We start from the raw sequence: 143,468 nt of genomic DNA, 5'->3' as shown, positions 1-143,468 counted from the left end.
AATTTTGTAACCCAACAAGTCCAGAACAAGCCCAACAAACTATAGGCCCATCTCGTTCAAGGTTGGTATATTACAGGTTGCCTCGTAACTGTAATAATGGGGATCAAGTCGCCTGCTAGTGACGTCACTGGTAGCCACTCAAATTTCGTTATCTTGTCATTACCGCTTATGTGACATACGCCCCAAGGCCGATTGCGGCCCAAGGCCGATTGCGGCGGGCGTCCCCCAAGGCTCGGTGCTGTCGCCCACACTCTTTAACATCTATGTGGCTGACATCCCGGAGACCGAAGGCTCAGTGTTGGCGACATACGCGGACGACACCGCTGTCCTGGCCCGCTCTAGAAACATCCAGTTAGTAGAGCACATTCTGCAGCGCGCTGCCGAGCGTCTTGAAGATTGGTACGCCAGATGGCGGATCCAAATCAACACCGAAAAGAGCACAGCCGTCTTCTTCTCCAAACGAAGGGCCCTCCCAGAAGACAACATCACGCTTTTCGATGCCGAAGTAAGATGGAGAGACTCAGCCAAATACCTGGGCCTCACCTTGAACCGCAAGCTGCTCTGGAGGGCACACGTCAGTGAGAAGAGGAGGATTGGTGACGCCGCCATCGCCGGCCTATACCCGTTGATCCGCAGGAACAGCGTACTCTCGACGGACAACAAGTTGCTCCTTTACAAGCAACTTGTTCGCCCCGCCATCCTTTACGCCGCAGAGGTATTTGCCTACGCCGCCCCAACCGTCCTGCAACCGCTCCAGGTGGTCCAAAACCGATTCCTGCGTCTAGCCGTTAACGCTCCCTGGTTCGTGAGGAACGAACAACTCCACAGGGAATTTAACATCGCCACGGTACGCGAGTACATGAGGGACGCCGCTGTCAGGTTCATGAGAACCACACAAGATCACCCAAACCCGGACATTCAAGATGCCTGGGCATACGACGTTGCAGGGATACGGAGGCACAAGCGGCCTAAGTGCTCCCTGTAATCCACCAACTCCATGTCACACCACCGCGATGGAAGTATAGAGGGCCAAAGGCCCGGAATACTGATAGATATCTGATGAATGTGTGACATACGCGTAAGGTTATAAATATTGAACCTCCTGTAATACATGTGCATTCAGAACCTAGAAATATTATTGACAGGGTCGTGGAGTTCTTTGACAAACAGAAAGCTGCCAGAATGTGGGCATTTCCTTTGGAAAGGGCTACAGAGCTAGCTGCTGCTGTGACGGCAAATCAATAAAACTCATAACTAAATTAGGTAATGTTAATTTCAATTATTGATGGAATGTAGCGACATTTTCGATTGGCGGTCACGATATTTACGGAGAATGAAAGATGATGATGCTTTAGGGAAAAATAAGACACCGGTCAAATGAACCTACATCTTATTTAATGCTTGCGGGCCGGCAGAAGATGAACGTGTTTAAAACTGACCGAAGCAGGAAGATCATATGGTGTCGTTGATACCGCCTATCTTTTGGAGTTCTTTTAAGAAGCGATAGTCAAGGAAAGTAGAAAACACTTTAATGAACACGAATGAGCAAAAATATGGAAAAATGTAATGACTAAAATGAAACAGATTCAATCAGCAATTTTGTGTTACTACAACTAACTATACATAGCAACTAAAAACAACTCCCTGCTTTTTCATTACTACTAAATCAAGGTGTTAAGGAAAGCAGGCATTTTCAAATATCTCAACACTATCTCATCTACAAATTGAAGACAAGTGTAGAGATAGAGACGATATAAACTACGTTAAGAGAATTAGAAGAAAAATGTGACTACGCGATTGATTCTTAGATGAAGCTGTTTATCTTTCACGGTAAACACTGGTACATCAGACGAAGATTGACTGTATTATATAACGATTTTTAATTACTAAATTTTAAAATATAAAACTGAATATTTGTGTTTCACTAGTTAAACGATTCAAACATAATGAAAGAACTGTAAACAATAGGTACGCATCAAATTTTCCAGCTGTATGGCTGCATGCATTTATTATTTCGTTTAAATCGTGGGATACCAGTGACGTATTTGCGCCTCGATTGCTATTGGTCGATAGTTACGAGGCAACCTGTAATATACCAACCTTGCATCTCGTTGACATGCTGTTTGTGTAAATTTTTAGAAAGGATGATTTGTAGGCGAAATAATCAAATTCGCAGAGTTGCTAATGTATGGTGGTAAGCTCGGTCGATAAATTCTGCAATCCAACATATCCCGCGGGATTCCGCTCCATTTACGCACGGGATTAATCCCGCAAAAAGGCTGCGGGATCCCGGTATTTCGGGATCCTGCGATCCCGGTATTGCATTCCCTACTGCCACCCTTCCAAAGGAGAAAATCAACCGTCGACTTTTGACTCATCGATAAATACAAGTTATTTTAAACCGTTTGCATGGTGTCATAGGAGTTGATTTTTTGGGGGATTTTATATAAAAGATTTATGTTTAACTGTCATTCTAACATGACCAAAGAGGTCCACCACGATCAGCTGTTAAGTTGTGTCCTTCTCTTTTACACGCAACAATACGATTGTCGCAATTCTAAGTAGCGTGCGAGAGAGAAACTTGTGTATTGTTCCATGTGAAAGAGAAGAACGCAGCGTAACAACAGAAAACTCTGCATAACCTCCTTCGGCAAAACAAAGAACATTCCTTAAAAACCGATACTAAGATAATAACACGTTTACTAATTACTACAGGAATTAACTTACATGTAAAACTAGTGCATTACAAACGAAACACCTAGATGGCGAAAGAGTATTAAGTAAAACGTCGAATATAAACGAGAGGGGGACCCTGAGGGGGGAAGGTTAAAAATTGATTTAATCTTTCATTGTATTCTAATTAAAAGTCTCAACGAAAGGAACCGTTTTCTACCAACTACTGCCCTTCTTTCTGTGAGGGGGGGGGGGGGGAACTAGTTTTATCCTTCATGGTAAAGGTCTCAACGAAAGGAATTAATTTCTACCAACCATAGCCCTCCTCCTCGACCTTTTATCGTGATCGTGTATATTCCCTTATACCTCAAGAACGGATTGTCGGAAGAGGGTACTCACAAAGGGCGATTGAGACGTCTGCAAGAAGTATATCCATTGGTGATGTCAAAACAAAAGTTATTTCAGTTCAACAAATGCGCTTTATCTGCACAAGGGTTGTGCACAATTTATACTTGTTTATGTTCCTTTGTGGCAATAATAACATCACCCCGTTATCCGTTATCCAGGCAACGTTAAATTGCCACCTGATAATAACAATTTACTTTATTTCCAAATTTATTCATTTAATTCTACAAACAATAGTTTAAATTTTGAGAATCTCACTTCAAGAAGCCCGTTCAATTTATTCTAGGCTCCAAGCTCATTTGGAATCCTTCCACACGTTTTAGAATAACATCGCCTTGCAATCGAAAGTCCTTTTCAGTTAAATGGGATCGTACGTGAAAATTTCGCATAATTGTGGACAGTAGAATTTTAAGCTGTAATAAGGCATACTTGCGCCCTGGAAGCATAATAGTACACCTTACGCATTACTAATTACCTATATCTACCTATACAATTGCGTGGTCCTGCACTAAATGGAACAAACGCGTAGTAATTTCTGCTCGAAGAGCGCTCTGGGAGGAAATTATCTGGATTATATTGATTTGGGTTTGGGTAAATGTCCTCCCTTCGGTGAATCATTATCGGAGCCACTACAACTGTGCATCCGGGAGGAAGTATATAATCTCCACTTACTACAAGTTATCGTGAGTTAGGGCAGAGCTACTGCAAAATAGGATACATACCGAGTTTAACAGGTTCATTGATCTTCCTAGCAATGAACGGTACTGGTGGATATAGCCTCAGAGTCTCTAACAAACATCTTTCCAAATACTTCATCTCTAATGTATCTGAAAAGGTGGCTGGACGGGCTGAGTCGCCAAATATTTCATACAACTCTCGGGCCACCTTGTTCTGGATGTCAGGATGAGCGGCCATTAGGGATAAAAAGAAACTGGCCGCCGAGGTCGTGGTATCGTGGCCTTCGAACATGATGGTATCGACTTGGTCTCTTATTTCCTGGCTTGTAATGAGATTTTCATTCTGTGACACTTCTACTAATAAATCTAAAAATGCCACCCTCTTTTTTTCTCCCGGAATTTCTGCAGTGATGCTAGACTTTTTCGAAAATTTGGCAAAATTGCCCCATTCCAAGATTTTGTTCGTTACTACTTTATTACTTAGACCGTGGATAATATGCAGCATTTCTTTTTGAATGCGTCCATACTTGGATAATTTGAACACCCAGTCAGGAGTTAACCACATTTTAAAATGACGGGAATGCAAAATGCTGCACATTTTCATTACGGCCCGTACGTACTTATAAGCGCTTTCGCCTTGCGTTCTTTTGTTAACTCCCATTACAGTTTCTAAAATTGTCATAAATTAGTGCTATAAAAAGCGTTTCATTATGCGTACCTACCTAGCAGCATTTCCAGAGTTGTTTCTGACATATAATCATGGCAATCAAATGTATTTGTTTTCACATTTCGTAACCGTTCCACGACTTCTCTACTATTCGCATTAAAAAATTCAACAAAATTTTTTAAAACATTCAAATGGAAAGTAGGAGCGATCAATTTTCTGTCCGATCTCCATTTTTCACCTGTAGATGTATTATCTATCAGCAATACATCAGACTAACATGTTAACTTACCGTTACTAATTAGAAGACCATTTCCCAACCAGGGCTTAAACAAATCATATTCACTCGACTTATTGATATGAACATTGCTGCCTAAAATGACTTCAACGTCTCTGGGGTCAGTCAAGAAAATGTACTGTTTGGGACCAACCCAGACGTTTACTACTGAACTGCTTTGTAAGTACTGGCACAGTTTACTTAACATGTCTGTGAAAGAATTTGTGAGTTATTACTTAAAATTAGTGCAACTGTATTAGGTACCGCTCGGCGAACCCCTAAAATCCAAAGCGCTTCCAATGAACGGCCACCCCTTAGGGCCAGGAATGTTGTCTGCAAATCTCATCTTAAACCATCGATGGTACACATACCGGATCGTCAATGTTAAGACAACCAAACACAAGAAAATATTCCTCCCAGTTTTCAGTATGTCAGTGCATAGAGACATGATTATAGGTATATCGTGTTCAAGTAAAAGAAGTTGACTGGATTTCAAAATCGTCGCGTCGGGTAGAAAATTTATATCGCAAGCGAAATACGTCACATGTAGCAATAAATTGCAATAAATGCAAAATGTATAACAATTATATTGGTAGGTATAAACAATATAGGTCTACCTTTACGAGTGTTTTTTTCTCACATTAATACACATAATGTTAATTTATGTTGAAGATCACTCTAATTTCAATGACGTCGCTAGAAATATTCAATGGATGGGCCAACCTGGTACCACTATGTTGGGCCATAATTTGCTAGGCCCGTATTATGTAGGACTTAGGAGGAGACGAGTATCAAAAAATAGGTCACAGGTCATTACCACAGATAAAATATCCAATTTTTCAGTGGTAGGTATTACACTTGATATACATACTATGTATATGCTATCTTCTTCACGTAAATTATAAATAATGGTAGGCCTAAATTACTGCCTTGTGGGACTCCGTATATTCTTTGGAGGTCTCAATACTATACTCCCTTGCAATTTTGACTGTAACTATACCTGTTCCTTAACTAAGCTGCAAACCATGGTAATTCCTTCGACTATACTCCAATTCTTTTTAGGCTCTTTATTAACGCCTCTGGGTTTTAGTGTATCGAATGTATCAATGTATATGGTAATGGTGCAATTCTTCTTATCGGGCTCTATATTGATCACGTATATGTAATCTTCAATAAAAGTTACTCGGTCCCTTTTTCTTTTCTAACCCTATTGATTAGTGTATTATTCCATTATCGGATAAGAAATCTTTTATATGTCCTAATATAATATAGATTTCCATACTGTTTCTATTGTAGAAGGAATGCTTAATGGTCGATAGTTCATTGGAGCGCCTTTTGTATAAATAATTTTACTTATCGCTGTTTTATATACCTATCAGGAACTGTGGCACTAATGACCGAACTATTTACTATTTTTGTAATTAAGTTTGTCAATATGTCAATATTATTTTTCTAAACGATGGCTTTAGTATTGTCGTATGGTAGTGACTTATTGACGCGTGTAATGAGTTTTGGATTATTTCTCTTACATCTTACATCATATAGAATAAGACACATCTGCTTCTTCATCGTGTGCATGTACATTAATGGTGACTACATATTCATATCAGTTCTGTAAACTGTCGTCTAAAGTTGAATGCAAATTTATTGGAAATTTTTGTTAAATTTTCCTTTTTCCCATACTCTGTGACTTTGACGTCGAGGTTGAACATCTCTATTGGAAACAAAACGGGACGTATAAAACAAAGGTAGGCTGATTTAGATGTCAATTTACTGTTGAATCATAAATGGAGCATTTCCCAGTTTGAACTCCTCTTGATTTGTTCGTATTAGCACAGATATACGTAACGTAGTATTAGGATATTTCGTTTTAATTATCCCAACAGTGATTATTTCCTCATATTTTACAAGCTAAAATTTCTTGACCTCTGTATTGTCATATAATTTAATAAACATTTGCATCTACGTAGGTACTTCGACATTTACGTACGCTGTAAAGATCCATTTCTTTTCACGTGGGAAATAAAAAGAAATTAATTCTTAGAAACAGTAGCCCATTATATTTAGAAATAGATACTTATGGACGTGCGATGCTGTGCGAGGAATTTTGTAAATTTGGTTGATTAAATGACAATTTACATATAATTTCTTTTTATGTTGATTTTTAAACTGACTATTATGGTGAGTTTATACAGTGATTATCATAATTAGTTCACTATCAAAAATCATTAGGGAATAGCCAATAGAAACAAAGGTTTATTGCATGTTGCTAACCAACGAAACCACCCTGAGCTTAATGAACTAATGATAATGATTGTATAAACCCACCATAAATTGGAGCTTCTATTTGTTCGATTTTCAACTAAAAACAAACATGCTTTTAATGCTTTTTAGAGGTGCCCCTGCAGAAGGTCTTAAGTTGTTCTATACTACACCAGTATTTACCTTACGAATAAGGAAAACTGCAGGAAAACCTAATTCGGAGTAGATGGCAGAATGCTCGAAACGAATGTAAGGAAATTTCCATCTCTGCCACAGATGAAAAATATCTCAGCCCAGGTTCGCCGGCCTTCCGTCTATGTAGCCCAAAGCTCTACCACTGAGAGTCATAGCCGGATTAAATACGCAGGGCTTCAGGATGTGATAGCTCGTCCAAAAATGTGAAAAAAGTTTCTATTAACCTACCCTCTAAAATGTAATATTTCCGGAACCGTTTATCGTACAGAAAATAGTTTTTTTAAGCATTTTCTACACATAATAAGCTATGTTTTGTGCGAAAAAAATTTTTTAACGTCATAATTGGTGAAGATTTTGAAGAGGTAGTGGGTGTTCTTCTCCCCAACTTCGACGCCACTGGAAAAAGTACGGTTTTGAGACGGACATTTGAACCGCCAGTGTTTTCTACACAAAAAAGGTTTTATTGGTCATAGGCTCCAAAGTTGACCGTTTTCGATAAAAATCAACTTTTATGTTGGAAAACATGGTCAATTTTTTGAAATAAAATTTTTAGCGCATTTTTGCAAATTTATTTGTAAAAAGTAGCTTTTAGTGTGGTGTCACACTATGCGTTTTTACCGGTCCCGCTAAAACGCATGCGGTTTGACAGGATGATAATATCACGCATTATTAAATGGTACCAGTACCAGTCACATACGAGTATATGCGGTTTCGCCGCACCAACAGGATGCATCCGCATCTTAGTGCCTGAATACACTATGCGTTTTTACCGCTCCTACTAAAATGGATGCAGTTTGACAGCATATGATGCGGTTACATCCTGGTGCGGCAAAACCGCATATATGTGACTGGTACAATTTACTAACATGTGATATTATCATCCTGTCAAACCGCATCCGTTTTAGCAGGACCGGTAAAAACGCATAGTGTGACACCACATTTAATCTCACTTTGGCTGGCTGGCTGGCTGGTTGGCAGTAAATGGGGGCGCGTAGAAAAACTTGCAACGGGTGTACGTGTATCTACAAGGCCGGGTAATTTGTCAACCTTAGGGACAGGGCTACATGATGTGGAGTTGGCGACATCTGGGCATCATCCTCGAGCGTAGTTTACTAACGTGAAGGTTTTTCAGTTTTTTCCTATCTTCTACTACAGTTTTGGTCCGATTCCGTTGCGAATTTTGCCACGCGGTTTAACGTTTCGTAAATCTGGAATCGCTATCTCTCTTTCTCGTGTCGCCAAGCAATGAGTGCCCCAAAAATTAAGTACTATCTTGTGGAAGGTTTTTAGCGAAATCCACCAAAATGTGGGTGTAATATAAGTATGCACCCAAAAAGTAAATGTGGTAGCCTCCGACAAGATCTAACTGATGGTGAAGTGAAAACCTCAAACGCGAATTTGGGGTGAACGGAGCGTCGGAAGTGAATACCGTCAAAGGGAATGTGGTAGCCCGCGACACGATCTTACTGATGGTGGAATCAAATCTTCAAACGCGAATTGCGGGTGAACGGAACGTCGGAAGTGGGTACAGTCAAAGGGAATGTGGTAGCCCCCGACACGATCTTACTGATGGTGGCGTCAAATCTTCAAACGCGCATTGGAAGGGAACGGAACATCGGAAGTGGATACCGACAAAGGGAATATGGTAGTCCACGACAAGATTTTACTGAGGGTGGAGTGAAAACTTTAAACGGGAATTGCGGGTGCACGCGAAAATTAAGAAGCGGGTACCGGCAAAGTGAATGTAGTAGCCTTCGACAAGATCTTTTATTGATGGTTGAGTCAAAAGTGGCTAATTGAATACTAATCTGCCACACAAAAATGCGCTGAAGTCCCTTCGATCTCACACGAGGACTTTGATAATTTTTTTTACTAATTAAACAAAAATTATTTAAACGTTATAGAACAAGTAACAAAACCAAACGTTAACTTCTACTTCATAACTGCAACCTTTAAAAAAAGAAACAAATCTATTTGGAAATGTCCTCCCGCATTGACTGTCTAACACGCAGAAAAATTCCCGCAGTGATCCGAATTATGTCGCAAGATGCAACAATGCGTTTTCTGAATTGGTGGTCATCATTTTAACTGGAGTAGCGTAGACTGTGGGGTTTTGAAATAGCCCCAGAAGAAGAAAAAATCTAAACAATTAAGTTCGGGAGATCGCGGGACCCAAGAGTGCGGACATCCTCGACCGATCCAACGGTCTTGGAATTCGTCGTCCAAGTATTGACGTGCAACCAAACTAAAGAGGACTGAAGCTCCATCATGCATAAAGTAGGTACATGTTTTGTCTACTTGAAGCGATACATCTTCCAGCAGTTCCAACAATACTTTTTCTAGAAATTGTCGATGATCTACACCCTTTAATCAGTTCGGTAAAAAATGTGGGCCTATCAAATGATCACCGACGATGCCAGCCCAAACATTCACGGAAAATTGTTGCAGATGATGACCTTCTGCAATTTCACGTGAATTTTATTCAGGCCATAGGTATGTGGTTATATTCTACCACCTCTAGAGAAAGATGCTTCATTGGTAAACAGAACTTCGGCTCCAAACTGAGAATTTTGAGCTATTTTGTCTTGCATCCATCTACAAAAACAGAATCGAGCGATAGGTAGACGTGCTACCTATCGTCCTTCTGGGTCTTCGCTCAACTCCCGCAGATGACTCTAGCCAAGAATTGTCGTTCAGCCGGAGCTGCATACCTGTTCACATGTTTTTGTGCGAAAAGAAGGCCAACCTTTCCGAGGGACCATGCACGGTAATTACCAGGCACGACAAAGACTTTGTCATAGACGTAAACGGCCGCATTCACCGCTATTGATATCCAGCAGCCCACTTCGCTCCTGCCGAGGAAACTGCATGTTCGAACGATGCCTACTACTTCGCGTCAACAAACCAGATCCGGACGACACGTGAATTTTCTCAAAAAGTTCGCCAACTTTCATACCGCTGCGCCGGAGGGGGAGTAATGTGGCGACGCGCGACTTGCGCATCGGGCAGCAAACTAAAACGTGCTGCACCCTCATTGGTCAAAACGGCCTGGCCGCAAAGTTTAAAAGCAAAGCATATGGCTCACTCCGACGTCAACGCTCGCCGCGTGCACTTCGGCTACCATTTTCTACATTTTGTAATTATATTCCATGAAACGGAACAGCGTTCACATTCCAAAATAATAAAACTACATTTTTATTTCCTATTTAAGTACTACATACCTAACTAATTCTTACGTTTCTACTTAGTCATACTTCGATTCATGCTGGTTCTTTCCTTTCAATCAATATTCGTCCCCGCTCATATTATAATAAATTAAATAAAAGAACCGGCGAACTTCGGACCCCTCCCCGTTCCCCTCCACCCCGTACTTTGATAAGAGGACAGAAAGAAGGACTGTAGTTGGTAGAAAACAATTTTCCTTTCGTTGAGACCTTTCGTTAGAGTACCGTGAAGGATAAAACTAGTTCCACCCCCCCTCCCCGGTCCCCTCCACCCCGTACTTTGATAAGAGGACAGAAAGAAGGACCTTAGTTGGTAGAAAACAATTTTCCTTTCGTTGAGACCTTTAATTAGAATACAATGAGAGATAAAAGAAACCCACCCCCCTCAGGCCCCGTCGCTCACTGATCTCGAAAATGAGTCGCACGGGAAAGTTATAGTTTGTACAAACCAATTTATTTCGATGACATAATAAAAAATAAATAAATAAATAAATAAATAAATTAGAATAACATGAAGGGTAGAACATTTGTTTACACCCCCCCCCCCATTCCCTAAAGCCTAACTTAACTTAACACCACTAAAGGCATGCGTATGCAAAATCTGAGACCAATTGGTTGTCATATGTGAAAGCTATGCACGTTTTACTTTCAAAAACGGCATCTCAGGAAATAGTTCGTGTGGGGGGGGGGGCTCTTTTAGACAGCGAAATTGGATGGCCGTCTGGCACACCTTCAAGGTATAGGCTACCTACTGCAAAAAATTCCAGGACTCTAGCACCATTCCCCTACAAGTAGTTCAAAACGGTAAAAGTGGGTCCGGACGGACGGGCGGACGAACGGACGGGCGGACGGACAAAACCCAAACAATAGCACTTTTTTTAATTCTTAATAAAAAATGCGCTAAAAAATTCTGAAGTTTTGCGCGTACATACATTTCGGCGATTTTTATTTATATAGACTGCCAGTAGATAATGTACCTAGTTACACACACGATTTTTAAGTGCAACATTTCATTAACGTCAGCAATTGAATACAATTACTAATTGACAATGCAGTTCTTTTTCTAATTAATATACTTACACTAATTAATTACACAAGTTGTAAATGCGTCGCATGAATTTTCTATTTAAGGGCGAATTGCTCAACGTTACTTCCAGTTGAGTGATTTTGCTACTATAATTGGCATGACATAGTGCGAATATTTACAGACATAAAGCTACCTACCTAGAATGTCTGTAGAAATCCTATCATCTGACTCTGATGTACAACCCAAAAGTTTCTCGTATGCGAGAAACGTATTTTTCAGTTTATTAATCTCTAGTTTAATATTATGGTATGTGTATTGGAGAATAACTAGGCGACACATGTTAGAATGTGCCGAAAAGATACCTGGACCTAAAGGATGGCCACTTATCGGAAATGCGTTAGATTGTCGAGGTTCTGCTCATGGTAAAGTATACCGTTCAATTTCTTACCGTAAAAATACACCGAGCTTTTCCTTAGAAATCTTCAAGACAATGTACAATTATGGAGAACCATATAACATAATGAAGATATGGGTTGGTCCCACACTCGTCATCTTTATTGGTGACCCGCGAGATGCCGAAATGATTTTAAGTAGCACCGTTCATATCGACAAGTCCCCCGAGTACCGCCTTTTTGAACCATGGCTAGGAAATGGTTTACTTATTAGCAGTGGTATATACATTGAAATCTGTTTCCTGTTCTTATAATTACGACCAACTGCGTAGGTCAAAAATGGAAGGCACATCGAAAACTAATTGCTCCGACGTTCCATTTGAACGTATTGAAGGGTTTTATTGAACTATTTAACGCAAATAGTAGGGCCACAGTAGAAAAGCTGCGTAAAGAGGAAGGGAAAACCATTGACGTCCATGACAATATGTCCGAGGCAACGGTTGAAATCCTGTTGGGTAAGTTTAGCTTTCATTCCATGTTATGCATTCATTCGCACCTTCATATTAGAAACTGCAATGGGTGTTAGCAAAAAAACTCAGGATCAGAGCGGACTTGATTACGCGCTGGCCGTAATGAAAATGTGTGACATCCTCCATTTGAGACATGCGAAACTGTGGATGAGACCAGATTGGATTTTTAAATTGACCAAATATGGGACTGCGCAAGGCACATTACTGAATATCATTCACAGTTTAACACGCAAAGTAATCAAAAGTAAAATGGAAGTGTGGAGTAGGGGAATTAGAGGGTCTGTAGCTGAAGTACCAGATGAGGTGCGTATAAAATCCAGTCCCAAGAAGGAAGGTAAACAGGTTAGCAGCGTTGTCGGGGGAGTATCCTTTGGTCAATCGACGGGTATTAAGGATGATCTAGATGTCGAAGATGATGTAGGTGAAAAGAAGCGAATGGCATTTTTAGATTTACTAATTGAGTCATCGCAAAATGGAGTTGTTATAACAAGCGAGGAAATTCGGGAACAAGTCGACACGATCATGTTTGAAGGGCACGATACTACGGCCGCCGGAAGTAGTTTCTTTTTGTCTTTAATGGCTGCCCATCCTGAGATACAAGAAAGAGTAATTCAAGAATTGGATGAAATTTTTGGCAATTCAGATCGTCCCGCCACATTCGCAGATACCTTGGAAATGAAATATTTGGAGAGATGCCTTTTGGAAACGCTTAGATTGTATCCTCCGGTTCCGGTTATTGCCAGGCAGCTTAAAGAAAGTGTCAAACTTGGTAACATATCAGCTAATAGACAAGTTAATCATTGACACTGTTCCAGCAAGTGGTGACTACATACTTCCAGCGGGATGTACAGTAGTGGTGGCAACAATAAAAATACATCGACGCGAAGATCTCTATCCCAATCCCTATCAATTTGATCCAGATAATTTTCTTCCTGAGCGTACAGCAAAACGACACTACTACGGATTCATCCCCTTCAGTGCGGGACCCCGCAGCTGTGTGGGTAAGCATTACCTGTGTCACACGATTTTCTAATATTTGTCGACTATACTCATAGGACGAAAATATGCCATGCTGAAATTGAAGATTCTGTTATCAACTATATTGAGAAATTTCCGGGTTCGTTCTCACTTGACAGAGAAAGATTTTAAATTACAGGGTGACATAATTCTGAAACGCGAAGAAGGTTTTCCGGTGCACTTTGAGACAAGGAAGCATGCTGTTAAGGCTTAAGTTTTAAATGTTTGTATATTTAATTGTTAAGAAAGAAATTCTGTAGACATTAGATGCACATCCACAAAATCAAAAACATGACTTCAATTAAAACCTCTACTACCTATACTAACTAATACCATCGCGGGACTTTCATCTATCCATCTAATTCTAAGGGTTTAAGACCTTAGAGTCCAAACATTTAAGTAGAAAGATTCAGTCCTTTATTTAAAAAGCCTAGCCCATGTCACGGAGGCAGTTGCAACCTTTTTAAAGCTAGTTCACATCCACTTTAATTACGTGTCGTAACAGAAAAAAATGAACGATAAATTCACAATGTAGACCTTCCCGTTCACAGTGAAACATGGGAGTCGTAGAAAACATGGGAAACTTTGGCGCTAACGAACTGTCATTAGTGTCAATTTAACAGTTCTCAAAAAATCTGACTGTGTAGTTCTACTGTTGTTGTTATTAATAGTAAATATAGGTACAGGGATATAGTTGAATTGATTCAGTGCGAATTATAATATATAATCACTTCATTGGAGTTTGAGCATCCCGGTATATCTATATTTAAATCCATGAATGGGCTGTTGTAACATGTTTTGTGAGAAGTTGTGGCTTTCCAAATCGGTGGCATCTTCAGCCTCGCCAGTGTTGGCGCAGGAAGAAACACTATTATTAATGCTCGTCTTTGTTCTAGAAATTGTTTATATAAGTATATTTTGTACAACTTTCGCACAGTTGCGATATTTGCTTCCAAGATTGATCCGTTTTTTCACTATCTTTGAAATCTGATCTTCGACGATCGTAAAGATTGGCAAAACTCTGAACGAGCTCGATTAATTTCGCGTCGTCCATTTGAGTTGATTATTGAACACACGTTCAGAACACACGGAAAAACACCACACTGACACAAGTGGCAACCCTTTGCGACAAAGAGAGACAGTGAAATTAATGGTACTTTGGAAAGCGCTGATTGGCCTGCATGAAATACGTACGTAACGTAAGTGGTTTAAGTTGAAGTTCGGTCAACTTTTGCGTACGTAACGTTGCGCGGCTCATGTTTTATACGAATGTGAACTGACGCCTTTAAAGTAATACATTTCAACTTTACATTTTTCATGTCTTATTGTTACGACACGTAATTAAAGTGGATGTGAACTAGCTTTTAGCGTATTTTCCTCAAAGTGAAAAATCGCTATTGGCTGCATTTTGTCGTTCATTCGTATGTCCGTCCGTCACACGTACTCCTTCTACACCACTAAACTGATTTGGGCGATATAGCACTCATTTGAAAGGGCTTGGTCCAAGGATTCCGTGCATACCGATATTTTTTGTATTTGCGCATGCGCAGTATCAAAAATTTGGATTAACGCATGTGCAATGCTAATGTTTTTTATTTATGAAGATATTTAAATGAAACTTTATAACGGGTGAATATTTTAAAACCGAACATAGGCAATTAACATGGGAAACACATTTTTTGCAGACCGTTGATCCCCATATTAACTTACAGGGTTTATAATGATACCAATCAAAAGAAGATTTTTTTCCATCTAATTATGTATACGAATTAGTTTATTTTCAGGTGTATTTCTCATTATTTTATTAAAAATTCGGCAATAAACCCAATTAGCAAAATCATGTTAAGCTATGGAAATTTCCTAAAGAATTGAAATAATTTCGTTTTCGTACTTCCGAGACTAAAGTGACAACTTCACTCCATTATGACAAGAACTGAAGTGTCACTTTTTGTCCCTCCGGGATTAAATTTAGACGGAAATCCCGGAAGGATTAAAGGCATTTTCAGTAGGTTGTTCTACATTTTTATGCGGGACCATCTTCTTCAACGCATCGTACTGATGCTCATATAGTTTTTTGAACTTCGGTAGTATCAATTCTTCACCTACTTCGGCTGCTCTATTATCACTATCAAATACAACTTTATCACTTATGACCAAGCTTATGACACTAGCAATGACAATTCCAAATTATTTTTGTTGTCCATAGCATAGGGTTTGTCGTACCAACGCAACGTTCCTGCTAACTTGTTAACCGGCGGTTTTTCAAAAGAACGCGTTCTCTAACGCCATACTTGGTCTATGGCCATACATAATGTATACCTACGTTTCAGTTTCGGAAGTACGAAAAATATCGTATATACCTTGCGACTGAAGTAGTAGTCTTAATGTTAATCCCTATGCCTATGAAGGTAGGTATTAATCTCGCCAGGAAAGATTACCGGTCACAGCACACCTTGTGTCGATCTACAATCTATGTTTTTCTTAATGTTCAACGAAAAGTCTTTTCGTTTAACATTGACACGATACTATCCCGGAGGTCGCTCACATCTTTAGAAAAACATAGATTGTAGATCGGGATCAAGTGTTCTGTGACCGGCGGCAATCTTTCCTGGCGAGAGGTTTATCAAATTTTATTTAAATACGTTCCTAAATAAGAAAGTTTGCAATTCGGTTTATAAATGGTCGAGATGCGAAGAGGGCACTGTCATTGCTGATCGATTAGATGCAACTTTTGGGATTGCGTTTTATATGGCTAAAGCTATGCGCATATTGAATATCATGCAATTCGGTTCATAACTAACGGAGATGTCAAAAAGGCCTTCTTCATTTTTTGGCTTATATTGCCAATTCACGAACTTCGATCTACAAATTTGATAAAGAATCCACCTGCAAAATTTCATCGTAATCAGTCCATTCGTTTACGAGATATCGTGCTAAAAGACGGGCAGGCGGACCGACGAACAGACACCGCAAAATTATAAACTCGCTAGGAGCTCGTTAATAAATAAATGAATTCGGTTGTCATGGCTGCATAGATCAAATGTGTTTCTATTGAACAATCCTCATTCCCTTAGACCATATAGTACATGGACTGCTAATTGTAACTAAAATATGGTCAAGGACATCGCCTGGGTATGTGAGTTTCAGGGTAAACGAGTCTGTCCGAAGTTGTCCGATTAGACACGATTTGAAACTATCAACCTATAAATTAAAAAACGTGAATCGCCTAAATATGCCAAGAAAGCAAACCTATCCTTATTTGTGGACGTATAGTATAGTATAGAAGATAATCAATAGGCTTCCCGTACTACGCGGTTACCATAAAAGCTACTCTTTACGCGATCCGAGTGGTGTTTAAACGACTTTAGTTTACCCCGAGATTCACATACCCTAAAGTCACTAGATATATAATAGAAAGTACCGCAATCATCCGCCATTTTTGGGCAAATTTGCTGCCAACTTAAAAAAAGTGACAAATAAAATCTGAATAGCTGTAATTTTTGATAACCTAACTTCATAGTACTGTCATGTTTTATAAAAATATCTTAGACCATATAATACATGGACTGCTATTCGCCTTATGCTTTCAATACAAAATGGATGGTCACGGATAGAGGGCACTGTAGTCGTGGGTATGTGAATCTCAGGGTAAACTAAAGTCGTGTAAACACCACTAGGATCGCTTAAAGAGCAGCTTTATAGTAACCGCGTAGTACGGGAAGCTTTAAATGCTCTTCATTATTTGCTATATGTCCACAAATAAGAATAAGTTTGCTTTTTTTGGGATATCTAGGCGATTAATCAATTGACGTTTGTTAATTTATAGGTTGACAATCTCAAATCGTGTCTCATCGGACAACTTCGAACAGACTCGTTTACCCTGAAACTCACATACCCAGGCGATGTCCTTGACCATATTTTAGTTACAATTAGCAGTCCATGTACTATATGGTCTAAGAAAAATATATACAGATATCTCCAAACAGGTGGAACAATCCCTAACATTAAAGTTACTAGAATCTGGTAACTTCCGCCATTTTTGGGCAAAAATCACGCGTTCTCTCTCTAACACACGAGCCCAATGGATTGCGGTACTTTCTATATTTAGTGACTTTAACATACCCACGACTACAGAGCCCTCTATCGTGACCACCCATTTTGTATTGAAAGCATAGGGCGAATAGCAGTCCATGTACTATATGGTCTAAGCTCATTCCTCGTAGTAAAGTTTTACTGTCTCTGCCCAAGGATACTATATAATATAAGGATTGCTCGATCACTGAATTTTTTCGCCGCGTGTAGTGACGTCACTCGCGGACCCAGTACCAGCACATGCTTTAATTAAGGCCGATTCCCATTATACCAGCATCGAGCAGCGCGGCGCTGTGAAAAGCTGCTCTCAAATTGTTCGCATGTAAATAAGTAGAGCCGTTTTCACCTAGGCAGAGCAGAGCGGCGCGGTGCAGCGCAGCAAATTTTAAACGCGTCGGGAAGCAATGGAATACGCGGCACTGCTTTGAAACGCGCCGCTCTGCGTGTAGATGGACAAGTGGGAATCGAGGAGCGAAGCAGATCGGCGTGGTGCTGCGGCTTGTGAAAAGCATTTATTTGTCTTCTGTGTTGAGCTTGCGTGTCTTAGTGTATTCGCTATGGACGGACAAAGAATAGAAAAATTAATTGTACTCCTCCGCTTTCTTTTTCTTCTTTTTTCGTCGTGTACATGGCATAGTGCCGCTATAAATATTATGAAATCGTCTGGTGATGATGACGATGATGGCTCTTCTTCGATCGTGTAAGAATACATTCTCCCTTAAACTGAACACAAACAGAAAGTCAGAAACGCTGCTTCGTCACGCTTCCAAATTGTGCTTAAGTGGGAGTACCCCTCTACAATTTGCTGCTAGCGACGCGCCGCGCTACTCTGCGCCGCTCGGTGCTGCTCTAATTCGACCTTTAGGATTACCATAAAATACGTTCAAATGTGTGTTGTAGGTAGGCAATTAAATTAGAAACACTTGTCCATTAATCTCGCTTTCAGCACCATATAAATTCCTTGCGTATTAATCCATCGGTTTTAGGGAAGTTATGGTAAATGACTTCCGGGTTAGTGATTTTTGTGCAAACACGGCTGTTGTTACAGTCTAATAATCATAACTGTCAATTCTGACAGCCGGGTCCGTTGGTGACGTCACATATGACTTAAACTTGGGCAACATTACAAGTATAGGGATCGAGCAATCCTTATATTATATAGTATCCTTGGTCTCTGCCATGCAAACTAAAATCTTCTGACATAAAGTAGGCATGAAAATGAAGGTTGCATGACGTTACAGAAATGTCATGAAAATGACAGACGAGGAAATATTGAAGTACGAGACTTAAAAAGTCGAGTATTAAAAATATCAACCGAACAAGTCATATTTACAAAAATGAAAAAACATTTTCGCCTTGGGGCGAGTAACTTTAGTGCATTTTCCATGAATTGATCAGAACTTCCCGAAAGGTCATATAACGGACTATTTATGTGTGCAAAGGAAAATAAGTTATGTCATAAATACCTTAGCGTTGCGCAATGCGCAATGTGCGCATGTACACACCTAATATTTCAATTATGCGATATGTTTGCTATTGCTACAAGAATCTGTGGTTAAAATTTTTAAAACATATCTTTATAAGAAAGTTGATATTGCGCAGGGCGCACATCTGATTTGTACAGCATGCGACATGTTTGAGTTTACCAGAAACATCTGTGATTAAGATTTCAATGAAATATTTCCATAAATAAGAAAGTCTTTACTAGAAGCATCTGTGGTTAAAATTTCAAAAAAATTCCTCCATAAATGAGGAAATTGACATTGCGCAGACTGCGCATGCGCACATATCGTCAACATTTTTCTTGGTTGAGATGCCAGAGTTATTAGCCAACAAATGTAAAAAGAACGAACTAAATATTTTAAAACGGTAGTAGTTAACGCCTCGGACAGACGGACGGGCGAACGGACGGAGAAAGTGGCCATAATAGCCCCTTCCAGCATGAGTTGGAAAATGCGCTAATAACATAAAACACGTTTATCCATCAAAATTATTCCTGGTCCCTTATCAACTATTGTTCCCAAACTTAACCTCTTGGCGATAACTTCAAGATAAGAATCACGTTAACGTACGTCAATTCGATTCGACTTTTAAGGTTTGTGGGAACTGCCAATTATCTCTAACGTACCTATTCGCAATGGACACTCAATTGCCTGTGTCACCAATAAAACGAGAAAAACTGAAGAAGCAGAGGCTTCTACTATTAAAGCAAAGTATGAGATCGTCCCTACCGGTGCTAAGCAGAAGCGAAATTAGGAGGAAAATATTACCTACGCTTCCCTTAAACGAATTTCACAAATTTCGTTTGGCAGGTATCGACTTCCGTACTACGATTCTGTGCTTGCGGATCTAATGGAACGTGGTTTAACAAATACGGAACAGTTTCTACGGCAATTAGTGCAGTACCAAGAGGAACTGAGAAAGGAACAAGGCCCGGATTCTATTATGAGCCGCAGACCTCGGCTGCGCGAAAGTCGAGACGAGCTGGATTTGGTTTATCGCGGGTTGGCAAACGCAGAGGTGGCCCACTTTAAAAGTAAAATCAATAAAGTCCGTGATAGATGCTTATGAAAGTGTTCAGATAATATGTGTGAAGAAATTGACGAGCTTCTTAAGTTGGGAATTCAGTTTGGTTTAGGTGCTGAAGATTGGTGGTGGCTTGGAGAGCAAATTTTAATACAGGCGAACAATAGAAGTAAAGAGTTCATGAGAGATGGAGGGAAAAAGCAGGCACTTACAAAGTTTATATACGGAAAGTTTTTGTTCGAGAACAGTTAGTTCCTCCACACGTAAATTTTGTAGCACTAGATACTTATAACTGACTCATTATAGTGAATGATTATGAAAAAGCAAAGCTGTTGCTTATGGAATCGAGGGCGCTTTCCAATGGAAGCACGTGGTCAGCTAGACGCGAATTGGGGCCGTACCAAGACTCTCTATTTGTTGAGGCTTGCATATTACTGTACAGAATTTTGCTAATTGAAGCTAAGCAGACAATGAAATCTGATCCCCTGAAAGCCGCCAGAATCTGCATTCTGGCTCAAAAACGAGCCCTGGATGGTAAGCAAGTTTCCCTAAAAGATTGATACCTACATATGACGTGGAAGTAATCCGTTTCAAAATTTATCTCATCTTTGATCTCAAAAAGTACAACCGCGTTCATATTAAATATTTCTAAGACTCTCGGCTGAACAATTTTCGATAGTTTTGTCAGACGCTTTACTAGTATGTAAGCAAACAATTTAAACAAATTAATTCGGTTGCCGATTTATTATCTTTATCTGACAGTTAGTTTCCATGAACACAAATGCATTCGAATTCGGGCTTATCCATTAGATACGTTTAACTGAAACATGTTGCATCAATCCTGTTCATACTACAGCTTGTGACCATATCGGAGAAGCAACCGCTTTAATGCTACAAGGGATATGCGAAATGGAAGCTGGAGATGCTGATTCAGCAACAATATCATTTGAAAAAGTTTTAATTCTCTACACGAGAGCTGGTCAAAGCGAAGGTGTTTGTGAGGGTCGAATCCACGCTGCGTTAGCCTATCTAAAGTAAAAAAACCTAAAGTATACATGCAATGAAATGAACTTCCTCCTCTACCCCTTTCCTAGGATCGGAAAGTTTTCCATGGCCCTTGCGCATTTAGAAAAGCTACTAGCGTACGCACAAGAAAACTACTTCCCTTATTACACGGCTCAGGCACATAAATGCTTAGGAGAGTTCCATCTGAATCAAGGATCGCCGCATTTAGCAACATCCATGCTAATAAAAGCAATACAAGAGTTTCACGACATCGGGGATATTCTCAACAGGGAGCAAGTTAAAAATTTAGCAGCGATTTCGTCTGGTAAATAATTACAATAAAACCGTTAATTCTAATCAAACTTTGCAGGCCAAGAACTTATACCAAAATATGTGGAACTAATTTTGAAGAGCGGACGAAAAGAGATGAAAGGTTACGAAAGTCTGATTAAGTTAGTTAATTGGAAAGATACTCGAGAATTGTTTTGGACGGAGGAATCTTCTTGCCTCGCATTTAGTAGATCTTCACTTCATTTCTTTGATCATACAGTAAACGATAACTTAAATTGTACTTCCTCAGAAAAGCTTCTAGAGGTCATTGAAATGGACACCGAAGAAGAACAAAATGAGTTTGTAGAATTTCAAACGTTTATTGAATAAATATCCAAAACCTGCGTATGATACTCACATACTCATCACCACCGTCCGAAATGCTAAATATACACCTGAGGCCCTTATAGGCCCCATTCGTTCTTTTACCTCATATAGTACGACGGTAGTTGGCCCACCAACGGCTTAAACACGCGTAAACGATTTACATCCCATTTCTAAGATGCAACTTCTGTTAAAATCGTAAAAATCCGGCCACAAATATGAAAGATAGCGTTGCACATGGGCAATCCATTTTTGACGTGCTCTGTTTATAAGAAGAATTTCATTTCTAAATAAGAAAGTTGAAACTGCGCATGCGCAAATCTAAATTTTGAAACTAACGTTAGATTTTCCTTTGTTCCAAGCGCCTATGTGTTAAAATCTTAGACCATATAGTACAGTTAAAATGTTGATGCATCTCCAAATAGTTTCTATTTAGTACCGTAAGCGCCATCCGTTTTGTTACATGAAAATAATTTATGTTTTACACGTTTATGTACTCTATGGTACTGTACTTCTTGACAATAAATAAAATGGATACCTTCGTGTCTTTTATAATCCCTTTAAGGCGATAATGTAAAAGGTTTTAATAGGTTATGAGCCCAGATTGCGCGAAAAACACGTTGTTATCAGATAATGTGCATTTATTGAAGTGGAGTAGTGTTAAAGTACGGTTTTATAATGATGGCTAACAGTTATATCGCGAACGTGCCTCGCCTGAAAGGTCGTGAAAATTTTGATGAATGGACATTTGCCGTCGAGAATTTCCTTGTATTGGAAGGACTGCAAAAGTGCATCAAAGGTACCGAGGAGGACGCTGATAAGGACGCCAAAGCAAAAGCCAAGTTAGTATTAACACTCGATACCTCTCTGTATGTGCATGTAAAAGGGGCTACGACAGCAAAGGAGCTATGGGACAAATTGAAAGCCATGTTTGCTGATACTGGTTTTGTACGGAAGATTTCCTTGCTTCGTACGTTAATTTCGTCAAGATTGGAAAACCACGACTCGATGCATTCCTATGTAACGCATGTAATTGAAACAGGCCAGAGATTACGAGGTACGGGCTTTAACATTGACGATGAGTGGGTAGGGTCTTTGCTATTGGCAGGGTTACCCGAGAAATTTTCTCCCATGATTATGGCCATCGAACACTCTGGAATTTCTATCACCACCGATTCAATTAAGTCGAAGCTTCTAGACATGGAAGGAGAAGCTAAAACCGGTAATGCATTTGTCAGTCAATGGCAAGATAAAAAAGCCAAGAATAAAAATATTAAGAAAGAGATAAAATGTTATCATTGCAAAAAGCCTGGCCATTATAAAAATAAATGTCCTGATTTAAAAAAGGGGAATGAGTCTGCAGCTTCAGCTACTCATGGGGCATTTAATACAGTTTTTCTTGGTGGAAATTTTAAAGCAAATGATTTTTACGTTGATTCTGGTGCAAGCATTCATCTGACAGCAAGAAAAGATTGGTTGAAAAATGTTAAGAGTTGCAAATGATTTGAATGAAATTGTTGCGAACAAACAAAAGATCAAGGCATGGGCGTCGCCAGCGAGGGGCAGGGAGGGGCAGTTGCCCCCCCCTGGAAATGAAAAGTGAACACAAAAATTACAGAACCTTGCTTATAAAAACGTGTGATATGAGTTCTTTCCGCAAACTAAAACAGCTCTGCAGCTTTTAGTTTGTCTGCCGTGCACAACATGTACGGTGGAGCGGTCATTTAGTGGACTAAAGAGGATAAAGACATGGCTAAGAAGTACCATGGGACAAGCCCGTCTTGATGGTTTGGCTATGATGAGTGTTCATCGTGATATGATTTTCAAAAATCAAGATTATTATATAAACCAAACTGTAGAAATTTTTGCAAGTAATCCACGTCGAATGTGTGCGATAATTTCGTATTATTTTTATATGTATTTGTATACATAAGTCCGTTTGTGAAAATACATTTACGTTATAGAATTTATATATATATATAATAGATATATGTTCCCAAATTGCCCCTTTAAAACCTCATTAAAAATCATCTCACGCTGCCCCTCCCTGGAAAATTTCCTAGCGACGCCCCTGGATCAAGGTCGAATGTGTAGGCGACTGAAACATAGAAACTTCAGTCAATGGGCAATTAATTTCTATTGATGTTAAGAATGTTCATTATGCCCCAGAATTATCTACAAATTTGCTTTCTGTTTCTCAAATTATTAACCAAGGGAATATGGTTGTTTTTGACGTAGATTGCTGTAAGATTTTTAATCAATGTGATCAATTGATTGGTACGGCTAATTTGGTAAATAATGTCTATAAACTTAATATTGGGAAGGATGAAAAATGTTGCTCATTGATGGCGGCCAGCTCAAACACTTGGCATCGTCGTTTTGGTCACTTAAATCAGCCAGATTTAAACAAAATGAGAAAAGGAGCAATCGTTGGTTTTGAGCAGAAAGGGAAAGGTGATTCGTCAAAATGCACTGTCTGCTGTGAAGGTAAACAACAAAGGCAAAAGTTTCCGCATAGTTCCTCCCAGACTCGAGAGTTGTTAGAAATTGTTCATACAGATTTATGTGGACCTATGGAACAAAACTCCAAAGGCTGATGATTACGTTGATGTCCCTGTCAATGAAGAAATTCCACAAGAAGACATGGATTCAGTGGAGGAAGACATGGATTCAGTGGAGGAGTCTTTGGGTGGGGACATGGATGAGCATGTTCAGGAACCGATGTTGAGAAGATCGACTCTTGTACCCAAACCAAAACGAAATGATGATTTTGTTTATATGTGCAATGAAACTCCCTCGTGCGATCCTACTTCTGTGAGTGAAGCTCTATCATTAGTAGATGCAGAAAGATGGAGGAAAGCTATGAAAGAAGAAATAGGTAGTTTCGAAGAAAATGAGGCGTGGGAACTGGTGGAGAAACCGACAGAAGGTACAATTGTGAAGTGCAAGTGGGTGTTCAAAAAGAAAAAGGACGTTCTTCACAAAGTGCGCTATCGTGCCAGACTAGTTGCAAAAGGATTTGAACAAAAACAAGGTGTGGACTACAACGAAATCTACTCACCGGTTGTAAGGTACTCGACTTTAAGACTTTTGTTAGGTTTAAGTGTTCAGTTAAATTTAAATGTTAGTCACTTGGATGTGACAACTGCTTTCTTAAATGGAGATTTAGAAGAGAATGTTTATATGTATCAACCAGAGGGTTTTGAGGTTAAGGGACAAGAAGGTAAAGTTCTAAAATTAAATAAAGCCATTTACGGGCTGAAACAGTCCTCGAGAGCATGGTATAAGAAAGTAGATGAAATTTTAACGAACATTGGCTATGTCAAATCAAAATTAGAACCATGTTTATTCATGAAATTTAACAATGATTTATTGACAATTATAGCTCTTTATGTTGACGATTTTTTTGTTTTTTCAAATGATGGGAACGAATCTAACTTTGTAAAATCAGAACTTAGTTCAAAATTTAAAGTTAAAGATTTGGGTCAAATGAAACATTGTCTTGGCATAAACGTAAATTTTGACAAAGAACATAACATTGTAACAATAATTATTGATCAAAAGGATTACATTGAACAGTTATTGGTCAAGTTCAATATGAAGGATTGTAAGGGAATTAACATGCCTTTAGAATCCAATATACATTTAGATAAATCAGATACTTGTGATATGAAGTTTCCATATCAACAGCTTATAGGAAGTTTGATGTATCTATCAGTTTTAACTAGACCTGATATTGCTTTCAGCGTCAGTTATATGAGTCAATTCAATACTTGCTTTATTATTCAATGCTTTAATGAAACTCATTGGAAACAAGCAAAACGAATATTGAGATATTTAAACAAAACTAAAGATTACTGTTTGAAATTTGAAAAGAGTAATGAATTTAAACTTGAATGTTTTGTTGATAGTGATTGGGGCGGTGATTCAACGGACAGAAAATCTTATTCTGGATTTGTTTTTAAACTTTGCAATGGGGCTGTCTCTTGGGAAAGTAAAAAACAATCTTGTGTTAGTCTCTCTAGTACAGAAGCTGAATATGTAGCAATTTCTGAGGCTGCAAAAGAAGCCATTTACTTAAAAAGATTGTTGTTAGAATTAACTGGGTTTGATAATATTGTAACGATACATAACGATAATCAAAGTGCTCAAAAGTTGTCCGTTAATCCTGTAGGTCACAGTAGAACCAAGCACATTGATATTAAACATCATTTCGTTCGAGAAGCAATATCTGAAAAATTAATTGATTTAAAATATTTGCCATCTGAAGAAATGACAGCTGATATACTAACTAAAAGTTTGAGTTTTGTTAAACATACGAAGTTTTTATTTGAACTTGGTTTAAGTAAAATTTAGATATTTGTTCGCTGCAGTGGAGGTGTTAAAATGTTGATGCATCTCCAAATAGTTTCTATTTAGTACTGTAAGCGCCATCTGTTTTGTTACATGAAAATAATTTATGTTTTACACGTTTATGTACTCTATGGTACTGTACTTCTTGACAATAAATAAAATGGATACCTTCGTGTCTTTTATAATCCCTTTTAAGGCGATAATGTAAAAGGTTTTAATACTATGTACCTATCAAATTTCATTTAAATGCTTCCATAGATAAACAAGTTGGCACTGCGCATGCGCAAAATGAAATTTTGAAACTGGCGTTAAATTTACTCTTATTTCAAGTGGCTATTTACTTTTATTTCAAGTGGCTATCAAATATTATTTAAATCCCTCCATAAATAAGAAAGTTGGCACTGCGCATGCGCAAAACCAAATTTTGAAATTTGCTTTTATTCCAAGTGGCTATGTATCAAATTTCATTTAAATACCTTCATAAATAAGAAAGTTTGCAATTCGGTCTGTAAATGACCGAGATGCGCAAAAGGCACTGTGAATGCTGCTCGATTAGGCTCAACTTTTGGAATTGTGTTTTTTATGGCTAAAGCTATGCGCATATTTAATTTCGTGCAATTCGGTTCATAGCGAACGGAGATGTCGAAAGGGCTTTATTTTTTGGGCCACATTGCCAATTCACGAACTCCGATCTACATATTTGATAAAAATCCACCTGCAAAATTTCATCGTAATCGGTTCATTCGTTTATCAGATATCGTGCTAACGGACGGGCGGACAGACACCACAAAATTATAAACTCGCTAGGAGCTCGTTAACTAGACGGGCGTTTTTTCCACGCTTCTCCGCTCTGGCTCCGTTAGCGTGAGCGAATTCAACACAACCGGACGCGTTTTTCCGCTGCGATTCGTCGGTCCTAGCGTTTATTTGGCAGCGATACATTGTGAGGGCCGTATTCTTTTCCGCAGCGATAATATCGCTCCCGTGTAGTTGCAATTGTAGCGAAAATTTCGCTACGATGATACCGCGGCGGAAAAAACGCCCCTCTAGTTTCATTTAAATACTTGTATAATTAAAAAAGTTTGCAATTCGGTTTATAAATGGTCGAGATGCGAAAAGGGCACTGTGAATTTTGAATCGATTCGACTCAACTTTTGGCATTGCGTATTATATGGCTAAAGCTATGCCCATATTGAATTTCATGCAATTCAGTTCATAACTAACGGAGATGTCAAAGCGATCGGACATTTCTAACCAAAGTTATCGTTCACACGGACAGATAGAAGGACAGACAGAAAAAGGAACAGACGGACAAATCAACAGACAGCCGACAGACAGCAATACAAAATTATAAACGATCTCTAGGATCGTTAATAAACGGCAAAAGCGTAAAATTATGGAACATGTAAAAAACGGTTTGTTGGTTTTTTTACAATAACTTTTTTAGCAATAAACGCAGAAAAAATTCCTCCCTTGGTGCAAGCCTCGATACCACAACGAACCAAATAGCGAAAAAAGTAGAACAATTTAAGATAAAGAACTAGTAGCGTCTCAACGAACGGTCGACGGACGGACGGACAAAGTGGCCACAATAGCGCATTTTTTTTATTTTTGTGGAAATGCGCTAATAAAAAGTGAAAATCGCCATTTTTAATAAGTTCAAATATTTCAGTAACAAATAGACCTATCGAAAAAAGTTTCAAATAGAAGTTGCAAGATTCAAGGGGATAAATTCAATGAACAAAATAGACAAAAAATTTTCATAAAGGCAGTATTCGAGATATTGACATCAACTTTCATATTTTAAATGGACACCATATTGGATTATACGTCGTTTTCGTTATACAGGGTGAGAAGGAAAATGTAACACTGTATACCACGACCAACTATTCTACTTTAGTGTAGAGATTCTCAAAAATAATTGATGTATCAAATTATCCCAGAACATAAAGAGAGACAAACGCAAAATACGAGAGAAAAATTGGATCTTTGCAACCCTGTATTAATAACGGAAATGACCCCCTTAATACCACGCCCATATTTGCATTTTTTCCCTATTTTGACGAGTACTATATTGCCCCCTAAAATATCCGCATGACATTAATTAACAGTCTGGGTTTTTAAAAACATGCTTGCCAACAGTTCCCATTATTCAGGCAAGGCGTACAGAGGCGCAAATTTTAGTGCTTGCTTACATGTAACTTTTGCATTGAGCCGGCCCTGGGTAGGTACTTACCTACATATACGTATTTAAATCAATGTATGGTTAAGCTTACGGAGTACACATTTGCATTTGAATTATGAAAATAATTTAAATACAAGTAGAAGTACTTGCACGATTATGGTAATCTTCAGTTATAAATCAACCCATAAAGAGCGTCTAAAAAAGCGGCAGAGCACCTCGGTGTGACCTCACGGAGTTATTGGAATTTACCCATTTTCAATTGGCTTGTTACGTGTGGTATATATGTTAACTGTGCAAAGTTTGAACCGAATAGGTTCAAGCGTTTGCCAGAGGCAGAGAGACGGTGCTCTACGGGGTCATTGGATTTGACCCATTTTCAATAGGCTTATTACATGTGGCATACAGGTCAACTGCAAAGTTTGAACCAAATCGGTCCAAGCGTTCGACAGTTATCGTGTTCACCGACATCGGACAGATGAACACCATCGACTCCCCTATAAACAGGGTTGCCAACTTGGGCGATTTATCGCAAAATGGGTGATACAAAATCCAAAAAAGCTCTCATTTTTTAACATTTGCGATATATCGCAAATTGGGCGACTTCGAAAACGCTTACGGGAACTTCTTACATTTAATTTCTCTCATTCTCATTAGTCTCATTAGGACGTAGTATTTACATGCGCGCATATCTGTTGTTTTATTGTTATCTGTTGTGCTATCTGTGAATATGGGATTTTTTAATATGAAATAAATTCAATTTTATTTTGTCGTTTTATTGTGAAATTTATTTGGAAAACCTTGCGATTTGGGCGATCTTAAGAAATCCCAACTTTTGCGATTTTTGGCGATATCCAGAGATCATTTTGGCGATATGTGTGAACGAAAAGTTGGCAACTCTGCCTATAAAGCTTGCATCGCTGTGCTCTGCCGCTAATAATAATAATAATGACTTGTAATGTGTTTGAGCAAAAATATCCTTGCATGTATAGGTTAGGAATTCGTGATCAGTCAACAAATCATAAAACATTTATGTTCCGTTTGTTCACGATTTTAGCAATCAAGATCGCACTTCGAAAGAACGTGATTTGACAATCCAAACGGCTTTGTATCACCTATTATAAAAGAAAGCGACTGCGGCCTGCTTATGACAAGGATTCGCGTTTAGGTTTAGCGGAGAGACTGTTACTGAGGTTTATCTATAGACATAACCAACTCTCATATGTCTATAGTCTATGGGTTTATCATTTTAACTTTAACCTTTAAAATGCAGAACTAACTGTACTTTTCTCCGGAATGGAATGTGTTGTATTTTTAAAGTGCTATCATTTTTAGATATACCTAAATTCTTATTGGATTATAAAGATGGATGATAAAGGAAAAAAAGGTGCCACAAAATATATACTTTTAATTAATCTAGTTATTATTGCATCATCCATCTGTAGGTAAAAAAGTCGGAGCTGATGGACTTACAAAGAAAGAAAGAAGAGCTTTGAAAGTTGAAACGGAGAAAAGCACAGAAATAAACAAATCGAGTACCATTGAAAAGTTAAGTCACCCAAAAAAACATGTAATACCACCTCCCGTAAGCGATAATAATAAGAGAGTGGATCCTGAGCAACGTACGCCTGCCAAATCTTCATCAAATGTAGACACAGTAAAGGCAGTGATTTCACAAAACACAAACAGAAAAGATGCAGAGAAATCTGAGAAAATTAGTGCAGCGTCGGAGTTGTCAAAAGCTGAACTCAAGGCCCAAAGACGTGCGGTACAGGAAGCTCAACGACAAGCAAAAGCAAGTCAGAAAGTCGTGACAAACGATAATCAAACTCCAAAAAATAACATTCGATCAAATGCAGCTGAGCCACCGAAAAGGATTTCTCCAAAAAAAGATCTTGAAAAGTCTCCCACTAAACACAGGGTCCAATTATTCCACCACTTATATATCGAAGACTTTCAGGTGCAAAGTTTAAAAAAATACACTATAAATAAGGACATTCATCCTGCCTTTTTACAATTAGGTGCCCAATACTTGTCTAGATCAATTTTAGGATCGAATGCTAGGTGTTTGGCCATGCTTTCCGCATTGAAAACCCTAATAGACGATTTTCAAACGCCCCCAAAGCAAGAATTTTGTCGTTCGTTAGAATCCACGTTAAAAACGTCGATGAATCACCTCAAAACCTGTAGGCCTTTCGCTGTCTCGATGACGAATGCTCTGAGACGATTTAAATTTTTTTTAACACAAATCGACACCAATCTAACCGATGGCGCTAAACAAAGTTCACTTCAAAAGCGTATTGATAAGTATATAGAGGAAGAAATAGTTATAGCAGGCCAGGCGATTAGTAATGAGGTTAATAAGAAGATATCCGATAATGATATTATTTTAATTTATGGATAGTATGTGCTTTCTAATAGAGTGACTTATATTAAATGAAATGTTTTTTTAGTTCCTCATTAATTTTACAAATTCTCATTGACGCCGAGAAGGCTGGGAAGAAATTTCGTGTGATTGTATTAGACGGGCGACCTTTACTTGAAGGAAGGGAAATGCTTAGACGACTTGTATGTGCCAATATTGAATGCTCTTATCTTCTAATTAACGCAGTTAGTTTTGTGATGGGTCGAGTCACGAAAGTGTTATTAGGTGCTCACGCTCTCTTAGCCAATGGATATGTAATGTCACGGACGGGAACAGCACAAGTGGCGCTCGTTGCAAATTCGTTTAAAAAACCAGTGTTGGTATGTTGCGAGACATACAAGTTTTGCGAAAGGGTGCAAACAGATTCCTTCGTCTACAATGAAATTGGTAAAATTACACAAAGTAATGTCTCTGTATTTCATTTCTGCATTTTTAGCCGATCCTGATAAAGTGGTCACCGTTGATGTGTCTGAGAAGAGTAGCTACTTATTAAATTGGCGAAATAATAATTATTTAACGCCATTAAATTTAATGTACGATGTCACACCATCAGATTTTGTTACTGCCGTCGTTACCGAAATTGCTGTCTTACCCTGTACGAGTGTTCCAGTCATATTGCGGATGAGACCTGTTGAATAATTATTTTTTGTATGAGACATTGGGAACTTATTAAAAATTATAATAATAAATGTGTTTTTTTTTTAAATAGGTAAGGAAGTTGTTCGGAGTACCTTAGTACAAATTTAGGATAAGGGGGTCAGCAAAATAAATCATAATAGTAAGATGGAACCTAGAGCAGCAAAGTTATGTATGTAGAGAATGCAATCCCGCAACAAAATTTCGATCCTGGTATTAGTGAGATTCAATAGGGGCATTCCGGCTTCATATTTTATTTCTGATCTACAAAGTAAATTAAAAATAAAAAGACCCGTGTGTCCTTAATTTTTATTTGCGAGTAAAGAAAACCAAAATAAGTTATTGAAAAGCCGTGTTTTTAGTCCGAATTTGAAACGCTTCAGTCTAAATACGTCACAAACCTACAACCAATCACGTAGAAGTGAGCTGGCATGGAGGCATGTAACCATATACAGGGTGGGCCATTAGTGTGTAGGTGGGAGATTGTGGATGTATTAACGCGCATATTTAAAATTCATTGTGGGGGAATATTGAAGGACCCTTCAGGCTATAACCTAAAAATATTTTCACCGAAATTGCAATTGTTATACAGGGTGATTTATATCAAAGTTGCATTTTTTTAAATGGAACCACCTGTATATTATTACATATTTCGATTCATTGGTCAATTTTAGTGTGACTTTGTGTATTACACATGATATCTAAAATGAGTAGTTTAGTCGCAATTCGTGGTTTTTAAAAAAGTAGAGATCCAGTAAAAATTGAATATCGCAGTTATCTCTCTCTCTCTCTCTCTCTCTCTCTCTCTCTCTCTCTCTCTCTCTCTCTCTCTCTCTATATATATATATATATATATATATATATATATATCCAGCACTGCAAACAAAAAGAAATCTTTGACATTAACAGTTCATGACACTTCAACAGTTGAGATGGCAAGAGAAACTACCAGCTTGCAAAATTCGCCACTCGTATTTTAATCGCACTGAAGCTCAACTATGATTTCTATCGCTATACTTTCTTAAAATGAATACAGTATAGAAGAGTTTATGGTTAAACTTTAGAGAGATTTTCATAAGTAAAAAAATTGGCATTTTGCAGTCTGCGCATGGGTGGATTTGATTTTTACTATGGTCTAAGTTTTTACTATGTGCGATGTGTCTGCTTTTCCTAATGACATTTATTGTATTATAGTTTTCGATTTTTACTATATACATGTGATCATAAATATCTTGATAAATAAAGAAGTTGGCACTGACTGCGCATGCGCACATCTAATTTTTGCAATATCAGTTATGCTTGCCATTAACAGGAGCATCTGATTAAAATTTTAAAAAAGATATCTCGATAAATAACAGTTGATATTGCGCGCATTAATCTTATGTTTACAATTTGAGATACGTTTGCTTATACTAAAAGCAGCTTTGGGTAAAGTTTCAAAGAAATATCTCCATAAGAAAGTTGCCATTGCGCAGTCTGCGCATGCGCACAACTGATTTTTACTATATGCGATATATACTCAGTGACATGGAAATTGCAACACCAAGAAGGAGTTGGAATTTTTTTTACCAAACTTGGCAGAAACGTTTAACTACTAAAAGGTAACAATTGATTAAAATTTCATTCATATGGATCAAGTGGTAATGGCTTATTTCACAGTTCTTTCATTTTTTTCTAGTATTCTTATATCGTGTACGTTTTGCGAGATTTTGTTCAGTTCTTATTGTTTTCGCTTTTAATCGTTTCTTTTGAGGCTGTGATCATGCCTAGATACGCCAAAGTGGAAATTACTGCGAATTAAGAGAAGTTGACAGGTGTCGTATTGTTGGTTTGGGCGGAGGTGGTTTTTCGTTCACAAAAATTGCAAGTCACCTTAACCGAAGTCAATCCACCATACCATGATTCGTTGCAATCGGGCATGGATTTGGGAAGGGGCAGGATCGTCGTAGAGAGGAAAGGGAGGGGGCAGGAAAGGGTGGGGGGCGAAAAAGAACAATTGAAGTGCGGGATCGCCATCTTTGACTTATGGCAACAAGAAACCGATTCTCTAGTACCAGGTCAATTGCCGATCAATTGTTAGCTAACGAAGGTCGTCCTGTAACACTTCGAACGGTTTACCGCAGAATCAGAGCTTACGACTTGCAATCCTATCGGCCACATCTTTTGTTACCATTAACAGCTCAACACCGCTAGCAGCGTTTGGAGTGGTGTAGGTTGCGACTGCACTGGAACCTAGAGTAGCATTGGGTGGTGTTCAGAGATGAATCCCGATTTTGTTTGGGTATGCATGATGGCCGTCTGAAGGGCAGCCGAAGACGTGGGGAACGTCGCAATGTTGAATTTTCTGTTATGAGGCATGTGCACTAAGCTGTGGGGACTATGGTATGGAGTACTATAACTTATGGGAGTAGGGCTCGTTTGTTATTCATTCGAGGTAATATGACCCCCCCAGCGATATGTGGATGACGTGATAGAACCCGATATTCTTCCATCTCTTCAGCAGTTGGAAGACCCACTTTTCCAGCAGGATAATGCCCCTCTCCACATTGAAAAACGTTCTATGGACTTATTTGCACATGATAATGTCAATTTCTTGCCATAGTCACCCAGATCTCCCAGTATATCGCCTATCGAGCAAGTTTGGGACATTATGAAGAGAAGACTGATGAACTTACCGCATCTTCCGCAGACGCTGCAAGCTCTACACAATGAATTAGAGGTTACTCACAGTTGCCTGGGACACAATACCTCAAGAGGAAATCGGCCGTCTGCTAAAATCGATGCTACGAAGCGAGAGGGAGTGCGTAAGCAATAGGGAGGGACTACTATTATTATTAATTTAATCGGATTTATGGCTCAGTGGTAGAGCATTGGGTTATAAATCCGAAGGTCGGGTGTTCGAACTTGGGTTGAGGTGAATTTTTCATCTGTGGCGGAGATGGAAATTACCTTAGACCAGTTCCGAGCATTCTACCGGCTACTCCGAATTAGGTTTTCCTGCAGTTTTCCTAATTCGTAAGGTAAATACAGGAGTAGTATAGACCATCTTAAGACCTTCTGCAGAGGCACCTCTAAATAGCATTGTGCGGGTCACTCTGTAATTGGGCGCATGCCTTGTTGAGGGCCCAAAACAAGAGAGGGATAATAAAATAAAAATAAAATAAAAAAAAATAAAATAAAAAAAAAATTAATAAAAATGTTTATATTTCATCCTTTTTCTTTTAAATTTGCATGCCTTGTTGAGGGCCCAAAACAAGAGAGGGATAATAAAATAACAATAAAATAAAAAAAAATAAAATAAAAAAAAAATTAATAAAAATGTTTATATTTCATCCTTTTTCTTTTAAATTTACCTTTTAGTAGCTAAACGTTTCTGCCAAGTTTGGTAAAAAAATTCCAACTCCTTCTTGGTGTTGCAATTTCCATGTCACTGAGTATATTTGCCTTTACTACAAGTATCTGTAGTTAAAATTTCAATAAAATATATTAATAAAATAAATAATACGAAAGGGGTCCATATTACAATGGAGTTTATATATTAAAAACATCACAAACATTAAGAAGTATCGAACGAACCTAAAAAAATACTTAGTCGAACGTTGTTTTTATTCAATAAGTGATTTTTAATTGTAACACGTACTTTAGCGTTAACATGTTTACACTATTCTTAATTGACTTTTTAAAATTTTAAATGTCCATAAATGTTTGAATGTATGACGATGTCTATGTCAAGGTACTTGATCGCAGACAATAAAGTTATTATTATTATGGTCGGTGTTTCTTGTGAGAACTCAGGTCTAGCCTGGTTAACTAATCGCACGGATTAAAATCAAGTAACGATCAGTGTCTGTGTCTGTGTCTGGTGAAGTTATGTAGGGTTCTAAAAAAAAAAAAAAAATCACACATGGGCACAATAAGCCAACGCTATCAGGAAAGAGGAAAACAAAACAAAACAAAAATCATTATAATAATTCCTGTAATTTTATTAAATGGAGTTTATTGTGTAAGTGTTTCTTTGGCTTTGCGTTTGGGTTGAATACGAGTGGGTTGTGATAACGTGGTGTTCTTCGGTGAGGATGGGGTTTTGTGTTTTTTAACTGTGCTAGGACGTGTAACTTTATTGGGTGGACCTGTCTTTGTCTTTGCATGTTGCGTTACTTGTATTTATGGTGTTTCTTTGTTCTTGAGGTTGTATTTGTGTTATTGCTTGGGTTATTGGTGGAGGTATTACTGTATTTTGTGAGCTAGTAGTGCTGTTTAGGTTTTTGCGTTTGGGTTGAGTACGAGTGGGTTGTGATAACGTTGTGTGTTTCTGTGAAGAAGGAGTTATGTGTTTTTTAACTGTGCTAGGGCGTGTAACTTTATTGGGTGGACCTGTCTTTGTAGTGCATGTTGCGTTACTTGTATTTATTGTGTTTCTTTGTTCTTGAGGTTGTATCTGTGTTGTTGCTTGGGTTATTGGTGGAGACATTACAGTATTTTGTGAGCCTGTAGTGCTTTTAAGGTTGTTGCGTTTCGGTTGAATACGAGTGGGTTGTTTCTGAGAAAGAGGAGTATTGTGTTTTTTAACTGTGCTAAGACGTGTAATTTTATTGGGTGGACCTGTTTTTGTAGTGCATGTTGCGTTACTTGTATTTATTGTGTTTCTTTGTTCTTGAGGTTGTATTTGTGTTGTGGCTTGGGTTATTCGTGGAGATATTACAGTATTTTGTGAGCTAGTAGTGCTGTTTAGGTTTTTGCGTTTGGGTTGTATACGAGTGGGTTGTGATAACGTGGTGTGTTTCTGTGAAGAATGAGTTTTATGTTTTTTAACTGTGCTAGGGCGTGTAACTTTATTGGGTGGACCTGTCTGTGTAGTGCATGTTGCGTTACTTGTATTTCTTGTGTTTCTTTGTTCTTGAGGTTGTATTTGTGTGGTTGCTTGGGTTATTGGTGGAGACGTTACAGTATTTTGTGAGCCTGTAGTGCTGTTAAGGTTGTTGCGTTTGGGTTGAGTACGAGTGGGTTGTGATAACGTGGTGTGTTTTTGAGAAGAAAGAGTATTGTGTTTTTTAGCTGTGCTAGGCCGTGTAACTTTATTGAGTGAGGGCGTCTTTGTAGTGCATGTTGCGTTACTTGTATTTATTGCGTTTGTTTGTTCAGGAAGTTGTGTTTGTGTGGTTGGTTGAGTTAAGGGTGGAGATATTACAGTATGTTGTGTGTCATGTTGTGAGTCTAAAGTGCTGTTTAGGCTTTTGCGTTTGGGTTGAATACTAATGGGTCGTGATAATGTGGTTTGCTTCAGAGGTGAATCTCTGATTGTAGTATATGTTGTATCATTTGTTGTACTTGTTTGCTCGGTAAGTTGTATTTGTGTGTTTGTTTGGGTTAGAGGTGGAGATATTACAGTATGTTGTGTACCGTGTTGTGAGGGAGTGCTGTTGTTTACATGTATACGTTGTGGATCATTTGTGTATGTAGTATCTTGTGTTATGTTTAGAAATTTACGAACAATATGGCATGTGTTGATAATGACTGCTTTTTGTAAATGTTTGTATGTGTTTTTGTCTAAACCTAATAGTTGTAAATTGTGGTGTATTGTCTTTGGTATAACTCCAGTAGCACTAAGAATAATGGGAACTATAACAGTAGATTTCATTCTCCATTGCGTCTTAAGCTCGATAGCTATATCGGTGTATTTGCGGTGTTTTTCTGCATGTGTTTTAGTTAAGTTGTTAGTGTTGGGTATGGCAATGTCTATAATACAAATGGATTTTTGTGTTTTATCTATAAGTGTAATATCTGGTCTATTATTGTGGATAGTTTTGTCTGTGAGTAGTGTCCTGTCCCAATATAATTTGTGTGTGTTGTTTTCAAGTATGATCTGTGGCGTGTATTTGTAGTAGTATCTGTTATGAGATTGTGTTTAAGTGCTAATTTTTGATGTATGATTTTAGCTACCTGATCATGTCGATGTTTGTATTCAGTTTGTGCGAGTCGTGTGCATGCCGATATTATATGTTGGATTGTTTCTGATGTTTGTGAACAGAGTCGACAAGAATCATTTGTCACTGTTTTGTCTTTATGTATGTGTTTTTTATAGTTACGTGTGTTAATGACCTGGTCTTGTATTGCTAACATGAAACCCTCAGTCTCCGGGAAGATATCACATTCAGACAACCAACTGTGCGTTGCTATAGAATCAACACAACCCTGGCTAACCTCTTGTGGAAATCGTCCATGTAAAGGCTTTTGGTTCCATATTTGTATGTTATTTGTGATGTATGTAAGTTTGGATGTGGGTGGGAGTATATTAGTTTCGTGTAGATTAAGTGGTGTGTAAGATTTATCTGCATATGTTACTGTTTTGTGTAAAACTGAAGTATCTGATTTGTTATAAAAGTATTGTCGTAAATTGTGTATTTGTGTTTGGTGCAATAGTTTTATGTCTGTAAGTCCTCTACCTCCTTCCGAACGAGGAAGGTAAAGTCGTATAGTAGAGGAGTGAGGGTGATGTATATGGTGTTTTGTTAATAGTGTACGTGTGTTTCTCTGTATTTGTTCTAAATCTGTATTTGTCCAACGTATAATCCCAAAAGAGTATGTAAGCACTGGTGTGGCATAAGTGTTAATAGCCTTGATTGTATTTCTACCGTGTAATTTTGTTTTAAGTATACTGCGTACTCTTTGTAGGTATTGTGTGATAAGTGTTTGCTTTATACTCGTATGTTTAATATGTGTATTTTGCTGAAAACCAAGATACTTATAAGTTTCATTCTCGTCCATGGAATTTATTAAATTACCCTGTTCTAGCTCATAATCTAAAAGTTGCCTTTTACCAGCTGTGATGTGTTGTGTTTTACATTTATCGATTCCAAAGTCCATTTGTATGTCACGTGAGAATGTTTCGGTAATGTGTAGAAGGTGATTAAGTTTTATGCTTGTGGAAGAGTATAATTTAAGGTCGTCCATGTAAAACAGGTGTGTAATGTTGTGATGTATTTCGTGGTTGTGTTTAATATTGTACCCAAAGTTAGTAGTGTTTAACAAATATGAAAGTGGATTAAGAGCAAGACAAAACCAGAGCGGACTTAAAGAATCGCCTTGAAAAATTCCTCTTTTAATTTGTATTGGGTCGGTAATAAGTTTTGTGTCGTTTAGTGTAAGTGTTAACGTAGTGTTCCAACATGACATTATATAATTGAGGAATTGTGTAATATTGTTGCTGACCTTGTATATTGAGAGTACTTGTTGTAACCAAGAGTGTGGTACTGAATCGAATGCTTTTTTGTAATCAATGTATGCAGTGTGTATGTTTCGTTTGTTATGTCTGGATTGTTCAAGTATAACAGAGTCTATAATGAGTTGCTCTTTACATCCTCTGGAATACTTGGTACACCCTTTTTGTTCTTCGTATAAAATGTTGTTATCAGTACAGTGTTGGTATATTTTGTTTGTAATGCATGATGTAAGGATTTATGGCTCAGTGGTAAGAGCATTGGGTTATAAATCCGAAGGTCGGGTGTTCGAACCTGGGGTGAGGTGAATTTTTCATCTGTGGCGGAGATGGAAATTACCTTAGGCCAGTTCCGAGCATTCTACCGGCTACTCCGAATTAGGTTTTCCTGCAGTTTTCCTAATTCGTAAGGTAAATACCGGAGTAGTATAGACCATCTTAAGACCTTCTGCAGAGGCACCTCTAAATAGCATTATGCGGGTCACTCTGTAATTGGGCGCATGCCTGTTGAGGGCCCAAAACAAGAGAGGGATAATAAAATAAAAATAAAAAATTGTAGGAAGGCATGTAATTGGTCTATATTTAGATGGGTCTTGTGTATTGTTGTCTTTTGGGAGCATGTAAGTGATACCTTGTGTAAAGAATGCAGGAGTGCGATCTGGTGAATTAAGAAGTTCAGTAAATTGTTGTGCAAGGTAAGAGTGAGTGTAGGTAAAATATTTCCACCAAAAGTTGTGAATGTTATCAATGCCTGGACTTTTCCAGTTATGTAAGTGATTAATAGTTTGAATGATGTCTGTTGTAGTGATGTTTGTGTTATTCATAGGGGTAATGTATTCAGTGCGTGTGGTTTCTGTGGTAATCCACGGGGCGTGTGGATTGTGTTTAATGTCTTTGGTCCATAAGTCAGACCAGTATTGCTGGAGTGAGTGTAGAGATGGTGGAATGAGTTTTTCATTAGTGCTGTTTTTATTATTATTATTATTATTATTAAGGAAGTTGACATTCTCCTTGACTCAGGTGCTAGAGCTATACGCTACCGAATGCAAAAAAGAACGAACTAACTTAATATCTTGAAAACTGTAGGAGTAGTTAATGGCCGTTTGCACCGACAAATTTAAGCGGAGCTTAGCTTAAGCGTGGCTTAAAATCCATGGCAACGATTATTGAGACAATGGTTGCCATGGATTTTAAACTACGCTTAACCTAAGCTCCGCTTAAATTTGTCGGTGCAAATGGTCATAAGGGCCTCGGACAGAGAAAGTAGCTGCAATAGCGCACCCAACTTCGTTGGAAAATGCGCTAAAAAAAGATTGATGGAAAGATTAAAGGAATGTAAACGTTACATACTCCACGTTCTGCTCAGTAACAGGTTCGTTAGCTTCTGCTTTTTAAAGATATAAAATGGACAGGTATTTAAAAGAGAACGGTAAGCGGTTAAGACAATTAGCTACATTATATGTAAATGATCTCTCGAAAATTTCAAGGTGATGTTGGGAAATATAGTTAGCTCATCCTTACGTCTAATGTTGAGATTATGAACATTAGTTCGGAACTGAATTTTATTGTAGAGGTAGGGCGGCTTGGATGTTAGAATAATTTTGAATTAAGTACAGGCAGAGTGGAGTAATCGTCTATTTCTCATGGTAAGCCAACCAGCTTTGTCAATGGTATGCGATATGTGTTGTTACTTACGAATGCCGTACATAAATCTCAAATACGCGTTTTAAACCAATTGGTCTATTTTTATCAACCGAATCAATACACCTATCATATACAACATCTCCATAATTGAAATGAGAAAGGACCAAGGTATCACACAAAATCTTTTACGTTGAAGGTCAACACATTTTTATTCGAAAAAAGAATTTTCAGCATTCCGTAAGCCTTTTGGCCAGGAAAAATATAAGGTCAAAGGGGACCTTGGCTCACCCAAAGACTTAACATTTGCTTATGAGTATACAAGCACTGTAAACTGAAAAATCACATGGTCATGGCTTGCAGAGAATAAAACACGAATTACAGTTTCTTGCTAGTGGCGACCGTTACATCTCCCAATTAAGAAAATGCATGGCTAAAGGATTCCTCGCCAGATTTTGAGTGTGTGGGATGGCTCAAGTCATAGGCAGAAAACTCTAAATCACAGCAAAGTTAAAATATGAGGGCGTCCTCTCAGTCTCCTCCAGAACGATGGGGTAAAAAACGAACCCCAGTTTTTTTACGGATATACACGTTTTGAAGCACCAGGAATCCGAATCATAAAAAATGGCGATGATGTCGGTCCATCTGTACTCTTATTTCCGGCTAAACCAACTGGAAAAAAATTTAGAAACATATTCTTAGACATGAAAGGGAGAATTGCGCATGCGTAGATGGTATCTGTGCGAGCCTCGGCAAATTTTTTTGTTTCCGTACGGATAGAATTTGAGATCAACCCATTTAAAACAGGTATCACCCTCAAACATATACTCTTTTGGAAAGATGCAATGGCTTCATGAATGAAATTTCTGTTTATAAGTTACAGGTGAACGGGAATGAAATCGACATTAAAACAGAAATTCTAATTTTATTTTCGAAAATCTTTACTTAGGAAGGAATTTGAACAATAAATATATATGTACGTAATTAAAGATTAGATAATCACAATCTATATTTGGTACAAAAAAAATTACATTACATCATTACTCATAGGATTACAGTGAAAAAAGTAAAAAATAAAAGACAAAGTATTATATAATTTTTATTTCTTTGAATAATACTTAACACTACTTACTCTAGTTGATTCAAATGTTCAGTAATAAATTAAAGGAGGGAGAGTGGTGTAAGTATTGCACTGGCGAAGTCACGATTGTCAGATGCCAGCACCACTCCACGGCCGTGGAATGTAACATACGATAAACAAGACAATATATAAATTATAAATATATTATAGTTATAAAAACAAATTAGGGGCCTACGCCTCCATCACAATAGCTACCGATACAATTACATACAGTCTCGGTAAAAATTGCCTACTATAATACAGCATCACTATCATAACTTGTCACGGTCGTAGCATATAAAAACAAATAGCAACAGTGCGTAGCTATGCACAGTACCTTTGTAGGTAACAATCCATTTAGATAAATAACACAGCCTCGCAAAGCCAAATACTTTTAGGTATCATTCATATGATAGGTAAACATTTTACTAACATTATAATACAGCGTATTAAACATATGTACATATTTAAAATCACATAACAGGACTCCTAGTATCTGTCCAGTCAGTATTAAAATTATTTTTACTATACATATTTTACAGGCGGCCGAACTAGCCAGATAAAGAATAAATTAAGTATACACAAATCAACCTTTTGTTCCAATTGTTGTTCGTTCCGTACACAGCACCACTCAACTAATCTGTTTGAGGAAACAGCGCTTGTGCCAGCACTCACCACTAGAGCTGTTCCACAAATTTTGTCAGTTGGTCCTGCGGTGTCATAGGAGGTACCTCGCCGCTATCCTGATTTTGACTTGCGGGCGATGTGTGCGGATGTAAACTACTCGTATGGTTCTGACTTAGGAGCATTTCCGACGTCGCCAGATCGTGGGGGGATGGCTGCGTACCTCGCGGACTCGGCACAGGTTGATTCCTAGGGCTAGGTGCTGGTCTGGATGACGGATTTGGCTGCGGGCTTCGTATAGGCGGGGGACTACGCACACTTTGCATTAACTGCTGCTGTTGCTGAACAGATATGCCTCCGGGCGGCGGGCCCATTACACTTTGAGGAGATGGCACTGGGGGAGGTGTCGGTTTTAACCCTTGCATCGGGGCGTATTGCTGTTCAGAGAACGTATTGTTGTAGGAAGTCATATGCGGTTGTCGTATTGCTGGAAGCCGTTGCTGATATGATGGAGGTGCAGGTGGCTGTTGAAATTGCTGCTGTTGTTGCTGCTGTTGCTGTTGTTGCCTTTGCATGACGAGCAGCTGCTGATGTTTATACCACTGTTGTTGGGTCATTTGTTGGCCGGGAGGACCGGGCGCCGGTCCTTGTCCCGGACCTTGACTTAACATGGTCTGCATTTGCATCCGATTTTGATGTTGGTTCGGAGTCTGTTGTTGACTTAGCATATGCTGTAATTGCTGCGGCGATGCTCCTGCGACTCCAGCTCCTGCTCCTTGTTGAGCCTGAGCTTGGGCCTGTAATATGCTTTCCATTACAAAACCAATCTGTTCCCTACACTACACTAAGATAATACCGAGTGTCCATGCATAATGGTAGGAGGGTAACGGGCGGGAATCAGGACAAGGGCAAAGAAAGCAACTGGATTTGATAGTCAATATTAAATTCAGTTACATCCGCAGTACCTATGAAGAAATGATTTACATTGAATATTAAAAGTTAAATATAAATCAATGTGAGCCCTATTTATTATTTTCATAATCTTTAAAAGTGCAAGTTCTCCTACATGGTACCAGGGCGAAGGCATTGATTGCATTATATGGTTTGAACAAGATGATAATGGGATAGTTCCTTTACCAGATTGTAATAAAAAATGTAGCAAAGAACAATTTGTTGTAATACACAATTTCAGTTACTTCAACCATGAACAAGTTTAAAAACTTTCTTTTCTACTGCTAGAACAAAATCTACAATTTAACATCACAATCCCAATCCATAAAATGTTATAACAATTAAAAAGTTTTACAAAGAAAAGGAGCAAAATACTGTAATACGGTACTAACAAGATTGCATAGTACAGTTAGTGTGGATACAAAAATAAGTTGTTAATATTTTTCAAATTCTTGTCACTGCCATCTTTCTTCCCACTTGATCTTTAAAAATTTATACGGGGTGTTCACAATTGAAGTACTAGCATAAATGATAGCAACGAATATAGTAACAACGAGCAGGAAGTCACAATAATAATTTAATCAACTACTGCCCGGTTTCACAAACGATGATTAAGGTTAATCAGTGATTAAAAATATTAGAATGGCAAACAAATGCGCGTATAATCAAAGGTGGCTAGCATTGTAATATTTTTAATCATTGATTAACCTTAATCATTGTTTGTGAAACCGGGCATAAATGTTTCAACAGTAATGCTGACCTCATCATATCAAACATGACTTGATACAGAATTGTACCCCTATGGAGTTATATTGTATTAATAACTCAATACCGCTTTGACACACAATCTTCATACAAAAGTACCTTTCCATTTGTAGTGCATCTTTTATGATGATGTAGTATATTGTTTGCAGGGGGTGCTGCAATCATGTAAAACATTACTGTGCCGTACAAAAATGCACGTTTCTTCACTGTTTTGAATAGAAAATTTTCATACTAAACTTTGTTTACTTACAAAAATGAATAGTATCTTCTCCAGTTATTAATAATATGAACGTTTGCTATTTCCATTTTAAGATGGTGTAACTTCATAATTTTGATTCGCGAAACTTTTGCTGCTTAAGTTAAAAATACCTTCTAGACGGAAAAAGAACTAGAACTTCTTTAAGGTAATATTTCTTTTGTTATGAAACCATCGAGAGAAGTACTGCCTTAATTTAAATTAGACATGCCTGTAGAAAGTTCATGGATGCTATGTGTTGACTACAACAGCCACTCCTGATTCTATTTAAATGTTTCTCTTTCTGATGACATGTTGAGGTAGCATGAATACTGTTCATGTTCATCTTCTGTTACTACTAGAATGTGTCTGGTACCAAAGATAATGCTACACTAGATAGACACCGTAAATGGGCAAGTTGCTAAACTGCTTATTTAGTTCCATAAAAAAGATATAGGGGGCTTTTGCAATTAAGCCTATCATCGGAAGCGATAATCGTACGTATTCGACACATGAGCTGCATTATATTATCTCTTCCTTGACCTACCCCACATTCGTTTACGTATCTACATATATTAAATTACATTTAAAGGTAAGGCAAAAAATTTGTGTAGGCGTCTCTGAGAATTTCCGCTACGTATATATGTACTTTATACAGGGTGTAACATCTCCTTCGGATCGTAATGAGTAATGACTTTACCATAAAAGATATCGGGAAAAAATGCAGGAGCAAAAATGTTTTTAAAATATTTCTGGACACCAGTGGCGTGCTGTATTTCACTAGCGTATCAAACATCCGTTTTTTTAAATGGAACACCCCATATTTTATTGAGTAATTGAAAAATACTGTAGAGTACTTTTTTATTTTTTATGTAACACAGCATATCCTTAACTTTACCCATTTCGCCACCTTTTCTTCTCAAAATTTGACCGTTTTTCGAATTTATATTTTCCAGAGAAACTAAATCACACCAGCGTTAAAATTTTGAATTCAGGGACACTGGTGAATATTTCAAAACCGAACATAAACAATTAACATGTTAAAAAATTTAAATGTTTTTTACAGATTGTTGCTCCACACGTAGGTTAACTTTCCGACTTCCGAGGGTTTATAATGACCCCATGCAATAGAAAGAAGATTTTTTTGTCATCTAATGATATGCGAATTTGTTCATTTTCAGGTGTATTTCTCATAATTTCATAAAAAATTCAACAAAAGTAGCAATTAGCAAAATCACGTTAAGCCATGACTCAATTGGAAATTTTCTAAAGAATTTGAATCTGCTTTTTGTCTTACTAATAGTCATGGCTTACACGATTTTGGTAATTGCATTTATTTCCAAATTTTTTATGAAATAATTAGAAATGCAACCGAAAATTAACTAATTCGTATGTGATTAGATGAGAAAACAATCTTTCTTTCGATTGGTGTCACGTGTCATTATAAACCCCTTAAGTTAACATGGGGAGCACAATCTACAAACAACATTTTTCCCATGTTAATTGCCTATGATCGGGTCGAATTTTTAAAATAACGGCATCGAATTTTTTTTAAATAACTTATTTTTATTAAATTCTTCCAAAGACCTTCTGTCAGGTTTTATGACAAAAAAACTGAGAAAAAAGTGTCAAAGACAAAAAGCTAAAATATTTTTTTTCGCCAAAACGGTTATTTTTATTTCGTTAAAATTTTGGTGGTCCACATTAGGCATAAAAGATGTAAGACTGTCAAAAACTTTTTTAGCTTCCTAGCACGAGCTAGGTAGCTATTGTGATAGCCGTTTTTTGGACATGTCAAAATTGTGTAATTGTAAACAGGAACAGGTAGATTGTCAGGCTGAAACTGAAGGTACCTTCCATTCTTTATAAGAAATACCTACGGCCTGTAACTGTTCAGTGTGGAATATATTATTAATTTAAATTAGAGCAGAAAAAGAACAGTGAAAGAATGTGATACGCCTACATAAGGCCCCGCTTGACTAACACACAATATAAGGAGCCATTGTTCTAATATTGTCTGCAAATGCAGTGAAGAATCGCTACTATCGTGGTAAAAACGTTCTCCGTGGACAGAGTCGACATATCCTGCTAACAAAATTGAGCGTTTACAATTTATACAGACGGTGTCTATCTAGTGTACTATTATCTTTGCTGGTACCTACATGTTTGTATACTTTTCAGGATCGGATTGCTTTTATTTTATTGATTTTTTTAAGTGCACAATGCATCAGCTGACCAACCCAACCCATTACACATTTACTGAAAATCTAAAGTTATTTCACTGAAGGAAAAGTAGCGCCCTTATGTCTCAAATTTAAACACATCCAACCATTTTTCACTTTAAGGCCGACGCGCACTTGGCGAAGCGCCTTTTTCGCTAACATTGCTTTCATACTCTGATACGCGGCGCCGCGCTTGAGCGTTTACCTATTTAAAGCAATGTGAGCGAAAAAGGCGATTCGCCGCGCCACGCCCCTCCCCGCGTTAGTGCGCGTTGGCCTTTAAGGAAACTTACAGACTGCTCATCGACCAGTGTTGTTCAGGTGATATTAAGGTGCACATATGGAAGGCCATTTACAAAACATATAGGGTGTCTACTACTGAACACAGCTAATGTAATCTTGAAATAATAAATTAATCTCTTAGATCAATCAGTTTATAATTCAAAATTATATTTTAGCCTCGTCTCAATAAATACCCTGTATAATGCAGCTTCTCATATTCGTGAGAAGGTCGAACACGTTTCAAAGTAGGCGGAAAGGTGGACACACCTTGGCCCGTATGAATAAAAGTAAGCAAATGCTTATACTTGCAAAATTCAAAGTAAATACTCGTAAGTGCTCCTTCCCAGTGGGCGACTTAGCAGCGCTGCTGAGCAGCAGGACAGGACGCAGTGCAGTGCTGCTAAACAGACCAGCATGAAGGGGCAGTTACGAGTATTTACTTTGAATTTTGCAAGTATAAGCATTTGCTTATTTTTATTCATACGGGCCCTTGACTAAACCGTGAAGTATCATCCCAGAAAAGGGATACCAACAGAAGTCGCACTTCGTGTCAGTTCCTTTGATGTTTTTTTGTCTCAAGTACAACTCGCGCAGCCTTGGTGCGTAAATATGGCAGTTTCGCGTGGCAATTACCTTTAATTTGAATCTATTACCTCTTGCGCTGTTGCATAAATTTCCACGAGTGCTTACAAAATTAAAAGAAATTTATAAGAATTTTGTTTATTAAAAGACACGTTTTTTCTAAAGGTTAAACGTTATTTAAAATCAATGATTGTATTTATAAATTGGAGTTTACATTTAAGTTGTACTTTTATTGATTTACATTTTTAAAATAACTAACGACTGGCATCATGAAACATATCTATCTAACACAGAGGTATGCAGTAGCGGCCAAAAGTGTATCACAATTTGATTTTTCCATTGTAACATTACATTCACTACGGTTGGCAATTAAATATTAATATGTTATTTATGGCTGGTTGCAAGAAAGCGAATTATAATCCAAATCCCACATTATGTGCCAAATCTGAGTTTAAACAAGAATTTTGACATTTAATTGGCTGCCTACTGCAATATAAAGTCAATCGAATGTCTTAATACCGGATTAAACAATAATTCTGGACTGTTTTTTTGTGCAACTGCCCGTTAAGTGATATGAAAAACAATTCGAGTCAGTCAGCCACTATTTGTTGTAGGAATGATTCTTTTTTTTAAGTTATTTATTAAAAACATCTAATAATTCTGTAGTAATACCATTGTTTAATTTAAACAATGGTAATACCATGAAAACTTATTACCGACAAACTATATTGTGATAAACTTTTGGCCGCTACTGTACTTTGCATTGTAGGTAGAACACTGCATATATGCAATGGCATTGTGACACACGAGACTACCAACAATTTAAAATGTGTCCAGTGTGACTATGGAACGAATGATAAATCTAATTATAAAACACGTTTATTAACATACAAAGTCACCAAGGATTTAAAGTATGCCCAGTGCGCTTTCGTCACCCAACACAAGATCAGTCTTTAAGCGCATCTTAACATCTCCTTAATATTGTAAAGATATGGACACTGCCAGGATTTAAAATGTGACCGGTCTAATTTTGTTACCAAGTACAAATCCAGTATAAACACACGTTACTGCAATTCTATGAACTTAATCACTGCACTGTCTTTATGTACAAATACACCAAAATCGCAAATTAAAAAACAAAAATAAAAATCAGCTGTCACTGTTCCATAATTGCGCACTGAGGCTGTGCGAGTTCCAACTTTTAATAAAAATTACAGCGCCCTGCGACTTCTGTTAGTATCCCTTCTCAGAGGTATTATTTCCAACTTCAATCTTTTATTTGAAAGTTGAACGCCATTTCCCGTTTCTGTTAAAATTTTTTTTAATATCATGTCAAAACATTCCCGTAGGTGCCGTCCCCGTTCGGCCTTGAGTAGCAAACAGGAAAAAATTGATCTACAACTAATCAATAAAGAAATTTTCGAAAAATTGCAGTTTCTACAAAACAAACTTCCTGTTTGGAACATTCTGGTACACAATCTAACCGTCCATCGAGTTCTTTTGATGAACGCGAACAATAGTTTCCTTTCAAACTTGACAACTTCAATGTTGAACACCATAATTTTTATCTGACGCGTTCGAGTAAATCCCAAAATCCTCTATTGGGGTTCCCTACTATGATATGGTGGCTTGTGGAACCAAGCCAATATGTCTGGGGTAACATAATATTATCGCTCATAATATTGTTAGCGCTTTTCGCTATTTTTCCATATTTATCTTGTGGCAGATATTTTTTTGACCTAGATAACGTTCGATTCTTACACCTAGTTTTTAGATGACCTATTTGACGTTCCTTGTGATGAACAAGAAAATGTTCCCCTTTACGGGTTTATTTAAAATTAATGTAATTGATAGTTCTGTTTGCTTCTATCACATGGACAGAGTGTATGCGCTCTTACGTCGATGCGTACACCACATCAGCTGTTACGCTGCGCTTAGTCTAGGTGTCCCCACTTCTCCACTTACTTTAAAACGTGTTTGACCTTCTCACGAATATGAAAAGCTGCATTGATACAGGGGTTATTTATTTTCGACGAGGCCTCACATCAAGGTTAAACTTCACTCAGGAAAGTTCGTTTAATCTTTAGAGGTCTAAATATGGAGATTTGAAAAACAATCACATTTCTGATTTATTTTACCTTTGTTTTTCAATGGAGATCTGTTGGTAATGCATCTGGTTTTTCAGTTCAACCTCTTTTTTTCTCATTGAATCAACTAGTAGTACAATGTCTACTACAACCAGCTGAACTAAATTCAAACTATCCTTTATCACACCATACAGACTTGCAACTGCACGATATTAACAAGTTTGTTAGGATCGAAAGCCTACCATTGTTAGACTACATTCAACTCGCACTTAATATACTGACTAAAGACGGTAAAACAGCCACACTTAATAAAATAGTGAACAAGTGGGAGAAGAATGGCTCAGGTGACAATCTCCAAACACCAATACTAACCAGAACTGACTTTCATTTAGAACTCCAAATTTAAAAAAACCTTACCTGTCTTTGCTTTATAAATGCGGCCATAAGTTGCGGATTCGATTTTAGTATCTGCAGAATCTGTTGTTGCTGGTCGGGCGACTGCGGCAATCTTAACGTTTGCATCAACTGCTGTAAGGCTTGCTTTTGCATTTGAGCATTTCCAGGGTTATTTAAAGTGGAAGCGCCCGGCCTAACGGTCGGGGTACCACCTTGCATTGGACCTGGACCTAGCTGTGCCTGTTGCTGTTGTTGCATTAATTGCGGTCCCGGTTGTCTTATTCCCTGCGCCGCCCCACCTGTGTACCTCTGCTGCCATTGTTCCATTGGTAACAAATTACCCCCTAATACAGAACGATTAATGATATACTTAAAATGAATTATATTATATTACCTTGTCCCGTTGCTAGATGTCCCATGGAGCGTTGTACTTGAGGTGGTGGCATTGTTTGTCCTGGAACACCCGCAGAGGGATTTAATTTGCCATATCCCACATGAGGCTGCTGCTGTCGCGCGGCTTCCTCTTGAACTTGTTTCACAACCTGTAGTACATTCGCAGGTGGCGTTTGTGTTCCTGGTTTCATGCCAATTCCTTGCTGATGAGGAGATTGCATACCCATGCCGGTAGTCGCCATTGAATTAGGGTTCATGGAGTTGGCAGGGCTAACAGCCCCAGGAACCACATTTTGCCCGCCAGATGATAAGTTAGGTACACTACTAGCATTAACGGAGTTGGCAGATTGCATCGTTGAAGTAGTGTTCATTACAGCCATTCGTCTTCGTAATAATTGAGCTTGCTGTAATCTTTGCTGTAACTGTTGTTGCTTCAATCTATGTTTAATATTAGAACAAAAAGGTACAGGACACTTAGTTTCTTGGCAGTATTTGGCATGATAACAACACAAGGCAATAAGTTGTTTGCAAATGGGACAGCCACCATTAGTCTTACGTTTACAAACTTTCGTATGCGTTACGACACGCTTCATCTTCTGACAACTTGGCAGTCGACAGTTAGCATCTCTGCATTGACAAGCATGTACAAGAGATTGTATACACCGCTGAATTGACAATTTCTTGGCTTCTTGCGGATTCGCCTTCTTATGATCGCTAGGCGACGAACCGTCGTCGATATCCAAGCCGAGCTTCTCCATCTTATGAGGATGGCCGTCTTTTTCGTAACACTGAATGCAGAGATCAAAGTCATCACAGATCGTACAGTGATATCGCGTTTCGACGTGCGCTTTACAGTTGTTGCAGGTGTATACAAATTTGTCCTGACCTTGGTTATGCAATTCGTATAGCATAGCCATTGTACTATATTTTGCTCTACGTAACGACGAAAATTCGAAATGCTTCTCGCGCGCCATGGTGAGAAAAGCGTCTCTTCCGTCCATGAGATCACAATTAATAAATGGGTCTGGGTCTTGGATAGGCTGTAAAGACATAACATGCATTAGAAGTATCACATGTGCTCTTGTGCAATTAATTTAATTAATTAGTTAATTAAGTCCAAATATTAACCTGACAAACTACTATTGAAATTCAAAATATTAACATAAAAAGTTAAGGGAATGCACCGAATCTTCTTATCAAGACATGGGTCAAAAACGCATTGCAGTGAATTTAATTGGACAAAGTGTATTTGTCACTGTACTATGATATTGCGGAGCGGAGGTGGTTTGTTTTACTGCCATTCGATCTGTCTGCCAAACCACAGCCTAATTTTGATTGAATTGAATCCTATAACAGGAAAAAGAAAAGAAAAGGGCAAAGAGTCCATCTACAAACCATAGCAAATAATGAAGGTTGACGCATTTACTGAATCCGTTAAATATATCTTGATCTTTACTCTCATAAAATTTCAAGGTACTTAATAGTAGCACAGCTATTCTCTCCCCTCTCTTCACAACTCTATACAATAGATTGTACACCACAGCAAGAAAGTGATATTCATGGGAATTAAAACACATTACCATAAAGTTTGTTAATATCAGAAACAACAAGAAAAACTTAGTCCAATTCTCCTATTATCATAAAGTTTCCCTAGCACAAAGTCTACATATTATTCGGCTGTATTATGGAAGGTATCTTTCCCCAATAAACCGAGGCACGTGGCGCAGTGGTCGCGCTCGCCGATGCTATTCGGGAGGTTGTGGGTTCGAATCCCGCTGCCGACTGCTCTGTCTGGGGTTTTGTCAGGGGGTTTTCCTCAGACATACGTAGCTTCGCATAATGCTAGCATTATGTTGAAATCTACGAGGCAAATGCTGGAGCAGTACTCTCCCCCTCAGCACCCTAACTCCGTTCCTTCCGTTCCCATCCCTACAATCCCGTTCTCTGGCTGAAGAGGGCCAGGAAGCCCTGAGCAGCCCGCCTCCTGTATCCCTGTAGTCAGGGGTGCCGGAGGAATGAAAAACGTTGGCCTTTTTCCTTTTTTTTCCCCAATAAAGGAACTTTTCTTGTTGACATTTCAATAAAAAGGCGTCCCTTGTGCAAGAACCAGTGCAAGTATAGCTTTCTTGCGATAAGAAAGTAAAGAATGATTCTTGTGTATGATAATAAAGATTACCCTACCTGAATTAATTTTTCGATTAATGCCAAAGTTACATGATTGCATATTTGGATTCTTCTGGTAATTTTAGTTTTAGTTTAATATCGCAGTAATTGTCATACTTAGTACACCGAGTATCAATCATTTCATTTTGAGGAAAATGATTCATTATCCCTAATTTATTTTAACGTAATTAGAAATAAGTATAAGAACAGAACGGAACCTTCTGCAAGCACCTTCATCTAATGTAGGAACCAATTTTGACATTTGTTTATTTTTTACGGCCTACTAGCCACTTATGTCTGAAAAATTAAAACTAGTATTAGTATAAAAATGTGAGATTAAAAGAAAACTAACAAAGACAGATACTAATAACCTTATATCGTTAGAAAGATGATGAAATTTCGCATTTAACAAAATAAAAAAAGCGCGGGATTGCATTTGAAAAAATCAAATTATCTATGAATAAAATTTTCTAAATTGGCAAATGAATTTCTCAAAACGTAAAAAGAATTCTAACCTACCCGCCCAGTCTACATTGGTACATGTCATGGTAAGTATGTAACATCTCATTGTTTTGTTGAATGTACCCTTAGTTTGAGTAGGTAATTGATTGAATGCGCTTTTAGTGTGTTAGGAATGCAGTTGGTACAACTGGGAATCAGAAATCTCGTTGAAAATCCAGAAGCATCAAGCTAAAATTGTCTTAATTATATATCTAAACGTATTTACATGAATGGGGTACTGTTGATATCTTTTTGAGGTTATGCCATATGTTTTACTATTACTACCTGTCTTTCTTTTGCTTGTATCGCATTCCAAAACCCATTTATTCATGGCGTTTTATATGTATCTTACGTGCAACGAATATTAAAACAATGCTATGGATGAAATACCATTCTCTTATGAAATACTAAAACTAGTTCGCCAACTATGGTTGAGATGTTCTGCTTAGCTGAAACCAGGGACCCGAACCCAAATGAAATATCGGTTCCGGTTCTGTTTATATTTAAGTGAAAATATTTATAACGGTTCCGGTCCGGTTTCGGTTCTAAAAAGATAACGGTTCGGTTCTGCGCATTTTTTTCGGTCCATATTTTCGGTTCTAGTTTTTCAGAAAGTATGGCATTCAAAAAATTCATTAGAACAACGTGATTTGTTAATTAATAGGTGTGAAAAAGAACTCATGAATACCAAAACGTGACGTATCATCAGTGTAGCTAATTTATAACGACAAGGGGAATACAGGAGGAAGAGGGAAATATGTATTTACACTTAATTTATTACTAAAAAACAGAAAATTTTATTTTCTAAAACCTCGCCCCTCCTTTTTTATTTTTTTTAAGTAGTGGCTAAATTAGCGCCACCGCCACCCGTAAAGCCTTCAATTTCGACACCTTATTAAAAATTTATAATCCACCGATGGCAATCATAGAGTAATATTTTATCAATTTTCAGGACGTAGTTTCCGACGCGTCCTTCAACTTCCAATAACCTGTTAAGAACCGTAAAAAAACCGAAAAAAGTACTGTGGGTTCCGGTTCTCAATACGTTTCCATTTCAGAAGGAATAACGGTTTCGGTTCGGTTTTTGGTCCAGAAAAAAATACCGGTTTCGGTCCTTTTTTGGTCCGGTCCGGGTCCCTGGCTGGAACTCATCTAACACAAGGTATTTAAGATCAGATGTTCTGTGTGAAATATCAGAGGAGCTGCCGAAGTGCACGTAATCTGTAGCAGCCTTTGTTGTGTCTTTTCCATTGCTGCACATTTTTGCTACCGTCGTGACGAATTTGCTCTGCAATTGATTACATGAAATATAGAAGTTGCTAATATCCAATCAACTGTAAAGTGCCTCTTAATTAATCTTTTGCCTTTGTCGTGTAAGGTTAACAAGGTCATTCAGTTAGTTAATTTATTTTCCTTCTTGAGGGTCGCTGCAAGTAATTCTACAAAGTCACAGAGTACTAAGTTTGACAGTATCTGTGATACTGAAATTGTGCAGACATACACTTTTTTTTAAAATATCGATTTGTGGCTAAACCGATATTTTAGGTAGCAAGTGTGACGTAAAGTCACACTAAAATTACCCAAGGAATTCAAATACCCAATAATATACGGGGGTTCCATTAAAAAAATGTAACTTTGACATGAATCACCCTGTATATGGGTTCCAATCGAAGTGAAAATATTTTAGGTTTATAACCTTAAGAGTTAACTGTATGTTAATAAGCCCACAAGAGTCCGTCCACATACTATTGGCCCACCTTGTATTATTCGATATTTAACTTTTTTCCGTTTTTTTTTATAATACAATCTAGCATAATTTTTGAAGGTTGTAATGGCTGTTTTTTTAAGGCGCGTACAAACATGCAACATTTTTCGTTGGAGGACGACGTTACAGTGTCACTGGATTGCGAGGTGCAACAGAACACCGCTCTGTAACACTGGCATGTAACATATTACCGTCCCATCAGTTTCTAATTTTTTTTGTTAAAGAATGTTGCAGCTTATATTGTAATGTGTGTACTATTTAATACACAAACAATTGATTTTGAACTCTGGCGCAATTTCTACCCACGCGTCGTATTTTAAATTTTATTATAATAAAAGGGGTGCTTATTATCCAATAAAATCTTTTTTTTCTGTAAACTTCACTTAGCACAGCGTCTTTCGTCTACTCCATATTCAATTTATAAGATGCTTGGTGGGTGCCAAAAGTGGGGTATCCTGCAAACCATTATTTCAAGAGCTATGCATAATGACATTACCCTCTCTGTATATATATGAGGCGGCTAACTATGTCAGAGGGAACCTCAACAAATTTCGTACAAACCTAGCCATTCACGGGAGATGTACAAGATTCGGCAAGAAGTTACTATTACCACAACATCGATTAAGGCTGCCTGATGCCAGTTTTAAGTGTATGACGATTAGGATCTATAACAAACTGCCCAAGGAGATAATAGATGCACCAACAAAAGGGAGTTTCAAAGATAGATTAAAGCACATGTTAATCCAAAATTGTTACTATAATATATCTGATTTTCTGTATCAATAGCTAGGCTAGCCTTTTCCAATAGTTTAATCGACATATCTCTTACTTTTGTTTTCATGTATGAGATCAATAAATAAATAAAATAAATTGCAGGTGAATCCACAATTCAAATGGGAAACGTTCGCAAAATGGTACAAACATGCATATACCATGTGCAACATCAATGCGTAACATCCCTTTGATGTGACGACTAAATACCGACAACGGATGAGACGCCGAAATGTTACGATGTTTCACCGTTACGCTGTTGCAAAGTTGCGTCCAAACTTGTTACGCACCTGTGTTACGTTACGATGTTCTGTTGCATGTCTGTACGCGCTTTTAGAAGCACACAAGTTTAAATCTTAATAAAACAAAAAAATATATTTTTAATATCAATGAAACAGTCTTTATTAGATAGAAAACTGTATGACATTAATGTTTAAATATGATTTCGACAATGTGTCCGCCATGGCTGGCGAGTGCAGATGTTCAATTGTCTCTGGTTTATTGACGTAAACAAGGACTACATAACCCCAAAGAAAATAATCCAATAGGATTAAATCATACGATCTTGGAGGCCAATTAATTGGACCATTATGTGAAATTATTCCTTCATCAAAAGTTTCTTTGAGTAAATCAATTGTAGCGCGCGCTCCATCCTGTTGGAACCACATGTCAGCAAGATCAACACTAGCTAATTGAGGTACAAAAAAATTTCTAATCATGTCCCTATACCGTTCACCATTGACAGTGACATTCTGACCATCATCGTTTTTGAAAACATGGACCAATGACTCCGCTAGCCCATAAAATGCACCAAACAGTAATTTTCTAATCCAGGACATTATTTATCGTTTCCATATGTGTAATACACACATCCAAAATGTGACGATTTTTGATACTGTGGATTTAGCTTTATTTCTTGATTTCCAAATCCTGCCCATTTAAAATAGCCAAAAAAAATAAAAACAACAAATGTTACGCGAATGATTACTCCACTAGCGATGATCTTAATTTCCATGATTTGGGCTGATAATGGACTGAGAAAATGATGCCAGTAACAGTAGGTCCTTAAATAGAACGATCAAAAATGGAACCCACATTTTTTTTATTTGTGAACTTTGATGACTTTGGCGGTGCAAAATACGAAAGAAAACAAAGGCAAACAATATTTAGAAGTTGACATTGTGTTTGATTTAATATATTTAATTTCAATACTTACCCCCAAACTAGCAGCAGATTGAACAGAATGAAGTCGAATTACAAAAAATACTTCTTTGTGCTTCTCCATAGTGGCAAAAATCTTCGCCGACAAATCATTGCCAGTTTGTGGAGTATTCGACTTCTTGCTGTTTTTTCGTTGATTAGCTTTGGATTTATTGCTCTTCTTCGCCTTCTTCTGCCCTTTTTTCTTTCCATCTGGACCCGTTTCGTTTTCCTCGGTCAAGGAGAATATCTAAAATGAAGTGAGCTTATCAAAATTGAGGGGTTAACAAAATATGATACGTACCGCATTTGCAGCCGCTTCCGCAGCCTCGGCCTGCTTTCGTTTCTCCTCTTCCTCCTGATCCAATTCCTTAATACTCTCTTCAAAAACGTTAGGCCAGAAATCACCTTCAAAGTAAGGTAAGTCCGCCGCCGACCGTAAGTTATCTTCCATTGCTTGCTTGAGTATATCCTACAAAAAGTGTGATGAAAAACAGAAACGAGAAAAAATATAATTACAAACTTTATAATCTAAAACGATTCTTTCGATGATGCCTTTGTCCAACATCTTCTTGTACCACTCTTGCAATTTCTTTGGTCTAGGAATTTTTTGCTCCACAGGATGGCAGTGAAAAATGTAGTCGTCACCTTCAGACGGCGGGCAAGCCCAAATATGGGCCATAGTGTAACCTAATTGTTTTACGTAATCCATATAACCTAACAATATTTCGTGATACACTGCGGTCCTAAATTGTCGCGGCTTAAAAAAATGAACAGAGTCTAAGTATGCTATATACACTCGCCGGGTGTTGGGTGCAGGGCAATCCGAACCGTACTCTTGCACGTGCATACCAAAAAAACACACATCTACACCGTCAATTTCTTCAAATGCAAATAACGCCTTTGCACGATACGGAAATTCGGCGGAAAGATCACCACACTCTACAAATTTACTACGCATACCCGGTTTGACTTCGACCACTTTTTCCGAACTCGACACTACACGAATATGTACCTCACCCGCGCCGGCTTCTTTCTTCTTCAAGAAATTATTCACACGAGTTTCGATATACACACCTAGCTTTGTCGTCGGCAGCCTTTTCGCGTTAAATTTATTCTCTTTTCGCTTTGATCCCTTCTTCTTATGGCACTCTTCACAAGAAAAACCGATAGGCCATATACAGTCTAAATGAAGCACGCAGATTTGATGTAACTTGCGGCCGCATTCGTTGCAATGCACAAACTGTTCCATTTCCAAATGGTCATTCTTCATTTCTTTGAACTGATCTTTCTTTATCGCCCTATTGAACATTTCGCAAATTTAGTGATGAACGAAATGATAGAAACAAATGCACACTTACGTTTGAGCTTGCGTGGGATCATCGCCGAGTGTTACGGTGTCGCCTTGAATATCGTTGAAGCACTTTTGGCAGAATGTATATCTGTTGGATCCAAGTCCATAAGCATTTAGACTGTGTTCAACATCACAAATATTGTGAAAAGCACATCATGTGATTGTTAGGTGAAGGTGGTCGAAGAGAGCGGGAAAAAAAAGAGAACGTGTTAAAAGCAATGTATACATGCAAGCAATATAATATGATAATCGCTATGTGCAAACTGTTGCAGTAATTAACAATTTATTACAGACTACTTAATGATCCATGATAGCAAATGGCGAAATCAGATCCCTGAACTATCTACATCCGACAGCAAACACTATTAATTTAAAATGCATCAATAGTTACTTAAAGCGTTCAATTTGATCTTGGACCTTACAAATACCATCAGTTGTGATGTTATACAGGGTCGTTATTAAAAATGGAACCAAAGCTTTCATGCTCAAACCGTTTTGAGATATAGAAATGAAAATTAAAACGCTTCCATTTGAAATCATTTCACATATTTTGAGGTTAAAAAATTTTTTTGACACATGGTTTATGTGTGCAACCGCCAGTATGAATTTTGAAGGGTCTAACTAAAACAGTAAATTAGCTTAGTAACAGTAATTTTCCGCAGAATTTTCGAATTGGTTCACACTTGAACTTATCCAATGCTGGCAATTTATCTTTGGCAATACCTACCTCCAACTCGCTTTTAACTAGTGGCCAAACTCAAATTTTGTATTTGATAGAATAAGGGAGTGATCTATTACTTTTCTTCCCCAAATGGAGAAGAGGGAGCGAGACTAATTTTTGATCTACATTTACTTATACCTCAATGTAAAAATAATTATTTAAAAAAAATCGTTCTTTAAGTGTTTGAGAAATGGTTCCAATAGCCGAATATGGATCTGGCTCTTTAACAATATCGTTTTCCTTGCCATAGACGTGATGTTGAAACACTATAATTATGTCATAATGGAAACACTGAATGAGCATGTTTGCAACTTCAACATGGAATATTTTCTAAATAATCAAAACGGCACCAGTGCCCACATTGATGTGTTTAAGCATATTTCGCTTTTGATAGTTGTTTCATTTTTATCCGCCACTTACTATATCAAAAGGAATCCTCGATACTTTAAATCAGCTTGGTGGCTGTTCGAGGAGAATTTGCTCCCCTATCTCAAGGCGATTAAAAAATTTATCAAAACTTGTAAGGAGGTGCAGCCAGCGCCGTTCACTGGCACCAACCTTTAGAGCCGTTTTAACCAAAATTTTTTAAACAATTTCAACAAAAAGTTTTAAAAACAAATTTGATATTTGCAAATGCAGTTATGTTTTACATAATATTTTGTAATTTTTGTAACAATTTTATTAAAAATTATGCTGGAGCGCATGCTCATTTGATGATTTGGCTTCCGCGCCATCTATTGTCTACAACCACTAAATCTGATAACATATGTAATAGCGTTTTCGATTGGCAACACTCATGCTGCACGAGTGCAATTTTTACGTTCTATTCGTAAATTTAGGGCAATTTTCTGTGTTCCATTGGCAAATGTGATGCAACAATTACGCACTCAGCGCAAATTTCGACGCACGAGGTCCGAGAGCTCGTGGAGCTGCTAGTTAACAAATTTTCAAAACAAACATGTGCGACAATTTGAATTTGTTTCTTGCGTTGGAGAGTTTTTTGTCGTCATCTAGCGATAGCGAAGATGATGAACTAGCCATAACTTCTACTTTACAAAAAGTTGCACTTAGTCATTAAACTGAAAGCCAAAAATTGGTCTTTTGAGGTTATGGACAAAAGACAACAAATATCTGCAAATATTTATGTTCCATTGGGAGCAATTTTCACAGGATTTCTTCAGTTTCTCGTGCAACACTCGTGCAGCACGAGTTTTACCAATCGAAAACGCTATAAGAGAGATAGCCAAAAGTAGAACACTGATCATGCACACTGGAGTATTACAGTTTCCAGGCATTTCAATGGCGTGTCATTTTTCTGTAGAACATAAAGGGATTTACAGTGATATTGCAGTAGTTTTCACAAAAGTAATAATTCAAATGCTGTGTTTAATTTGTGGTGAACATAGTAGTACAGAAAATGCAATTTCATTTCATGGGTTAGTTGATTTGCAAAACAGTGACCCCTTTTTGCGCCGCCTATGATTTTCAGCAGTTTTATGCTGCATGTGCGGTGTTATATCTGTCTTTAGTTAAGTATGTTGACACAGATCTCCTTATTGAAAGTAAATGGAAGGCCATATCTATGTATATGTGATCTAAGGTTAATATCATGTATGAGGTGTTTTTAAAACCAAGATAAATAAATGGCGATGATGCTGCGTGTAAATGTAATTCTTAAACAAATGCGCTAATAATTTGCCAATTTTCATGTTGAAAAGCCCCTAATACAAAATTCTGTCGAGATCACAATTTTTTTCGCATCGCCCTTTAGGGGTTCATCATCTTAAGAGTAGGAATTTTGGAAACATTTTTACAAAATCAATAATGCCATACACAAACACCTAGGAATAGCGCAAGTTTCATCCCTCTGCCTGTTGTATGGTTCCTGAGAACAAGTGAAAGAAAACAATTTTTAGAGGCGAGAGCGGGAGGATTTCAGGTATGTTTTGCAATCGTTGTGAAGTGGTGGAGAAGAAAACAACCTGCACGGTCATTTATTTATAGTGTAGTGTGAGCATCGCGGTTATGCACTTAAAGCGGGTACATAACAGCGGGCGCCCAGCGAAACGTGTCAACTGGCCCTCTTGGTACCGCTACTGAGCAACTTAACAGTTGTGTCTGCTACACAGTAGCAGTATGATGTGCCACAGTGGCGGCTCGTGTGTTACAAATACAGAGGTTCTGCAAGCTCTGCACTAATATTTATTGAACCCCGAAAAATTCCCGAATTTTCTGAGGCGCTCGTCTCATCATGCCCTCACAGTGCCAATTCAAACATTCCACAAATTTTTATGTAGTCAATCACTTTAGTTAGACAAAACAATAGAGGAAACAAAACACACCAACTTTGCCATTTCTTCGTTAATTTTTTTAAATATTTACCCAATAGACAGAATCTAGTTGTTCTCTTATATTTACTGTGCCTAGTAAAGCGTGTTATGTAAATGGGATCGGCATGTTTCCTTATTTTTTGATTGAAATGTGTTAAATATCGGTGACTCCAATTTGTGTACTTACACGATTTATTTCCGCCAAAAAGTGCACACGAGAAAGAGAAGAGAGCATTTTTCTTATGGCACCCACATATCGATTCGTTTCTTAAGTACATACAATTCGCGATTAAATATTCTTTTATATACTGTTTATCACTCGAGCCTTCTTTTTCAATGAAAATATAGGGGAAATGGACGCCCGTCTTGTTTTAATTTAATTTTTTTTCGTAGGTGTTGTTTATAAATTTTTTAACTTAATAAACCAGGAATGACATCAATTTCTAATGCGAATATTAAAATAAACAAAAAAAAAAGGTAGGTATAAACTCGTATAACAATACGCGAAAACTTTAAAATTGATCCGCAAGTAACCATTCTCACCGAGAACCGAGCTGGGGCTGCATCAGATGCAGTTTAAAATCTCGTTAAAGCTACACACTAAAAATAACCTCCGTGAGTGTCGCAAGGTGAGGGGAAACCTTGAATTTGGAGCGCAGCACCTTCTCGTATCGCACTGCTAAGTTTATATAGTCTAGTCCGCGGAGACTCATCGTTTACTGTGCTGGGAAACTATACCACTTTTTAACTTCCGCGCTTGTCGCGCTTTGTTTGATTATTATAGGTTTAACTATAAAGCTTATTTTTTTGTGGTTCTGCAGCTCTGCAGCCCTTATACACCAGCCGCCACTGATATGCCATACAATCGCGTACCCTACAACTCCGCCACGCCACTCTGCAGCGCTGCAAAAACGCTTTGTGAGAAGGGAGCCTTACAGATTTTGATGAAAATCATGATCGCGCGCATTTAGTTCAAAATATACAGGTTGTACCAAATGTCTTGTTAAGTACAGAGATCTCGCTTATTAGCATAGATAGAAATCAACAAAAATGATCCTCGAGTTATGACTAAATAAAATCAAAAAATTCGTTAAGCCGCTTGTAAGCAAGAAGCGAAGAGTGCACTTTCAAATTTGTTTTTTCGATTGAAATGTGACAGACAGACATCAAGAGCGCAAAAGTGCCTTTTTATTTTTTTAAAGAGAAAGTGCACTAAAAACGGAATTTGCCCCCTCTCTAAAGTTTTCTGACGAAAAATAACATAATTGATTTTATTTTTTGGCTTTAAAATCGTTATGTGAGGAGATATTTGAAAATCTAAAATAGTTTCTTTAGGAAACTCTGTCTGTTCCTTTAGATGATGGAAATGATCTCATCTAAAAGGGGGCAAATGTTGTTTCTTGATTTTCTTTAGGCATAACTCGACAATGTTTGTTCATTTAACCAACTCTCTATCTTTGCTAATAAGCGAGATCTCTGTACTTAACACGAAATTTGATACAACCTGTACACAAGAATGTGTGTGTTTCCACAATACTGATGATGACTGATCAGTTTGAGCAAGTTAGCAATCCGCACATGCCTTTTGTCCATTTATTTCCGCTTTCAGAAGCTGTTCGCGCATTATCCTAAACGCAAATTGCAAAAATGACACTAATAATAAATAACTGCTTTATGTAATTTTTCACGCAAAAACCCTCAACGACATGTCTGTCTTATACCATTTACAAATTATAAGCATTCAAAGCAAAGACATCAATACGGATATACATTCAAACGCATTTAAATGCTTATTATTCATAAACAGATGAAAATCGACATATGCTATTCCCAAGAGTTCTGTGGGAAATACTCTACAAGTTATCCTATATACATTTTTCGCATTGCCCTGTGTTTTCAAATAATGCGCGCGATCCAGATTTCTGAAAGAAAACACTACAATATTACAACAAATTAAAACTTTTCTGCACATTCAAAAAGGAATATTCCGTGATGCAATTGTGCAGTTCATGACTGCCATAACTCAGGATATGTTTTAACAATAATTTTTTAAAACTGTTTAAAGAACTATCAAAATTATTCCATTGCGAGTAGGTAACAGGGTTATCCTTACATACACACTGCATTGTTGATAAATGGGGAATTAAATCCTTCAGTTGATATTTAGGTAGTCCACCCAATACTTAGAGAAAATACTTTCCATAAATATACTAGTGTTTAAAAGTTCGTTTCACACTGCATATATTTAACAAATAAGAATTAAACGTTTTTGATGGGCGGACATTATCTCCTTATATATAGAAGAAAAATTCATGACTCATTAATTCATGACAAATTTTCAGATTACCACATTTAGAGTGCACCATATGATGAAGTGTATGTATATGATTAAGCAAAGTGCAGCGATGGTGTTTTATCCCAAATTGCAACTCTAAGTAAATAGAATTCAACCAAATGACAATACAAGTGTTAGATTATGTGAGTGTTAAATGCAGTAACTTTAGATGCTTAATTAAAGATTGTCCTACTACATTTAATACCCATTTTCTATAAGTATGAAAAAATAATCCGATTCACAAATTTATTTTTAACCAGTCAATATAATACGTTACCTGTTTTGGTAGCTGTAATACTTCGCGTCTCTTGGAATTGTGCACAATTGCTTGCCATAACAGCATAAAACTTGAGGATTAAAGGTATATTTTCTCCCGCAGCAATACCCCATAGATTGCATTACGGGATCAATCTCCTGCTCGAACACCTCCGACAGCTAAAATATAAGTTTGTACCCGTCTGGAACACAAACCGAAAAATTACCTTTGTACAATATCGATACACTCGACTAGTTTTTCTGTTATACAGCCACGCATTATCGAACATCTGCCAAACGTCATCAACGTACTGCCATGGATCTTCGTATTGACCAATATCTAGCTTTCGCTTAATGGTAGATAAATCGATAGGTTTCTTTATAATATCAAAATAATCGGGAATACCCAACGTTTGCGGATCGACCGGCTGCCTAAAGGGAATACTTTCCGGGTCCTGTCGATACAGTTTTTCCAAAGTCGGCATTAGTTTCTGACGCAATTCATCCGGTTTGAAAACTGAAACAATCAAGTTAAGAATCTGGGCGTGGCACTCGACACTTACTACAAATTCGCTTTTTATCCATACTTGGTTGTGGAACTAAATCCAAACTTGTGGAGCTCGCCTTAATATCGACAGAACTGTCGGGAGTAGATGGCGGTTCATCTTTAATTCGCATCTCTTCTTTTATGTCAGATTCTTCCATGGGTTCAGTTTTAATCTCGTGAGAAATTTCAGTCTTAATTCCTTTCCCTCCGTGACTCTCCATATTTGTTATTTCGGTTTCTTCCGGCTTGCTCTCTATCGTTGTCGCATCTTCCAGTTTAATTGTGTCTAATTTGCCCTTAATTCCTCCAGATGAATGCGGTGAGCCGTCTTCGTCCTTATCGTGTGCCGCTGCAATCGCGGCCATTTGTGCGGATAAAGATCTCTGAAGTCCACCGTTACCGTGACCCATTCTTTCAGAATTACCCATGCCTTTACCTACAATTAATGCGTGATTATCAATTATGGATAACCCGGTGGTGGACTTACCAAGACCAGCTGCCGACGGAGATGGGACGATAGGTGTCGAAGGGGCAGGAGAAGGACCCCTCGAAGAACTAACCGAAGTAGGACCCATCGAATGTGAAACTGGCGTGGAGATGTCAGGTGTTGAGTTAGGTAGTCGCGTAGTTCCACTTGTACTAATTTGATTTGGTCCAGATACACCGGATTGCTGAAGTCCGAATGCGGAAGGAGAAGGTGCCAGTCGTTTTGAGACTTCATTGAACTGAGATTGGTTACTTGCGGGTGATGTAGATGGTAAATTCGGCCCGTTTGTGTTTGAGAACTGAGTGGTTGTTGATCCACTTTGCGATACGCTTTGTTGAGACATAGGTCCGAACGGTGATAAACTTGGATTATTTGTAGCGGTTGGACTGGGACCTGGTAACCCGACAACGTTTGCTTGAGCATTTTGTGGCGTGTTTTGTCCAGGAAACATCATACGATTTCCTGTCGTGTTTATCACGCCAGCAAGTCCCATCAGCGCTCCTGGTGAATTGCTTCTCAAGACCGGTTGTTGTCGTGTAGGTAATCGATTTACGGCGACAACACCAGGCACACCAGGTCGCAGCTCGGGCTGTTGCTGAACTTGTTGCTGTTGTTGCTGAAGCTGTTGCTGCTGTTCTTTACGTTTTTGTCTTTTTTCTTCTAATTCCTTTTGTATTTTGTAAATCTTTTCGGCTAACAGATGATAATATTCAGAACGAGAATTGGCCATTTCATACATATCACCTTCAACTTTACGTGCATATGCAACTAAATTATGCATACGTTTATCTAGCATTGCTTGAGGATCAGGTGTTGGAAAAATTGCTTGTACTAATTTGTGCACCAAATGATTTCGTAAATCTGGTGTTACCGATTGGTGCCATTCTTTTGTACCTTGCACGGGCGTCGCCGTAACTTGACCCGCTTGCAGTCCTGTCGGCAATTGAATGCGACCATCACCTCCCACCTAATCCACATTACAGTAAGTACAAGAAACCAAACTAAAATTCAAATAAGAATGAAGCAGAGAAAAGGATTGGCCTTCATTTTCATTCGTGGATTAGATAAATAATGTTTTGTATTAAGATCACAACAAATTGTTACATAAATGAGATGTGTGATGGTAGTCGAATCATGTCCGATTTATTTCATTTAATCAAAGGCATAATTAGGCGCCACTGTTTAAATGCAATTTTCTGACCTTATGCAAAATAAGTTACCATTATCTCTCGCATTATTGCGGCCAACTTCACGCAGCTATCGGCGTTTGCAAAATAAATTAATTTGTTCTTATGCAGAAATAGAGTCCTAATTATGCATCTTATTACACTGTTGAAATGAAATATTGCGCCCAAATAAAAATGAGTTTTTTCAAAATCCAGACCGGCCATTTCAGTTATAGGCAACTTTTAAGAGCTCATTTTATTTAGACACAAAATTTGAACTTTTACCATTAAATTTGCAGTTAGGAAGGTTATTTAAAAAAATGTGCCAAATTCTTGACAGATCAAGCTTCCTAGCTCAAACCAAAAATCGCATTTTTGTATAGAAGTCTTCAAAAAATGTTTACTGTTTTCTGATGTAGAATAATAATATTCAAAAAGTATATTGCCCTTCACTTGACCTTTAAGGGACAGTTGAAACTGTGCATAGCATCATTGAATGAGCTCCTTCGTATGAAGATTATTGTATATAAATCATTTTTTGATATCCCCACTAGTTTCCACAATAATCGACTGCCTCAAGATAAATGGAACACCCTGTATATAAATTAAGTTATTTTCAAATATAAGATGACCCACCCTCAGCTACACCCCAATTTGTTAAACCCGGATAAATCATCCACTGAAACTGATATATTTTCTAGGCAAAAATGCTCGCTTCAAAACTATCATGCATAGTATGTCCCCAGATTGAGTTTACAATAGGTATGATTGATAAACAATTTTCGAAATGGAATTTGATATTTTGGGATTCCGCCCTGCTTGGTGTGAAACTTATTTTTAGTTTACTTTCGATTTTTCAAGGTCAAGGAGGCCTTTACAGTTGACAAATCACTATTTTAATTCTAGGTAAACAATCTTTTCCGTTCACAGTACGCCAAAGTGTTACTAAGAGGTTTTTAATTTTTCCAATAAAATCAGTGTATAAATAGATTTTAATATGTCTTGGTCAAAATTCAGGTCATCAAAATTGCGTCAAATCCACTTCTTGGGTATTGAAACAATGCGTTTGGGCGGTATCCCAACGAGATCAGTGTAGAAATTTTGGCCAGTCAATATCTGGAGAAATTACTGTAGTAATTGAATTTTTTTCCTTTACCCCTCGCTCTATTTTCTCCGCAGCCTGAACGGTTATTATAGAGCGTAAACGGTTAAGAGGAGGAGGTTCACCGCCCGATAAAATAAACTTTCATTTGATAACTAGATGACATATATAGCAGTTGAAAAACACATGCTAAAATAGAAACAGATGAACAGATATACAAAGCGCAGGCAATATTTAAACATTTTTATAGCTCATAATAAAACTCCTCAAAGGAATTAAGAGATTAATGGAAACGAAGAAACGAGAGGATCAACCTGTATTGTACTTTGTACAAATATAAATATGCCCGATTTCACAAATGATGATTGAAGGTTAATCAATGATAATATTAGAATGTTACTCACCTTTGATTATAAGGTAAGTTGTTTCCCATTCTCTTTTGATTAACGTTAATCATCTGTGAAACTGGACAATATTGAAATTACTAATAAAAAGTATTATAAATGATACATTTTTATTGACATAATAGAAACCTACAGGAGTATAAAAATTGCCCACGTCCATCTTGAAAAACTGCTTTGTAATTTTTGGTGTTGGTCCATCATCTTGGATGAAGGTTTTAAGATGCCCAGCTTATTTCTTATTGACAACACCTGATAACACTATCATTAAAGTCTTATCTTATTTGCGAAGGTTTGGTCACGTCATCTAATTATATAGGTCACACTGATTAAAGTGGACCGAATTGAATTCCTTTAGATCTATTGCCGCCGATAAATTGCATAAACTAATCATGACATTGGAAGATGAGTATTAAGCCACATACTTCAACTGAACCACTTCAAAACTGATTTCTGGAAAATAGTATTTGGAAGGATCTTTGAGTATATCTGCATAATTCGTGTCGGGTATAAATCAAGCAAGCAAATTTGATAGCTGAACTGTGGTGCTAAGGGTCCCTAGTTCGAATCCCGGTTCGGGCATGGATATTTGTAAATGTATAGTGGGTTGGGTTGGTAGAGCAGCCTTGGCTGAAAGCCCGCCCACTGAAAAATAAAGGCAAAATAATAAATAATAATAATAATAAAATATCCAGTTCAACAGAACTTTCATACTGAGAAGTAGTTTCTACTACTTTTCTCTGCTGGGCATGTTCTTTTATAAACCATTGCCAAATTCTTGACAGAACAGCTTTCTAGCTCAATCCGAGCGCTTTTAGAAGAGTGTCTCAAAAAATAATAAGTTTAAACAAAAACGTTTCCCACGAAAGTTTATTATTTTCCGATGTAGAATAAGAATATTCAAGGTTTCTATTTGAAAAAATTAAGTTGCTCTACACTTTACCGAAACTGGTAGTCCAAAAGAAATGACCCTATACGCCCTCGGCTACACCCCAATTGGGCTTGTGTATCAAATTAAACCCCCATAAATCATTCCTGAAACTAATACAATATATTCCATGCAAAAATGCTTGCATCAAAACTATCGTATATAACTGTTACCACCGTAAACAGTATTTATTTCTGTTTATTCAATTCTATTGTTATATACTTGGAAAAAACTAAGTTTACCCCTTAAATTAATAATTCTAATTAGATCGCGATAATAGGTTGTTTCTAATGACACATTCTTTCCTAAATACGAAATTGACGTGGCGTTTGCATCTTTTTTTGTATGCTCTTTTTGTAAAAAAAAAGATTCTACATTGTTTCCCTTAGAAGAGTAACTTTTTCGACAACAGCCATAGCACATTGAAAACACCAGTTCTCGTCCGATCACCGAAGTTTGGCAATCTAGGGCGCGGTTAGTACTCAAGATGGGTCACCGTGTGCTGTTGTATCTTTGTTCTTTAAATTTGCTCATGTTTGTCTATTAATTTTAGATTTTATTAATAATTGTAATTCTTAATTAGAATTAATTTAGTCTTGCCGAAAAGAAATATTTAAATTTTTTAACTTTGACATTTTTTTTCTCAGTTTTTTTGTAATAAAACCTGGCACCATTTTTATAAGTTGTACACAGAAAAAATAAGGTCTTTCGAATAGCTTAAGCCCGCTTGACATGGAGCAATAAAAATTGCAATTGCATGTAAGTTGCAAGAAAAATTGCGAAAGGCATGCGCAGTTCAAAGCCAGCTGATCAATTGCTGCAAGAGACTTGCATGCAATTTTTATAGGACCGGTGCTATTTTTCTTGCATGAATCGTGCAATTCTAGGGATAAATCTAGTTGTTTTTGTGGCACCAACCTAGTAAAATACAGCGGCGGCAACTGTGATGCTGAGAGACGCAATCATTACTTGTTTTTACTAATCTTATTTATTCTTGTAATTTTCATGTTTCTTCAAGCAATCAAAATTTAATTTTCATTTGAGGTTAACAACTTTGTTGACAAATCCATATGATTCTTCTGTTGGCAGACTGGCAAATTAATATATAGAATTGCACCATGTCAAATACCATGCAATGCTTATTGCATGCAAGGATTTGACCTTGCAATTTCTTTCTGCAAGTTCTTGCGCGTAGTATTGCTCCATGTCAAGCGGCCTTTAGAAAAAATTTTAGGTTGCTATTTGAAAGAAAAAGTTTGATGCCGTTGCAGCGCTCCAAATTTTTTTTTTTTAAATCCGGCTCGTTATTTTTCGTTTCAGTATGTCTAATATCCATATCCAAAATTTGAACAAAATCTGTCGAGCCGTTACTTCGGAAAATTGCCAACGTACGCACATACATACAGACGGACAAAAATTTTAACATGTCCAAAAAACGGTGATCGCAATAGCCACCTAACTCAAGCTAGGAAGCTAAAAATTGCAAATGTAATGTACAAATCTAATTAAGTTAAACACCAGACTTTGGATTTTGGTTCCCTCTTGCATGGATTAACCATACTGATTCCAGTACATTGAATCTCTAAGCACTTTAGTACTTTGCCTATAAAAGTTAAATAAAACGAGAGCGGCAAATTAAAAATCATACAAGTTTCACCCACCTGTCAATGTAAAGTGTCAGTAATTGTGAAAAAGAAAGGTCATGTTGGAACTTTGTTGCAAATATTGCATCATTGATTTTGCAGCATGGCAAATTGTTGGTACTTGACAGTTGATCACAATCAGAGTAATTTCCAATTTTGGAAATGGGTTCAACACAACACCTTTATGCACACAGCATTTGTCTGAACAGCATCAACAAGATGTGTACCAAAGAATCTATTCCTAGAATTCAAGTAATACCCATTCCTTGTGAAAAATCAATCAACCCCTTCTTTCTGCATTATTTAAATTGCTACAAGTAAAAGAAAACGATTTTTCTAATTGGACAGTGAACATCGATATGTTGCATTGTTTATAAATCAAATTCAAGTTTAAATAAGAAAAAATGTTAAATTATAAATGCAATTATGGTGCCATCTGCTTCATCCTTATTTGATATTGACTACATTAGTATTGAAACATACCACTCCTTGTGCCGGATCGGTTCCTGAACCTACACCAAACAGCTGTTGAACTCCAGACACACTTTGTTGAATGTTAGCCGCAACTTGTGCTGCCGAACTAGGTGTAGGTGTGGAAGATGGATCGCTGCTTAACGGTAGACTAACGTTAGGTGCCGGTTGGCCTTGGGGCGGAGCAAGACCTCTGACTCCTCCCAAATTTGGATTGATATTAGGAATCGTGGGAGCCACTGTAAGCGGTAACCTTAAGCCGGGGCGTGGTTGAGCATTTGGAATGAGACCAGCCGGGGTCGGTCCGGCGCTTGCAGTTGTGGGACACTGAATTCCTAAAGCATCATAAGCTCTCCTCATGTCTGACGCGGATGGATTTGGTGACGGCGTAGTAGGCGCTGGGTTAGATGGAGCTATAAAACATGCCAGAATGAAATTTAAATTTCCCTCTTTAATTTTTATCTTACTGTTAGGATTATTTCTATTTTTGTCCGCTTGCTTTAAAGGTAAACACACAGGGCAGTCATTTCGAACACAATGTTTCCAGTGACTGATGATTTGTCGCGATGAACTACAATGAGGTACTGAACAGCTTTTACCGGCTTGACACGTCGTCATATGATTCAAAACGTTCTTCATAGTTTTACAATGCGGCAATGTACATTGCCAAACTTCACCATTAGCTTGAGATTCTCGCCTTTGACACTTGTGTGCATGCAGCAGAAGTACTAACTGTTGTTGAATCAATTTACGTTTTTCAGGATCTGAAACAAGTTAAAAAGGTCAATCAAACCCAGAACAATTGATATGCGCAGGAATTTTGTGTATCTAAATACTACGAGAAATAATTCACCTGTGGAAGCAGCAGGTGCACCCGTCCCAGGCTGGTTTTGGGTTGCAGTTTGTGGACCAGGCTGCGTTCCTGACGGTGCACCAGATTGCGGTTGAGCAGGTGAAGGAGCGGGCGGTTGGGTTTGAGCCATGCCCCCTTCACCACCTGACGCTGGACCGACTGGACCTGCCGGTCCGCCAAATCTTGTTTGCTGAATACCCATGGCATTCCGTGGTTGAGGTGCCACAACTCCTAAATAATATAATCTTTAAGCACAATCCGCACAAAAAACAAAATAAAACTGCAGTGTATATCAAGCTACTAACCGACTTGCATTCCCTGTGGACCAGTTGCATTGGGATTGGGATATGCATATGAAGGATTGTTAGGCATGCCTTGTCCAACAGCACCCATTTGTAGCATGCCTGGTGGTTGCATTCTAGGACCCATTGCATGTACTCCGTGAGGACCAGGAGCTCTAGCATTCATGTGCTGCATAGCAACCGCTCGTCCAGTCATTATAGGTCCATTTTGCATTGCCTGTTTAAAGCACTTTTAATAATTTTCGCACACATAAATGTTTGCATTATCACATTGAACTAGATTGAGTAATGTGCGTTCGTTTTTATGTTTCAGTATCCAAAAAAAAAAGAGCAGAGTAAATGGTCACTTAATGTTTGTAGTGAAATTCAATGTCCATATCTCAAACAGTTTGGGCGTAAAAGCTTTTGTTCCATTTTTAATAGCAACCCTGTATATAAAATTGTTTGAGTGATAAAAGTGCGTCAACGACGAAAATTTAGAGCAAAAGAAATAATCAAAATCCAAAAACAAACGCACCTTTAGTAAATGATTACTGGGTTTTAGCAGCAAGTAGAAAAAATACTGTTGAAGCGCAAATACCTATTTCATTTCAAACCTTTTTCCCACACATGAGCGACTTAAACTGGAAGGTCGGCTATTGGCTTTAAGTATGCACTCGTTAGTCATAAGATGCTTAAGATAATTTTGTATTTTTTTGCTTGTGTATAGCGGAATTAAGCGGAAGAACAGACTGTGGCAAATCAAATTTAAGATACAGGGGAAAATTAAGAAATTGTCAATTTCCGAAAGAGTCCATGTATAAAATGTTTACAAATTACAAAAGTTTATTGATCGTTGAATAAACCGTTTCAAACCAATACAGGCACTCGTCTACAAACACAGATGGACTGAAGTCCGAATGACCAAAATTTAATCAGTTAGTTCCTTGACCATTGTGTACCCATTATTGTAAACCAAACTGGAAAATTCAAAATCCTTCGCGAGTTATCATGTACAGGGTGGTTCAAATTCATGACTCACCATTGGGATTTCCGGAACGATGAGAGAGACAGTGTAGGTTAAATGGATGAAAGCAAAGAAATTGTGGAAAAAGCTTTGAAAAGAACTGAGGTGTCACCGAAAAACTGAAAATATCAAATTTCGTTTCCATTTTCTCTAGCTTTGGTCGGTCGGGGAAATGGACGGTTCACGTTAGCACCTTCTATGGGCACTATCTTTGGAAGAATCTGAATTGTTATCAGAATTTCCACAGTACGCTAGACAGGCTACTACTTTCAAATTTCTTATTCTTATTTTAAATTCTTGATTCTTATTTTCGAATTTTTTTAGTGAGTTTTCTTTAATTTGTCTGGATTTAATAATAATAATGATTTATTTGCCCAACAGGACAAACGCGAAAATACAAAAAGTTATTAATTATAATTAATTTAGTTTTGTTTTGAAGGCACATATGAACTGAGACTAAAAAGTTTCCCTATTTTATGTGTGTTAAATAAACAATTGAAAACTTAGATGCGTTTTATTATTTTTAAAAAACGTAACTTTATTAAAAGATTGATTCTATCTTTGGTGTGTTATAATTAGTATAGAATAGTATATTTTGTAAAAGATGAATATTTCCATAAATACTCAAACTCTCAAATATTCTCAAACATTTCCGAATATTCGTAACGATAAATAAATTAGGGGACAACTTTAATCCCATCTACACTGTATCAATCAACAGAAGAACAGAAAGTCCAAACTCATAAACGAGCTGGACCGCTAGTTAATAATCTGCAGTTTTTAAAACATGTGTATTGGACCCCATTTTTTTTTATGGAACACAGTGTATATTTTAATCTAAAAAGATAACATTACATTTTCTTTTGAGAAATATAACACGCCAGGAACGATATTCAAAAAAGCTTTTAAAAATTAGAATAAAGTTTAAATGATTAAAAAAATACAACAAATTTTTTGAATTTTTGAATCGATACTTATACTTCTTTTGAAAACTACAGATTAGTCAACAATCTTCATCACACTCATTAACAAAATAAAGTAATTTTAAAATTGACAATTTTTTTCCTCTGGTACCTCTTAAGCACGCGAATATTTTAAAATTTTTGATTTTACTATTTGTAAGTTTGACCCAAAAGAGTGCTGATACCTATATTACTGTTTTGATAGCATTAACAATTACAGAGATCCCCTATAAATGTCAAAAATGGGACAACCTGTACACTGCCTTCATGATGAATGGAACAATAACATTTACAATTCCGATTTTTATGCTTTGGAAAAATCTTTGGGCAGGTCCATTAGTGTTTTCACTTTTTTTATTTTAATAATAGAGCACCTATACATTGCGGGAATTTACAATTCTATGATACACTCACTAATTGATTACATTTTGGTCAATGTTCGTCAACCGGAAGTGACTTTGTTGGTTGTCTATTTGGTACAGTTTATTATTTTTTAATTCGGAAAACCGGAAAAAATAAATAATTGGAATTTAGTATTTGCGTAAAAATCTAATTTTTGTTTCAATAATTTCACGACACCAGTGATTTTTTACTAGAATCACTCGTGACGTGAAATTATTGAAACAAAAATTAGATTTATAATAATTTTAATTTCCTTAATTTCTCCGAATTCCCAAACAAAAACTTCCAAATGGGTACATGAATAGATGGCTTCTTCGAATAGTATTAAGTGAACAAATACAGAATGAAATCATCTAAAATGCGCACTATGAAAGTGTCTGTAAGTGTGCATACAGCATTTCTATTTGCAGAAAAATCTTCACGATAAGTTCTTCTGATTAACGTGACCAAAGTGTCTCACAAATCTACTGCGAGCATGTACAGGGTGGTCCAAATTGGACACTTTTTTGAAATAGAGCAATATTGCAAATAATATTCAATATAAATATAATCAGTGATACATTAAAATGTAGGAAATTTTACGCTTTTTTTCCAAAAACTCAAAAAAATGTATAAGGTGGTCCATATGAGAAAATGTAATTTAGGGTTGTATAAAAAACCGGATAGTGTATATAAACTACCTATGTATCGCTATGGATTCTACTTAAAAAAGTGCTCTAAGAAATCAATTATTTAGCGCCCAAACGATTAGGCATTACATCGAGTCAAATAGGTGCATTTATGCAGGGCGTTCAGCGATTGCTGCCCCGCGACAGATGATGTTACAGATTAGCGCGACAAAATTGACCCCTGTGTTATACGCGCGTTTCGAGCGAACGCGCGACAGCCAACGTGGTAGAAACGCGTGACTTTTCGGCGTCCTGAAGCACGCGACACAAAACGCCGTGCAAAAGTTTGTTTGAATTGAATAATGTTGAATAATTTGCCATTTTCGAAATATATGCACGGGGTAAGGTAAAAAATTTATCAGATCTTAAATCAAACACTCTGTAGATTTTAATCTAAAATAGCATATTGAAGCCTTTAAAATATAACACTAAAAAAATTTAAAGATTCAAGATTTTAAAAAATTCAAAACTGTTTTAAATTAAAAAAAAAATTCAAAATTCAAAACTGTGTTTTAAATTTTTTGTATTTTTTTTAATTATTTGAACCTTTTTTTAAATTTTTTTAGATCTGTTTGAATCTGTGAATTTTATAACTTGAATCTTTCTAATTATATTTTTGAACAAAGAATTTAATATGTTCCCTTTTTAGATTAAAATATACAGGTTGCTTCATTAAAAAGAATTAGGTTAGGTCCTAAAACTAAAAAATATGGAGTCATTCTGAAATCGGCAATTTTTTTAGATTTTATTAAGCAAGCGAATATTTTCAATTTTTGATTTCACCATTGTTTCAGATTGACAAGAAAAGCTTGTTATGCGAAACCGAAAGGGATTTCTCAGAAATGTTATTTCCACGAAATTGTATCTGTGGATCCTATGCATAAAATGAAATATGATGTGCATAGTAAAATAACATTGCATACACAAAAATCATTCAATTTTAAATCAAACAGTAAAAAACTAAAATTCATTATAGCGCCAAAAATCACATTTTTTTACTCCAAAATAAATCTAAAACATTTAGCCACTATTGCTAGACAATGGCTCACAGATATACTAAAATTTCATTAACACATGTATATTAGATTTAATATTTCCAATTATTTCATATTGAATAGTAAAATGTCATTCATAAATAGTCATGTAACAACAATAATAAACAAAATAGCAATAGTGAATCCCTTTGTAGAACACTCTGTACATTATTTTAAGAAACTTAAAAATCTTCCTAGTGCAAAAACTTGCATTATTTGCACTGATAATAAACAAACATTAGAAACCAAAAGTATCTATAAATAACAAGTAAGCAAATGTACTATCAACTAAAAACTTAAATTTAGGAAAGATTAACGGTTTGCCCTTCAACAGTATCATTTATGATAAGTTATCCTTCACTCAAGTAGCCTTGTAATGCCTTAATTTTTAATTAATTTTTTGGCCCATTATTTTTCATACACTTTTCTCTTAGATCGAATTGTAATGTTTTATGATATCTCTGTGTTGAATCACAAAAATGAGTTTGGTTTCTGTGGTGAATGGTGATTTGAAAGGAATAAAACAAGCAGATAACTGACAATTATTCTTTTTTTAAATACAACCACTAATTAGAAGTTTTTTGATTGTTCATGACTTTTATTTATTTATCAATTTTAGGAAAATGTCTAATCATTTGAAATCAACCAAAACAAAATCAGGTTCATAAATCTACCACTTGAATAGTGCAAGATAACAACACTCACCTGAGGAACACCGTGATTCGCAGGTAACTGATGCTGTCCAGTTGCCATCATGCTGGTTGTATTCGTTAACGTCGGCTTATTCACGGCACTAGACACGACCAAACCACCCCCTGCCATATTTCCTATCGTTCCCATATTGCTGTTGGTCATGATCATACCGCTCGCACTAACTGCTGCCACATTACTGTTCATACCTGCAATAATGTATTAATTAAGACAATTCGTAGTATAACACTTGTAAATACCTGGTATCGAACTCATCACTTGAGGTGAACTTCCGTTGTTGGCAATCGATTGCAGTCCTACATTGTTAGGAATGCTGGACGGGAGATTGCCTAAAGACATCGGATCTAAAACACCTTTGGCGACCGAGACATTTGGAGGCGCTTGAAGATTCGGACTTTTACTTCCTAACTGAGCAGTTGCCATTGCTAAAGCGTTTCCGACCAAGTTTTTATTCCCCTGAAAAGAAATTTAGTAAAAGCACAAGCCAATTAAACAATTTGCTGAAAGATATTTTTATTAATTTCTGGCTTTTCCTATTTTTACCAAATAAATCTATTTACAGCAAAATAATCTCGTGCTCTTCCATTTAACCCAAGTGTTAAAAAAGAACAGATTTAGGTGACTTTACTAATTGCCCCCTACTTCTTTTGATATTTGAAGATAGAATCATTGAAACTATTCTCTATCTCGTCTAGTTGTAATTTCTATTTGAAACAGAAGAGACTGAAAATAACCACTGCAATAAAATTCACACCTTCGGGGAATTTAACTAACTGTTGTGATATACTTCTCAAAAAAATTAACAAAAAAATCAATTCACTCAAAAAGTATTTTAGTAATAAATAAATTCTTCAAGAAATTTTTAGTCATTTATTTTAGAAAAATTATATGAAACAAGAACCATACTTAAATAGAAATAAAATAATTATATAAACAACACAGTACTTTTTTACAAATGTTTAATTTTTTTGTATTGCAGGAAATTGTTTAATGCTTAAATAAAAATGTCAAAATTCAGCAATCCCAAAAAGGGATTTATTTTAAATTTTGTAATACATAAATAAATATTAAAAAAAGGTCTGTTGTGGGTATAAAAAATTACAGACATAATACAACATTTTAGATAATTCTATATTAATGAAAACAGAAGGTTCGGAAGTAATTTCTAATAGTCTTCGATGAATTTGTAATAAAGCGGCTATAAAAATATCTTTAGTAGTACATTAAAAAAAGATCAAAAATCAATACGTACAATTACCTGCTGAAGGAGGTGGTGATTCAATTGCATCTGCCGTAGTGAGTTGGTACCATCGGAATTTTCGACGCCATTTTGCAAACCACCGGGTCCAGGTCCTTGAGCGGGAGGCTTGTTGTTTCCTAAAGGATCTGAGACCATTCCCCATGAACCACCAGAAGACATGAGTTCATCCGGTAGATCATTTTCCAAGTCGAACATATCCATGTTGGACAGGACGTCTAGACGTTAACCAGATTTATTAATTCGAGTGTCAGGTGGACTACAGGTGTTTATGATCGATGGAAGTGCTTGTTTGCGTACAAGAAACGAGCACTTCCGATTGAATAAATGAACTTAAAACTAATGCAGACATATAATGATCGTCAGGCACTAAGAAGCGAGTATATTTATGCAATGCAAATGTTCTGTTAACAAAATACAGCTAGACATCAATAAGTTTAAAATGCAAACACAACACTTGCAACTACAACATATTTTACAGAAAGATACAAATTAGCGGTTCATTAAGAGACGAATGGTTTATGTTATGTATAAGTTAAAATTATGTTATTAGGTATGAGGTAGTGGAGGCAGTATTTACTTTGCTGTTGACGAATATTCCAATGCTGTAGAAGATCTGGCTGCCCACCACCTGGTGTTTGTCCCAGGCCGTGTCCCGGGCCCAAGCCGTAGTTGAAAGCATGTTGCATCGACACTAATAGTTAGGTAAATAAAGTATTATTTCTTTTCCTTTAGTACCATCACCTACTTAATAATAGTACTTTTATTCGGAACTTGTTAGGTTAAGGTAAGAGTTTAAAAGTAAGTGTAATTGTGAAGCGAACCAATAAATCAAATAACGATAATTCATGCAAAGGCCTGTATAGTACATTCGGCATGCAAAAGTTCAAGAGCAATGCTATTTATATATTAATACATAACACCAATTTCACACTATAAAACGAGAGCAATGTTTTTTACAAAGAAAGTAATAATTTTTGAAAAAAGCATTTACAAGAAATTACTACTGGTAGATGATAAACAGCTGTTTTTATTAGTTGTGTTTTGTTTTGCATAGACTGTTTGGGAACATGTCAAAACTACAGGAACGCCTTCTCGCGCGCTCGGTGTACGGACAATACAAAGTAAACATAATATTGCGGTTTTAATAGAAATTCTTACCGGAGGAATCCGACGTCCCTTGAAAAGGATCCAATTTTTGCCGCTTTGCATTTGGCGGCCCATCTACAAGATGATCCGCCATAGCACAAATCAGTGCAATTCCCTGTTTACCAAGCCGAAGCCGAGGCACTGGCCCAATGTTGCGGCCGACCAAGACACTACACTATTATTTACTATTTATTAGGTTTCGAGGACGACGCACATGATTTTAAAGCAAAAATACGATTTAAACGATACCAAACAGTCGATGTACCAAGTGTTCGAGAGTCGATGCATCCCTCAAGGCACATATTTAACAAACAAATCAACCATCGGCCATCATGAACTCGACTAGTCCGACTGGCCGACTATACCGCGACTACCTCTCACCATCTTCCGACAGAATCGCACAATGATCTCGAACTAAATCAGTCACTCTTTTCAACTTTTTGACACTTTTATAACACACATTGACCCGCTTCAACCACTAGATGATTTTCTAACCCCAAATTAGGCGAGAAAAGGCCCCCTCGATTTACATGGGAAACAATAATTTCCAGAATTAATCCAAAATTCGACACGATCTGAAACAGGCAAAATGGCGGCTGTTGATGAAACTTTTTCTACGCTTGTCAGAAATATTCTAGCTATTAAATACACCCGTGTTGTTGATTGGTTATTGTGGGGCACGTGACATACATACACAAGCTTATTGGACTCGGAACTCCGGAAGAAACCATGTGACGTTCGCGTACGTCATTAGTGACGTCACGCAGACGAGAGACGAATACTTCCGATTTGAAAAACCTTGATACTCTGCATCTTTCTTTCCTGCTGTTTCGGCAGACTTCTTTTTATTCAGTTCGGATGCTTTGTTGATATCAGTGGATAAATAAAACACATTTTTACAATGTCAAGGCAACATTGTTGGAGTGCAGAATGAGAAAGTGATGTAAGGTATGCGTATTTGTGAAATGTTCCATATTACTTTGGCAGTGGTCATCAAGAGATTTATCAACTTTTGGAGTACAATCAGGGTTAGGTGAACAGATTTCTTGAGACCTGCCAAAAATTGTTTGTTACTTTTCTACACATACTCGCTGTGAGAAAACGAGCCGATGTGTTTTTGTAACGTGACGTAAGTACCACAAGGTTATATGTGAGTGCCTTTCGTGAACAATTTTAGGGTGTGCACCTTTTGTCAACGTACCAATGCAGAGGCATGCTATAAAATCAACGCCGAACAAAGTTTAAAAGATACATTGGGTTTACAGTCTTTCAAATTAAATTAGAATGACTATTTTAGTGATGGCTCTCATTTTCTGGATACTTTTGATTGTGGTAGTAGCTACATAAGTTATAGAACAGATGTAAATATGCCTCAGACAGCTCATGACATAAGGAAAGGGAAATTCTACTCTTGCGACTCGTACAACTTACGTTGATATTTTATAATCATGTTAATTTATGCTTATTTTGAAGATACGCATCATGACGGTAAAAGAAGCATTATCACGTCTCAAATAATTAATGCAGCACGCTGACATAATATTCCTGGTGTTGAACTGATGATCGACTGTAGTATAAGGAGCTTTTGTATCGACTCCGCGTTTTTGAAAAACCTTTTGTAACTGGTAAATAGTTGCTATGAGAGACAGATTTAGATTATTAAGGATCCTCGCATACTTTATAGTTTTGTATTGTTGCCCTTCCGTGTGGGCCATGACTATTTAAAAGTGACCGATCGTGTTGAAATTAGGCGTACGGGTAATTTGGACATTAAGGTAGCATGCTATTTAGTTGCAGGCAGCTGATTCAATAGGGATAAAAGTTATAGGAATCAGGAACAGGAAAAATTGTATGATCAATATAATAGAAATGTACATATTTCATTCCCTAGGTTATGTGTGGAGTTCGAACTTTCGTTAGATTATTGAGATTATTCCCTATGATTCTTAGACGAATTCACTCTCTTTTTGGCGGCCTAGGTCAAAAGTTTTAGAGCAAAATGTACCCAAAATTATTCTTTACGCATGAATTTGGAGTTGTAAACGCTTTCAAACGCAGTATCTTGATGCCGAAAGAGTACATCACATGCAGATTTGATTACCCTGTGTGTTTGATTCAAAGATGTTAAATTTAATTTCTGAAGCCACATGTATTTTAATCAAAACATGTCAAAATCATTATTAGTGCGCCGTAATCGTTGAAAAAGAGGCCAAGAGCACAGTCGATACTGATAGTAGTTGAGGGGTATTTCAATGGGCACCCCCCTGTCCTACCAGTAATTCTGTGTACTACTAGCTACTGCTAAGTCCTGCCAATGTACTACCATTGTCATAACCTACGATCCGAAGGACCATATGCTATCAACATATTTTTTAATTAATGCAATGCTAAAAGGTATTATACAGGGTGCCCATTATGTATGGAAAATATCTCGGTAAATATCCACTGCATCTTTCTATATGAAAGTTGTTTAAAATTTTATTTCCCATAATAATTTTTTTAAATAGCAATGCATACTTTCATTAGGCTCATTTGATAGATTTTTTTTCTCTTTTCCATGACATAACACATTTTGAACATTCAATGCGATGAAAATCATTTTACTGCTAATTTCGATTTGCCTTCAAGGTTTAATAAGAAACGTACACGTTCATTTGTTTTATTTTGATGTAGGATATAATATGGATTAATGTTATTGATCTAATTATAATAATTTTTTTGAAAAATTTTCTTGAACAAGGGTAGTAACATGTTATATCATCGAAAAGAGAGATAAAATCTATCAAATGAGCCTAATGAAAAGGTGCACTGCCAGTTGTTTTCTGAAATAAAAACAACTGAATGCTGCTTTATTATGGGAAATACACTGTTAAACGGAGTGTTAAACAACTTTCATATAGAAAAATGTTGTACACATTCGATATTTACCGAGATATATACTAAATTCCATACATAATGGGCACCCTGTATAATAAAGGAACGTCTAACTGCCTTGTGTTATTTATACAGGGTCCTGCAACAGTGCGTCTTTCTTATCCCATACCTTCTTATGTGCAAATGTATAGATGATTGCGCATCTGTACAAATTATTTTTGAATGTACAGGGTGTCTCATTTTTGATTTTTTTAAATAGAACACCCTATACAGGGTGGTGACTTGCGTAACGCATCATAGGAATTTCAATGTAAAATTCATAATATGCGATTATTGGCTCCCCAAATTATTTTAGAGCAAAAATGTATTAAGGTTTTTTTGTAGAAAAAAGTTTTTTACGTCAATCAACCGTATTAGTTTTCAATTTTTTTCATATAAAGACGGAAAATTGGAAAAATAAAATACGCATCTTTTTCAATAATCTGCGATGCCACGGAATTTTCTAAAACAAAAAGATATCCAGTTATCAATTAACAGCAGGTCGAAACTGATTTTATCATCGACTTGGTTACTGTCTTGCAGTTAATGGTGACTTATTCGAACATTTATTGTAAATTGTTATATTGGGAAACCGTTTTTAGTAATTTGGTCTTTCTTTATGTTGAATTCGCTGTTCTAAATATAATACTTTTTGATAGAATTTGATTTGTTTTATAGCAGACGTTCCATGGCATGACGAATATTCGCGTAGTTTTTGTATTATAAAATTCCATGGCATCACAGATTATTGAAAAAGATGCGGGTTTTATTTTCCCAATTTTACGTCTTTATTTTGCAAAAAATTGAAAACTAATACGGTTGATTGACGTAAAAAAATTTTTTCTACAAAAAACCTTAATACATGTTTGCTATAAAATAATTTGGGGAGCCAATAATCGCATTTTATGAATTTTACATTGAAATCCCTATGATGCGTTACACAAGTCACCACCCTGTATATTTTTAGTTGTTTCGATCGGTTTCGATGTCATTTGTTAATTCTACATGAAAACTTATTCACTTTTGTCAATCTGATTACTTTTTTCCGAATAATTTCCCATAATCAAGCCTCACTTTGATGAATCGTAGCAACGTTAAGTAAGTGGCACAAATTAACTATTTGCTACTATTTCGTAGTATAATAAGACCTACGAGGTTTAACACAGGACCTCCCTCATAAAAATGGAAGAGACACACAAAAGACGTATTGAACAGCGTAATAAAATAGTGGTAGTTCTATTTGCAAAAAAAAATAGTTATGAAATTCGGAAAATTTACCATTTCATTGTGAACACTGTATCAATAAATCCAACTTTCTCATGATCAAATTGTTGCTCTTTACTCGGATCAATATTCCTGCTCAAAAATATTTCTTAACTTCAAAAAACAAGGTCACTACGTGATATAATATTTGTAACCACTGGAAATATGGCTTTTATTAGCTTAAAGAAATCAACTAGACAATTAAATTAACTTTGACAATAACGATAAATGACTATCAAATGATAACTAGATAAAATATCATATCATTCTTCCCCTGTAGAATTTTCTTCTTCTGCAGAATTTTCTGCCCCTGTAGAATTTTCAATTCCACTTTCTACAACAAAGTTTTGAAACCACGAGGGTGGCCTTCTAATTCGAGTAGACCTTCTAACCTCTTGTTCCGTCGAAGATCCATCAGAAGTTTGTAATTCTTGTGAGGCCTCAGTCTCTGAAGTTTCAAGACTAACATCATCTTCACCCTCGTCAACGTTGTTTGGGAAGGGCGCTAAATGACGATTTGTCACGGTTGACATTTCTCCATTAGCTCTTCTAATTAAAGAGTAGTAAGGATTACTCTCGATAAGTTCAGCTTCTTCTACTACGGGATCAGTCTTTGAGTGACGGACATTCTTTTTTACTAGAACAGGTCCAGGCGTTGAAAGCCATGATGGTAGCGAATCCCCGTTTGGTGATCTTCGAGGGTACGTGAATAGTTTTTCATGTGGCGTAGCATTAATCGATGTACAAAGAAGTGATCGGATACAATGAAGGGCATCTTTAAGGACTTCCTCCCAGTTTCCAATTGACAAACTCTTTGAACGTAGACTGAGCTGAATAGTACGCCAAAGTGTTCCGTTCAAACGTTCCACTTGACCATTACCCTGTGGATTGTATGGCGTCGTTCTTGAGGATGCAATGTTTGAGTTTTTTAGGAAATTTTTAAATTCTTCAGACATGAATGAGGTTATCTGTCGCTGTGTATGTAAAGAGGCTGGCCAAAAGTGAGAAACAGGTCTTTCAGGCATTTAATGACTGTGGATGAGGTCATATCTTTGCATGGGTAAGCGAAGGGAAATTTGCTATATTCATCGATAATCGTTAAAATATATTTGTTTGAAGAATTAGAAGGGAGAGGACCTTTAAAATCAATATTAAGGCGTTCGAATGGAGACGTAGCCTTAATTAGTTGACCTTTTGCTTTCAAAAATCTTGGCTTAATTTCAGCGCACGTTGGACACAATGCAATCATCTCTTTTACATCATTTGCTGTATACGGTAGGTTTTTAGAGCGTATCCAATGGAACATTCTACTTACTCCAGGATGGCAAAGCGCATTATGAAGCTGTTTTAATTTGTCGGTGTTCATGTACGCACAAACTCGTGACAGAGCGTCTGCTGTTGTGTTTTCCGAACCTGGTCTATATATAATGTCATATTTGTAGCAGGATAGCTCTAGCCTCCAGCGCATTATCTTCTCATTTTTAATCTTGCTATTGTGATTTTGATTCAACATGTACGTTACTGATTTTTGATCCGTAATTAAAAGAAAGTGTTTCCCAATCAGAAAATGTCTCCATTTCTTAAGACTTTCAACAATTGCACAAGCTTCCTTCTCTATTGATGAATGTCGACATTCTGGATTGGAAAGCGTTCGAGAGAAGAAAGCGACTGGACGACCCTTTTGCGTAAGCGTAGCGGCTATAGCAAAATCCGAGGCGTCAGTTTCAACAGTGAAAGTTTCATCATCATCTATTGCTTTCTTTATGTCTGATTTAATCTCTTGGAAGCATTTTAGAGCATCAGGTGTTAAAGGAAAACTTGAAACACAAGTTAAAGGTTTTATCTTCTCCGAAAATCTTTCAACCCATTTTGCATAGTGGGCGAACATTCCCAAAGCGCGTTTGAGTTCTGAGTTTTTAATGGGAGCTGGAAGTTCTAAAAGGGGTTTCAATCTCTCAGCGTCTGGTTTGATTGTGTTATTTTCGACAGTATAGCCAAGTAGATCGATTTTTGTTTTCTTAAAAACACATTTTCTTTCATTTAGTGTTAAGTTATATTTTCTCGCCGCATCCATAAACTTTTTTAGATTACGTTCATGTTCTAACTCATCTTTACCACATACTGTCACGTCATCTAAGTATACAACTGTACCTTCTAGTTTCTCTCTGGTTATGATGAAGTCTAGAGTCCTTTGAAACGCTGCTACACCATTGGTAACACCGAATGGAATTCTTGTAAACTGGTAAAGTTGTCCGCAGGCTTCAAAAGCAGTGTAGACTTTCTCTTTATCTAAAATGGTCATTTGATGATATGCGCTTTTTAAGTCGATCTGACTGAAGATTTTGTATTTCGATACTTTTAAGACGACCGTTTCCATGTTTGGTAATGGGAATGCATCCAATTCTGTAAACTTGTTAATAGTCATAGAGTAGTCTATTACTAGACGTTTTCGATGAGCGCCACCTCCCGCTACTAGGACTTGTGCTCTCCAGGGAGAAATGCTTGGTTCTATTACACCGTCTTCCAGTAATTTTGATATTTCTTGCTTGATAAATTCTTCGTCTTGTATACTGTATCGACGACTCCTTACGGCGATAGGTCTGATGTTAGGTGACAAATTAGTAAAAATAGATGCTGGTGGCACCGAGGACTGCATTACGTTGCAGATGCGTAATGGTTCATGGGGACCTCCCAATTCAAATTCAATTTTAGAATGTTCTTTTAGTAGGTCGTGTCCAACGATCACGTCCGCGCAGAGATTATCGACGATAAGAAGTGGTATTTGCCTGTAGTTGTGTTTATTCATGGTGATATTGGCAAAGCAAATACCTTCGACAACCGATACTTGATTCAGCGAGGCTAAGTTAACAGACTGTGTACATGGTTTTTGACGTAACTTCATTAGGCGCGCGATTTTGCTGTTTATAAAACTGACAGAACTGCCAGTGTCAACAAGAGCATCAGCTTTATAACCATTCACCGTGATTAGAATAGTTGCACCTTTCAAGCTTGACGGTGAAGCGGCAGATATTGTACTACAGTGAGATGAACCGTCATCGATAAGACTGTTGACTGTGTTTTTGAATGAAGCCGAGTTGTTGGTAGCGTTTCGTGATTTACATACATTTGAAAAATGACCTCTTTTAGAACACAGGTTACATATAGCACGGAAAGCTGGGCACTTAAACCTTTGATGTACGTTACCACCACAAAAGAAACAACATCTTACTGATCGTGAGGATGGTTCAAGTATTGTTTGTGATGGTCGGTGTTGTGTAGCCGCTGCTATGTTTGATGCTGTATCTTGTTTTTGTTCGTATATAGCATTAATTTGTGGTGAATTGTTACTTATTATTAGCGCGTCCTTTTCAGCTGTTTCAAGTGCAATAGCTTGATCAAGTGCTTCGGCAAGAGTAAGTTTTTTATTTTCTAGCAGGCGTTCTTTGATTTTACGAGAAAGCAAACCGGAGATCAAGGTGCTACGGATTGCTTGTTCTTCATGTTCTTGAGCGGTAACGGTTTCGAAAGAGCAATCTTTTGCCGCTAAACGTAAAGCTCTTACGTAGTCAGAGATGTTTTCATCCGCACGTTGTTTCCGGTTAAAAAGAATATGCCTGGCTAGAATTATATTTTTAGGTTTAATATAAATACCTTCTAAAGCTGCAATTGAGGCTTCGTAAGTTTCGCAAGTTTTGATATGTTTGTAGATTGAAGCTGATAGGTGATTTACTAAGAGCTTGCGTCTTAATGCATCTGGTATTAAATCAGTTTTTACTTCTTCATTCAAAAAACTTTCGAACGTTGACCTCCAGTGCTGCCATTGTGCATCCGCTTCTGCAGCATCAGGTTCGACATCAAATTTGTCAGGACGTAAATACCTCGTGATAGGAAAACTAGTTGACGATGGGTTTTCGTTAATCATTATTTTAAGCTAATAAAATTGATATAATATTTGTAACCACTGGAAATATGGCTTTTATTAGCTTAAAGAAATCAACTAGACAATTAAATTAACTTTGACAATAACGATAAATGACTATCAAATGATAACTAGATAAAATATCATATCACTACGATTCATAAAAGTGAGGCTTGCTTATGGGGAATTATCAGGAAAAAAATTAATAATATGGCAACATATGATAATTTTAAAGTATATGCCGGGTGTTCTATTTTAAAAACTCAGTTATTTATTTACACTGTAAAAACCCTGTACATTCAAAAATAATTTCTATAGATACGCAACCATATCACATTTGCACAAAAGGATTTTATATATTTTTTACCAGGTATGAGCTAGGAAAGACTGACGCACTATTGCAGGACCCTCTATATGTTATATACGATGTTAAATATGTATTATACGCTGTGTAGAAGGTAAGGAGTCTATCATCGGGATCTCTGAAACCATGGAATAGAGGATACGACAATGGTCAAATTATAGAAAAGATGCGCAGTTAAAAGAATTATTATCATGCTTTAAAGAAAACTAGAAAATTCCGATTACTTCCGAAGGTATGCCAGAAAAACGAAATTTGCGGATTTTGTTTTTGTTTTCTAATGTACGTATTTGAACAGAGAAAAATAAAAAACACTTCTTCATTGCCACTTTTTGAGTTCCCTAAGATAGCGTTGAGATATTTCATTCAAAAAATAAAAATGGTTTGATTTCGTTAAAATTTTGCAAATTGCATAAGGGATATAAAACTGTCAAAAACGTTTTTTTAAATACATATCTTGGTTTGAGCTAGAAAATCGTTTTTTCAAGAATTTGGTACCTGGGTTATTACCTATTTGATTGTAACATTGTATATTTTAATTATAAACAAGTGAAGACGCTTTAGAATGAGGTTTTTAACAAATAAAACTTGAAGAGTAACACTTCAAATTCTCGGATTCCACAGGGCTGAGGGCTCCATACTGTGCCCTTTCATTTACACTATACACACTGATAACTTACCAAACTGTATAAATACTTGTAAAGATTACTTAATTATGTGCAGGTTCATTCCTACCATTTGACTTACCAGAGATTTAAATAGCTTTTTTGAGACATCCAAAAAAATACTCCCTGATCAGAGTTGGAGTACCTAACTAGATACTTAAAAACAAACAAAGAATACTCTTGGCTTTCGAGTTGTTGAGTGGATGGTCCAGATTCCATCAACCTGAAAACCATCTTTTCAATATTGAACGTCTTACTCTGCCTCAACATAATCTCTTTGATGAATCTAACTCATAGAAATTGTTCGATGGGCTATTGCACTGCGAGTCGAATATGGTATCGCGTTTCACAACAATATCCTCAATTGCTGCCACATTGTCACACATACATATTAGGTTCCGCCACATTCGTTTTCAGCTATTTTTCGATGCCTTTGTCCTCCAATGCTAATTGCACGCGGAAATACAATTAGGTACTGAATTCACGGCCATCGAAACACAAATTTTTCATCGTCTGCCTCTGACATTTGACTGCAGAAGTCGCTAATGTCAGGCTGTCATCTGTCATGATACTATTTTTTGTAGGAATATCATAGCACCTGTACTTCAAATTTGTCAACCAGTGACGTTTATAGAAGCGCGGGAATGCGCGTGAGCATATCTATTACCGGAAACACGTGAAATTTGACGCAAAATGGCGGCCGATCTCAACGACCAATCAAAAATTAGACACTCTATTGTCGCCACTGTCTCTATAAAGTCACACTGTGGCACACACCATTTGCGCATGCGCGTTCTACGTTCTTGTAGATTAACAATATGTATACCAAATTTGATTCCAATCGGTTCAGCCTTACCGGAAATGAGAGTTTGACATACTTGCCCATGCGCGATTCTTTTCATATCTAACAATATACATATGTACGAAATTTGGTTCAGCCGATTAGCCGAAAATGAGAGTACAGACAGGTCATCATCGAGATTTTGTTTGATTCGAAATTCTGGTGCTTCAAAACGTGTACCTATTTCCGTCAAAAAAGTGAGGGGTCATTTTTTTACCTCTGCTAACGTGCTGGTGGTAAAAAGTGATACAAGGTACGACTAAGTAAATACGCTATTTAGCACTAACCAAGCAATAGTGTACTAAATGTAAGTATTGTGGTAAAGTCATTACGGATGCAGAAATCAAGTGCGTACCAACATATTCATAAACTCATGAATATACAACTTTTTATCATTTTTAATTTTCACTATGGAGATCTCGTAAACCGTAAAGGCCGGTTCAGACGCTACGTTTTGCACAACGTTTTGTCCTGCGCAGTCTTAAGACGGAATGAAAACGTAATTGCAATTTTAGAGCGTTCACATGGATGGTGCAGAGATATCTGTATATTTCGCCCAGTTTTTGGCATCATCATGGAGGAGGTACTACTTTGGTCAATTTTTGCATGCTGTCTTGTTAAGAAAAATAAAAGATTGGAACGTCTCAGAAGTATCCGGCGTTCAAAGTGGTCGCGGAAATGGCTTCTAAAAAGGCAGCACTTTTCCCATTCTAAATTACTGCGTGAATTACGTGACGAACCTAATAATTGGCGGACCTACTTGAGGATGGATAGACACGTATATACTTATTTGTTGGAATTAGTGACACCGCATATCAGGTCAGACATTGTCGCTGGTACTGACATACACCAAACACTACACAAACAAACAAAATGTCGGAAAACAGAGCTACCGTCTACACAGCGGCGACTTGTCCGCGCATTTTAAAGATATCTATACTCTCTAGCTCAGTTATCGCTGCAACTGTAACGTCTTCGCGCTGATTTCAAAACTGCGCATTTTTCCTATACACACGTAACGTTTTATCTGCAACGTGTTGAACTGTAAAGACAAAACGTTGTGCAAAACGTAGCGTCTGGAACGGCCTAAGAGAGACAAGGTAGCATAAATTGGGAAAGTGATACAAAGAAGCGTGACCCACGGGGTCAATTGGATTTGACCCATTTTCAATAGGCTTATTACTTGTGGTATAGGTATAGGTCAACTATGCAAAGTTTGAACCAAATCGGTCCGAGCGTTTGACAGTTGTCGTGTTCAAAAACGTTTTTCCCATGTTAATTCCCTATGTTCGGTTTTGGAATATCTCGCCCCTCTGTTGATAACAGTTTTACTGTGTACCTATCCTTAATTACCAAATCTACTATCCAACAGGCGTCGTTCAATCGTCCTCTGTGTGTGTGTGGGGGGGTTACATATTAATAAAGGTCATTATTTAGAATCTCATTTAGGCGCCAAACAGCCAAGGTGAGGATTCAATTGGCCACTAAGACTTCTCCAAACCTCTCTAATACCCTTATATGGGGGTCTCATATGCGTTGTTTTTTGGTGGTACCGAATACCTTTGTTCTAGTTGCCACTTCATTGTTAGAATAAATGTACGATAAGGATAAGGAACCAGGATATTGAATTTCAGTCGGTCAGTGGGTGCGGCAAACATGAATTAGCCTACTGCCTGCACATTTCTAAATCCATCACTGCAACTATAGCTTTCTGTAGTGACTTCTTGTGACCATTTTAAAACTACTTTCGGTTACCCAACTACCGAAATTGATTTTTTTTCGATTAACAGTCACAGATACTAAAGATCACTTTGCAGATACCAAAAAATTACAAGCTAAATAAATCACAAAATTAAATTCTTGTTTCACAATCTCAAATCAAATCAAAAAACGTTTATTGTTTAGGGGGAAGGTTGACAATAAGTTGGGGAGTATTGTACATAGAATCTACCATAATGGCGCACCAAAATTTCACGGATAGAAACTGGAAATGACCCCTAAAAAAGCAACACCCTGTAGATTCTCACTACCATTGACATGGCCAATAATGTAAGCCCTTCAGAGTAACTTATATTTCAAATTTCAAAACATACCAAAAACTGCAGGAGATATGAAGAAAAAACTTAATAAAATCTTGAAATTTCAACACCCTGTATATGTAATACTTTCTGTCTAATGCTGTATGACGAGCGATCAAAAATGAGTTGCCTTTGGAAATTCAAGTTGAGTACGATTTACCTAGTTAACAAAAATTCCAAAGGCTCGACAGCAACTCATTTTTGACCACATGGTATTAGACTTCAGGTCTTCTTTATACATCTAAACAAGGTACCCAATGCATCGATTGCTGAATATCTGCCAATGGTCGTCTACTAAACTATAGGTATATTTTATTATAACACACGGTTTGTGGAAATTATGTAGTTTCTGTGCAACACGCAAGCATGGAAATGTCCATTACCCTTGGGTGACATTTAAATATGTTAATCGAACGAAAACTTGCTATTTAAAGTTCCTCGTTCATCAGTTATGCAATTTGTGTCAACCACAGCTACGGGAACAAATTTTAATTAAATTACCAAGCGCCACATATATACCATGTGGTGAAGCATTTGTGAAATTAATTCTATTCCATGTAAGAAAAAGCTGCCTGAAAATAATCATGGCTCTGTAGTAACATTCTTATTCAAAGGTAGTAGTCGGCTTTTAATAAATGAAAATAACAACTATTTTCTGATAGTATACTCTCCCGAATATATATTTGTAAGTTTTAAGTAGCTTGTAGAAAACATTTGATAACAACTAATTTTCAATACAAAACTGTTTAAAAATATTATAAAAAGCAAATGAAATGCACAGCATAGAACTTCTGACTTAAATTACAACTCTCAGCCCAATCATTCACTCTTTGGTTTATCGCCGCCACCACCACTATCGCCTGTGCGTGCAGTCACATTCGCACTGGTTCCACTCGAATCTTCCTCATCCTCGTCATCGGAATAATTTCGTGGTTCCTCTCCAGGTTTCAAAAGCCGGCCGACCAAATCGTATTTTTCTAAAATATTAAGTGCTATGTTATTATTAACCGCCTTACCGATAAGACTTATCTTTCATATCAACGGAAAGCTTCAATTCTATTGGCCAAATGATTACAATGATAACCAATAGAACGAAACAAGTATAACGCAAGTCATGATTGTAATTAGTTGCCGCAATAAAATAAGAAAAAAATTAGTATTTGGATATTAACCTTTGAACTGTGCTTCCCATTCTAAAACGGAATCCATTTCCATCGAATTTAAATCACTTAAATCGTCATAGCCATCAGTTTTACATTCGACAGAAAAGGTTGCCAGGCCTCTTGAAGCGTCCCGGCCGGCGAATGCGGCATAAGGACCCCCTTTAATTAACAAACAAAATTAAAAAGATACAAACATAAAACTCCAGCCTACCCGGCCCATAAAATCTTTTTCCTTTAGTGACATCGTACACATTTCCATTCACTGCCATCAAAACGCGTCCATCCTCTTGTGTTCCGTTATAGGGTTTCAGTTCTTCAGGGGTAAAATCTTTCCGTAACTTTGGAAGTTGTGGCTCTGGCGGTGAATACACTGGTTCCTCATTGGACCGTTTTAGAATTTTGTAGGCCAAAAAAGCAATTGCAAGAACTAATGCGATATTTAAAGGACTTTGTATTATTTCTAAAACTAAATTATACAGGAAACCGCCCGACTCCTCGGAAGGAATTTCTTCTGCCATTTTGACAACTACACAAAACAAAGTTCAACGCAACTGACAGAAAGTAGCCCGTGAACGAGAGCGAATGCGTAGTACACGAGCACTTATACTGATGTCTCGTTTCATGATCGTCAAAGATCGTGTTAAATAAATCTTAACATTTAAATTAGAACTTCATTTCATTACTGTCGGAACTATCCAAAGTACACATTAGAGCGATGTACATTAAATAAAATGCCAAATATTATTTTATGTACTGCAAAGATAATAGATCATTGTGTACGATCCGGTACACTCTTTACGAGAGCCAATCTTTTAGTTAGATCTCTGAAGTTGGCAAGAGAAGCACGAGTTCAAAAATCGTTCATATATCTACGTGGAGCTTTATTAACAATTTTTAATTCCAATAGCCATACTGTAACTCAGTTCCCAGTATAGGAAGGAGTTACAGCGATCAGCTACCAGAATATCATGCGCGTGCTTATGTATTTACACATTCACCTATGTATAACTATTTTCATATACCGAACGTTCCAAAAAGATTGAACAATTCGTCTTCTAACCCAAATTCCAATTTTTCAAAGATGCAAACTAGTCTCTTCAAAATTGTGTTGACTTAAAACTCCCCACCATCGATCGTTTTCAATTTAATGTAATCTATATAGTCTAGATGTTTTAGTTTCATGGTTTCACTGGAAAAGTTTTGTAGAGATTCAGCCTCAGTAGATAGTTCAGTAGGTTCACTTTGAATATTTGCAGGAATCATTAGAATTAATTGAGTGTTGCCAATTGTTTATGCACAGTTTATCTGGATACCTGTCCGTTTCGACGAACTAAAATTTTTAATTACAACAAAATTAGGAAGTCTTGGCCTTTTTAGTATAAATAAGCATTGTTAGTATAGATAATAAACCCCCTAAAGCGGATCTAAGAAATGTTCGGTGGCTAGCACAGATACCACCCGCACAACTGCACATGCGCGTTCTGTCCGGACTTTTAAACCCTTTCTTTTATGTCTAAAAATATGTGTAGCAAATTTGGTTCCGATCGGTTAAGCCTTTAGACGGAAATAAGAGGTTGCCACACTTTGGGCATGCGCGATTCTGCCCAAACGCTTTTCAGCTCTTCCTTTTACGTCTAAGAATATATGTACCAAATTTGGTTCCAATCGGTTGAGCCGTTTAGCCGAAAATGAGAGTACAGGCCGCAATAATCGAGATTTTGTTTGATTCGGAATCCTGGGCCTTCAAAACGTGTATTTTCGTCAAAAAAAAAAGGCGGTCATTTTTTACCCCAAAGCAATACCTCCTTAGACTAGGAACTTTCCTTGCCTAAGCTTACTAACGTGCGGTTGACAAACCGCGGCAGAGCACCTTTTCGTGTGTGATCCTACGAGGTCATTGGATTTGACCCATTTTCGATAGACCTGTGGTATACAGGGTGGTGACTTGCGTAACGCATCATAGGGATTCCAATGTAAAATTCACATCATGCGATTATTGGCTCCCCAAACTATTTTAGACCAAAAATGTATTAAGGTTTTTTGTAGAAAAAATCTTTTTCAATAATCTGCGATGCCATGGAATTTTCTAAAACAAAAAGATATCCAGTTATCAATTAGCAGTAGTTCGAAATGGATTTTATGATCATCTACTGTCTTACAGTTAATGGTGACTTATTTCATTTATTCGAACATTTATTGTAAAATGTTATATTAGGAAATCGTTTTTAGTAATTTGGTCTTTCTTTATGTTGAATTCGCTGTTCTAAATATAATACTTTTTGATAGAATTTGATTTGTTTCATAGCAGGCATTCCATGGCATGACGGATATTGGCGTAATTTTTGTATTATAAAATTCCATGGCATCACAGATTATTGAAAAAGATGCTGGTTTTATTTTTCCAATTTTCCGTCTTTATATGAAAAAAATTGAAAACTATACGGTTGATTGGCGTAAAAAAATTTTTTCTACAAAAAACCTTAGTACATTTTTGCTCTAAAATAATTTGGGGAGCCAATAATCGCATGTTTGAATTTTACATTGAAATCCCTATGATGCGTTACGCAAGTCACCAGCCTGTATAGGTCAACTGTGCAAAGTTTGAACCGAATCAGCCCAAGCGTTTGGCATAGTTATCGTGTTCACGAACAGACAGACGGAGATCGGTCACACAAGGCCTCAATTCCAGACTTTTACTCTGGTACCCGATAAATAATGTTCTTTTTGCCCTTTCTCCAGCTGTACGTAGGTGGCACGGCGTAACGCTCTGGGGTTGTTACGTACCTATATCATTCCCATGTTTCCTTTTAAATTCTTCAACGAAGTGGGCAACCATTATCAAAGTCTTCACCTCCAAGATGCCTGTCGCGAGCAGTCGCGATTTGACTTCGAACAACGACCTACGTCGATGGTGAGTACGGATAAGTCAAATGTACCACCGCCCAAATCGAAATTAAAATTTTTACGTTCACCTTTGAGATTGTTGTCCAAACCATAAGCAAGAGCAGCAGCCTTGAGTAGATTGAAGTTGACAAACTATCGCTACCATTATCAATCTATATATTTTTTAGTGAGAGACATCGTCAAAGCACCATTTTCAGCATTTGTCACGCAGTCGTCCATGAAGTACTAATCTTCCTGCTATTGGTCAAAGATCTCCTTATAGGCAGACATCATTGTCTTGGTATTACAAATCGTGTGTTAATTAACACAATGTCCAAAATCAAAGTGTAGAATTAAAAAGATATACCATGAACATTTTACTTTATTTATGTACAATGTAGAGAGAAGTTCTTGAAACGCACATAGCAGCTATAAGTTTGCAGTAGTGAGAGAAATAAGTTATTTAGAAATTCAATCGGCACGTCTTCTATTTCCGCGCCTCCTTGGAGGTTTTACGTCTCCGACAGGGGCTGCCTTATTATTTGTCGAATCAATTTCCTCCTTTTCTTCAGCGTTCGTTTTTAAAATAATAGCCGAACAACACTTATCAACAGTTCCGGTCCTTTCTTCAATTGCTTCCTTGCATCCACAACAATTACTGGAATAACATCTGCAACCGCCAGTGCAGCACGCGCCACATCCATCATTTCCCTGTTCAGTTATTTTTGGCGAGCAAGAACACGCAATGGGTGGAGATTTAACCCAGTCTACCAGATTGCGGCACTTCTGGAAAACTCTCGAAGGCGTATCTATAAACTCTACTTGCCAGCCTACGGGCGCGCTTTTACAATCTTGCGTTTCTGTCACCCACGCTAATCCAAATTTTCCTTTAATTTTCGGTGGACATTTGCAACAATTACATTTATTGGTATTAACTTCCGAGCATAGTTTGGGACGATTGGAACAGCAGCATAACCTGCTTTGGTGAACTGAGTTTGTCATGATTAAATATGAGAAAACGAAAATTTTTTTTTAGTGACTGAAATGGCCAAAAATGTCATTGTAGAGATCACACTCTAGATTTTATTTATACTTTCGTCGCCACTTTAAAAAAAAATACCTATGCACTCAGTAGATGTTTGATATACTTTGACATGACCTTTTGGTAATAAGATTATAGTGCCCATTATGCCCTACTGAAACCTGAAGTAAGAAAATGAATCTGAGAAGCAACTGTTCGGGAAAAACATTGTAATGCGACGCGTTTTAAAAAGAAAGCTTTTTAAATTAGTATATAAATGGTTTCAGAACATATATATTAGGGCCACCCATCGGGAGCGCATGAAGTTAAACGTAAATCAAATACGTACACATTTTCTGTTACAATTTTATTTGAATAATATATGGGAATGTCACTTATCTTATCACATCCATTTTATACGAAAATATAGATAATACCTAACAAAAAATTAATGTATAATGATAAAGAAATTTTACACAAAGAAACACCTGCAAATTTTATCAATTTAGGTGTCTTATGAAATTAAATAAAAGCAATAATTTCGCAGTTCTATCTGTCTCGCATCGTCAAACAAGAACGAACCATCTGTATAGCGACATCAGCCTTTCTTATAGACATGACGGAGGAACAGACAAAAAGTATCATTTCATGAAGAGGCTTTTCAGCCTAAAAAACAGTCGAGATTTTTATCTGCTAAAAAGGCTGTGTACCTAAATCTCGAAATATATTAGTTATTCAAAATCGTCATGCTTTGTCAGTTCCTATCTAATAGCACAGATAAAATCTAATAGGTAGCATTGAAGGCAAGGGAAAATATTAATAGTTGTTAAAAAACAGTATGTTAATCAATTAGGTAAGTATGTTGTATAGAGATGTATTTAATTAAAAGTAAATGTAAATTACTGCTTCCAATTAATGTAGGTATGAAAAAAATTATTATTCACTTTGTTATAAATACATATTAGTTTAAGATCGCTTGAAAAATGTTGTTTACATTGATACAATAGGAATGTTGGTACAGGGTGTTCAAACGAAGAACTGAGTTTGATCGCGGCATTGATTATAATACAGAGTGGCCCAACGAGAAGTATACAGAGGGCTTTTAGGGTATTAAATTTAGAAATTTCGAAAAATCCTCGAACGCGTCAATTTTGTATTCGAGGGGGACAACTTTTGGAATACAAATCACGAACCCAAGTCTTCACCGCTCTACGTAGGGAGCTTAACCCCTAAAATTTTAAATGGAAGCCTGCGGCAAATGGCACACATTATTTGAAAGCCTATTTAATCGTGATTACTAATCTGCTCTGCTTTTTAAATTCTCTTGATTCGTTTTGGAGAACTGACAGGTTCACTTACGTTTAACAAACAAATTGAAGCGTCAAAATAAAATTTTAATAAAGATGACTTAGATCGCATTTGTTTTGTTTTTTTTTAGAAAAAACCATTTCAAATACGAATCAATAGATCAATTGTAGAATGTCAGAGGTGTCATGGTGCCGTGCCGGAACGCTAATCCAGCACTGGTTTTACAAAAAAATACAAATACAGGCTATATTTTGTGCGCCAATAAAACAATCAAAATGTTCCTCCTGTTTTACTTGTCATTCTGATAACAACTGACTCAAGAAGTAAACCCTTAACGTATCTGCCCACTACACCGTACCGTACCCTATCATGACCGTACTATGAACGTGTCAGACACGGAAAATATAGGATGTAAACAAACGCGTCAGGAAGAGGGTGAGAAACGAAAAGTCGAGGGAGAATAGTGGGCATTATGTAGACCTAGCCGATGACGAAAAAAATGTCATATATGTACTTCCGTATATTCATCATTTCTGCGCCTGCACGCACCGGTTTGGGACCGTCGCGTGCCATTCACGGAGCGTATCGGCACCGTCAAAATATTCGTTGACGCTCCGTGCATGGCACGTTACGGTGCTGGTCGGTGACTAAACCGTGTAGTGGGCATAGTCTCATACTATTCCATGCAAACAATATTTTGTACCCGCTACAACGATCATACCATGACCTTAAAAGTCTCTACCTAAGTACCTACTACAACGTATCATACCATGACCGTAATAGGAACGTGCCAGGCAGCAAAAATATTGTTTGTGTGGAACAGAATGAGACTATGCCCACTAGACCGTTTTGTCACCGACTAGTACTGTAACGTTCCATGCACGGACCGTCAACATAGTCGTTGAAAATATTTTGTCGGTGCCGATACGCTCCGTGCATGGCACGCGACGGTCCCAAACCGGTGCGCGCAGGCGCAGAAATGATAACATACGAAAGTACATATAAAATTTTTCTTCGTCTTCAACTAGGTCTAAATAACGTGTTTGTTTACAAGTACAACCGAGAGAACGGGAACCGTACGGATACGACAAGCGTACGCTCCGGTCACTATAATCGTTACGCACGGGCACGGGTATGATACGGCGTTGATACGGTACGGTACGGTATACCTTTAAGGTATATGCCCACTACACCGTACAGTATCATGACGGTACTATGAACGTATCAAGCACGGAAAGTAGACGATACGGACTACTATGTCCACTAGACCGCCGACTGGTTTTGTAATGGTAGTAACGAAAATACGCAAATCGGCAAATTATGCCGATGTGGCAACAATGCCCTCTGTCAAATAATTAAATTACTGACCGACACCGACCATCCCCGCCAATAAATCGACTGAACCGACCATCCGATGCCAATCCATTTTCGTTCTGTTTTCATATTTGGAGAAAAACTTTTTTGCCGCCTCTGATGTTTTCGTTTGTTTTACAATTACGTTATGGTTACTTTAGCACTTAGAACATGGGTACGATGGTCCAGATCTTGTACTGTTCGTTAAATACAAACGCTGCATGCTAAACTAAACGTAAATAATAGTACTTGGCCCACAGTGGAGAAGGTGTAACGTAAAGTGAACGTGTGCGATGGAATTAATACGAAACGGCGTATGTAGTATATGTAACGAAAATACCAGCGTGCTGAGTAATTCCGCTGTACAACCTTACTACAAGCAAGTTGAGAATGCCTTCTTTGAGGATTCAAACAATTTCATTCAAGTAAGTACTATTCCTTCTTCTGTTTTGTTTTTGACGAAAAGTGCCGGTATTAAACAATACAGAGAGCAATTTTGTATACTGTATTAGACATGGTGTTGTCTAATGGTCATTGTTATAACTATGTTGACAAAGCTCGATTACTTGCCTCCATAGGTATGAATTTATGAAACAATGTCATTGCTACATTCAAAACAGCTTAGTAGGTGCTTTTAGTCATTTCTAGAATGTATGGTTTCAAATACATTTTGCCAGTAAAAAATACTGCCAAGTGTTTGAGGTTATGTACATAAGTTTTATTCTCTTTAAATTGTGGGTAAAGAATTGGTGCCTTGTTTATGTTTTGGTTTTAATTTTTCACTAAAGCAAGGTATCCACATAATGTGATTGCCATGAATTATTTCTACACTACATAGCCCATTGGCATCATGCAAATAAGATTGTGGGGGCTGTTTGTGGAGTGGATCCGAAGTCTATTCTTTTGTAATCATTATCACAGATTTGTGGTGTAAAAATCCCTCATACAAAATGTTCATTGGCATGATTTGTATCTTATGTTGGCAAGGCAGCTATGGCTGTTGTCCAAAAAGTACAATAATTTACAAAGAAGTACAAATCATTAGTACTATGCGATCAAAAATGAGTTGCTGTCGAGTCACCTTTGGAATTTTTGTTTACATGAGAAATGGTACTTAAATGGAACTTCCAAAGGTGACTCGACAGCAACTCATTTTTGATTGCTCGTTAAGAGTCATCAGCGAGTTGGGGTTTGTACCTTGCAAAATTAATCCTACTTTCTTACAGCTTCAGATTGCAGTACTCCCTATACCCTTTCTAAGATTTACGTGGGCTACCTGAGGGCCGAATCCGGTCAGCTAACATAATTCACAGTCTTTATACGGTCCACCAAATTATACGAATTCGAATTAATTAATTAATATGATTATGTTACATGCCCAGTATCTAGTGGACACGATTGTATTTTTTATGTATGTTTGTTGGGTATATTTTAGGAAAAAAGTCATTTTTATACTTAACCATCAATGGTACGCCCTCTAGCGGCGAAGCTAGAAACTTGAAAATAATTCTCTTGGTCCCTTTTGTTAATAACATTTTTTTCTCGATGCTGTGCACTTAACGGTTCCATAGATATGGCCTGTGACTATTATTAATGGGACACCCTGTACATTGGTTTTATTGACGTTGATTAAACTCAGATTAAAGGATGATTATGACACTCTCCTGGAAGCTGTAAGATGGCGCTGTTGTTTTTACTTTATTTTGCCTTTATTTTTAAGTGGGCGGGGTTTCAGCCAAGGCTGCTCTACCAACCCAACCCACTATACATTAACATGATGAACATACTAATTTATTTTTAGATCTTACAATTTTTGAGTTATAATACAAACTTTAATTTTTTTAAATGGTAGTCATAGTTGGCTTTGACATTTTTAAAAAGGACAAATTTTTCTCTTTATAACGATATAAGGCTTGCTAAATGTACTTTAATAAATAAACGCCCTGCAGTAATTTTCGTATTGTTGAGAGGTAAGTAAACAAAGTTGGCCATGGAAAACAATATGTAGTGAGATAGGTACCTTTCCGAGTACCTTTCATTTACGACGAAAATTGGACAGGCCAATGTTATCTTCATTTTCTACCAAATGAATTTCAAGATATGTAGGATGGGTGAGATTTGGAAACATGACGTAATTTACGCTGGTTTCAACACAACGGTGCCCCGCCGCACAACTAACTGCAAGTTAAATATTATAATAGACAGTAATTAAGAGAACAAAAATGTTTCCCATGGCAAAATCTGTTTTTACTACTGTTAATAATACAAACAGTTCTGTATCATGTCAAAGTAAGTATAATGAACCTTATATCATTGTAAACAGAAAAAAATGCACTTTTTAAAAATGTCACAGCCAACTATGATGATTACCATTTAAAAAAATGTAAGTTTGCGTTATAACTCGAAAATTATAAAAGAGGAATAAATATTAATAAATGTATCTTGTTAAGCGGAAAAAAATCTACACTTTTGTTCTTTGCATATTTTTGTATTTCTAATACTAACGATTCTACAACAGTTAAATGAAATCACTAATTCTGTTTTTCGCTCAACTGTGGATTTTTTTAAAAAAACAGAAGCATATCTTGAATAAGCTCTTAAAACTACAACTCTTTCCTCATTTAACCGAATCTTTATGTCTTACGGTTTCCAAGATCCTAATGCTTAAAATGAAAAAAAACCTCGAAAAAAACTCACCCTGTATATATAAAGTATACATGAAAAAGTTGTAGAGTACTTAGTAATACAGAATAACCTACATTTGTTTGCATGCCATCGTAACTTTCAGTAATGATCGAAAAAATGGTTTCCGTAAGACAAGAAAAATGTTTTTGTCTACTCAAAAGTATTCATAATTACCTATTTACAACTTTTTCCTTTGTAACTCACATATAACAAAGTATAGATGTTTTCTTTTTAGTTTCAGGAGCAAATCGGCAATAAAAGTTTCTGTGCATTGTGCGTTGAGAAGATTGTGATAGCCAACCTCTTCAAGAGCGCTTATGAAGACATAACGAGAAAGAGAGGCAGCTTTAATAATACCTACGAGCGTTGCTTTTTTTGCGAGGGAGAAAATGGAGACTTATTAAGGGTGAACGACAACCCTAACGATTTCGTTACAAAGATTGGGGTTTTCATGAAATGTACCTCGTACCCTTCCTCCTGTGAAGGTTGTGCCACATGCTTCGAGTGTTTTCTTCACGCCAACATTTGGTTTGAGGTTTATGACAAAATACATAAAAGGGTGAGTATATCGACCACCTTGCAATATTGTCTCTAATACACTTCAGCTTTACAGGCATTTCAGCAATCAAAACAATATTCTCTTTTGCTGATACAATTCTTTATACCTAAATATGCAGGAGTTTATTTTATTGCAAATAAGAACAACATACAAGCTAGAGATTATTTTAATTCACTATACATCCTAAGAGTAATTCATGACATTCTCACACACCACATTAAATACTTATCACGATTAAGGTTAAACGTTATGGCCTTGTGTTCTGCTGTCATACGCAGTAAGTTCTTGAGAAAAATCTTTGCTTAAACCTCAGGATAAAAATTGCTACAGGCAGAACACTTTGAAGGAAATTTAAAAAAGGGTTTGCTAGAAGACTCTAAAGGTTCTATGAAAATGCTATATTAAGATTTTTGGGGATTAAATTATTTAAATGACCATGGGAAATTTGTAACATTGAAATGGCCAAAAAAAATGGCATCATTGAAACCTTAAAAATTCCATAACAACAAAACTTGCATCGATCACTTTTAAAAAGAAGTCTTTATAAACTTTCTGTACAAAAGTTTCGATTTTCGATGGTTAACAAATTTTCCAGAAAGTTTCTAAGATCATTTCAATGAAAGGTTATAAGAAAATTCATCAGGATTTTTCGGAATTTCACTAATGTGGGAGAGAATTAGAAAAGCAGACTTTGTAGGCTACTCCCTTTTGTGACGTGAAGCGGTAGTCGTAAGTGCTCCCTTCATGGGAATGGTTTTTAAAACTGTCCAGATTATCTTTGGCATATGGCAATTTCTAAAAAGTATTGTTGTGTTTTTTTATTAGGCCGCAGTTGGACGGCATTTATTTAGTCTGGAAAGAAGTTTATTTCCCATTTTTATGCAGAGGATCGTTGTTTTAGTTCAATTAATGCTCGGCCGGAGTTAATTAAGAAACTTAAGTCTGGGAAAATCGAATCCGTAATTAGTGTGCTTAAATGTAATAAATTTTGTCTTGTTGTTGTTAAATTCGTGGAAGTTAGCAGAGTGCACGCGCTTTGCACAAGTGTTACTTTAGATAAGGAAACTTTTAGTCGTTTAAGAACGAATTTCATAGGAATTTTGGCGTGTTAAAACTCGTAAAAGTGCCAGTCTAAGTTGATTTACGATCGGTAATAGTTTTATTTATGCAATTATGGTATTGGTCCGCGGAGTCGACCGTTAAGTTTTATCGGCCCCGATATTCGAATTTTTCATGGAAAAGCGTCGCACCGAGATTTGACGATACTGGGGTATAAATGGTTTTGAACAGCGAAGAGAAGACGCTTATTGTACCGTTTCGCGAAGCCTACGTTTGTCGTATGTGAAGATTTTTGGAGAGTTTATTGTAGCGGCGTTTGATAAAGTTACGCCAGTTTATTCATCGTGTTGTATTTTTTTGAAAGTCCGGGAACGTGTGGATTACGCCGGCATCGAGGAGTTTTAAGAAGGTTTTTGGAAGGAGTTTGTTGAAGAGAAACGAGCGGTACAATAATGCCATCTTAGCAACGTGAGTTCGTTTGCATCGTCTTTTACATTGTCTGGAGTAGCCGGAACGTTTGTTTAACGCCAGCATCGCCGAGGAGCTGTTGGAGTAGCTGTGTCAGCACATACCTGGGGCTGTGTTTGTGTTTTTTTTTGTGCGTCGGTTGTTTGCGCATTTGTAAAAAGGATTAGCACCGTGAGTACTGTCTTTTTTTGTTTTAATTTAATTGTTAGAATCGCCGTCTGAGACGGTTTTGTGTTTCAATTTGTGTAAGTCATTTTTTTTAGATTTTGTAAATTTAGCTTTGTAAAATTTTTGTTTTTTTTTTGTCATTTTATTATTTGTTGTGTGTCAAAGTAAAGTTCAAGGATTCGAGTTTCTCAAATTTTAAGTTTTCTTCTTTTATCCCGAGTGTGTAACGAGTTTGATAACGTAAAAAGGTTTGGATCATCGGTGGGACTTAAATTTCATTCCAGAAGTCAGTTAACAAGGGATTATTTTTATTTGGAATTTAAGGGAGGTATTAGCCACCGACCTGGCGAGGTTGCTACCTCTTGTCCGGACGAAAAAAAGGGGTAGTCGGACTCATTTTACGGGCCCTGAGATTTATGTTTTAAAGAGTTTTTGTGAGATTGAGCTAGTAAGGGTAAGTTGTGTGAGTAGTTTCAGTCGTAGGAAGGTATCACAACAGTATATAATAATAAAGTAATTGTTGTAATCTCGTATGTAACGCTGCCCAACATTTACTCAAATAGTTAAGTGGAAAAGCCAAAAAAAATTCATTTGTTGTGACAATTTTGTCGGAAAAATGTAATTTCAAAGACGTTTTTTTATTGTCAGCTTTGAAAAAATCGCAGCAGCCCTGGAAACTTTTTCGGCGGTCACAAAAAAAATTCCTTAGAGTTTAAAGATTCGATTACAAAAAAGAGCCAATCAAATTTTTATAGAAAAATTGAGATATGTCAAAATCTATGACAAATAGGTACTTAAATCTTAATTGCGTAAAATATCGCATTTTGAAAAAAATAGAATATTTCTATTTAAAAAAACCCAAGATAGCGGAAGCAGCACCATCTTGAAATTATTTTATTTCATTTCGCAATGGTCGATTATGGCCGAAAATCAAAAGTTTCTATTTCAACTGCAAGTTTAAAAACTGACAACGAACGGGCTATGTGAATCTCCCTGTATATTTGATTTTTTATTTAGTATCTATTCTATTTTTTTTATCGTTTTATTAGGTCAAACGTATGCAGGCCGATGTCGCTCTATACAGAATTCGAGCTTGAATTACTCTAATTTAGGATGGTAAATGAAAGTAATTTCCAGTTTGAATTTATCGACAGTAAAACTCAAATGTTATTATTACTTCATGTTTTTTTGAAATGAACATGTAGATTTACAGGGTACTCCAAAATGTGCACTGTGTTGCTGAAGCATGTATTGAGTTTATTGCAAATAGAACAAACATTGCATATCTGTACCTCTAAGGTTTGTTAAGTTGCTAAAGTAAAAAGGTTCGGAAGAGTTTAAAAACGCTCAGAATATTAGCCAAACACTGAAGGTCAGCACCAATAAGGACTGTAGGTAGTTAATTTTCTAGACTCTAGAGCAATATCTAGTCGGTAAAGGATTAGTGACTGGCGATAATGAATGAAAACGGATGGGTCACATTCTTTCCATGAAATATGGATATGCTGATTTGAGAATTCTCTAGAATTACAATTTTTGCTATATAAACAAACTGAACTGAAATTAAACATAATTCAATTTACTACACACAAACTCAAATTCTAGAGAATTCTAAAATCACATTATCACATGTATTTCATGGAAAAAATACATCACATCCGCTTTCATTCCTTAACGTCGGTCACTAATCCTTTATCGACTTGATGGCGCCTTGATATCGCTTTAGAAAATTCGCTACATGACTATTTCATTTGTTTGAAATATTATGGAGAAATTTTACACCACAGGTACTACTAAGAAAATTAAATTTTCAGATCAATTTAAGTGTGTAAGGACTACTTGAAGGCTGGGGTTCACCTATGTTAAATATAGGGAAAACTTGCTTCTGTATTTCATGTTAATTTCTGTAACAAGTTGAAACACGTTTTTATCGTCAATATCACTCCTATTCTTGTGTAAAATATTTTAAAAAATAGGTATTATTTTCAACATTTGAAAGCAACAAAAGGTATCATTTCAAAAATACTTAAATTTTATAGAGACAAAATGTGTGTCCACTAGATGAAAGTTTTATTAAAAAAATATTGAGTAGGTACTTTCTGAGATGAACATGAATACGGAAGCATGTTTTCCCTATATTTTACACTGCATCTTTCATTGTCATGGAGGTTAGAATGGTGAGCTATGAATTTGAACCACCCTGTACTTACGTAAACGTATGCATCTCTCTGTATATTTATTTTATATTTTATTAACTTACCTACGAAAGAAGTGATTAAAATGAAAAATACGGGTATCTATAGAAGGAAAAATATACGCATCCAAAAAAACAAATTCTGAATTCATAATTCCAAATTTCCCCAACTTCATAATTTTTTGTAGCCAATTAAAACTAAGGAAATGCTGAGGTATCGGACTGACGATTTGGTTACTCTGCCATTTGCCTACAAATTATTCAGGGGAAGAAATTTATTACCAAAGATTTTTACATTATTACTACTAAATAAACCAAGGTTCAAAATCTTTTGTTTTGTGAGATATACCCCCAACAGTCGCAAAATTTGGGTTTCTTTTTTAATGATAGCAACCATAACATAGAGAAGTTTTTGAGTTTACCAAAATTCCTAACCTAAGTTGGCGCATGTCCAAATAACATCAAAATAATGAAACCAAACTTATTTAAAATTCCAAAAAAATTTTGACAATAAAAAAATCAAATTTCAAATTATCCCAATGCGGAAAACACAAAAATACTTCATTGTAATATTAAATATTCATTGAAAAAGAAACTATTATTCTTTCGACTCATTTTAAGTAAGCAAGAATGAAATTTCATATGAAAAATATTTGTGCTAATTTTTCAATTAAAGTGATTTGTAACACCCTGTATTTAAATATATCTTCTGGAATAAATATAAATAATCATGAATATGAATGAGAATAAGAATCTTAGACAAAATACAAACAATAATGAATTTGGAAATTTCTAGCTTACAAAAATGGTAAATCATTGAATTTGAAATACCCCATTTTGAACACCCTGTATAATCGGTCCGGGTGATCAGTCAACTTGTGTTCCAGTGTTTTTTTGAAGGTTATTTAGTATAGAAAGTATGTGTCAAATTTCATGCTGGTTCTACTAGCGGAACTATTTTGCCATTTATATGCGCTAACGGCTAACCAACCACACTGTTGTAACTACAATTGTAAATGTGACTTTAAAGAAAGAAGATAGTTGATGTTGCGCATCCTGCGCATGCGCACATTAACCTGATTACAAGATCTTTGGTTAAAATTTGAAAGAAATATGTTTACAAATAAGAAAGTTGGTATTGCACAGTCTGTGCATGCACACACCTGCTTTTTACTAAAAGCGATATGTTGGTCTTTACTACAAGTATTTGCGGTTAAGATTTCAACAAAATATATTAATAAATAAGAACTTTGATATTGCGCAGCCTGCGCATGCGCACATTAGCTTGGTCAGGTGGACTTAGAATTCAATAACAAAACTTGGATATGTTTTTCTCTGAGGTACAGATATGAAGGAATTGATTTATGTATTTAAATTCTTTGCTTATTGAAATATTTTTTTAGCGGAAACCTAATCGTAAAGAAATGAAACAATTAGATGCCATACATCATAACAATTCATCCTTGGGTAATGATGTGTTGCAAAAAGATAAAGAAAATGTCACACCCCCACACAACAACATACAGAAGATAAATAGGAAAAGTGAGAGAAGATTGCGTCCACTATCCAAACAAAAACCTGCTCCGGTGCGGAAGAAAACACGCAAAGTACATGGCGATTACCAAATGTCAAAAAGCTTCCAGGATGTTTTGAAGAAACAGTTAAAAAAGTTTAAAAGCTTAAAGGCGCAATCTCATGGAAATAATTGGTCATCGAGTATATTATCAGATAGTAAAATGTACAATCAAATTCCATATGTGTTGATGGAACATCAGCAACTCCAACCAACTTATAGAGCAACACGAAAAAGATCTAAGGAAAACGCTATGGAGGTCATAGTACTTAGTGACTCGGATGACAATTCGGGAGTTAAGCAAGCTCCAAAACTCCTCATTCGACGGCCAATTAAAATCTCTCTCTCAAAAAATTTTAGTTTGGACACAACTAAAAAGAAAAAGGGCAAAGGTCGTATTAAGCGAGTCAAACATACTTGCCACGTATGCGACAAAGAGTTTAACAATTTTTGCAACTACAAAAGACACACACTCTGGCACGAAAAGCCGGAACACTTTCAAATTAATGTCACTAGATACAATTTACCAGAACAAATTAATGCTTCTAATTTTCCAATTAAACCCATTTCCACTAATGGCTCAACCGAAGAAGCTAATGTTACCAAAAATCTAGAAAAAGAAGAGATTTCGGCGGGAAAAGATGCGAATGAGAGCCATCCCACCGCTGAAACTGGTGATACAACAAGTCAAGAAAATGGAGTGTCAAATAATAGTGATAGTGCAAGGAAAGAAAATTCAGATTCAGAAACGGCCAACGATGGATCGCACGAAATAAATCATAGTGAAAGCAATACAACTAATGATGAAGTTCAAGCTGAGGAAGAGACAAATAACTTGCCCAAAGAAACCCATACCCAACCCGAAACAAATGGCATCGTTGAACAACAAGAAAATGAGACTCTTTCCGAATCGATTCATATAGCAGCACCTCAAGCACATTCGACTATGTTTGACAATGATGAAAATATCCCAAATGACATTGAAAAATCACTGTCTACAATTGGTAGTGATGACAAGAGTGAAGACGAAGCATCGGCAGACAACGAAAATGGGGAGGTTAACAATTATGACAAACCCCCACGGAAACGGAAATGGGACGATTTGAGTGGAAATGCTGATCAGAATTCTGGTGATGAAACTGCACCGAAACGGAAAAAAGTGAGATTTGCCCTTGATTATACCAACTCTACAGATGCTGCCAGTGTCAATGAAGACTTGGTAAATAGTAGCGATGGGCTAAATGAGAACGATTCAACTATTGTGAATGAAGTTTAAAAAAGTTTTATATGTTAATATGAACAATTTTTTTTACTGTTAATGTCAGTACCTTTTATCATTATTATTACTTTTATCAGCTTTATACAGACAACCATTTTTTTTAGCTGTCTCTTCGCCAAGTGTACAAGTTTTTGGTATAACCTCAATACTTTTTCCAATTATTACCAAACACCTAATGTAAAAACTGGACTTTTAACTGGCGACATAGAGACATTTTCTGTCATTAATATGATACGACGAACTGCTTTAAATATTACGTTATTTGTATATTCTTTCTACCGAAATGTCTTAATGTTATATTAAACTAGGCGTTTTAATTTTATTTGATTAATGTGTAAGTTCAGGTATTAATGCAAGGTTTTTATGCAATTGGTTTTTAAGGAGTTTTATTTTATTTTAATCAAAACACATTATTTTAACAAACTGTAAATTCTGATTTAATTTCTGCAAACCGTATGTAGTGTGAGACTCCTAATAAACCAGTTGTAGAAAAAGTTCTGTCGAGGAGCAAACGATGCCATGATATTAGCAACCACTACTTTTAAGTTAGATCAGTGTCTTACCACAAGTATTAATGTCACTGTAAATATTTATTCAAATTCACCTCAAATTTGTACATAAATCGGATTTGTTTTTCATGACATTATGTAATTCCCTAATGTGAAATTGTTATCGCTATTTTCTCAAAATTGTGGTATGTTTTAGTATGTGTGATAAGGCAATGCTTTGTAATTCTGTACTTATGAACTAAGCATTTATTAGTAATTTTGATAAACTAATTTATGTGTTTTAGATAAAGTGTACTGTATTGTAAGGACTTAATTGTTAAGTAGGTAGTGTTTTTCCTGTAAATAGGTAATTAAAACAGATCTTAATATAAATACATGGAAAATTGTATTAATAAATTTTCATCGTTTTTAAATTTAATGAACATTTGTATAATGCATGTCATATTGGGTTTATTAATCATTTGAAACTATTTTGGGTATTCCTCGTGAACGTTTCACTTGAAAAAGTGCTTGCGAGTACCTTTTCGGAACGGCTGCTGGATACTCGATACTCTAGTGTTTACTTAAAGTACTCGGCGCTCGAGTGCTTTTTTCGCTCCCGAGTACTCACAAGTTAGGAGTGCGCAGAACTCGCAAATGGTTTTGCTTTGCAAAACGGCTCGGTGCTCGCGAGCATTTTTAAGACGATTAGAACGCCTGAACCAGCACTGGCTGAGACCTTTATTTCCTCATCCATGTCGAAAACATCCTTTATGTCGGAAACTGGCACAAAGTTGTCTTTTTTGCTAGACATGTTCAAGGTGGACCTATTAATCTTGTAGATGCTTTCCTCTCGGAAAACTGTTGGCGCCTTTTCCCATTTCTTTTGACACAAACAGGTGGATGTGCCTATACACCTTATGCAGGTCTCCTGAAGGACATAATTTTTTCAGTATAAACTGCACATTCTCTCTTTTTGCGCTTTGTGAGAGGAAAATATTGTTGCTCTTAAAATTTGTTTGTGAAGTGTTGGTGTTTAAACTTTTTATATATAATTCAATTTGATTACATAGGTAGCAAACAAAAAGCATCCACATATCTGCTTTCATCCTTTACCGCCGGTGATTGATTGAATATTTTAGAGTGACTAATATGGAAAATCAAAAACAGTAAGATGGTTGAAGAGTGTATGATCAAAGCACTAGTAACTCGAATGGAGAACGGCGGTTCCAGGAATTCTAAAGAGCAATCGGTGGCGGTTACTGATGCTAAAACAATACTTGAAGCCCACAGCAACGTCCCTAAGCAGGAACAGTAAATAATCGGGTTCAGTAGCGGTTTCGACGAAAAAACAGTGGCAGGAAGCGAGACAACATTCCCCCCCCCTATAATTAATGAAACGGAAAGTAGCAATAAGCTTACCTCATGCAATTAAAAGTGTAACAATCACTGTGCTGGAAAAAGCAAAAGCTATAGATACAGTGCTGGAAACTTAATGTCAAAGCAAAAATTAAACGGTCTGCATCTAAAATAAATGTACGGAAAAGCTTAAAATAAAGGTACTTACAAAACATTGTATGCAACAAATTTTAATTCCATTTAACACCAAAGGCAAAAAGATACAAAAATCAAAAGATTTTACATTTCGGTAAACCATCAAATGAGAAAAAGGTCTAAACATGGTGCGGTAGAATTAATTTCAAACAAAACAAAATTGAACCGTACCTACGGATGAAAAGTAAACTTACGGAAAAGCTAGATAATTGAAAGTGTTTGCGACAAGCAAAAATATCTCCTCTAAACTAAGCGTTTACGTTATATAAAATTCGGCTATGGCATAGGGGAAACGACGGTTTGTTCAGCTTTCCTTGCGATAACGCTTGAAAATTAAAACTGCTTTTAAATAATTACGTCCTCACCAGACGTCTTAAAAATACCGGACCAGCAACAAAATTCAAGTTTTTTAAGAGCGTACCTAGCGGATATAATTTCGGTTAATTATACTTATCCAAATAGTAGGAATGAAATCTCCAAATTTGGTAATCCCCTTTTGTTTCTTGGAATGCGAGGTCAAGCGCGTAATCTGTTTCGTAACATTGATAAAAACTGCGCGATCTTAGCGGTTTTAATGATGGATTTCATATACCTACCTCTATCATTAGAAAATTACAAACGATTACTATGGGTAATTATAACGAACATATACGTTAAAAATATTGATTCTCTCTCCTTCCCTGGCAAGAAAACCCTTGGGCGGGTGTAAAAACATTTTAAATATTTCTACAGGACTTCAATACGAAACTTATCTGCTTTATCGGCGGTAAGACAAACAATTAAACAAAATGAAAGCACACAAAAGCTCACTCCCTCATCTCCTAGAGCAAATAACTTTCACTCAACGAAATAACTAAATTCAGAAACTGTGGTTTCTTATTAATGAAGAGCACAATGATTTGTCTAGATACAAGGTGGTTATCATAAAGGCGGATAAACTTCAAGGCTAGAAACGAGTGCTTCGTTACAGTACTAAAGAAAACGGAAATAGAAAGAGACAAGCAGTTGGCAGTAGGGGAAACGAACCGTAATTAAATCTAAACAATTCTACACGATGATTTCTTCGAAAGTTTCACTTAAAAAACCTTTGACGCCGATCGACCAATAATAGAACAGCCAAAGTGAATATATGTACAGGGTGCGGCAGGGAAACTTGCTGATTTGAAAGGTCAATAACAGAAAAAGTATTTCACATATTGATTTAATTCTTTTTTAACGTATTCTACAAATCCTGAATTTTTCTTTTAATTCGTTTTAAAAATTACATCAGGCAAATGGCGGCCCTCATTAGCGATACACTGATCGACCCGAGTATGGAAGTTTCGCTCCACTCTTTCGAGCATATCGACGGGAATATTGGCGATGGCTTGGCGAATGTTGTCCTTCAGGTGTTGCAGGGTCCGTACGTGGTTTGTCATTGTAAACAATGGATTTGAGATATCCCCATAGAAAAAAATCTCAACATTTTCTGGGGTTCTGGCAGTCTGTCGACCTCCGGGCTCTTTTTTACCACACTGCCACTTTGCCTGAATGCACGCACCCACGAAACGATTGATTGCCGACCAGGAACGGGACCCGCGGGATGAATATTAAATTGAGTTCGGAAGGCACGTTGGGTGGCGAGCACCGAAAGGCCGTTGGAAAAGTAGGCCTCGATGGCGAACGCACGCTCCACCTTCGTCCAACGCATGATGACAACCGACTTAAGCTGTCACAAAAATTCAGGGCGCCCTCTTTCGAATGGGGCTCTCCCTATCCTTTTCTAACCACGCGTCGCTCATTGGCGCCACATTCAGATCAGCAAGTTTCCCTGCCGCAGCCTGTATAAGCGCTAAAAATAAATTTTCTTAGATCTAGATCCGAAAAACGATGAAAAAAATTTAAAAAGGCTCCCCACCACTCCCCTCCCACTACGATTTTTGGACGACCAGGGTCATTTTGCATTGCAATGGTCTAAGGAACGATAAAAAAATAGGTTTTTAGTTTAGCAACAAAGTTCCCACGAAAATCTATTCTAGAAGCCTTTTGCCAGTCCATTTACTCTACTATTATACTGCTTATAGCATTAATAGCACATCTTAATAGCTCTGATGATGGCACAGAACCAAGATCTACCAAGATAAATATAATAATATATATTAACGGAATTCACCTGTTACATTAAATACAAAAAAAACATTTTAGTAAGCGAGGTATTGCATACGGGTAAAAAATAACCCCCCCCCTCGTTTTTTACAGAAATGCACCTCTTGAAATATCATGAATTCAACTCAAACAAAAACTCGATGATGTGGGTTAGTCTGTCTACACTGTCATTTCCGACTAAACGGCCGAACTCGTTGGTAATATTCAAACCAAATTTAGTATACAATCATGCCCTCTAATATAATCTTAAAGTCACTAGAATATCTAGTGACTATATAATCTGTTTCATGAACACTTCCAATATGGTGGCAAAATTCTAAAGCACAAGAAGCGCCGACTGGGGTTCAAGGTAGGATCTGATTTAATCGTGTTGTTCTGTACTGCAACCAACACACATCAGTAGTTGACATTGTGTAGTTGCATAACCGAGAACTGTGGTACTCCCACTTCCAAATCCCTCCAAGTCACCCAACCACATTCAACGTGTCCCTTTTTTATCGATTCTATATAATCACACAGAAGTTCTCTCCAGGTGCACTATTCAAATCATGGAGGAAATACATCTAAATCACTGCCTAAATCTCTACAAAAACAGAAATAACATTTATTAACTATGAAAGGACATAATAAGATGACGCTTGACAAGTAGGACTAAAGATAAAATTCTTTCAATTCTATCACAACTGCTTAATAACCAAAGGAGCTGTAAACACAATAAATAACTTAATATTCAAATACTTTCACAGAAATACCTGCTCGGATGACTGCTATGATTATACCGAACATAACTAAGTTGGATATTACACCTTCTCTGGTTCTCCTACGTTCTTCTTCTGAATCTTTCGCTCCAAAGGGACCCTGTATTCTACGCATCTTCTACTTTGGTTGCCGAGTGAATATTTTTCAGTTCTATTTGATTTCCCAAACACGATTTTGTTCAGAACTAACCTCAAAGAATTTCGTATAAATATCAGAATTTCGTCACCAACGTAGAAAAAGTTGTTCTTCTCTTCCAAGTTAAACTTGTTACAAAAGTAAGACAGCAACAATACACGTAAATGAAAATTATTACTGCGACTCCTACCTAAAAGTAAACGTGACTCTCACAAAAGCGCATGAATTTTAGTATAAATACAGTGCTCTAATTTTTCCTGTCAAGATTTTTTGGAATTTCCTTTCTTTCATAGTAACGGGTTGGTCCGAGGACCCTGACACATTTTAATTTTTCCTAGCGCGGCCGGATCTAAAGAGAGGAGATTCACGAGTAAAAAGAAGACAATTGAAGGTTTACAATTCTTTATTTACTGAAAATAATCGTTCAAATGATGCCCGTTATGGGCGACACAATTATCCAGGCGTTTTTCAAAATTTGCAAAAACTTCGTTTAACAAAGCCGGCGTGATTTTGGAAATTCCTTCTTCAATATTAGTCCGTTATTCCGGTTCGTTTATTCTACGTTACATGCACTACGGTTTGATAGCCTACTTCTTGCTTGCACTTATGGTTTTTGAGGAACAATCGCATGTATGGTGCATGCCATTCATCATGCCTAAATTTTTTTTTTCGTAAACCATCACAGATAGTGATATTCATTAAGAGACAAAAAATGCTTGCAAGTAAACTATCAATGTCTAAAAATTCAGAATCGTCAAAATAGTAGTTAAAAAGTTTTAGACCTCTTCAGATGCGGATGGTCAGTATTTTACCACCTACATAGCAACTACAATCAAAACGATGATATCACAAAGACCCTTTTTCCATTAGACATTCACACCCCGAATTTCATTTTAATCGGCAAAACCATTTTCCGATAAAATAAAAATAACGATTCTTTTTTAATCTTTGGCGGTAGATAGCGCCTTACCGAAGCACTTTTGGATAGAGGTAATGATACCAAGAACCCCTGGTAGCGCGTTGTACAGACCTTTTAGGGACACCCTGTATATCAGATTATAAAAGTAAGTTTGGAACCAATCAATAGTAGAATTCACATTCAAATGGTAGCTTTATAGCGATCTCGTAAATGAATGCTTTCTATATGCGAAAATAAGCTTACGCGATTCTAATCAGGAGTTGGAACCAATGAATAAAGAATGGTTGGAACCCATATGAAAAATAAGTTCCGCCATTGAATTTATAACTACAATTGGTTATAAATTCATAATATGGTTCCGCTCCCTCACTATTTAGCAATATTTTTTAAGGGTTCCGGTTCTGTGGCTTCAGTAATTTTCCGTTACGGTTCCAACTTTTTTTCGATTTTTAAACGTAAATAAATTTATTATTAAAAAATATAAATTATTAATAATTATAGAAAATAAATATAATACACAAAATTAAAGGTCATCTTTCTTTTGCATAAATATCTTTTGTAATTTATAAAAAATACGTCGTACCATTGTTGTATATGGAACGCCTTCACACAAAACCGCTTGCCCTGAAAACCCCTATTTTTAAAATCCTTTAACTCGCTCTACCTCGAAAAGTATTGGGTCTAGCAAAAAAGGCATGTTCGATTTATTTAATTTACCTTAAACTAATTATCCAATCACTAATTCTAAAAAAACTAACACGTTCTCTGATGTTTGGTCTATAACGCTTATAAAGTCAGTCTTACTTATTTGCTAGACCCAATTCTTTTCGATGTAGAGCGAGTTAAAGAATTAAAAAAATAGGGGTTTTCAGGGCAAGCGGTTTTGTGTGAAGGCGTTCCATATACAACAATGGTGCGACGTATTTTATAAATTAAAAAAAGATATTTATAGTGTCCGGTTAGACATGCAAATTTGAGAAATGAATTTTCTTAGATCTTAGATCCCAAAAACGACGAAAAAAAATTGCATTTTTTTTAAAAAGGCTCCCCACCACTCCCCTCCCACTGCGATTTTTGGACGACCAGGTCATTTTGCATTGCAATGGTTTTTGGAACGATAAAAAATAGGTTTTACAGTTTAGCAACAAAAGTGCCCACGGGATAGCACAATAGGATCCCGTTTAAACTCTACTATAAGCTATCGAGTTCGAAAAGAGGGAACCAAATATCCTTCAAAACTATATGAGAGTAGTTTCGGCGTCGGATGGACCGATGGACGGGCAAAGTGGCTATAATAGCGCCTTCCAACATGAGTTGGAAAACAATAGCGTCTTTCCTTAAGCGCTGTGTCCAGCATATCGTTTACTATTGTGCTCCCACTATCGCCTAACTCATAAAACTCGTTCACTGCCAAATTTAATTTATATTTGAAGTTTAAACTCTAATCTTGAAACGTTACAGTGTACTTACCAAATTTGGTTCCAATCGATTCAGCCGTTTAGCCGGAAATGAGAGTACAGGCCGACCGACAGACCGACATTCGCGGATTCCTGGTGCTTCAAAACGTGTATTTTTTTTTTTATTTTTTTTTTTTATTTTATCCCTCTCTTGTTTTGGGCCCTCAACAGGCATGCGCCTCATTTCCGTCAATAAAGTGCTATAAAAACCCAAAAAATTATCAAAGTCCTCGTGTGGGATCGAAGGGACTTCAGCGCATTTATGTGTGGCAGATCAGTGTTTTAATAGCCAGTGTTGACTCCACTATCAATAAAAGATCTTGTCGAAGGCTACCACATTCACTTTTCGCAATTCGCGTTTAAAGTTTTGACTCCACCATCAGTAAAACTATAGTCGGAGGCTACCATATTCCCTTTGTCGGTATCCACTTCCGTTATCCCGTTCCCTTCCAATGCGCGTTTGAAGATTTGACTCCGCCATCAGTAAGATCGCGTCCGCAATTCGCGTTTGAAGTATTGACTCCACCATCAGTAAGATCGTGTCGTGGGCTACCACATTCCTTTTGTTGGTCTCTAACGGCTCGCCAGTCAACTTCTCCTATCGCCAGTAAAAACTCACTTACCTGGCTAATAATGTAAAATACTATTCGCCTTATATAGCGAGTAGTAACCATAGACATGTGCTTTGTCTATGGTATAGTAACTATCGCATTTTACATGAATTGATTAGTACGCCCCGAAAGGTCAAGTAATGGATTATTTATGTGTACAAAGGAAAATAAGTTAAGGCATAAATATTCGTATAAATAACAAATTCATTAATCATTTCGGCCTTTGAATATATTTACTTTGGAATCCAAGGTATTGTACATACGGTAGAAAATCGAAGTGAAAGACGAATTAAAAAAATGTATAATTTCTAAAAAGGTTCCTAACACAACAAGAACAAAAATTATTCTCTATCAATAAACGTAAACCTTAAAGGACCATTTGGTGCCGCTAACATTGTACTTGTGCTTTTGATTACTCCATAATGATATTCCACTCTGTATTTCCGAATTATCTAGAATTTTACATATAAAAATGGGTTATTATTTCAAATTGATTTCGATATCTTTAGCAAAAATGTTGGATAGGGCCTTTATACTTTACCTCTGCCAGAAGGGAAGACAACTGCATCTCGACCAACTGTTGGGCAAAGCAAGCTCGCCCACCAACACCATAGGGTAATGAATTTAAATCATAACCACCCAATTTCATTTCATCATTTAACCAACGGTCTGGTTTAAACTGTAGCGCATTCTCGAAGTACTCCTGCTTTATTCCATATAACTGGGTGCTGATAAGTACGGATGTACCTTTTGGCACGTAATAATTTCGGATAATTGTGTCTTTGGCAAGAACACGATTTAAAACGGGTATGGGCTGCTTCAAACGTAAACTCTCTCTAATGCAAACTCGCATGAAAGACATCTTCTGCAAGTCCTCTTCTGCACATACTTCTTTGTATAGTTTTTTTTGCACATTTGGGTTGATAGATAAGTGATAAAGTAAGAAGCCGACCGCGTGAGATAATGAATGTACACCTATCAGGAGCATATCAAGAAGAGTCGTTAGTGCATTTTCTGTCGACACATTTTCATTTGTGAGAAGCATTTCTAAGAAGGATTCTTTTTCTGGAGCCGGTTTCGTTTGACGCAACGATTCTTTTGCCTTAGAAACATATTTATTTACAGCGGACTCTAAGGTATCCGAGTGCATCACTAGTTTTTTCCAAGCAGGAGTTCCCATCAGTTTCCATAACGGTACACCTTAAAAAAGGTCTAAGATCGACTTGTAAAAGTTCAAAAAAGTCACGTACCAAACTCGCAACGTCTGATCGCGTCTATCAATCCAGTTACAGCGCCTAAGATTCGATCAGATTCAGAAGACGCACTTAAGCTAGAGGTTTCCAGAAATCCACAACGTTTATTAAAAAGCAACGCGCAAACACACTCAAGGCTCCATTTATCAATTTCGGTATTAAAAGTGATCGGAACTTCATCTTGCCTGTTACGAATTTGTGCAATACGCTGCACGAACTCTTTTGAAGCGTTTTTTACGGTAGCAATTTGGCGAGGAACAACCACTTGCAAAGTTCCGTCCAAAATGTCACGCATTTTTTTCCATTCGACCCCACAACTGCGTTAAATAAAGAGGTATCACTATATTTGTACATAATCTATTGACACTTACCTGAAAAATGGGCCAGGATGTTGATACTGCTTGTTTTTCAAACGATAATGTCGAAGACTATGAAAACAGAAGCGAATAGGATGCGGGCCTTCTTTTTGACTTAATTTTATTGCATCTTCCAAAAGCAACATTATCACAAGATCTCCACCGAATGGCCCTTGTATTCGTAAGACTGCACCATATTCTTGCACCATTCGTTTGAACAACGGAATGCTATTGTACCAGTTTAAATAACCTGTTAAAGATTTAGTGAGCATTCATGTGTATCATTTGATTAATTTACCATATAAATAATCAGCTCTAAGTACTTGTTTAATGGATCGATCTTGATTACGTGTCAGTGGGATAATATTCCAAAGTTTAGCACAATATCTCACCAATTTGGGACCAGGCATGGCGTCAAACGATAAATATTGAGAAGGGTCATATTTTGGGACCGAATCCAAGTTCACTACGTGATGAAACGGATCCACATTTTTATTTGTCAGCGGACTGGTGTTAAAACCGACATCAATGAGTCGAGGTTGCTCATTTCTCGGATTGACTAACAAGCATATCAAAAATTAATTTGAAAACCAAGTATAACGTAGGTACCTGTTGAGATTTTCGGCGCAATTACTTCTTGTGGCGTTGTACGGGGGTTGCCATCAGCAAGTTCTGGTTTTGTGTTAGTAACATAATGGTTATTATGAAGACGGTTGCGCAAGAAGATTGGTTTAAAACGTCCTATTCGTGAAAACTGCATGTTAATAACTAGGAGAACGATTTTTTTTTGTGTTTATCTAATATTGACATTACTATATCGCTATCACTTGTTCACTCAAATTATGTACTTCGGCATGGGTAAAACGATAATTTTCAAAAAAACTTGTGTGGAAAAATTTCTGAAATTTTTTACAGTTACATATTCCGTGAATGCTGAACTTGTCGCCGAAAAAAGTGGCCCCGAGATCTTTTTTATTTGTCCGTGTAGTTTGGATCTGAGACTGACATATATTTATGCACATGATTTGGTGATATGAACCATTCTGATTCGTTCCGGTTTCGTGAAAACACAAACGTAAAATTCTCAATTTTTTGCCATATTTGTGTAAAATATATGCTCACTCTAGCGGAGTCTTAAATGCGAAACATTTTTACCAACCAATTCGATGGATTACCTAAAAAAGAGACCTTTTAGAGTATTTTAACCACACTTAAAACAACCCTATCTACATTTTCACAGCAATCAAGGAACAAAAAAGAAAAATTACAAACAATAATAATTATTATTATAATAGTCCTGGAGAGATTGAAAATGGGCCATTTCCTGCAAAACGAGAAGTAGTTCCAATTTTTTTTGCATGTCATGAAAGAATATCTGGTGGTTAAGAATCCAAGTTTTCGACCTCCCACCCCTTGTGCTTCCCCCGTACCACCCTTAAAACCAAAGAAATTTGGTTGGTTTTTTAGTTTTTCAATCATATCTTTTTATAGGTTCATTTTACAAAAAAATATTGTTATTATCAGAAATTGTAGACTATAAAATTCTACACTACTTTTTTGTGAAATGTTTATTAAAAACGATATAGAGCTTCAGAGTTGCTTATATTTTTAAGAATTCTAAAATTTGTATGTAGATGTTTTAACCAAATTTTATACTTTATCTCTATAATTAAGAGTTTTATGAGAAAATATCTTGAACTTATCGTGGTATAAATCCCCCTACGCTGCACCCTTACCAAAGGGGATGCATAATAATTCAACTTTCAACCCTTGCTAGTGGGGATATTTGAATCACTGTGAGATTGTAGGGCTTTCTAATATACGTTTGAAACAAAAAAATTATCTTACTTCAGTTCAGCTTCATCCTTAAAAGCCTTCATCCCCCCCCCCTCCCCAACCGCGGGAGGAATAGATATTTAAAGAGGAATAGAACACAGGGGCACTGAACTGAATTGAGACAATTTTTTTAGTTTCAAAAGTATATTAGAAAGCGCTACAATCTCACAGTGATTCAAATATCCCCAGCAAGGGTTGAAAGTTGAATTATTATGCATCACCTTTGGTGAAGGTGCAGGGTAGGGGGGTTTATACCACGATAAATTCAAGTTTTATCTCATAAAACTCTTAATTATAGAGAAAGTATGAAATTTAATTAAAACATCTACATAGAAATTTCAGAATTCTTAAAAATATAACCAACTCTCAAGCTCTATATCTTTTTTAATAAACATTTCACAAAAAAGTAGTGTACATCAAAGTTGTGTAGAATTTTATGGTCTACAATTTCTGATAACAATATTTTTTTCTAAAGTGAACTATTAAAAAGATACGATTGAAAAACTAAGAAACCAACCAAATTTCAGGGGTTTTGGGGGTGGTACGGGGGAAGCACAAGGGGTGGGAGGTCGAAAACTTAGATTCTTAACCTCCAGATGACTGTCTATAACATGCAAAAAAATTGGAACTACTTCTCGTTTTGCAAGTTAAAACCCTCTATTCCCTGGACTATAATGGGCGAACCGCGAATGCAAACAAAAACAAACGGTGATAAGTCCGTAAGAACCTCTACCTATTTGGATTTTACAATAAACGATTTAGTTGTTCTTTACTTAGTTATTTCTTTCTGTTTATTCTTTTTTGAATTTTGTTCCTCCAAAGCTATACGACTCAGGTAAGTGAGTCCCTTTTACGTTGTCCATACGTCTCGGGCGCCCTTAATTTTAAAACTGTTTGAACCCATCCTTTCACGACTGAGCTGGTCAGCCCTTTTCAGGAAAAAAAAATGGTTACGGGTAGTGTTTCGCTTTCCTTTATTTGCTTCTTCGTAGATACCGATACCAAATCCAATTATTTACTGTTCCCGCTTAGGGAAAATGCTGTGCACTTTAATTTTGTTTTAACCAGCCGCCACTTACCCTTTTAACATTGTTGGAGCTGCCGTTTACTCCTTTAAGTTTGGCCGAGGTTTCTGAGACCGATCTGCCAAAGCGTTGCTACCGCTGAACTTGACCAGGGGCAAGCTTGGTGGCGCTCGGGTCCGTTCCGTTGACAGAACAACCAGGTTGCTGCCGACAGCTGCTACTTTCGTTCGCTCACATGATTTAGTGGCTATAATTTGTAAATTTAATTCATTTTCTGTAAATTAAATTACAATCATTCTTCCGCTAATGCTTATTTAATTTTTCATGCCATTTGTACGCGGACTTACTACCGAAGATCGTAACACAGAAAGATATTTTTAATGGTTCAAAACATATTTTGGGTGACCATAGCAGTTGTGATGAACGTGGGTGTCTTAAAGCTTAAAGTTAAGCATAAGTTAAATGCCATAGTAAGCATCGTTTTAATAATCGTTCCCATAGCTCGACTGAACTTTAAGCCAGGCTTAATTTGGATGGTGCAACTGGCCCTTATACATAGTTACCTACTATAACGACCTCTGGACGAGTTGTTCACTGGCATAATGCACCTATGGCCGATAATTTGCGGAATCGGAATTGATTCACCCCCTATTAATTTAAGCCTATTTATAAGTTATGTTGCATTATGTGTTGCCTAACTAGGTTACACGTACGCATCTGAAATTTGACTGTACAAGGATCACCACAAATAAAGACCGGTAAGATTGCCGATACATTAACCACTACATGTTGTCAAATGTCATTCAAATAACTTAACCAACAAACAAATACAACAAACTTTATTGGTTACACAATGGAAAATCAATTATTTGGGTTAGTTATTATTGGTCTAAAATGCCACAGTGATCATTATAAATGAAGTACGAGTATTTTAAGTGAATACAAACAGATAATGTACTTTAACTCCTAACTGGCTTATTATATGACATGGGAAGTGAAAAGGTTAGCTAAACAAATCGCTTTAATCCTTTTTATTTTCACTTACTTTTTAGTTACTTTTCCGACTCGAACAACCACATGGATTGGGAGATTTATACTTTGCATGGCAACACGGATCGGGAAGTTACTTAGCTACGACGGGCGTAGATTCAGTCGTGAACATTTTCGATCGTTATGGCCAAATACACGAACGAATCAGACTGCCGGGGTTTGTATTGAAATGATTGATTACGTACGTTAACGGAAGTCAATTAGGTTGTGCTGCGGGTTTGGTTGGGACGCAGATGGGGATTTGTTGGCAGTTATTTCGCAACCTTCACAGCTGATGTTATGGGACTCTAATAGCAACAAGAAAAGTGTTATCGACATTGGGTTAAGAGATGGTCTTACTGTTGTGTTATGGGCAAAAAGTACTCCTATACTGGCTGTCGGAACTGTGAAGGGAAATGTGTCTCTTTATAATCATGCAACTTCTAAGTAAGTTATGCAACGAGGTACCTAATTAATTTGGAACCAATGTTAGTGTTACGTATTAATTTTATTATTATTCATTTAATTTTAAGTATTAATACATGTTGATTGCGTATCATTGTAATCTGGGTTCCTAATGCACTTATGTGGGATAGGTTGATTTTCACCTGTTTGTAGTGCTATGTTTATGTACAAGTTTAAGTAGGTTTTTTTTTCAAGAGTTCAATCATCCAATAATCAGAGTTCCCAGCCAAACAACACGAAAGTTGAACTCTGTTTCGTGATTTCTTGTACTGCATAACAGTTTGTTATAATAATAATCCATGGCTACCAAGATCTAGTGTTTCCAGAAGCTGTCTGGGAAGGGGTCTGCGTTATCATCATCCCCTGTGACACGTAAATTTAATTACAAAACTTATTTATGTGCTATTAATTATTAATGAATTTATAAACTTTATAATCTTGTACCTACTCAAATTTATAACATGCAAAGTTATAGCCCGAACGGGAATTTCACTATATATTACTTCAGCATCGATTAATAAACATAATTCAATTTGCTTATATAACAAACAAAAATCTCCTAGAGAAGTTTTAAATCGCCATGCCATATTTCATGGGAATCACATCCGGAGCCATTCCTTATCGCCGATGATTAATCCTTTATGGACTTGGTGGCGACTTGATGGCGCCTTGATATCGCTCTTGAAAATTTGCTTCATTAATTTGGTCTAGTTATTAATTACCATGGTTTAAATAATATGTAATGATTGTCCATATGTCTTTCCAACGATAATCAATGATCCTGTTTGCAGTTTCAATGTGAAATATCTACCATAAAGTCTAACAAAATTAATTTTGTGTACACACAAAATGCAAGCCTTTTCAACATTGTGTGCTTGTTCCTATATTGCAAATTAATATTTTAAGGATTCACACTTAGCGCTAAGAGGAAGTGAGGGAATTTTATTACAAATGACGCCCCCCTCGAAAATAAAATTTTTATTTGGCTAAAATGCAGATTGAGCTCTTTCCAAAAGTGTGTACAAGTACGTACAAGACTGGTCCAATAACTTTTTGATAATTGTCATTTGTGCCTCGACTAATTTGTGTAAGCCGAGGTGTAAGCCAATAACATTATGGGATCCTTTATATTTATATAAAAAGTACTTATAGGTACATACAGCAAAACCATCGTAACCTTAGAAAATTTGCGTATGCATGTTCGGATTCGTCTGCACTTGATCGGCGTTTCTTACCAGGTTTGGCTATAATGTACATTCGGAACAGAAAACTACAACCAGAACAGAAGTAGTATTTGCACATTACGGTATTAATGTCAATATAATTAAGCATGTTATCGATTATTTATTACTAGTTAATAACACATCACTCAATTCTACAATAGTCGTTTAACTTAACATTAAACTGAGCAATAATCAATAGCGCACTGAGCCTAAAAACCAACTACTTCTTACTGGTAGTGTACAATCCCTTCCCATGCCTTCTATATTAGCTGCGCAAAGCATACTTTTTCTAAGGTTACAGTGGTTTTACTGTACATATTTGTTGCAGACGCACACCGATTATAGGCAAGCATTCCAAAAAAATCTCATGCGGGTGTTGGAATACTGAAAATTTACTGGCGCTTGGATCCGATGACAAAACTTTCTCCATAAGTAACATTGACGGAGATACATTGAGAATGGTTACTTTGCGAGGGGAACCGTCTGACATTCAATTTTCCGAAATGAAATTGGACGAAAGAATGGGGGGCGAGAACACAGTAATAAAGATGCAGCAAATCCCGAGTAATTTAATTGCGCTTTGACAGGTCAGCTTGGTGGTCTCCAAACGTACTCTGTACCTTTACAACATGATCGATCCAGAAAATCCGGTCGAGCTGGCATTTCAACAGCATTACGGTTCTATTGTGTCATACAAATGGTTTGGTGACGGATACATATTGTTAGGGTTCAGTGCCGGATTTTTCATTGCGATATCTACACATATTAAAGAAGTCGGACAAGAGCTCTTTCAAGTAAAAAATCACAGAAGTAATTTAACAGATATTGCCATATGCAACGTTATTGGGAAAGTTGCTTCCAGTGGCGATAATATGTAAGTCCATCAGATATGTCCCTTAAAGTAGCAGTACCATTTTAACAACCAAAAATGTTCCATAAGTTGTTACTTTTGGAGAGTACTGAACTTTTAGAAAATGCTTCAAATTTACAACTAATAATATTATTCAAATGAAACTGTTCGTTTCTAAAAGCTTTGGGTGCGCTCACCAGGGAAAGCGGTACCTAAAGGCGCGTATACACGGGTCGATTCCAATCGAGCGACTGCGGTCGAACAACTTTAGTTGAAAATGAAAAATAGATCGATCGCGTTTACATGGTTCAATTTAGTTGATCGATAACTTCACGGTGAAAATGACGTCGAGGAGGGAAATAGTAAGTGTGGGGGTGCAACTAATTTGTTGTGCAATGCGAGACCAATTAGTGAAAAACTTAAAAAAGAAGAGGAAGCGACAATGGTGGACGCGACCATGGATTTTGAGACGAGGTGTTCTTGGTGCATCAAACAGTCTTCTACGGGAGTTGGTTGTAGAAGATCCAGAGTCCTATAGAAACCATCTGAGAATGGATGATGAGCACTTTGAAGAAGTCCTACAAAAGATTGCGCCCCTAATCCAAAAAAAAGATACAAATATGCGAGAAGGGCTACCAGCCCGATTAAAATTACAAATTGCACTCCGATTTCTAGCTACTGGTGATAGCTATGCTTCCCTTTCTGTTTTGTATAGAGTACCTAAGTGCTCGATATCACTCTTTTTGTTAGAAGTTTTGGATGCTTGTCGACCGCTGTTGTTTACACATTCGACCACGGGCAGTTGATATGCATTCCACCGTGATCGAACCGAAAAAGTAGACAGGGTTTCTACTTTGATCGAATCGCAATACTGCATCGAACGGCTAGATCGAAATTCGGTTTACACATTCAACTTGTTTTCAATTTACGTTCGATTCAATGGCCGTTCAACGTAGATCTCCTCGTGAAAACGTGCCTTAAAGTATCTGGTGAACGACCCGCGAACTGCGTACTATGTTGTTGGCTTTTACACTCATACAGGGTGTTCATAAATATGATGTAAATACGAAAGGGACTAATTCTTTGGCGTATTTTATGACTAAAAGTTCATAATAAACATAGGTCTGCAAACAAATTGTTACTGATCTACAGGGTGTTATAGTTTCATTGTACCTTTATTTTATACACATATGCAAACACAAGATACAATTTTGAATGCCAACTGTCAAATCTAATAAAAACAAAATATTATCCAAATAAAGCCAGGCCCTACTGGACCATTTTAAAAATTTAATTTTCATTTAGCTAACTATGCAAAATTGAATTTAAGTTTTCTCCATAACTGTCACAGATGCGAGAAAATTACAAGAGACCAACAAGTTTCTAAACAAACTAGAAAATACAGTAAATAGGTATAAAAAAACTTAAAAATCTTATAATTTTAACATCCTGTAGATCGGTAACGAAGCTTTTGCGGATCTATTTACATTATCTTTCAGACATAAAATAAACCAATTAATCCGTATTTCCATCACATTTAGGAACACCATGTACTACATGGTTTTACAACAAACTAAACCTGACGACCCGTTCAGCAAGATCAGGAGCGCTTTTATTTTGAGAGCGGTGAGGGACTGAGGCTTCAGTTTTGTGTAGCCATTATTTTAGTCTCGCTATGTCTATGGAGACGAGTGTGTCTCCTGTCCGTTCTACAATCTATAGGTAGGGAACCCATGTTATACTGCTGTAAAAACTTTCTATTTGGCGCATTTTCCAACTTATGTTGGAAGGTGCTATTATGGCCACTTTTCTGTCCGTCCGTCCGTCTGACACCTTAACTACTCTTATTTAGTTCGTTCTTTTTTGCATTCAGTAGCTCATAGCTCTGGCACCTCAACCAAGATGTTTTTTGAAATTTTAACCAAAGATTCTTCTAGTAATTCAAGCATGTTGCATAGCCAAATTTTCTAGTTTTTTATTTGTTATTTTATGTTGTTTTTTAATTCTTTTTAGCGCATTCTCCAACGAAGTTGGGGGTGCTATTGAAGCCACTTTCTTTGTCCATCCGAGACCTTCACTACTACTAGAGTTTTTGATATATTTAGTTCTTTCTTTTTGAATTCGTTAGCCTATAGGCACTTGAGCCAAGAAAAATCTTGGCGACTAACGTGCACATGCGCAGATCGCGGCATGCCAACGTTCTTATTGATGCTTCTAATAAAGAGAAACATAACATCTGTCTTGGTGGTACAATTTAGCAACAAATTATGAAATATATTTGTTTGTGATGTGCTACGATCGTACTGTTATTTTAAGGGACTTCAGTCATATTAAGTTTGAACAATTACAGTGTGAAAATTCATGACATCACCAATTTACACGAAACTTCAAGCGTATTAACTCTAACACAGGAGACTGGTATCGAACGAATAGATTGGAGTGTTGACGGTCAGTTATTAGCGGTGGGAACGAGAAATGGTTCTCTTAACGTGTACGTCTCAAACATGCCGATTTTATCCGCAGTTTGTGGTTCTAGAATTGCCATTCTGTCAAGCCTTACCGAAGTTACCCTTTACACCTTTAAAATGGATAAAGTAGTGGTACTGTGCCAGCGTAAGTGACGTTCATTTTAAGATTTCAGACGAAATTATCACCTGTACCGATTACGATTGAAACTGAGCCTACCTTTATGGCGGTCGGACCCTATCACTTAGCGACTGGGATGAACAATAGAGCTTGGTTTTACGATTTGACCAAGTCACAAACCCGATTGGAAGATGCACCTCTTTTGCTTCGTGATCGACAGTATCTAGGTGTCGTTACAAGTATATATCTTAACGTAGAGTATGCGTCTGTGTTGTACGAAGGGAAAGTTCAGTTGCACATGGTAGGTACGAAATCAGTTATGTATAAATGCATATTGTGTGTTCGTAGATAGAGCAACCGGAAGTTGATCATGAGGACCGAGAGAGTATAATATTTCCTGATACAAATTCCCCTAATGTTGTTATTAATTGCCATGGAATTACTACAGATTTTCTTATATATGGAACTGATGTAGGTACCTATTCTTAAAGGATGTCATTGTTTTTGTGGATACATATGCACTTTTTTTATGTGCCTCTACATGAACGCATACAAAAACTACTGTCACATTTTAGATTGGTTAGTTTACTTGATGTGAACATGAACTACGCGTGCCAATACAAAGCGCGGATACTGCAGGTGAGAGAGAAGGGAAAACTAAGAGGCAAACTTTATCGCGTTTTTGAGATTTCGCATTCAAAATAAATTGAAAGTTTTCTTATTTTTCTCTTCTCTTTCACCTGCATCCGCGCCTAGTACGTCATTTAAACTTGAGCGTAACTGTGGACGACAACGCTCAAGAGCAAAAAAGGGAGGTACGCTTAAAGTGATTTGGCAACAGAGGATTTGTGGCACCTTTCCTCTCAAAATTTAGAATTGTTGACTCAACAAAAACGTAATAGTTCTATGTGAATTCTCAAGTTTTTGAGTATATTTCTTAAGATTATCCCTTAAGAGCCACTTTTAATGTGTTAACTAAGTTATTGATACATCGACAGCGTTAAGTTTTTAAAATTACAATTAAGGCAAATAGTATAACGGCTTAAACGGACTTAAACGTGATTCTCACTTTCATCACCAAACTCTAAAGGTCCTTTGTGCGAACTATGATGTTAAAACGTTTATTCCATGTTATTCGCGATACAGATTAACACCTCTGGTGGTAGCACATTGTACTAGGTGGGCCAAAAGAAATCATCCTACTGGAAGATGCTCTTATTTTTGCAAATGGCGGCCAATGTCAAATCTGTTTTGTGAACTAGACAGGTTTAGAATACAAGTGAACAAGCCATGGAGCGAGACACTCTCCAAGAACGCGGAATAATCGTGTCTATTTTTTTGCGTAATAATTCGTCTGTGGTGTTAGCGCAGCGCGAATTCCGTCGCCGATTCCTCGGTCGTCCGGCACCGACTGCGCAAACACTGCGCCGTTTGGCCGCCAACCTTGCAGAGTATGGGACCACACGAGACGCTGCCAAAAGTGGCCAGCCCCGGAGGCGTCGCCCGTTCCGCAGAGAATATCGCCGAAATGATGAAAAATGCCATAAAACGAGCCCGTATAGCAATCAATTGTGACGGCGCCCATTTGACAGATATCATCTTCTCGACTTGACCAATAAAATTCTAAAGGTTCAAATAAACATAATTAAAACACAGAATCGAAGTTTTTCATTTAGAAAAAAAATGAGAGCCAAACAACATCGGATGACTTCTTTTGGCCCACCTAGTAATTAATACAAGTGGGAGAAGACCATCGATTTGTTTATGCACAATGGCCAAAAGTAATCACTATTGCAGTGTTTAAAGTTGTATTGAGCAATCGATCAAATTCACCAAAGATGGTACAGAACTAAAACAAACTACACTAAGTATTCAGAATGATGAAAACATTAACAACTATTTAAGAAATGCAAATAATACAAAAAAGAAGTTACTAATTTATAAATGACGAGAAAAAAAGGAAAAAAAAGAATGTAGAAAACTAACAAATCCATACATCTATGGAAAAATGTGAAAGTGCAGATGTTAGTAAACAGGAAAAATATGGAAAGGGTAAAATTCAAAGAACACAAACGCCTTATTATAAAAAATTTGATTTTGCGAATCGGAAGCAAAATTGCAGGTGGCGTTTTTAAAAACAAAGTTATATATTTTTTATATACTTCACATAGAAAGTGTCACCATTAAGCATGTAAAAAAAATTGTATGACAGAGAGGGTCAAAACGTATTTTTGCATCTTTCTCTCTCTTTCTCTTTTGATTTTGAAAAAAAAATCGTCCACTTCAAGTTTCATGTGCTTTTCAAAGAAAACGTTTGGGGAGGTTTAATGTTCTGACGTTTTGGATCCTTGAACTAAGAGGGCGGCGACTAACTGCTGGCTGTTTTTGCTTCAACAGGTTGTGGTCTTTCTCTCTCTGGTGTGTGTCTGGACAGTTTGCAATCTTGTCTAGAATAAAAGTTAACTATTCCTAGCAGGTTACGGAGTATTACATTGAATTGATAGGAACAATTGAATGTTCATTCCTTCTTATGGGCGGATTTTTCTGAATTTTTAAGGGAAGGTCCTGCCTATAAAAGCAAAATGAAATCATTTGTCAAAAAATGGACCTATTGTTGATCGCCTTTGGAAAATATAGAGTGCAGCACATATATTGGATCTTATTTGTGGAGCAAATTTGTATGGTATACTCCTTAATGTAAGTAAACAAAATGGGCGTGCCAAAATCGTACTGCGCATGCGCAATAGTCAACTTTCTTATATGTGGCGCAATTTGATCGAAAGTTTTATGAAATGTTCCTCTAATAAAAGCAAACCAATTGGACGTGATTAAAATCGTACTGCGCATGCGCAGTAGTCCACTTTTTTTATATCTGGAGCAATTTGATCCAAATTTAATGGTAGGTTTCTCTAAAAAACAGCAAACAAAATGAAAGTGCAACAATCTTATTGCGTCGAATATAGATTACACCCAAAAACTGAAAACACAAATGTAAAATTGCTAATTTTTGGTGGTATTTGTGCTAAATATGCTCACTCTAGCGGAGTCTTTACCAAGTAATTCAATGAAAAAGACTAAGAAAAGACCTTTTAGAATATTCCAACAACACTACTACCTTTTCACAACAATAATAATTAAAACAATAATAAAGATGAATGCAAACAAAAACAAACTGTGATAGGTTCTATCTATAGCGCGTTCGCACCTCCAGATGCAGTATGGGGTCTTATGGACTAATTGCCTCTCTTACTCTTCTTTGATAATACTATCCTTGTCTCTGACCGCATTGATGTCAAATTGACATGATTAAATTGAAGTATTAAAACAAAACATAATCTCCTTGTGCTGTCATTGTCACGTTTCTCAAGCATGTACTGTATGTCCATAAGCATCTGGAGGTGCGAACGCGCATAGTTGGATTTTACAATAAATGAAGTTTAGTTGTTCCATATTTAGTTGTTTCTTTCCATTTACTCTTTTTAGCGTATTTTTCTCAAAGTGAAAAATCGCGATTGGTTGCACTTTGACGTCCGTCTGTCCGTCACACGTAATCCTTCTAAACCACTGAACCGATTTTGGCGATATAGGACTCATTTGAAAGGGCTTGGTCCAAGGATTCCGTGCATACTTTATATGTAAACACTACAAATATAAGTAAAATTAACATTTTCAAAATGTTGTTTTGCGCATGCGCAATGCCAACTTTCTTATTTATGAAAGCAGTTAAACGAAATATCATATGTAGGCACCTTGAATGAATAAAACTAATACCGGTTTCAAAATTACTGTTAACGCATGCTGTATGTTTTATTTATGAAGGTATTCAATGAAATTTCTATTGTAGACAATGCGCAATGCTATTTACGAAAGCGTTTATAAAAAGTTCCATATGTAGACACTTCGAATAAAAGTAAAACTAATGCCCATTTGAAAATTTGTATGTATTTGTATACGCTACACTATTTTTCATTAAACTGTATAGACTTCGACGATAGGCGGCTCATTTGAAAGAGACTGGGGTAAGGACCTCGTGCTTACTAGTATTTTTTCCTGGTCTTAGCATTATTAGGAGGAAAAAACGCTCTCGTCATTTATGTTTGCACAATGACTTTTTAAACTTGTTTAAATTCTAGATGGGCCAATTGGTATACTTCTGTATTGAAGATTGGATGGTTGCCAATGCATATAAGCACACTGTTGGAATAAAAAATGTGTATACAGATCCGGCGGGAACACGACTTGTATTTATAGATGTGAAAAGTCAAGCTTACGTATTTAATAATGTAGGTACAGAAGCTCGGAGTATTTGCTTTCATACTACAAAGTTTTTAGGTTACCAATGAAATCGTTACCATACCCGATTTACCAAATAAAATAACTGGGATTATTTGGGATAGTCACTTAGCTGATAGAAATGTATTCATTATTTATAATGAAGTTGAAATTTTAACATATATTTATGTGAAATTGTCAATTTATGGTAATGCATTTGTGTTGTAACTCAAAAGGCTAGAGTTGTCTGTTTCTAGGGTCTGCAGTGAAATGTTTGGGAACGACGAACCTTGTTTCAAAGCAGGTTCCACTGTTTATGTATAGCGGCGATGTGCACTTGGCAAGTTCAGGTGGACAGCTGAGTCAATTAACGTTGTCTACTCATGACACTTCCCATGCTGGGAGTTTGGAACCAGGTAAAAGTGTTGAGGACACCCTTCTAGACAAGTTGCTTGGTTTGCACAGGTAATGAAGTAATTTTTTTGCTCTTGTCTATTGTTTTATTTAGATATGCCGCTGCATGGGAAGTATGTCGACAAGCGAATTCTGGTGTCCATTGGAGAGCACTGGCAAGAAATGCTCTTATACATTTAGATATACATTTAGGTGTTGTACCTAAAATTGATTTGAGCTGTACTGAACTGTGCCATTTCAGCTAAACGGGCATACAAACAATGTGATGATGTTGCGCTTTGTACAGCGTTGTATCAAATTTTGTACATAGAAGACCATAGGTTAATTGCCGGATACGTAGCTATGCTCTTAAATGATTACGACTGTGCGCAACAATGGTTCCTGAGTTCAAGCAATCCAAAAGCTGCACTTGAGATGCGTCGTGATTTATTACAGTGGGATCAAGCCTTGCAATTATCTAAAAAGATGGCGCCTGATCAAGTACCTTACATATCGAGAGAGTATGCTCAACAGTTGGAATTTATGTAAGTGAGACATGTTGAGGCAAAGACATTAGAATCCTGAATATACAAGGTGGGCGGACGAATTTTAAGACTCAAAATTTTAAATTTTATCATACAGGGTTGAAGGTATACTTAATGGACTACCTTTACGCCGTAATTTTCGATCAGATGTAGCGGATCCGCTACGTTAAAAACCTACTTTTGCGGGAGTATAATGTATATGCCATGGTAATCATACATGGAAATTATTCTTCAATCCCTAAAATGTTCAAAGTAGGATTTTCTTATTATCTAAACTTTTCTTGACCGACTGTCAGACATTATAACGGGTGATCAAAAATGAGTGGCTGTTGAGTCGCCTTTTTCCCATGTAAACAAAAATTTCAAAAGGTGACTCGACAGCAACTCATTTTTGATCGCATAGTATTTAACTACTGTCCAATACCAACATTTGACTGGATTAACTTATTTGCATTTTGTTTCAGTGGAAATCATTCCGAAGCATACCTCCATTATGAAAAAGGGTTGCAGGAAAATATTGATCGTGAACAAATTTTCGCATGCAAATGCGGAATAGCTCGAACCTCAATACACTGTAACAACTACAAGCACGGAATAAACATGGCGTTGGAATTAAATAACAAAACGTTATTCAAGGAATGCGCGGAAGCTCTCGAGTTGAAGAATCAAATATCGGACGCGGCCATGTTCTACGAAAAAGCGCAGTTGTATGAAAAGGCGGCGTCGAATTATATCAAATACAAAAATTGGCATAAAGTTGGGGAATTGTTGCCGAACATTAATTCCAATAAGATTCATTTACAATTCGCCAAGGCGAAGGAACTGGAAGGAAAATATGAGGATGCAGCTAATGCGTACTACGATGCCAAAGATTACGATTCGGTGATTCGACTTCAATTAGATTATTTGAATAATCCCGAAACGGCAGTCGAACTTGTTCAGGAAACTAAAAGTTCAGAAGGCGCTAAAATGGTGGCCAGGTTTGTATAATATGTTATACGGAGTGTTTCCAATGTGTCCTAAAAGTGTCTCGTTTGAGTGTGCGAAAGTATACAGGGTCTCACTTTTGAAAAATTTTGGGAATAATTATAAAGAAAAAAAAGTTTTTGTTATTTAACAGACTTTTTTTATTAAGGTTCTTTCAACGTTTGGGTGATTATCCATCGGCAATACGTTTCTTGGTCATGTCCCAATGTAACAGTGAAGCTTTCGAGCTCGCAAGGAAACATGGAAAATTGCAGCTGTATGCCGAAGTATTATTGAGTACACTTTCGGCTGACGAACTGAAACCACAAGACTTCATTAACGTAGCGACACACTTTGAAAATGAAAAAAATAACCTTTTGGCAGGAAAGTACTTCTTTCACGCCCGCGAATATCAGAAGGTACGAATTTTTTTATTTTTAAGTTTTCAAAATAATCGCATTTTAGGCATTAAGGTATTTAATTAAGTCTGCAAAAAATAATTCGGAAGAAAGCGAAGCGTTAACGACTGCAATTGATGTAGTTGCTTCGTCAAATGATGATTCATTAGCTAATGAGTTAATTGAGTATCTGCTCGGAGAAGCAGATGGATTACCAAAAGACGCCAAGTACTTGTTCCGATTGTACATGGCAAGGCGACAGTATAGGGAAGCATCCAAATCGGCCATAATTATCGCTAATGAGGAACAAGTGAATGGAAATTACCGAAATGCTCACGACATACTCTTTAGCATGTACCAAGAACTGAAACATAATAATATTAAAATTCCCCAGGAAATGCACTGGAACCTTATGCTACTGCACAGCTACATTTTAGTGCGATTACATGTACGTAAAGGAGACCATTTGAAGGGCGCCAGAATGTTAATTAGAGTATCAAACAATATTTCCCAATTTCCATCACGTTAGTTCACTTTCAGGTTGGGATTTTTCTCTTTTACAGCCTTTCTTTTTAGATATGGTTCCAATATTAACGTCGACAGTAATCGAGTGTCACAGAGCCGGCTTGAAACATGCAGCATATAATTATGCCGCGATGCTGATTCAAAATTCAGAATATCGGAAGCAGATCGATCCAAAGTATTCGAAGAAAATTGAGGCTGTAGTTAGAAAGCAGCCAAAGAATGGAAAAACTGGCGTTGAAACTGATGCCGCGGAACAGCGCACGCCGTGTCCTTATTGCGACTCACCCTTACCAGAAACCGAGATGTACTGCGAACAGTGTAAAAATAATATTCCTTTCTGCATCGCTACAGTAAGTACATGTTGCAATGGGCACTCAAAGGTTCAATAATGCACAATATTCTCACAATAAGTTTGTCTACCTATAGATAGCATTCTAATTCAGGCCAAAATTTAATTTTCTATGACGTAGTTCCAAATCTAATTTTGAGTCATTACACTTTGCATTATTCAATGGTGACTGACGACTGACCTGCATAGTTTCACATATGTATATCACTTTCTTTTCCCATATTGCTATTTTAAAAAGTTACCCCCATTGTCAATGCTGAGTTAACTATCCACATGTTAATCTTCCTGCCCCCGGGTGATTTTCAATCCTCGTGACCCCGCGTGGAGTGAATGAAAAAGGGAGAGAGCAAATTACGAAACAGGAAATTTCTGTTCTTCAATGCGCTCATCAGAAATAAAAAAATTCTCTCAACACAAACACAGGTGAATTAGTTTTATGGCAATTTGGACAAAAAATACAAAGTATTGTTCGTGTTTCTTTGATTAACAAACTAAGCTACTTTGCAAATGTGATTAGTAAAAATTGCTTACTTTGAATTTGTAGGGTCGTCATGTAGTGAAATCTGATTTTGCGGTATGCCCTGAATGTGAGTTTCCTGCACTACAGTCCGAATTTATCGAGTAAGGTTTTTTTCTTTTTACTTTAGTGCATGCATAATCGAACCATGTTTGTAGCATTCTCGACTTTGAAGATACTTGTCCGATGTGTGGAGAAAAAATTGATCCGAGACGAGTAGTCAAAATTGAAGATACCAAACCATATTTGCGATTAGAGTGATCTCAGTAGTAGCTATTAGTTAAGTTTAATTATTAACACTATCCGTCCAATTACCTATGTGCCGTCCTCAAATGAACTCTATGTTTTGTATTTATTTATTAGATAGTTTAGGTATTTATTATGTGCAATTTATGAACAATATTTTGAGAACGAAAATATATTTATCAATGGAAGCGCGTATTAATATAGTCATCATATTGTGCAGTGAGAAAATCGAGGTTCTCGTTATCTCCACTTAAACAATAAAACCAAACTTTTAAACAACAATATATAATACTAATTGAATTTTTTTAAACTTTCCTAGTAGTTTTTTTCTTAAAACTGAACATAAATGGAATTATTCTTTTCGAATTTAAAAAAAGAAGATCAAATTATTCAATAATCAGTGAAAATAAGTGGTGCAGTTTAATTAACGAATGAATAAATCTGAGCCTGCAAATAAGTGCAAATATTTGTACTTTATTCTCATTTAACCACTCCAAAGTGACGAAAAGTACATTATATAAATTGGCAACAGCCACTTTAGAAAAGTGTCCAACACCAAATAAAATGATTTAAAAGGTAGTTCCGAAATGGTTAAGTACAACGTTAACAAAAACGTTACAATTTTCTTAATCATCTGTGTGGATGTAAAGGTCGATTTACACGCTCAAGCCACTTGCGCAAACTGGTTGCGCAAGCCGGTTTGTGCAAACGAATTGAATAAAAATATCGCCGTTTACACGCTCAGTTCGGTTTGCACAACTGTGAAGTGAGGAATCCAGAATTTTTTTCTAAGTATTTCAGTTTTTGCTGTGTTTTCCATTTTGTAGAGGCTTTAGTGCGACATGGTAAATTCGGACGAAGAAATGATCATGCTTGCCATGACTGCGGTATGCATAATAAAAAAAGCCAAATTGAAAGAGAAAAGGAAATGGTCAAAACCATGGTTGCTAAAAAGAGATACGTTTTCCCATACAAATTTAATAGCTCCCTGTTAACTTCTGGATCCAAAGGTCGCAATTTCTCTACTAATTCCTGATACGCCTGGGATTTAGCATTGCTGTTGCTGTAGGTATTCCCTACTTCTATGAAATCACAAAGATATTCTTTTTCGTTCGGCATTTTGAAACACAACTAATTAATAATGCAACATGAACTATTAAAATAATGAAGTTAAAACACTGCTCGCGGTAACAATTGATTTGGTTGAGTAGAACACGTGGTGGAAGATTACGTCACCAATGCTTCATGCGCATGCTCAAATTGGAACTGAGGTTTGAACATCGTTCAGACGCACAATCTTAACACCAACCGCAAGCCGATTTTCAGTCCGGGACAGACTTTACTCAAGCCAAATTGGCTTGTGCAAACTTCAAACCTGTGTTCAAACTGGTTTGTGCAAATTATTTGAGCGTGTAAACCGACCTTAAGAAAAAACATTACTGTAATAAGCTAGAAAGAAACGCAATAAGAATTATATGAGTGTGGAGAGACATGTTGTTTTAGTTTGTTAGTCTGTCTCACTTGACAGCACGTGAAGTGATTGTACTTTCTTTGTTTTACTTATTTAAGCCAGAGATTTGCCATATCTCTGATTGTTTTTTCTTAACTTAACTCGTTTTTCCTTTGCGATCTTGACGCACTTTCCATCAAGCATGCGAAAATTGTTTAATGATCTTTTAAAAAGTGCCCAAACCCCCAAATCGCAAAATTTGCATCGCGTTTGTCCTTTTGATGTGATTTGTTTAAGCTTTTGGAACAGTAATTTTCTTGTCAACAGCCATACCACGTTGAAAACACCGGTTCTCGTCCGATCACCGAAGTTAAGCAACGTCGGGCGCGGTCAGTACTTGGATGGGTGACCGCTTGGGAACACCGCGTGCCGTTGTCTCTTTTTTTAAAATTTTTGCTCATGTTTATCTATTGACTTTTATTTTAATGGCACGAGGCAGGCAACATATAATTAATAACTGTAATTCCTAATTAGAATTAATTTAGTTTTTATGCATAATAAAATTTTATGGAGTTTTTTTAAGTGAAACCTGGCACAATTTTTGTAGGTTGTACATAGGAAAATAAGGTTCTTTCGAATACCGTAATAAAAATTTTACGTTGCTATTGGAAAAAAAAAAGGTTCGATGCCGTTGCGGCGCTCCAAAATTGTTTAAAAAAATCTGGCCCGTTTTTTTTTTCGTTTCCGTATTCCTAATATACATATCCAAAATTTGAACAAAACTCTTCGATATTACACATTTGATTGCGGATATCTATTATTCATTCATGAAACATCATAAGGAGTCCTATTCGTACCATCCAATCTGAGCCGACGACTTCTATCGAGATTTAACAGTGGTGTGAACATCTGTCCATTTTAACATGAAAGTTGGACGCTCTGCTTGTACCATATATGTATGGCTTGTACGTTTGCACCAAAGTTTCCAACTGTAAGTATAGGGTAAGTCAAAATTGTAGTGGCGGATTGGGGATTCCTAAGATCATCGCAGCTCGGAACTGAGAAGTGCAAAATAAATTGATTTTCCATCCTTAATAAACCGAGAAGCACTGGAACTATTTATTATTATATAGGTACTATAGATAGTATATTTAAATTTGTGATAGTACTGCGTGTAGTGATGAGTATTTCGCCAACGTTTACAAATTTATACTGACAATATCCACAACGCTAGTACAATGTTGTAAAGTTCCTGAGGTGGTACTGATGGAAATATTGACTTACTCTGTACTTACAGTTGGCAACTCTGGCAAAAATCTACGAGCAGAGCCACCTACCTTTCAAGTCGAAACGATGAACGTCTCGCTGCACTTTTGAATTTGGATGGCAGTCGGCTCGTTATGGGTGGCAGCGTGGCACCAAGGATGCTATATTATATTATATTATATTTTGAATATGTCTCGGGTCAAAGTGGGACAATACATCACTCCCATGGAGAGCGCAGTAATACCATGCCAACCAACGTCCACGTACCTAGGATGCAAAATAGACGATAACCTCTCCTGGAACTCTCATCTGGATCACGTTCGTAGCAAATTAAACAAGGCATACTACCTAATATCTCGTATTAGGAACCAAATTTGACACCACACACATTATTGAAGTGTATTACGCAGTAGTGTATTCCCATTTAAGTTACAACATGATGTGTTGGGGTGCTAGTATACCGAAGTAAATAGGATATTTGTTTTACAAAAACGTGTAATCAGATTGATATTCAATCTGCATTACTTACAAACTTGTAGAGACACGTTTAAAAAATTCAAAATTTTACCTCTCCCCTGTATATATACATCCTAAAATTATTAATGTACATGCGCTCGCACTCAGATAGTTTCCGTAGAGTAGGAAGTACACACAATTATAACACAAGAGGAAAAAACAAAATATTAATTCATAAACACCATTATCAGTATTATAAAAAATCACCCTATTATATGGCCTCTAAATTGTATAATTTGCTACCCCAGGACCTGACAAACTGTGATATTAAACAATTTAAATCTCTCATCAAGACTGCTCTCCAGAAAAATGCTTTTTATTCGATTCAAGAGTTCATATACACTTTTATACTTCTAGGCTATAGTTGATGTAATACACACTTTGTTTGTCCAATTGTTATACATATTATTGTTTGTTAATTTTGACTTATCGATGATTGTAATGACGATCGAATGATTAAATTATTATTATTATTATTATTATTATTATTATATAGCATCCTTGGGTGGCACGAATGAATTCAGTACAAAAACACATCAAAATACCTGTACAATCAATTGAGATAACACTGTTGTTGGTTCAAAATCGTGTATATTGTTAGACGATTAGAGTTTTGTACAATACAACTCGTAAAATAATAAATGGCATGTACATAGGAAACATGTAAATGGTGTGGCTCTACTTTAGCCTTTAGTTAACATAATTTAAGTGTACGTGTGAGAATGCACGGATTCATGTGAAAATCGATTGTCGCTCAAGCAGAACATAATTTAAATAGAGGAAATGTTAATGAGAGGACCCCCACTCGCATTGCTAAGATGTTAAGAACTACAATCCGCACGAGACGAGTAGGCAACAGATACAGCGAAAGATCGAACTGTATTAGGTACCTACTCCACGGAGACAGAATGACCCACTCGCACACACAAACATCGAAACATCAAATAAGAGAGCCCCCCTTCGTATAGCTAACGCACAAGAACTGCAGCGCGCCACGAATCAGAAAGTAACAGATACAGCGAACAATCAAACTGTATTAGGTACTTCCCTCACGGAATAGTTACGGGTCAATCGAACAGAGCAACATCGCACTGATAATCAACTCCTCGTGAATACAGAAATAAATACTTAATTAAACAAAATAATCATCTGTACAGTATAACAAACACGATTCATCTAACGGTACTCAAAACAAAGGCATGGAGTACGCCATGATTCAGATATCGTAGTTTATACAAAATCACCAAAACATAAATAATATCAAATTGTGGCAAGAAATTCAATGATTAAATAGCTAGTACAAGAAAGAATAAAATGGTTACTACCTGTAATTACACCTACAAAACACCACCACCAAAATAATCAAGAATAAAAAAACCGGGAACGCGTGATGTCTTCAGTCGACCTCGTCGCCATCTTCCCCAGAACAAAAAACTTAGAAGGGAAACGTAAACGGGAACAACTGAGTACAAATGGAATTAGTTTGGAGAACATTCAATAGATGGCGCATAGTTAGCGTGCGTGTTAAAGTTACTAAATCTAGTGACTTTAGTACGTGTCGCCATTATGACAGTTGAATTTTGAATTTTGATTGACGGCTTATTGTGCTTTAAGTATAATTACTATTCATTATTTACAATGAATTATGCATATACAAATCGAAAACGTAAATGTTGTGTGACAAATTGTGAAGACGTTTCCCAAAAATGGAGCCCGATGTTTTTATAGAATTGGTTTAGAATATAATGTGGAAGAAATTTACACAAAAGTTTTTGGTTTGTGAACATCATTTTTCTGGTTGCGCTTTAGAACCTGGAACACGAAGAGGTTTAAAGCGTGTGGCAGTTCGCACATTATTATCTTTAGCAGGTAACACTAATTGAATTGTAATAAATTGCTACATATTTTGTTTTTAGAACAATCTTGAGAGTATCATAAAGCAGAGTTCCATGAAGTTGATCTTGTATCTTGTATATCCATATTAAATTAAATATAACTCCTTGGTTGGATTAATTGGAGTTGTTACTTATAAAACAAGTGGTCTGTACCCTTTGAAGCCCCTGACTGCTGTGCATCGGCATTAAACTGAATTTATCTGGATCCCTATTAAACAAAATTGGACTTCACTGGCTGGATTCATTTACCTTTTAGGTTTCAGCTAGTCAAATCCAATGTTATTGTTACAGATCCGGAGAAATGCAGTATAATGCGAACGTAGCTTACATTTTAATATTTAAATTTGGCGCCATTCACGCAAAAGCTGCTGAGAACATACACGAGATGGCGCGTCATTTTTACATTACATTAGAGTTTCCATTCTAAGTTTGTTGTTCTATGGCCATCTTCTTCCTTCTCCGCTCCCCTAGCTTCGTTATCAAAATCCCCTAGAATTCGGCATCTGCGCAAAACGGTCGATTGGTTTATATATACAGAGCATATCATATTTTTGTTTCAGATGTAAAGGTGTGTAGTCTAACCATAAGGGTGGATTAAATCGTTATGAAGTAGGAGCACCTACTTATGACTTATGAGTATGACCATTGAATAATAATTCAGATTTATTATTCAATGGTATGACTTCAGGTAGAACGTGGCATAGGGAAACAGCAATGTATTTTTTCGCGAAAGATCCACGAGGCCTCTGCCATTAGCGTTCAACCAAATATTCTTAGCATTGTTTATTCGTTAAAAACAAACCTTTTAGGGTTTAACATATACTCCAATCTCTTTCTAGCATCAGGCAAGCGCAATAACCAAGGACGTTGTATTTTTAACGTCCTTGGCAATAACGTAGGTACGTTAAACGCTAACTTCAGACACATATCAAAGGCCTCGTGTATCCTGCCCGAACAAATATAATTCTATTTGCAAGCTATTTGCCTATGGACTATCATATAGCGTTTTCGATTGGCAAAACTCGACAAATCTGTATTCTAAAAAATGACTGAAACGATTTCACTATTATTTATGATAAACAATGAGGAATATAAATTTGAAATTCCTGTAAAGAACCAATTTTTGGCGTTCAGTTTAAAGAGTAAATGCAACTTTTTGTAAAGTAGAAGTTATATGGCTAGTTCATCATCTTCGCTATCGCTAGATGACAACAAAAAACTCTCCAACGCAAGAAACAAATTCAAATTGGCGCACATTTATTTTGAAAATTTGCTCCGCGAGCTCTCCGACCTCGTGCGTCAAAATTTGCATTTAGTGCATAATTGTTGCATCACATTTGCCAATGGAACACAGAAAATTGCCCTAAAATTACCAATAGAACGTAAAAATTGCACTCGTGCAGCACGAGTTTTGCCAATCGAAAACGCTAATAAACAGTTTCAAAAAATGGAGGATGAAATCATTGAAATTGTGCTGACTGGGGAAATTGAGAAGGAACGCATTTTGCTAAGGAATCAAAGGAAGCCAGACAACTAAAATCCGATCAGTGTTTAATGCAATGTCTGGAAATAGTAAAAATGACTGTAAGTCTGGACAGTACACCCGTTTCGTTACCCGAAAATGCTTGATTTCGTTCCACGATATCTGAAGTCTGAGTGAAAATGCGAAAGGGGTCGAATATTCCTGAGAAAGGTGAATGATGCTTTAGCTAGACAATAACGCCGGGATTTCTTAAAATGTGTTCAAATAATCTTTTTTTAGGGGTAACGTCGAGGGCTGTTAGGGTGCCATATTTTGAAAAAGAAAAAAGGAACAAATTTTCCTGGCGTTATTGCCTAGGTATTAACTTTACGAACTTATAGCAATCTTAGAAATTGTTCAACTTCATAATTCATTTATATATAAGTTATCTTGGAAAAACGACTTAGAAGTTTACCTGTACGAGAGAGCGAAAATATAGCTTCGGCTGCGCGGTTTGTTTTATACAGATAGAAAATGTGCATTATAATTGGACTAAGTTTATGTTTCTACCATCGAACACAAATTAATATCATTCAATGTTAATATTATAAATAACCAAATTTGGAAATTTACAATACGCAACTTTTTATGTTTGGTTAATTTATAATACAGTTCCAAATCACTGTTTATATACCGTACATAAAAAGCTTGAAACTAAGTCCTCGGTAGTATAGTGGTCAGTATCCCCGCCTGTCACGCGGGAGACCGGGGTTCGATTCCCCGCCGGGGAGGATTTTTTTTGTTCTCGGCCACATTTTTATTCTCGCTTTTCAGGAATCTTTTATACTAGCGTTGGAAACTCCGCCTAATTTTATATTCAAAGACCTAATGTACTGGTGCATACAGTCAACTTCATCACATCATATAATACCTTGGATCATATGTCATCGCTAGGAGGAATATGGATGTGAAACATCCAAGTTTTTGACATCGAAAGACCTGTGCGAGCGACGCAGCAGTCGAAAATACACCATTTTGTCTACTATGTTTCGGTTTTTGTTAGTTTTAGTTACAAAGTCACTGTAGTTTTAGTCCTTAAACAGATTTTAAAACAATTACTGTCGTATACTTTTTTAAACTAGACAAAATGTTTGACAATTCAAGCCCTTAACGAACTTTGTACCTACGTCTAATAGTTTTTGAGATACAGCACTTCAAAGATTCGAAAATTCTTCAGTTTTACAAGTCTGATCAAATTTGCGTCAAAAATTGTTATAATTTTGTTAGTTTAGTTCAAACTTTAGAGGGACCTGATGTTGAGAAGTCTTCATGAATCCTCACAGAAGGAGGTACAACATTGACATCTTCCGGTTCCTCGGTTTCTGACACTATAAGAAAGTTGCCATCTTCTTCTTCGTCATCAAGATCAATCATCTGTTGGAATAACATGGGATTATTGAAAAACTTATATTATTAACGATCCTCGAGATCATTTATAATATTTTATATTGCTGTGTGTTTGACAGGTACTGTTTGTTGTCTGTTGATTTTTGCTTGTTGCCTGTTGTCTGTTGCCTGGTGCCTGTGCCCGGTGCCTGTTGTTTGTTTCATGTTGCTTGTTGGGTGTTGCCCGTTGCCTGGTGCGTGTTGCCTGTTGTTTGTTGCATGTTGCCTCGTATCCTTTCGATTCGAGACATTTAAGGAGATGACCAATTTTATTTTTTTTTAAATTTACTTCCAACCTATTCGACAATTTGATCTTCCACAAGCAAATTTTCAATAAGCAAAACTGCAAAACATTGTCCATTCAACCAATGTTCTATCTTTAATACCTAATAATATAGTTACCCATGCAATCGCACGCGATTTGGGACACACTGTATATTGCTTTCATTCTTGCTTATCCCCATTATATTTATAAATATATTTATGGCACAAACGGCGGCTCATAATTTACATAAATACTTATTGCTAAAAAGGATTTGATTCCATATACATTCGACGGCTCT

At 36.8% G+C, this 143,468-nt stretch overlaps 11 protein-coding genes, 2 long non-coding RNA genes and 2 other non-coding genes across 16 annotated transcripts; 8 read left to right on the top strand and 7 right to left on the bottom strand.

Annotated features, from left to right (window-relative positions):
- Window positions 1-3,258: 3,258 nt before the first annotated feature.
- On the bottom strand, window positions 3,259-5,196 carry LOC116169357 (cytochrome P450 4g15-like). The gene is made up of 6 exons (XM_031485429.1): window positions 4,961-5,196; window positions 4,712-4,906; window positions 4,478-4,660; window positions 3,801-4,424; window positions 3,564-3,749; window positions 3,259-3,514 (listed from the first exon to the last, which is right to left on the bottom strand). Exons 1-6 carry the CDS (start codon window positions 5,142-5,144, stop codon window positions 3,351-3,353), a joined length of 1,536 nt encoding a protein of 511 aa, XP_031341289.1. The 5' UTR covers window positions 5,145-5,196; the 3' UTR covers window positions 3,259-3,350.
- Window positions 5,197-11,523: 6,327 nt separating this feature from the next.
- Window positions 11,524-13,633, top strand: LOC116168192 (cytochrome P450 4g15-like). The gene is made up of 6 exons (XM_031483875.1): window positions 11,524-11,826; window positions 11,881-12,075; window positions 12,129-12,311; window positions 12,364-13,095; window positions 13,142-13,327; window positions 13,382-13,633. Exons 1-6 carry the CDS (start codon window positions 11,607-11,609, stop codon window positions 13,555-13,557), a joined length of 1,692 nt encoding a protein of 563 aa, XP_031339735.1. The 5' UTR covers window positions 11,524-11,606; the 3' UTR covers window positions 13,558-13,633.
- A 5,900-nt stretch (window positions 13,634-19,533) lies between these two features.
- On the top strand, window positions 19,534-21,626 carry LOC116168108. The gene is made up of 7 exons (XM_031483776.1): window positions 19,534-19,694; window positions 19,748-19,971; window positions 20,017-20,208; window positions 20,268-20,495; window positions 20,818-20,995; window positions 21,056-21,291; window positions 21,337-21,626. The coding sequence occupies exons 1-7, from the start codon at window positions 19,573-19,575 to the stop codon at window positions 21,624-21,626; spliced, it is 1,470 nt and encodes a 489-aa protein (XP_031339636.1). The 5' UTR covers window positions 19,534-19,572.
- Window positions 21,627-29,384: 7,758 nt separating this feature from the next.
- Window positions 29,385-31,269, top strand: LOC116168868 (translation initiation factor eIF-2B subunit delta). The gene is made up of 4 exons (XM_031484864.1): window positions 29,385-29,542; window positions 29,601-30,558; window positions 30,609-30,967; window positions 31,017-31,269. The coding sequence occupies exons 1-4, from the start codon at window positions 29,521-29,523 to the stop codon at window positions 31,217-31,219; spliced, it is 1,542 nt and encodes a 513-aa protein (XP_031340724.1). The 5' UTR covers window positions 29,385-29,520; the 3' UTR covers window positions 31,220-31,269.
- A 9,890-nt stretch (window positions 31,270-41,159) lies between these two features.
- On the bottom strand, window positions 41,160-78,847 carry LOC116168756 (CREB-binding protein). Of its 2 annotated transcripts, none has more exons than XM_031484736.1 (20): window positions 78,228-78,847; window positions 77,647-77,760; window positions 77,061-77,284; window positions 76,048-76,264; window positions 75,803-75,996; window positions 71,029-71,242; window positions 70,724-70,954; window positions 70,338-70,634; window positions 69,883-70,283; window positions 64,160-65,126; window positions 63,689-64,108; window positions 63,353-63,642; window positions 63,148-63,305; window positions 57,492-57,572; window positions 56,654-57,431; window positions 56,435-56,602; window positions 56,147-56,380; window positions 49,732-50,770; window positions 49,359-49,681; window positions 41,160-42,614 (listed from the first exon to the last, which is right to left on the bottom strand). In XM_031484736.1, exons 1-20 carry the CDS (start codon window positions 78,307-78,309, stop codon window positions 41,871-41,873), a joined length of 7,176 nt encoding a protein of 2,391 aa, XP_031340596.1. In that variant the 5' UTR covers window positions 78,310-78,847; the 3' UTR covers window positions 41,160-41,870. The 2 variants fall into 2 exon arrangements, with proteins under 2 accessions (XP_031340596.1, XP_031340595.1); XM_031484735.1 differs by having other exon boundaries at window positions 57,492-57,602; window positions 78,228-78,846.
- Window positions 78,848-82,626: 3,779 nt separating this feature from the next.
- On the bottom strand, window positions 82,627-86,313 carry LOC116168104. The gene is made up of 4 exons (XM_031483769.1): window positions 85,740-86,313; window positions 83,707-85,463; window positions 82,784-83,002; window positions 82,627-82,725 (listed from the first exon to the last, which is right to left on the bottom strand). The coding sequence occupies exons 1-4, from the start codon at window positions 86,311-86,313 to the stop codon at window positions 82,627-82,629; spliced, it is 2,649 nt and encodes an 882-aa protein (XP_031339629.1).
- A 4,591-nt stretch (window positions 86,314-90,904) lies between these two features.
- LOC116169406 (membrane-associated progesterone receptor component 1-like) lies at window positions 90,905-92,002 on the bottom strand. The gene is made up of 3 exons (XM_031485492.1): window positions 91,630-92,002; window positions 91,428-91,577; window positions 90,905-91,232 (listed from the first exon to the last, which is right to left on the bottom strand). Exons 1-3 carry the CDS (start codon window positions 91,934-91,936, stop codon window positions 91,075-91,077), a joined length of 615 nt encoding a protein of 204 aa, XP_031341352.1. The 5' UTR covers window positions 91,937-92,002; the 3' UTR covers window positions 90,905-91,074.
- Window positions 92,003-94,667: 2,665 nt separating this feature from the next.
- LOC116169578 lies at window positions 94,668-95,385 on the bottom strand. Its single transcript, XM_031485704.1, has one exon. The coding sequence runs from the start codon at window positions 95,301-95,303 to the stop codon at window positions 94,773-94,775; it is 531 nt and encodes a 176-aa protein (XP_031341564.1). The 5' UTR covers window positions 95,304-95,385; the 3' UTR covers window positions 94,668-94,772.
- A 2,613-nt stretch (window positions 95,386-97,998) lies between these two features.
- LOC116168304 lies at window positions 97,999-108,299 on the top strand. Its single transcript, XM_031484046.1, has 3 exons — window positions 97,999-98,408; window positions 100,904-101,227; window positions 106,520-108,299. Exons 1-3 carry the CDS (start codon window positions 98,277-98,279, stop codon window positions 107,963-107,965), a joined length of 1,902 nt encoding a protein of 633 aa, XP_031339906.1. The 5' UTR covers window positions 97,999-98,276; the 3' UTR covers window positions 107,966-108,299.
- A 4,436-nt stretch (window positions 108,300-112,735) lies between these two features.
- Window positions 112,736-113,305, bottom strand: LOC116168722. Its single transcript, XR_004144824.1, has 3 exons — window positions 113,291-113,305; window positions 112,908-113,239; window positions 112,736-112,858 (listed from the first exon to the last, which is right to left on the bottom strand). It is a non-coding gene; the product is annotated as an uncharacterized LOC116168722 (long non-coding RNA).
- A 3,036-nt stretch (window positions 113,306-116,341) lies between these two features.
- On the bottom strand, window positions 116,342-118,470 carry LOC116168803 (probable cytochrome P450 301a1, mitochondrial). The gene is made up of 6 exons (XM_031484792.1): window positions 118,255-118,470; window positions 117,944-118,204; window positions 117,661-117,895; window positions 117,287-117,606; window positions 116,578-117,236; window positions 116,342-116,488 (listed from the first exon to the last, which is right to left on the bottom strand). The coding sequence occupies exons 1-6, from the start codon at window positions 118,403-118,405 to the stop codon at window positions 116,378-116,380; spliced, it is 1,737 nt and encodes a 578-aa protein (XP_031340652.1). The 5' UTR covers window positions 118,406-118,470; the 3' UTR covers window positions 116,342-116,377.
- A 2,843-nt stretch (window positions 118,471-121,313) lies between these two features.
- Window positions 121,314-135,058, top strand: LOC116168216 (WD repeat-containing protein 19). Its single transcript, XM_031483917.1, has 19 exons — window positions 121,314-121,508; window positions 121,559-121,713; window positions 121,761-121,982; window positions 123,552-123,762; window positions 123,811-124,097; window positions 126,424-126,667; window positions 126,715-126,960; window positions 127,008-127,130; window positions 130,793-130,942; window positions 130,992-131,139; window positions 131,189-131,396; window positions 131,440-131,537; window positions 131,587-131,869; window positions 132,334-132,849; window positions 133,005-133,254; window positions 133,301-133,757; window positions 133,810-134,108; window positions 134,652-134,728; window positions 134,783-135,058. Exons 1-19 carry the CDS (start codon window positions 121,494-121,496, stop codon window positions 134,883-134,885), a joined length of 4,092 nt encoding a protein of 1,363 aa, XP_031339777.1. The 5' UTR covers window positions 121,314-121,493; the 3' UTR covers window positions 134,886-135,058.
- Window positions 135,059-136,639: 1,581 nt separating this feature from the next.
- Window positions 136,640-136,758, top strand: LOC116170018. The gene has a single exon (XR_004145151.1). It is a non-coding gene; the product is annotated as a 5S ribosomal RNA (ribosomal RNA).
- A 3,175-nt stretch (window positions 136,759-139,933) lies between these two features.
- Window positions 139,934-140,111, top strand: LOC116167603. The gene is made up of 2 exons (XR_004144579.1): window positions 139,934-139,971; window positions 140,019-140,111. It is a non-coding gene; the product is annotated as an uncharacterized LOC116167603 (long non-coding RNA).
- Window positions 140,112-142,178: 2,067 nt separating this feature from the next.
- On the top strand, window positions 142,179-142,250 carry Trnad-guc. The gene has a single exon. It is a non-coding gene; the product is annotated as a tRNA-Asp (tRNA).
- Window positions 142,251-143,468: the final 1,218 nt, after the last annotated feature.

Source organism: Photinus pyralis, unplaced genomic scaffold (assembly GCF_008802855.1).
Source record: "Photinus pyralis isolate 1611_PpyrPB1 unplaced genomic scaffold, Ppyr1.3 Ppyr1.4_LG4, whole genome shotgun sequence".
NCBI classification, from domain to species: Eukaryota; Metazoa; Arthropoda; class Insecta; order Coleoptera; family Lampyridae; genus Photinus; species Photinus pyralis.
The sequence above is the reverse complement of the archived record's forward strand: the minus strand, read 5'-3'. Positions and strand labels throughout refer to the sequence as shown.

Excerpts from the sequence above, each read along its gene's own strand:
- LOC116168304 (XM_031484046.1), top strand. The coding sequence starts at position 98,277 with ATGGAATTAATACGAAACGGCGTATGTAGTATATGTAACGAAAATACC. Across the intron at positions 98,409-100,903 it reads ATTCAAACAATTTCATTCAA|TTTCAGGAGCAAATCGGCAA; the intron begins GTAAGTACTATT and ends TTTTCTTTTTAG. Across the intron at positions 101,228-106,519 it reads ATGACAAAATACATAAAAGG|CGGAAACCTAATCGTAAAGA; the intron begins GTGAGTATATCG and ends ATATTTTTTTAG.
- LOC116168104 (XM_031483769.1), bottom strand. The coding sequence starts at position 86,313 with ATGATTAACGAAAACCCATCGTCAACTAGTTTTCCTATCACGAGGTAT. Across the intron at positions 85,464-85,739 it reads AAAGGACGCGCTAATAATAA|TCAACAGTCTTATCGATGAC; the intron begins GTAACAATTCAC and ends TCAAAAACACAG. Across the intron at positions 82,726-82,783 it reads GATCTTCGACGGAACAAGAG|AAAGTGGAATTGAAAATTCT; the intron begins GTTAGAAGGTCT and ends ACTTTGTTGTAG.
- LOC116168756 (XM_031484735.1), bottom strand. The coding sequence starts at position 78,309 with ATGGCGGATCATCTTGTAGATGGGCCGCCAAATGCAAAGCGGCAAAAA. Across the intron at positions 63,643-63,688 it reads GGATAAAAAGCGAATTTGTA|TTTTCAAACCGGATGAATTG; the intron begins GTAAGTGTCGAG and ends TGATTGTTTCAG. Across the intron at positions 57,432-57,491 it reads GATCCCACGCAAGCTCAAAC|GGCGATAAAGAAAGATCAGT; the intron begins GTAAGTGTGCAT and ends AATGTTCAATAG.
- LOC116168108 (XM_031483776.1), top strand. The coding sequence starts at position 19,573 with ATGGACACTCAATTGCCTGTGTCACCAATAAAACGAGAAAAACTGAAG. Across the intron at positions 20,209-20,267 it reads AAAGTTTTTGTTCGAGAACA|TGAATGATTATGAAAAAGCA; the intron begins GTTAGTTCCTCC and ends GACTCATTATAG. Across the intron at positions 20,496-20,817 it reads TCAAAAACGAGCCCTGGATG|CTTGTGACCATATCGGAGAA; the intron begins GTAAGCAAGTTT and ends TTCATACTACAG.
- LOC116169578 (XM_031485704.1), bottom strand. The coding sequence starts at position 95,303 with ATGACAAACTCAGTTCACCAAAGCAGGTTATGCTGCTGTTCCAATCGT.
- LOC116169357 (XM_031485429.1), bottom strand. The coding sequence starts at position 5,144 with ATGTCTCTATGCACTGACATACTGAAAACTGGGAGGAATATTTTCTTG. Across the intron at positions 4,425-4,477 it reads AACTCTGGAAATGCTGCTAG|AAACTGTAATGGGAGTTAAC; the intron begins GTAGGTACGCAT and ends TGACAATTTTAG. Across the intron at positions 3,750-3,800 it reads CAATGAACCTGTTAAACTCG|TAAGTGGAGATTATATACTT; the intron begins GTATGTATCCTA and ends GATAACTTGTAG.
- LOC116168868 (XM_031484864.1), top strand. The coding sequence starts at position 29,521 with ATGGATGATAAAGGAAAAAAAG. Across the intron at positions 29,543-29,600 it reads GGATGATAAAGGAAAAAAAG|GTAAAAAAGTCGGAGCTGAT; the intron begins GTGCCACAAAAT and ends ATCCATCTGTAG. Across the intron at positions 30,968-31,016 it reads CTTCGTCTACAATGAAATTG|CCGATCCTGATAAAGTGGTC; the intron begins GTAAAATTACAC and ends CTGCATTTTTAG.
- LOC116168803 (XM_031484792.1), bottom strand. The coding sequence starts at position 118,405 with ATGCAGTTTTCACGAATAGGACGTTTTAAACCAATCTTCTTGCGCAAC. Across the intron at positions 118,205-118,254 it reads TGCGCCGAAAATCTCAACAG|TCAATCCGAGAAATGAGCAA; the intron begins GTACCTACGTTA and ends TATGCTTGTTAG. Across the intron at positions 117,896-117,943 it reads TAGAGCTGATTATTTATATG|GTTATTTAAACTGGTACAAT; the intron begins GTAAATTAATCA and ends AATCTTTAACAG.
- LOC116168216 (XM_031483917.1), top strand. Across the intron at positions 121,714-121,760 it reads GAACGAATCAGACTGCCGGG|GTTGTGCTGCGGGTTTGGTT; the intron begins GTTTGTATTGAA and ends GAAGTCAATTAG. Across the intron at positions 134,109-134,651 it reads TTCCTTTCTGCATCGCTACA|GGTCGTCATGTAGTGAAATC; the intron begins GTAAGTACATGT and ends TTGAATTTGTAG.
- LOC116168192 (XM_031483875.1), top strand. The coding sequence starts at position 11,607 with ATGTCTGTAGAAATCCTATCATCTGACTCTGATGTACAACCCAAAAGT. Across the intron at positions 12,312-12,363 it reads AACGGTTGAAATCCTGTTGG|AAACTGCAATGGGTGTTAGC; the intron begins GTAAGTTTAGCT and ends CCTTCATATTAG. Across the intron at positions 13,328-13,381 it reads GGGACCCCGCAGCTGTGTGG|GACGAAAATATGCCATGCTG; the intron begins GTAAGCATTACC and ends CTATACTCATAG.
- LOC116169406 (XM_031485492.1), bottom strand. The coding sequence starts at position 91,936 with ATGGCAGAAGAAATTCCTTCCGAGGAGTCGGGCGGTTTCCTGTATAAT. Across the intron at positions 91,578-91,629 it reads AAAAAGATTTTATGGGCCGG|GGGGTCCTTATGCCGCATTC; the intron begins GTAGGCTGGAGT and ends TGTTAATTAAAG. Across the intron at positions 91,233-91,427 it reads ATGGGAAGCACAGTTCAAAG|AAAAATACGATTTGGTCGGC; the intron begins GTTAATATCCAA and ends TTAATATTTTAG.